The sequence below is a fragment of the Nelumbo nucifera genome, chromosome 3 (genome assembly GCF_055504915.1).
Source record: "Nelumbo nucifera cultivar China Antique chromosome 3, China Antique-T2T, whole genome shotgun sequence".
Lineage (NCBI taxonomy): Eukaryota > Viridiplantae > Streptophyta > Magnoliopsida > Proteales > Nelumbonaceae > Nelumbo > Nelumbo nucifera.
This window is the reverse complement of record NC_142651.1, coordinates 104,511,992-104,641,768: the sequence shown is the minus strand read 5'-3', so window position 1 is coordinate 104,641,768 and position 129,777 is coordinate 104,511,992. Positions and strand designations below refer to the sequence as shown.

Here is a 129,777-nt window from a genome sequence, read left to right as displayed (position 1 = left end):
TCCTCCACCACTCCCCAATCCCCATTTCTTCTTCTATGTTTCAGTTTTTGGAGGGAAAAATCAGATTATATCCTTCCTTTCATGGGTCTTCCTTCTTGTTTATTTTAGCTTCTTTCTGTGTCTCATTGTCCAAGCAAAAGCAGACAGCAGCTACCTCTTCCAAAGATTGATTCAAAAATATTAAAATAGATTGGTTGGAAACAAGGTTTTTAAAACTGGACTGAACAAGGAACCGTTTTGGGACTGGTTCCTGGATCGAATGGTCCAACCATCCAGTTCGAAACAACGGCCCATTCTGATTTAAAAAAAAGCCAAAAAAATAGTTGTTTAGATTGACGGTTCAACCGCCTATGTCAGTGGTTCGTTGACCAAATCAATATTTTTTTACCAAAAAATGATTTTAGGGTGAAACGGAACTTGATGATGCACAATCTGGCAGTCTTAGCTGTCAATGATCTTGCCTCTGAACTGAGTAACAGGGACCTGAAACGGAAGGAGAAGAGAAGCTCCAAGGAGAACCCGGCGTAAGGGCTCCAAAGCTCAAGTTAGAATCCTTCAAAGGCAAGATAAACCAGATAGCGCAAAAGTTAGCATACCTCGTTCCTGGGGGTAGGAGCCTTTTATAACCACCTCGCGCACTCGCTTCCAGGCTTCCGTCAGATCGGGCATGATTACTTCTGAACTCCTACCATTTCGGATGTCATTTCCTCTGGCCGGACAGAACCGCCACTGTTCCTTTTGTCGGAGCCGTTTCTGTGGCTAGTGACGACGGTTGCAGGTGGCGGTAGCAGGAAGCCGTTTGAAATGCGGCTGTCAGGCGTCAGATCCCAAATCAGTCAGGTGCGTCGCCCTTGGATACGGACGTCCTTGGTGTCGGGTACGTTTGGTCAGCCTGGTGTTTCGGAAGCGAAGTGTTGGAGTGGCGAGCGAGGTGTCTTGAGTTCGGTTTGGAGTGTTCCGAGCTGCCATGGGCCAGCTCGGGTCAGCTTTGTGAGGCTTGGGGCCCAGTATAGTTCGTGCTCCTTGCAGGGAGCTCGGGTTCTCAGTAGGGAGCTCGCTCTTAATAGGGAGCTCGGACTCCCAGTAGGGAGCTTGCTCCTAATAGGGAGCTCGGTCTTTAGGGCGCGTGTTTGGGAGTCGTGGCGGCAGTTGTTTGGGAGTTGCGCTGCAGATGCTTTTATTGCGAGGAGACGTGCGCCGACACCCCGTCAATTTCGGGAAGACGCGTGCCGACACCTGTCCTCTGACAAGACGTGCGCGACGCCTCGTTGGTTTCGGAGAGACGTGCGTTGATTGGTTTTGGAAGTCGTGCGGTTTACCGCGGCTGTGGGCCGTTGGATTGGCTTCGATCTGGGCTGTCGCTTTCCGGCCGCTGTGGATATAAATAGCGCGCGGGGGGGGGGCGTCCTTGCTACTTTTGTACATCTTGAGCTCGTGCCTAAGTTTCAGCTCGCGTCGTCTTTTGAGCTCGCGTCCCAGGTTCCTTGTTCGAGCTTTCGTGGTCTGCTTCAGTTTTCTTCCCGGGTGAGTGTTTTTGGAATCCCGTTCCGTTTCCCGATGTCTAGTTTGGAGGGTTCAGACTGTTCAAGCGGGTCTGATGTAGGTTCTACGAACCAGTTTGCGTCCCCCAGTAGTTCAAGTGAGCTCGATGTAGGTCCTGAGGAAGGGGTCGTGCCTAGAGCCCGAGGTGATTCGGGTAGGTCGGCGTCCACCTCCCGTCGTGGCCGGGTTGTAGATCAGTTCGGCCCTTCGACTATGACGCCTGAGGAACTTCAATCCCTCGTAGACTACTACGACTTGCCCGGGGAGCACGGTTACTTCATCCCTACGGGCAGCTTCCCCTGGGAACATGGTCCTAATGAGATCGTGATTTTCTGGGAACAGCTTGCTGCGGGGCTGCGACTGCCCTTTCATCCTCTTCTCGTCGAGGTTCTAAACCACTTCGGTGTGTCGGTCGGCCAGCTTCACCCGAACTCTATTAGAAATTTAGTGGGGACGATCTCCTTATTTTGTGACGAGAACTTTCCTTTGGATCTGGAGATTTTCTCCTCTATTTTAATGCTGAAAAAACAAGCGGGTCCCCTTCCTGGGCGTAGGCAGGCATACTACCTGTCTCCTCGCCCGGGCTTCAAACTCTTACACGGACTCCCCAATAAGGTCCCGGCGTGGAAGCGGGACTATTTCGGGGTGCGAAGTGCGCTGGGGTGGCCGTTTCAGACTGGTTGGGGGATGGCCGCTCCCGATTTCAGCATCACACTTGATAAGGAGACGGCGAAGGGCCTCCGGCAATGGGCGCGGCTTGGGTTGGATTGTCAATGGTATCTGACGGAGGCCAAGCTTATTGCTGCGGGCCTGAGTTCGAGTAGGTTCTTTCCCTAGTGATCCTGTCTTGCTTTTCTTTTACATTTTACTGATGCCGAATTCCTTTTCGCAGGTACGATGGACTCTCGAGGGACCCGAGGTGGGCACTTGTTCCAGGGCATGAAGAGGAGAAAACGGGTGGCTAAGCGAGCTCGCGCCGAGCCATCCCAGGGTGCGGAGCCCGAGGTGCCGAACTATCCGGCAGAGGAGCCCTATGCAGGAGCCAGCGGGGGCTCCTTATGCCGAAACCACACACACGGGGGCTCCCGCCTACTCCGAGTCTGCCCATACGCGAGCTGGGCCGTCGGGCTCGGAGGCCCCGGGGGACTTCAGGAGAGTGTTGTCGCTTGTTCATGCTCTTCAACGGAGTAAGGAGGCGATGTTTCCCGAGGAAGTTGCGGCGTGGACCGAGCTCCCTCTGCACCAAGTGGCCTGTCGTGCTGTTACTCATGCCATGGTGGTAAGTGCTCCCTTCTTTAGAGTTCGGCTTTTACTCTTCTATTCGTTCCTTTGATACCGTTTTCCTTTGATAGGTGAACTCTTCCATTCACGCCTTGGCGAACCAGGTGGAGAGATGCTCGAGGCAGGCGCGAGCTACTGAGGAGGCTGCTCGAATTGCCGAGGAGAATGCTTGTGCTGCCGAGGCTGCTGCTCGCCTCGCGCGGTCTAGGCAGGCGAGGTCTCAGAGGGATGCCAAGGCGATGGGAGTGGAGGTGAAGCGTATGGCGGAAATAAAGCTGGACCTGGAGCACCAGGTCGAGTATCTTCAGGAGGATATCAGGGAGAGGACTCAGATCTTCTCTCAAGGCATCGAAGACGCGAAGAAGAAAGCTGTCAGCGATTACATTGCTTCGTCGGATTTCGATGATCTGATGGTAGACTCCTACAGGAGGGGTTTCAAGCTAAGCCGGGGGATGATCCGGAATACGTACCCCGACCTCGATACCAGTGCCATATCCACTTCACGCATTACTCAAGAGATGGCCAATGCTGCGGATGCCGAACTGGACTCCGAGGGGGAGGCAGGTCCTTCGGGCATTGTCGAAGTGGCTTCTGATAATGATGAAGTGGCCCCTGGCTTGTAATGGCTTTTTTTTTTTGAATGTACACATCTATCTGAAATGAAATGGCTTTTGTTCGTCTGGTTGTCTTCGAGCTGCGTTTTTTGCCGAACTGACCATTTCGGTCCTTCAGTTCGTTTTCTGACGGCTATTTTTCTGGTCGTCGTCGAGCTGCATTTTTTGCCGAACTGACCATTTCGGTCGTCGGGCTGCTTGCCTTGGTGGTTTATAGGATCTTCTTAAGTTGACAACGTTCCATGCTCGGGGTACTTGTTTTCCTTATAGGGTTCCGAGCTCGTATGCTCCCCCACCGAGTGCATTCATTACTCTGTAGGGTCCTTCCCAGTTTGGTCCGAGTTTCCCTACGCCGGGTTCGGGCACCATGACCTTACGGAGAACCAGGTCGCCGACGCGGAAGTTCCTCTTTTTTACTCGCGCGTTGTAGTACCAAGCTACCTTTTGTTGGTAGGCCGCAGTTCGGATGTGCGCGAGGTCTCTCACTTCGTCCAGTAGGTCGAGGTTGGTGCGTAACTCGCCCTCGTTCGTCTGTTCGTCGTACGCTTCTAGTCGCAACGTAGGCACTTCGATTTCCACCGGGATCACTGCTTCGGTGCCGTAGGTGAGGTTAAAGGGGGTCTCACCTGTGGCGGTTTTTTCCGTGGTTCGGTGTGCCCATAGAACACTCGGTAGTTCGTCTGCCCAGAAACCTTTGGCTCGGTCCAATCGCGCTTTCAGTCCGCGGAGGATGGCTCTGTTCATTACTTCTGTTTGGCCATTTGCTTGTGGGTGTGCGACCGATGTGAAGTTCTGACTAATTCCCATACTTCGGCACCATTCTTGGAACTTGATATCTTCGAACTGTTTGTCGTTGTCGGAGATCAGTACCCGAGGTAGCCCGAGGCGACATACAATGTTCTTCCAAAAGAAGTTTTGTATGTTTCGGGTTGTAACTATTGCCAGGGGTTCGGCTTCTATCCACTTTGTGAAATAATCTACTGCCACCACTAGGAATTTTCTCCCACCTGTCGCTGGTGGGAATGGCCCCAGGAGGTCGATCCCCCATTGGGCGAAGGGCCATGGGCTGGTGAGGTATTTGAGGTCGGCGGCGGGCTGATGGTGGATGCTGGCATGCTTCTGACACTTGTCGCATTTTCTGACGAGCTCGATTGCCTCTGTCTTCATCGTTGGCCAGTAGTATCCTTGTCGAAGTGCCTTTTGGGCGAGGGCTCTGCCCCCCAGGTGTCCGCCGCACAAGCCTTCATGGATGTCGTGGAGTACCAGCTCGGCTTCAGCTGGGCGCAAGCATCGCAGATAGGGGAGCGTGTAGGATCGTCGGTACAGCCGTTCGTCTATCATGACGTATTTGGCTGCCTGGCGCTGCACCCTCTTGGCTGCGTTGCGGTCCGCGGGGAGGGTTCCGTTTAACAGGAAGCTCGCGAGTGGGTCGATCCAGCTCGGCTCTGCTTCGGTGACGGGAGCGACCTCTTCTGCCCCACCGAGAATGCTGGGCCGAGGTAAGTCCTCTACGTACATGGTTCTCCTGGCGTTGTGGCTCGTGCTAGCCAGTCGGAATAGGGCGTCGGCCTCAGTGTTCTCTGACCTCGGGATTTGCTTGATGAAGTGTGACTGGAAGTTGAGCAGAGCTTCCTTTACTTTTGCCAAGTACGCAATCATAGTGAGCTCGCGTGCTTTGTACTCGCCTGTAACTTGGTTGACCACGAGCTGGGAATCACTGCAGATAACCATGTGCTTTGCTCCGACCTCGTGCGCTAGGTTTAGCCTGACAATCAGTGCCTCGTACTCCGCCTCGTTGTTGGATGCCGCGAACTCAAAGCGTAGTGCGTATTCCAGTTTTGTTCCGCTCGGGCCGTGTAGCACTATTCCAGCTCCGCTGCCTTGGTTCGAGGAGCCATCTACGTGAAGGATCCAGGGCTCCTCATCCCAGTTCGCGCTTGGTCTAACCAGGAGGGATGCCACACTGGCTGCTACTTCACGGGGTTCGGACTCGTTTGGCTTGGGAGCTCCGAGTTCGCCCGAACTGGGGATCTCGGGCTCGACCGGCTCAGGGGCTTCGAGGCTAAACGTGCATTCTGCGATAAAATCTGCCAAGGCTTGGGCCTTGATGGCAGTTCTTGGCTTGTACTGCAGATCGTACTCGCTGAGTTCGATGGCCCACTTCGTCAGCCGGCCGGAAACCTCGGGTTTGAGTAAAACTTGTCTCAGAGGTTTGTCGGTCAGGACCATGATGGTGTGAGCCTGGAAGTACGGGCGGAGTTTCCGTGCTGCTACCACCAGGGCATACGCTAGCTTTTCTATCTGCGGGTACCTTGTCTCTGCTCCCTGCAAGATTTTACTAACATAATATATGGGTCGTTGGACCCGGTCTGCTTCCTTTACTAGTACCGAACTGACCACCTCGTCGCTAGCCGAGAGGTACAGTTCTAAGACTTCGCCTTCCTCGGGCCGAGCTAAGGTTGGCACACTGGCGAGGTAGCCTTTTAGCTCGTCAAACGTGAGCTGACAGTCTTGGGTCCATTCGAACCCTTTGCCTTTGATTGCTTTGAAGAAGGGTAGGCAGCGATCTGCCGACTTGGACATGAAGCGGCTTAGAGCGGCTATGCGGCCGTTTAGCCTTTGGACTTCTTTTATTTTCCGAGGTGGTCTCATATCTAGGATGGCTTTTATTTTGTCTGGGTTGGCCTTGATGCCGCGTCGATTGACAACGTAGCCCAGGAACTTGCCCGAGGTGACGCTGAAGACACATTTGTTGGGGTTCAATTTCATGTTATACTGACGCAAGATTTGGAAGACAGAATCTAAGTCTTGTATTAATTCTTGTGAAAACTGTGTTTTGACGACCATGTCGTCTACATAGCACTCTATCTTTGTGCCGATCAGGGGCCGAAACAGCCTATTTACAAGTCTTTGGAAGGTCGCCTCGACGTTTTTTAACCCGAAGGGCATGACCTTGTAACAGTATAGACCGAACTCGGTTATGAAGCTGGTTTTTTCTTTGTCGGATTGGTCCATCCGGATTTGGTTGTAGCCTGAGTAGGCATCCAGGAAGCTTAGCAATTCATGTCCCGAGGTCGCGTCCACTAGGCGGTCGATCCTAGGAAGGGGGAAGCAGTCTTTCGGGCAAGCTCGGTTCAGGTCGGTGTAGTCGACGCACATGCGCCACTTGCCGTTCGCCTTTTTCACCAGCACAGGGTTGGCCACCCAGCTCGGGTAATGGACTTCCCTTATGAAGTCTGCCGCAAGGAGCTTTTCGACTTCCTCGTCGACCGCTTTCCAGCGCTCCGGGGCTAAGTTCCGTTTCTTCTGTCTAACGGGTCTGACTAAATGATCAGTGTTAAGTTTGTGAGTTATAAGACCAGGGTCAATACCGGGCATATCGGCCGCGGACCATGCAAAAATATCTAAATTTTGGAGTAAAAAACTTACCAGTTCGGTCCGTAGGGGTTCTTTGACAGAAGCACCAATCTGGAGTGCGCGAGCTGGGTAGGTAGGTGAGGTCGGGATCGCGACTGTTTCTTCTGTTGGCGAGGCTCGTTCTTCGCCTTGCTCCGTAGGCCGCTCCAGATCGAGGTCGCCGGCCGGCTTGGACTTGCCCTTTAGGGCGGCAACGTAGCACTTGCGGGACTCGAGCTGGTCGCCCCGCACTACCCCCACACCGAAGTCCGTAGGGAACTTCATGGTCAAATAGTAGGTGGAGACCACCGCCCCGCAGGATATGCGTGATTGGCCGCCCTATTATGGCATTGTATGGGGAGGGGGTCGCGACCACCAGGAAGTCGTGGTTGAGTCTGACCGCACAAGGCCACGTGCCGACTTCCACGGGCACCGTTATTTTTCCAAGGGGCCTGACTTCCTCCCCGCTGAAGCCCACCAGGGGAGTGCTTGCAGGTTTTAGTTCGCTCCTTGGCAGCTATAGCCGATCAAACGCCGATTTGAAGAGGATGTCCGCCGAGCTGCCTGAATCTACGAGCACGCGCCTAACCTCGAAGTCGCTGATCCTGAGTTTAATGACAAGTGCGTCGTCGTGAGGGTAGCGAACTCCTCGCGCGTCGTCTTCTGTGAAGAGGATCGGAGTTATGGTCACACCATCCGACAAGGCACCGCGGCGCAGTCATAGGCAGCAGCCGCACAGCAGGCCGCACAACAGTGGGCACCGCCTGGCAGCACTGCAACATGCACCGCCGATAGCGCGCAGCACGCATCGCCAGGCAGCAGCGCGCACCGCCGCACCGCACGGCAGCACGCACCATGCACACGCCCGGCACCGCACGGCAGCGGCACCATGGCACGCAACATGCACCGCCAGGCAGCAGCACGACAGCAGCACCATGAGGCGCGTGCACGGCAGCGGCACCCTGAGGCGTGCGCACGCACCGCGCGGCAGTGGCACCATGAGCCGCTCCTTGGAGGGAGGCCTTTTGAAGCGTTCCCACAGACGGCGCCAATTGATGATGCACAATCTGGCCGGTCTTAGCTGTCAATGATCTTGCCTCTGAACTGAGTAACAGGGACCTGAAACGGAAGGAGAAGAGAAGGTCCGGGGAGAACCTGGCGTAAGGGCTCCGAAGCTCAAGTTAGAATCCTTCAAAGGCAAGATAAACCAGATAGCGCAAAAGTTAGCATACCTCGTTCCTGGGGGTAGGAGCCTTTTATAACCACCTCGCGCACTCGCTTCCAGGCTTTCGTCAGATCGGGCATGATTACTTCTGAACTCCTGCCAGTTCGGATGTCATTTCCTCTGGCCGGACAGAACCGCCACTGTTCCTTTTGTCGGAGCCGTTTCTGTGGCTAGTGACGACGGTTGCAGGTGGCGGTAGCAGGAAGCCGTTTGAAATGCGGCTGTCAGGCGTCAGATCCCAAATCAGTCAGGTGCGTCGCCCTTGGATACGGACGTCCTTGGTGTCGGGTACGTTTGGTCAGCCTGGTGTTTCGGAAGCGAAGTGTTGGAGTGGTGAGCGAGGTGTCTTGAGTTCGGTTTGGAGTGTTCCGAGCTGCCATGGGCCAGCTCGGGTCAGCTTTGTGAGGCTTGGGGCCCAGTATAATTCGTGCTCCTTGCAGGGAGCTCGGGTTCTCAGTAGGGAGCTCGCTCTTAATAGGGAGCTCGGACTCCCAGTAGGGAGCTTGCTCCTAATAGGGAGCTCGGGCCCGGGCTCTTAACAGGGAGCTCGGGCTCCTAGTAGGGAGCTCGGACCCTTAACAGGGAGCTTCGCTCTTAACAGGGAGCTTCGCTCTTAACAGGGAGCTCGGACTCAGTACAGCGGTCTGGAGTTCGGGCTCGGTAGTGAGCTTGGACTTGCTTCCGATGTTCGCTTCGGGCGCTCTACTGTCCCGAGCTGCTCGCCTTTGCCACGTGTCGGGCGATTGCGAGGTCGGGCCAAGTTTCCCTTCATCAAAACTAAATACCTGATCGGTAATTGGGTTTTCTGGTCCAGCCATCCAGTCCATTCCGGTTTTGAAAACCATGGTTAGAAACCTATAGGCTCTTGGATGATGTCCACACTGTGGTTCAAGAAGCTGTCCCTCATTGAGTTCTACTCTTTGGTGCATTGGAAGGCAGAGTACTTATGAGACAGCATGCCCAACTTAGAATCCCCATTCGTGCACTAGTACACCTCTGTTACATACTGCTTGTCTTTGGATATTTGCCATTAGCGTTTCATGCTTTGTTAGAGAATAAAAACCTGTTTATGAGCCTTACCTAATAGCTTAAGCTTTTATGTTAAACAGTTTTTTGAGATGGTATAAAGATTATTTGTCTAAGTGGTTTAGTGTTCCATGGATGACAACTCACAGGAAAAGATGGATAAGAAAACAATTCTAGGTAATTCTCTCCCTCTCTCCATATTTATCTATATCTATATATATAGGCAAGGTGTTGAAATTTCTCGCACTTTAGGGCGTGGGCCATAACATGCTAGAGAGATCCAAAGGGGGTATGTTAGTCAAATGGAGGGGTCTCACGGGCCCCTGTCAGCTAAACGACACTGGAAACGAGATAGGTTAGAATTGCCTATCAAGCCAAGCCTGCATTCGGAATCGGTAGAAAAGCCGTCAATCAAAGGCCCAAAAAACTTTTCAATTATTAGTTTTTACATTTAATAAAACACATTTATTATCACATTCAATTAATCCTATTTTTGATGAAATGCACCCTAGATTTGTTTTAATAGGATAGTACTTCGTTGATAGTAAAAAAGGGATTTAATTAATCATAATTTAATAATCAACATAGCATTATACAGAAGGGAAGGTAACCATCCCATATAATTTGGACAGACTTAGAAGATGACAATGACGCATGGTATTATTTCATTTTTTTTTTCTTTTTATTTGCGAGTGGGGCAGGTTCATTTATTTGATTGCTTTTAATAGGAGGAGAAACCATGAAGTCATGGATACAGATGGGATATCCTACAATAGAATCGAACCTACCTACAGAATATCCTTTTATCTGTACTTGCAACAAGAATATGCTCAAGAGTTTGCAATGATTAATTTCAAATAATAAGCCCCACCAAGTAATGTGTTTTGATAAATTGTATAACTAGATTAATCAGGTATACAAGAAAGCTAACTAAAATTGTGTTTTGAGAGATAGGATTAGCTGAATGTTTTAATTGTTGAATTTATGAAAATATTTCACATCAATCATAAAATATATATGACCCACAATCACTCAACCTCTCAATATAAGTTTCACGTATTTTTATTGGTTCCATTTCATGTATTTTTATTGGTTCCACATCCTAGTGCACAGCTAAAGCGTTCAGGTTCAGCTAATTCTAATTCGTGTCTTCGTTAGGTGACGATCACACTAAATCCATATAACCAATTCTGCTTTTGAGTGCGTGGAATAAGCCAAAAAAATCAGGCAAGTTGTTTCTTTGGGCGGCCGAGAAGTTGAACCATTCAGCTTTATTACGGCTTAAAAGATCCTCAATGAGATATTGAGGTCAATATCATTGAAATTGAGAAGTAACGAACAATGGACAATAGAATAATTTCATAGAGAAATTAGTCATAGGTAGACTCAAAACATCCCATTTAGCACTCATATCAGTGTGATCTGGACAAGATGGTTATTTCATCTCTTTCTGAGGAGGATATTTGTAAGCTTGTGTAACCAGGTGATGATTGAACTGGTCAAGGATGCCACATGGTTAATGCCACTCTCAAGTAAACCATGTAATTCTTCGCGGTTGCTCCACTCTCAAGCAATGTTAATGCCACACGTAAAGGAAGAGTATGACTAAGAAGGAGTATTCTACACGGACAAGGAAGCGAACTCCATCGGGGAAGAGGAAATCTCCTGAAAACGTTGGCGGATGCCTTCATCTCGACAACTCCAAAAACTCTATCCATATAGGACACGAACACCCAACTATAAATAGGTATTCCCCGCTCAAGGTAAGGGACTTTTTAGAACCACATTCTTTGAATACCTCTTTGCACTATCTCTTCAGCTCGGACCAGCACTATCTAAACCTACTTGGCCCATCCGCACCCTTCTCTACCTTGCTGACTTGAGCGCCGGAGTACCTACCCAGGGAACAACTCCTCAGGCCTTTGACCTTTCTCCTGGTTACAGATTTTGGTGCACAACTTCGTCCTTCCACCTCGGCCTTGTCAATTTGGCAAGACTAGCTGACTGTGTCCTCGGTTCGGAACACCTCGGATATGACAACATCAGATTCATGTGTTTATGGAAAACATACAAAAAGTCACTTTCCAAACCCCTTTTCCGCGCATTAAAAGCACCCATGCCTAAGAACACATCCAACCGCTCTGGAGCCTGCTCCCCATCTCAAGGATCTTGCTCACTTCGTAGCTCTCCACCTCGAGAGCCCCAGCATCTGACAACAGTCGACCCTGCACAATTCCTCACCATGCAGTAGAAAGTTGTTCGTATCCTCACCAAGATGGAGACACTAGGACAACCGGTGCATGTCCCCAAGCCACTCGCCCTGCCACATAGGCGCCTACCACGGTTGATCTTCGCACTGATAACTCCAAAAGGTGCCATGCAGGTTGGCACAGGGCCCAATCCGATCGCGAGTGTCCACAACTATCTCAGAGGTCCAGCCCTCCAGCTCGGCCTCGTACACGTGACGCCCACAGTAAATCACATCGCTCTAGCACAAGGATTCCGGTACGAGAACGACTTGGCCAGCGTGTACAGCATCCCCCAATATCGATAGCCGAATCCAGCTCAGTCTGAGATCGGCAAGCAGCTCCAAAAGTAGAGAAGTCCATTAACACGGTGTTGGTGGAAAGGGACGTCAAAATCAGGAACCTATGACAACGATTAGCCAAGCTGGAACACAACCAAGCGAATCGCAGCACAACCCCTTCGACGGCCCGACCAATAGCAATGTTAGGGTTAGCAGCCCGTAAAAGAGCTCGTCTTCGTCCAAGAGATTGTCGACGAGCTTACCGCAATTGGATGGCAACCTCCTCAGTTCAACAAGTACGACGGGGCCTTGGACCCAAACAACCATATTGAAGGGTTCAAGGCGATAATGATGCTGCACAGCTCCTCTAAGGGCCTCGTGTGCAAGGCCTTCATCGCCATGCATTAGGAACATCTCTTATAGTTGATGTTATCATTCATGCATGGGAAGGTTTTTTCAATGCACACTATGAAGTTGATGTAAGACATGCTCTATGAGGAGCAAATCTGAATTCATAACAAAGAAACTAGAGAGGCGTTGCTAAGTGACTTCATTACAAGGAAAGGAATAGCTATTGAAATTAATTACAGCTTGTTGGTGTTTATGCTGCAGTTTGGGTTGGGTTAGCCCAAACCCAACCCAAAAAAAAGTCAGGTTTGGTTGAAGTTCAGGTTAGGGTTGAAAAGTATGAACTCAATTTAACTTTGGAGTGGATTATGGTTGATGCCTTAGCCAACCTAAACTCATCCCAATCTCAATCCAACCTAACCTAATAGCTTGGATTGGATTAGGATTGAGGGTTTCACAGCTTGATTTGGGTTAGGATTGAGGGTTGAATCACCATATGGAATTCTATGAAGCAACACCTAACCAAGCTAAAGATTGGTGCGTGTTCAAAGTTGTTGGAGGGAGATTCAAATTTCAATAATCTCTCTCCTCCCTCTCTTGTTTTTGTCTTTTCCTCTTCCCACTCTTGAGTGCATAGGAAGACTCGTTGTCCCATATTGCTTGGGAAAAGACTGGAAATAGAGTATATCTATAGCTTTGTTCTCTCTATGGGGAGGGACCCATAGGAGGAAAGCACTATAGATATTCCATGCATGGGGGGGAGGGGGGGGGGTTGAGGGTGCTTTTCACACACGCGTGTCGAGCCGGGCTGGGTTGGGCATGGGGGTGTGCGCATGCATGAGATGCATCGAATCGGTTTTTGTTTTAACCGGATTAAACGAATTAAAACGTGTCTATTAAAAAATGTTGTCTTAACACAACATTTTCAACTCTCTGTATATCTAAGCATTAGTCTTTTGTGGTTCACAGAGGTCTGATAAGCGAGTGCGCACCTACCAGTGGCCTGTGGGCTGTTTTTCTCTTTGCAATTTCCCAGTTTCAAGATTCTGCAACATCACACTTCTGCGAGTTCAGGTTCGGAGAAGCGATTACTGATAAATTCCATTCTACCTTCTTTATCATTTTACAACAAAAGCTCATATGGACCAAAGAACATTGATGTGATGCACCCTCATAGCTTTGAGGGATAACATTAGTTAACACCACAACCCCTAGATGAAGTGGAGACACATAGAAAACATCAAACAAGGCCCCTCATGCCACCATTAAGATTGGCACCAACGAGTCCGACTTCAGTTAGGGCAAAGTCAGTTCCAATAGCTTTTACAGCCTTACGTTAGGAATACCTCCATACTTATGTGATTTATTTCATGGGAGATATTCCTAATGCATGATTGCAAGGGGCTGCTCAAATGATGCAAGCACTAGGGGTGTTCATGGGTCGGGGTAGGTCGGTTTATTGGGGTTTTCCCAACCGACCCGACCTGGTCGGGTTACCTGAGGTGGAAACCGAAACCGACCCACTGATAGGCCAAACCGGCCTGGTCGGTTTGAGTCGGGTTGGGTTGGTTTCGGTTTTGCTCCCGTACAAAAGGACACCTAATTGTAATTGCCTAATGGGTTGCCTATTTGGTGTAAAAGATTATAGAAAGTTAGAAACTAGGATAGATTGCCTATTCTAATTGTAATTGCCTAATGGGCCTTCTAGTTCTAGTAGAAGACTAGTTATAGTTAAGTAGGAAACTACTCAAACTAGGAACTACCGAACTAGTAGAAGACTAGTTCAGTTCGGGTCGGGTTGCACACAAGAAAACCGAAACCGACCCGATATATTAGTTTATATATTTTCCCAACCCAAAACCGACCGGTACTGATGAAAACCTAGCCGATTCAGGTTGGATCGGTCTGGATTGGTCGGTTTGGTCGGGTTGGGCATTCTTATGAACAGCCCTAGCGAGCACTGACTTGCCCTGACATAAGCCGAACTCGGCACCAACATCCTGAGCTTCTCGCACAAAACATATGGGATATGGCGCACGCCCCTTAATGCTTGATTGCCTACTGCCTGGGAAGTTGACATGTGTATCACAATGGCGTATTCCCCCAACATGTATATAAGGTCACGTCACCTAAGGTGAAACTCCTTTTCACACTCCCCAGCTCTTGAACCCTCTTGAACCCCTTTTTGTTTAAAAAACAAAACTCTTTGAACCCTTTTGCTTTTTTTCTCATTTAAAGCTCTTCGACTCGTACAACTACAACCAGCTTGCCCTAGTTGATTTCCATTTTTCTTCATGTCAGAATGGTTCTCCTTGAAAAATTACCTCGAGGCTTCTAATTTTTGTGTGCACAAGTCATCAAACTAGTCTAACTCAACAACAAATTTATCTACTACTTGTTCACTTCAATTCAAAGTTTCAAATAGTATAAACCTGTATGTATAAATGTATTGGATGAATCGACGAAGTTGTTAAGTTGATAGAAATTTTAGAATCTAATTTTGATTCTTTTATGCTATGTTTGGTTTGAAGGAAAATATAAAAAAAAAGGAAAAGAATAGTAAAAAAACCATTACAAACCTTGAATTGATTTTTCTGTCTTTTTCTTCATTTCTCTACCTTTTCTTTCAAACCGAACATAACCTTAGGTTGTGTTTGATTTAAAAAAAAGGTGGGGATATGAAACAATCGGATCAGAATCAGAATTTTGGATTCTATGATAACCGTGGGTTTTAATATTTAGGGCTTTTGTTGGAAAAGCAAAGCCTATCGATGATAAAATATGAGGGTTCATGATTTGATCCATAATCTATTGTCCGATAGACAGATGGTGTGGTTCAGCGGTCAACCATCTGAATGGAGGTGTTATGGACGCCTGACGGGGTCAACATTTTTCAGTTGGGCAGCCAGGCAGGATTAGGTATTTAGGTTTGACCCAAGCTGCCGTGCCGCCTTGACCAAGTGACGGGTGGAAAATGTTCGGACCTCGTTTTTTCTACGTATTAGAAGACCAAAATCGAGTTATGATCTGATAGTGGATTTTTCTTCTTCACTCGTAAAAATGGTGAATTGGTATCTGCTCCTCACATAGCACGTCTCATACCGACCTCACAAGGGAGTGGCCCATCCACAGTACATCCACATTTTGTCATTTTGTATTGAGAACATCTCCCGATAACAAGTATTGAAAATGGTGATGGGGTCTGCTCCTCACAGATGGGTATTTTAGGGAACATCTCCCATGAATAATAACTAATAAATACGGAAAATGTTTCCACGTGGTAATGTGCGTGTGAAACGCCAATGAAGCACCAGGTATGAAGAACAGATCCCATCTCCTGAAAATGATGAGACATCACTGAAAGATGTTCCCAATATAAAGTGGAGATGTACTGTAGATCATTGTGGGGCGCAGGCATGAACATTCTGTAAAGAGCAGATCCAGACTCCAAAATGGTATATCAGTCATTCTAAGGGTTGCGTTACAAATACGCCTTCTTCGGGTCCTCTACTCCATTATATTTTTTTAATTCACGTTGAGGGGATCATATTACACAAATTGACAGATGAGTTCAAACTTTTGATTCTTTTTTCTTTTGTCTTTTTTTTTTTTTTTCCTTTTGGTCGGAATTCTGGAAGGATGACAAGGGAAAAAAGGGTGGAAGTGCTCTTTTTGGCAACCTCTAGTTTATGCTTTAGGCTTCAGAAAGAATATTTCTGGTGAAAGTCTTTCTGGAGTTCGAATAATACCAAGTTACCAACTACGGGTCCCGTTTGGCTACTTGGTTTTGGTCATGTAAGACTGCCTCTTCTCCATGAGTTGATAAGGGAAGCAAACAGATCGGGTCGGATTTGAATCGGGGTATATTTAAATTTGATCCGATCTGAATATATAATCGGATCTCATAAATGGTTATTTGAATTCAAATTGGTTAAGGATGTTAGATATTCTAATTTAATCCGATCGAATTCAAATTCTGAACATTTTAATAAATTATTAAAAGAAAAAACATAACATTTTAATAAATTATTACAAAAAATGTAATATAAACATATTTATAAATAAATATGCTAATAAATATATTAATATATACATGCCTTTAATATATATATATATATATATATATATATATATATATATATATATATATGTTGATTTGGATCGGACCTTTTCAGAATAAATAGAGTGTGATCCGAATTCGATTCGAATCGGATCCTATTTTCTGATCCGATCCAAAAATCTGATAGAGAATGATCCAAATCCGACAAAAATGGGATTAGATTTGAATCTGGCATTGTAATAGCCAAAAAACCCATAAATCATTAAGCCTTGTTTGGTAAAAAACCAGAAAGCCAAAAAAAAACTTCCATGAACAAAAAAAAAAAAACTATTTTCCATTGAAGCCTTCCTGGGTAACTTCTCAAAAGTGGTTCAGTCAATGCAACTCAATCACGAAGCCTTTCCAAACTGCTCTTAATTGTGGTTTCGTGAGGGTAATTGCCAAGCTCTTGTTAATTGTGTTAATGGTGACGTGGTTCACTGATTTTCACCTCGGCAATAAAGGAAAAAAACAACCATATAATGCCACATGTTAAAACTTCTTTTTCTCTATTAGCCATTTGAAAACTTCAACCGTCTGCCCAACTTGGACTGGTATATGAAAAAAGCAAGAGGGCCTGATTAATATCTCTGTTAGTGATTTTTTTTCCTTTACTTTTTTGTAAGATCTGTAGTGAGTCTACTTACCCTTTGACATTCAGCACATCTTCTCAGGCTTTAAACGTGCTCGGAACCAAACGTCATTTTAAACTCATAAATTGTGTACTGATATTTCTCATATTTTTGTTTCTAATTAATATACAAATATCCACATTACCAATGTTTTCAAAACCTCATCGCATGGTCGGACTGGAAAATTAAGAACTGATCATTTTACGCGCCCCAAACCACTTTTTGGCCAAAAACCGTTGATTTGTTGAATGAATCACTGATTCAGGCGGTCAAACTCTCAACCCAAACAACAGTTTTGGTCATTTTTTGTTTTTTTTATTATTTTTTATTTTTTTTGTCAAAACAGACTGTCCGTTCAGATCGGATGGTTGGACCATTCAACCTGGGAACCAGTCCCCAAAAAGGTTTCTTGTCTGGTCCGGTTTTAAAAACCTTGCCCTGTACCATATTTATGTGGGATTTAGTACAGACTAACCTAGTAAGTAGGATTAAGTGCTCGTTTGAGAGGGACTGGATCTAATAGGCTCAACATAAGTAAGCACGTTAAATGAACACTTAATAAGTATTTAGTTTTAATCTTTTTCAAGGGTGGGGTGATTAGGGGTGTTCATTATACGGTTCAAACTGTAAACTGAACCAAACCAAACTGAATTTGTGGTTTGGTATGGTTTGGTTTGATAGTTTTCTAAATTACAGTTTACGGTTTCGGTTTGGTTTATTGGATTTCATAAATCAAACCAAACTGTAAACCGTAAACTGAAATTATATATATATATATATATGATGTATAAATATTATATATAATATAATATATCTAAATTGAATGCATAAAATTATAAATATATAATAAACTCTTTATCTTATAATAAAATAATAAAATAAAAGTTTTAAGTTTTAATTTTTAGAGAACCTATTTGGGCTTTCTAATTGGATTAAGCCCAATAGAATCATAGAACGGTCCAAGTCCCCAAACTGCATCAAACCGTAATAAAATGATTTTGTTTCCATACCAAAATGGTTTGGTTCAGTTTGAAAATTTCTCAAACCATAATTTACCAATTTGGTCTGAGATCTTCTCCAAACTGAACCGTGAACACCCCTAGAAGTGAGGATACTTCAAGGGACAGGTGTCAAGAAAATTTTCAAGTGCTTATTTAACATACTTACAACGCTGTGCCTATCAGATCCAAACTGCGTTTGGGAGGGTTTTCCCGTGATTGTTTTTGGCTTTAAGAGGTGGGCACCACACACACAACACAAGCAATGTTTGGTTAAAACTGAAATTTTGAAAACTCCCAATTTTACGGTACTTCAACAAAAGAAATTTGGTATTTCCATTGAAACTGCTTCTAGTGGTTTCCCCAAAGCAGCTTGGGTTGTAAATGAGTCGGATTTTAATCCAATTCGAATTTGAATATGATCTAATTGTGTTGGATTCGAATATATCTTAGCATATTTTTAATCAAAGCAGATCGGAAAACATAATCCAATGAAATTCGAATATATCAATATCTATTAGTATCAACAACACTGAAAGGTTTAATTGGTGCTCCAGTTTCGACAAAGACGGTGAACCTTGGCAAGAGAAGCCATATAATCATTGGACCTATAGTAAAAAAATGAAATGAATTAGAACATTGGTGCTGCTTGATTACATCAGACATTGGTGGAAAAATTAGGTCAATGTTTCTGCAATTTAACCTTAGCCCATAAGGAGATTGACATGCAGCAAGTAAATGAGGCTTTGCAGCATCTGGATTATTCTGCACAGTTAAAAGCTATTCTCTTAAGCGACAACAGTACCGCATACAAAACAATTCCCTAATAGTGGTTATGGCATACCAATAAATATTAATCTAAGCGTCAATATAATCATAATTAAAATATCAGAACTTCACACACACACACACATTGCTTTGTAATATCAGAAGTCAATATTCACTAGTTCTAATTAAATCCATTTCTCTGTAGTAAGATAACCACAATGATCATCTCTAAATATATGCTCCTATGCTGGAACTCAATCATCAGATGATTATCTTATAATTGTCACCTATTAAATATTATTTTTATCGAAGTGAGCTGCTACAAGTTTAAGGGGCTAGAAAGGGTGGACCAAAAAGGATATGGACTAAAAATAGTTAGAAATGATTTAAGGGCCTATAATTTAACAATGGATATGACACTGAATAGAACGGAAGGGTGGAACAGATTTCATGCAGATGACCCCATATAATGATGATAATGATGATGATGACGACGATGATGATTATAAAACCCATGGATGAGATTATTACTGAAAAAAAAAGAATGGATAGGATAAGGTTACACATGGTCGCAGATTTGATAATTAGTGAATGAAGAGAAAGTAACAAATTCTTTGATTAAGTTCAGGTTGCTACTGATTGCAGGTAGGGTGATCTTTAGGCCCAGGAAGGCATTTGATTATCAGTGACCTGGCTAGGGTAGGCATCCAGTTAAACTTTTCTAAAACACTGGTTAAGATTTGCCAGGTGGAGTGTAGAAGGTGGAAGAGGTTGAGGGTTTGAATCAGAGTTTCACCTTATATTTTTCTCGTTCAACAAAGGCCAGTATAACTGAGAAAGGAGACATAAAAAGGGGAAAAAAAAGAACATAGATGATTAGTGTCCTTGTATACACAAAATGGGCAAGTACAAAATTTTTTGATAATTCTTGATCTAGAATTCCTATTCCTCGCACTAAAATCACATAAAACAGTAGCACTAAATTGACCCCAAAACATATTCAAACTGATACAATATAACTAGCAAGTAATATTGATATTTCTGATCATCATCATCATCTAAACCTTGTCCCAAGTATATGTGGTTGGCTGCACGAATGCTGTTTCGTCATTGCATTCTTTTTAGTGCCATATCTGTTGTTAAACTATGGGCTCTTAAATCATTTCTCACTACTTCAACTTATGCCCCTTTTGGTCTGCCCCTATCTCTTCTAGCCTCTTCAACTTGTAACAGATCAGTTCTTATTATTGCTGTATCTTCTTTGCATGAGCTAAAACCATCTTAGGCTACTTCCCCTCATTTTATCACCTCTATTGGCTACCCATAGCTTCCTTAGAATAAGTTCATTCCAATCCTAATTATCCTATCCTTTCTAGTTTCCCACTCATCCATCTCATCATTTGCATTTCTACCACACCATTTTTTGGACATATTGCTTCCTAACTGCTCAACAGTCAATACTCTACTCCATACAACATTACTGGCCTTATTAACTTTTTATAAAATTTTCCTGTAACCTAAGTGGTATTCTCCTATCACACAAGATTCCAAAAAAAAAAGAAAAAGGATCTGAAGACTAGATAACAACAAAAAACAATTTTTAAGTCACATTATTATTCTTATAGATTATCATCATTATCATCATCATCTAAGTCTTATCCCAATTATATGGGATCAACTACATGAGTCCTGCTTTACCATTCTGTTCTGTTTAATGCTATATCAAGTGTTAAATTATGAGCACTTAACTTCTTATTACTATGATCCATGTCCTTTTTGGTCTGCCCCTAGCCCTTCTAGCCCCTTCAACTCCACCAGTGAGAGCTTGTCTTCCACTGCTGGTCCCAAGCCAAAGGAGGGTTGTATTAGGTTGGCATCCAACATTTAAAACTTATTCTATAGACTATATAAGAGGGTGGGCCTTGGCGCAATGGTTGGGTTGCTCCATTTGTGACCTGGGTGACCAGGGCTCAAATCTTGGAAACAGCCTCTCTGTATGTGCAGGGGTAAGGTTGCATACATCTGTCCCTCCCCAGACCCCACATTGGTGGGAGCCTCATGCACTGGGCTGCCCTTTTCTCATGGACTATATAAATTGTAAAGTGTACAATGTGCATTTAATTAGACCCAATATAATAAAAATAGATGAAGAGAAATCATTAAGATGATAACAAACCTGGGATTCATAATAAAGCCCAGCATATAGAGAAGCATAAAAGTATTCGTGCCCTTGTGCATTAGAAAACGCTGAAACTAGCTGTACAGGAAAGAAAATGCATCAATTGGATTAATTCTTGAAAATAAATGTAGATGCATATACAAACACAACAAATGCTATAGCTTTATGACATACATACTTCTGTTTTAAATATGATGCCTGGAATTTTTTTTTCATCCACAATATTTTCATAGACATGAAATATTTTTGAGTCTAAAGAGTTTTATTGGACACTAAAAGGTCACAGATAGCATATAAACATTCACTAAATGGCCAAACAAAATAGTGAAGATATGGAGAATTGGAGTTGGAATGTAATTTCATATTGCAATGTTCTGGAGCAGGATGTTCAATGCAGCGCTTTTACATGTCAATGGGTACACATGAAAATATGAACGTTGTGTAGCCCATGAACCCAAAAAAAATGAAAATATGAATTTTTAAAGCTCGTGGAGTTACTAGTTCCTAAAAACACCAAGTATTGGTATGATCTGATATATACTATGAAAGGAACCAAAGCTAGGAAGTACAGGGTTTTTGATAATAAAGCTAGGAAGAGCAAATTGTTGGTGTGGTGGCTAACAAGGACAGGCTCTTGGAGGTACAGACATAAAAGGGCAGCTCAGTGTATGAGGCTCCTGCCAATGCAGGGCTTGGGGAGGGACAGGTGTACATAGCCTTACCCCTGCACATACAGAGAGGCTGTTTCCAAGATTTGTACCCTGAGGTTGCAATGGAGCAACCTAACCATTGTGCCAAGGCCCACTCCTTGGAGGTAAATACATGTCTTGAGAGAAATTGAAGAGCAAGTTAGTGCCTTGGAGGGAGGCAATATAGACTACAGATGGGTTCCAAGGCCACCAAATTCTTTCACTGCTGGTCTTGTGAACAGAGAACAGCAAGGAATCAGTTGTTTGGGGGTGTAAATGTAATCCCCAGGATGGAGCTTGTTTGGGGACTAGTAAGATCTAGCCTTGGAGTGCTTGGCACATAGTTGTATCATTTTTTTTTTTCCATTCAAATCAATAAAATCTGGAGTGCTAATGATTAAAAAAGAATCCAAGAAAGCCAAGTTGATATAGAACAGATTAGCACTGACCACTGATTTTAGGCTACCCATGATTAGTGGACTGTTAATGTTATCTCCAGGCCATTGTAAGGATACCCATGATTTTAGATAATGAATAAGATGATGGGTCATCAAGATCATCAGTATTATCATCCAAGCCTTTATCCCAATTATATGGGGTTGGCTGCACGAACCCTGTTTCTTTTCAACTATGGGTTGTCAAGATACAACGATAACTGATACAAGCAATGGATTTCCCTCAGAGAAATGAAAATATTACAATGAACATGGGAAATTTTGGATAATAATTTCATTATGGGATCATGGTGGAAACATAATCTGAAAAGAAATCGGCAATCAGGGGGCCAATTCTGCAAGTTTCTGGATTCCATCAATTGTTTCCAATTTCCTGACAGAGTAGAATACGGAAGCTAGCAGATTTAAGACCTCAATCCTTGTTTTTTAGGGGTGCAAATGGATCAGATCATGATCCAATCCAATCCTATTTTGTCGGATTCAGATATCCTCATTTCGGATTTTCAGATTGGATTGGATAATAGTTCCAATACAAAAGGATTTGATACGATTACATGCAAACATACATATATATTGCATTATTATAAATTTTTTATATTTTTTATTTTTTATAAAAAAACAGCATGTATATATATGATGAAAATAGTTGAAAAAATACTTGTATTTTTTGTTTTTTATTTAAACTGTTATCCTTTTAATAATTTATTAAAGTTTTTAAAAATTAAATTGGATCGGATCAGAGTAGGATATCTGACATCCTTATTGGATTTAAATTCGAATTGGTGTTTGTAAGATCCAATCGGATCTTCAAATTGGATTGGATCAGACCTACAGTTTATCAGATTGGATTTGGATATACCCTAATTCGAATCTAATACGATCCGTTTGCATCCCTATTGTTTTTTTTTTTCCCTTAAGGATTGCAAAATTTATAGGGATAGGCATCGTTTGCAAACTGTAGAATTAGGTTAGCAGTGAAACTTAATTTCCAGTTCCATGCCCAAAATCTAGGCACAGCTTAAGCCTCTGTTTTCTGAGGCCCCCATTAAACATTACCAGTCTAGTTCGTTCTACCTTTTTATCAAACTCATTTGCATCTATTTTTGCATATTCAATTGTTAAATTGCAAAATCAGCTCAACTTGTCTTAAACCATTTAGGGATGGCTGACAAATCTTACTATTACGGTCTTAAATGGTCAAAGTGTTTGGATTAACACGTTCCATCAGTCTTAAGGCTTTTGGTGTATTGGTCAAGCACACAACATTTGGCATCGAAGCCCGCCACCATGTCTCAAGTTTAAATCACAGAGAGGGCTACCTAGAGTAGAGTGAAAGTTGTCATGGAAAGGGCTACCTAGAGTAGAGTGAAAGTCGTCACGGAAAGGGCTACCTGGAGCAGAGTGAAAGCCGCCAAAGGGAAAGGGTTACCTGCCGCTGAAGTGTGATCCATCATGAAAAGGGTACCACTAGAGTGAGAGCTGCTTAGAGTCAAGCCACCGAGATATTGGCTGCAAAAGCATGGTGCTATGTTACAGCCCTAAATGGTTTGAATGTTTGGCTTGACGCATTCCGTCAGTCTTAAGGCTTTTGGTGTATTGGTCAAGCACACAACATTTGGTATCAGAGCTTTCCACCACGTCTCAAGTTCGAATCACAGAGGGCTACCTGGGAGAAGGGTTACCTAGAGTAGAGTGAAAGCTGTCATGGAAAGGGCTACCTGGAGTAGAGTGAAATCTATCATGGAAAGGGATACTTGGAACAGAGTGAAAGCCGACAAAGAGAAAGGGCTACCTGCTGCTAGAGTGTGAGCTGTTGTGGAAAGGACTACCTACCACCAGAGTAAGAGCCATCGTGAAGAGGGCTACCTACCGCTAGAGTGAGAGCTGCCTAGACTGAAGATGCTGAGATGTCAACTGCAGAAGCATGGTGGTATGTTACGGCCCTAAATGGTTAAAGTTGCTTGGCTTGACGCATTCCATCAGTCTTAAGGCTTTTGGTGTATTGTTCAAGCACACAACACTTACCCAGTCATTACACAGTTATCTTCCAATGAAATCAGAGGTCTTCTATTCCCTTCTCACTACTTCCACTCATGCACCTTTTGGCCTGTCTTTCTCTTACAGATCCTTCAAGTTGCATCTGATTATTTTCTCCACTCATCGATCTTCAAAACACATGTTCAGACCATTTTAATTGATTGTACTTCATATTGTCACCTACATAAGTTAGTCTTACTTTCCCAAAGAGAAATTTTTTCAAGCTCTGGTCCAAACATCAAACCAATGAAGGCGGTACATTGCATCAAAATATGATATCCAGACAAGTGTACTTAGTATACCTATGTTGGATACAATACATATGCAAATATGATACTGACAACTGCATAGACATTTGTGTCATTCCTTAATCTCTCTAAAGTACGTAAAATCATATATTTCAACAAATCATTACCGTAAAAAATCTGCATATGATAGAATGGTTACTAGCTTACTAAAACATGGCACAAGTATATTAAATGGTACACATCCCCCATCTGTTCTGGGACCTCAGGATATCCAGGGTTGCATGTCATTTTCCGGTATCTGTGCCTGTGCTCATGTCCATATTCATACCTAGGCATCTTAGGAAACCGATCCAGTTCTACTTTTGGTTCTATTGTTTGGCTCAACAATTTCATTTAAGGAATATGCAACACATAGCAGTGTATAAGCATTGTATGTACATCATGGTACTTTCATCTTAACGTCACTCAAATTTACAATACTTATAGACCACCTATGTACTGCATATTACTTGTATGGAATTATTGGGCCAAACTAAGAGAATTGATAGTAGACCCGGATTGAGTCCCAACTCCCTTAAGTAATATGCAGTACATAGTATAAGCAATATATGTCATGGTATTTCTTACATCTAAAACTTATCACACCCTCAAACTTCAATAGTTCTAATTTCAGTGTCTCTCTCAATGTCATAAGATCTGTGACAACAGTATCTTCCCTTCCATTCTCTCCTCCCACCCCTCTCTACATATGAGTGTGCACGCAAATCATCAGATTGCTAAAACAGCAAGCTCACCTCTTGCTCACCATAATATTCTTTCCTTTCTTTCTCTGACCTCTGTTTCTGTCTTTAAATACCATATCCTTCCTTCCCCTCAGTTTCTTTCCTCTTTTATTTTGTAAAGAAGCTCAAAAGTGGAAATCTATAAAAAATAAAAGAGAAAATATATAAAAGGAGGTTGTGCATTGTATACGGTTAATTCAGCATTCCAAATAATTAGATGGTTTGGAATGGTTCTCTTCAATTTTCCAAATAGCTCTGTTTATCACTTAGGCCAACTCATTAAAAATCTACTTCCCATTTTGCAGTCCAATCATCCAGCTCATTCTGGTTTTAGAACATTGATCTCAGAATCCTCACGTAAGCCACTTGCATTTTACATGTGTTTTTTCTTAATTGTCCAACATTCTATTTCATAGAGACATGCTGGCTTTTATAGTTGGATCACTGAAATTGTCCTTCTACATTGATCACAAAATGTTTAAAAGAACAAATCTATTTTATCAGCCCTGCTCTATTTCTATGAAAAACAATCTTAAGTAATCTATCTTTCTTATGGATAATTGAATCTAGAAGCTCAAAATGGGGAACGTGACATTTCACATGGTTAAAGAAGTTTACATGAAATAAGAATATTATCTATCAATAACATGCAAAAAAAAATCTCCAAACAAATCAAATTGAATCAGATATCATATAACTAGATTCAAATTTGGCTCGTTAATGTTCAAATTTGAATAGAATATTATCCATAAGATTTAGTTTGGAGCTGGATTGGAATTGGATTTTGAATACACTTAAGAAACTAAACTAAAAATAATCAGAATATAATATGTTATTCATAAAATAAACTAAAAGTGAATTTCATATTACATATTATGAATATAGTGTCTGAAAATAACTTTTATGGGACTTGAACCTATGACTTGTTAGAAAACGTACAGCATTCAAACTACCTTTACTAATAGATACATATTAGTTTTATGTAGATATAAGCATTGTTAGAAAGTATATATAGTCAACACAAGACACATGGCCAGAGATATTTTTACATTACTAATAAACTAAGTTTACAATTTTACCACTGTTTTGTAAAATATTGGGACAGGAGTGTCCTTACATCATAAGAAGACAAGGAGCTCAAATCTTTCTTATAGAAGCATTTCCATACTAAAGATCTTAGACAGTTGAAGTATTTCCTGGTATTGAGGTAGCCTCACTCCAAGAATGGTATTAATCTCTGTCGGAGAAAATATGTAATTGATTATCTTGAAGAAACAGGATTGTTGGAAGACAAACTTGTGGAGACACCTATATACCCAAACATTAAGTTGAACTGTGATTAAGGTGAGTTGATTGAACACCCAGGAAGGCATAGAAGATCAGTTGGGAAGATAAAACTATTTTACCATTACACAGTCTGATATTACATTTACTGTCATCATGTAAAGTCAATCTATGCAGCCCATGGATGCCTCAGTGGGACATAGTTATGAGGGTGTTGAAGTATTTGAAAAGTGACCTAGGACATGGACTACATTATATGGAAGGGAGAAACTAAAGCTGGAAGGCTATAAATATGCAGATTGGGCTGAATCACTGTTAGATAGAAGATCAACAACATTCTTGGGAGGCAATGTAGTGACTCGGAAAAGTAAGAAATGAAGTGAAGTAGATAGGAGCAATGCAGTGGTCAAGTTTAGGGTGATGGCTCATTGTACGTAGGTAGTGTGGTTGAAGCAATTGCCAAGTGAGATTGGAACACCTATAACCGAACCTATAGAGTTATTCTGTGAAAACCAGGCAGTTGTTCATATTTTGTCCAATCCAGTATTTCAGGAGAGGACCAAACATATTGAAGTGGATTGTCATTTGTACAAGAAAAGGTCCTAAGTGGAGAGATTTCTACACTTTATGTGAAGTCAGATGATCAGCTTGCAGATATGTTCACCATAGGCTTGAGCGAGAGAAAGATGGACTGTATTGTAACAAGCTGGAGCTGTTTGACATATGTGCTCCAGCTTGAGGGGGGAGGGGGTATTAGAAAGTGTGTATAGTTAATGTTGGATTGAAGTCTTTGTATGTATGAGTATTCGGCTGATAAGAGTTCTTATTAGCCTATACTTAAGTTTAAGTTGTCCTGTACTGGGCCTTTGTTACTGGGCCTAATCCTGTTTAATGTTTTAAGTTGTCTGGGTGTCCCATCACTAATCAGGGGCATTCTAGTAACTTCCTGTATCATTGTACTACACCATAATATAAATAATAGTACTGTTGACTGAGGTGAGTGTTCGACATTCCTGCATCTCTTCTTCTTCTTCTTCTCTTTTCTGCTACTTCGGCTACAGTAATTTAGCTTTCATGGTATCAGAGCATTAGCTTCTTCCTGGTTTCAGACGGCACACACTCTCTTCTCTTGTTGTCTTTTCATCTTCTCTCTCCCTTTTCTGGGTTGCTGTAGAGAAGACCTAGGGGTGTAAGAGTGAAGCAAGTTCGAACCTAGGGTTTCTCTTGGTTGTGGGACTCAAGGGAAGTAAGACCCAGAAGTAGATGTCCTACTAGGTTATTTCCAGCAAATAGTAGCTATTTGGCTACTAAGAGAGGTCTGTGTAGGACAGACCTAGTTGAGGACTGATTTCAGCAGTCCTAGCACTAGCCGAAAGGGGCTTAGCTACTTCTACAGTTACAGCTTCGGTGCTCCAGCAAGACTCGCACAGACTTAGCTTCTTCTACAGAGCCCACTGTTCACTTGCTACTGTTGCGGCCTCGAACTGTTCACTCACTACTGTACCCGAACTGTTGCAGTTTTTGGTTCAGCCCAAGTGAAGTCTATCTAGTGTTCTACCAGCACTGTGAACACTTCTACCATCATAGCAATGTGGCAAACAGCTCCAAGTTCAGGGTGGTTATCAGTCCGAAACCCCTCACCACTGCTGTGAGATTACCTAGGGAGCTGCCAGCTCCAGATTGTTCAGCACTGTGAACCCTAGTTGAGGACTGATGTCAGCAGTCCTAGTATTGGCCGCAAGGAAGGGCACTCTCTTAACAGTTGCAGTACTCAAAGTTCAAGTGGAGTCTGCATAGCACAATAGTTGAGAACCCTTAGCTTCAGGTCGGTTACCAGCCCAGAACTCCTTGCTTGCTGTTGTAACTGAACTGTTTCAGAACTGTGACAGTCTCGGCAAGTCTGAAACCGTGTCGAGTGCTGTCAGAACCTGCTGTGGTCATTTCAGCTAATCAGATCTGCTCCAGAACTGGTTCAGAACCTTCAGAACTGCTTCGGCTAGTCTCAATCAGTGTCACCTACACAGCGGCTGCAGTCAAGATGTCTTCAATACCCAGAGATGTTTCTTCTAGAGATAACAGGCCTGCGGCAAGTGGGAATTTTGTCACCAGCAACAATGATGACAACTCACAAAATACACCAACAGTGTCTTCTTCTCCTATGGGACAGGTTGTTGATTCCTCTGGAACTGGTACATTGGGCTTCTCTGCTAGTGAGGTTGAGATCCTTAGTAGGGCATTAGCCCGTCTAAGAAATAATTCTTTTGCTTCTACATCTCTTGCTAGATCAGGTACAGCCTCTGCCTTCAGTGCCACTGGCTCTATTGACTCTACTTCTTGGGTTATTGATTCCGGTGCTACTGACCATATGACACATATGTCTTCCCTATTCTCTTCATATCATTTGTTGTCTGGTCAGGATAAGATGAGAGTTGCTGACGGGTCTTTCTCCACTATCTCTGGAAAGGGAATTGTTGACCTAAGCAAGGACCTCTCTCTTAAATCAGTTTTACATGTTCCCAGTCTTACCTCAAATCTCTTGTCTGTTTCAAAACTTACCAAAAATTTGAACTGTAGTATAACCTTTTTTCCTACTCATTGTGTCTTCCAGGACAGATTGACAAGGAGAACGATTGGGTGCGGTCATGAGTATGGAGGCCTCTACTACCTTGATGCAGACATCGGCTCAGCCTTACAAGCATCTGCTGCTAGTAATCCGGAAAGTGTGGAGTCAATAGCTAAGCTGCATCTTTGGCATGCTAGGCTAGGTCATGTGTCTTTCTCCTCATTAGAAATGTTGTTTCCCGAATTGTTTAAGGGCATTCCAAGTCAGAGTCTAACCTGTGAAGTATGTCAAATGTCAAAACAATGTAGAACTGTGTATCCAATTTCCAGCAATGAAATTTGTGCTCCTTTTGATTTGGTTCATTCTGATGTCTGGGGCCCTTCACCCATTGTTTCCTTTGATGGCTTCCGGTACTTTATCAGTTTTATTGACCACTACTCTCGTTGTACATGGATCTACCTGTTAAAAGGACGGGATGAAGTACCACGGATAACCATGGCATTTTGCAAGATGATTGAAACACAGTTTAATAAGAAGATTAAGCAATTCAGGTCAGACAATGTTGCTGAATACTTTGAAAAATCCTTGAACTTATTCCTGGAAGATGCTGGCATACTACATCAGTCATCCTGTGCTTATACTCCTCAGCAGAATGGAGTTGCTGAGTGCAAGAATAGACATCTATTGGAGACAGCTCGAGCCTTACTATTCCAACACAAAGTCCCCAAGCAATACTGGTCTCAAGCTGTACTTTCTGCATCATATTTGATAAACCGGATGCCATCTAAGGTGTTGGGTATGAAAACCCCTTTCTCTGTTTTGTGCCCCACTCTTCCAGACTTTCCCCTTCCTCCTCGGGTCTTTGGCTGTATATGTTTCATACATGTGAAGGATCCAAAGAAGACTAAGCTAGATCCTAAGGCTACAAAGGGAATATTCTTGGGGTACTCTCCTACACAAAAGGGTTACAAGTGTTATGACCCTGTCTCCAAGAGAAAGTATGTCACCAGAGATATGGTGTTCTTTGAGTCTCAACCCTATTTTCAGTCTTCTCAGAATCCTCTTCAGGGGGAGACTAGTGGGATGGAAGAGGATTCTCATTCTCCCTCCTTTTTTGTTCCCCTATCTACCTCGGGTCTTCCATCCTCTCCTCCTACTCCTTGTTGTGACATTCCGAGTCAACCCAGTGAGGCTCCCACTGTGCCGGTTACCTCTCCTGATGCTGCAGATGTTCTTGAAGGCTCCAGTAGGCAACAAAAAGAGATACTTACATACAACAGAAGGAAAAGGGGTCCTCAACCTCATGACAGCAACCAGTTGGACTCGGATCAATCTGTCTCTACAATCCAAGGTAATTTCAACTCTCATACTTCTGATTTGGATCTTCCTATTGCTCTCCGTAAGCCTATCCGCTCTTGCACCACCCGGCACCCCATTGCTGATTTTGTTTCTTACTCACATTTATCTCTTGCCTATCACTCCTTTGTGTCTGCTCTTTCCTCTGTGGGTGTTCCTTCTAGGTACTCAGAGGCTGTGTCTGATCCAAGGTGGAAAGAAGCTATGAATGAAGAGATGAAAGCCCTAATGAAAGCAAGAACTTGGGAATTAGTGGATCTGCCAGAGGGGAAGACCACTGTTGGGTGCAAGTGGGTGTTTACTGTAAAGCACAGGGAGGACGGGTCCATTGAAAGGTACAAGGCCAGACTTGTGGCAAAGGGGTTTACTCAGAAAGAAGGGATTGACTACAAAGAAACCTTTGCCCCGGTAGCAAAGCTCAACACAATTCGGGTTCTATTGTCACTAGCAGCAAATTTTTCATGGAAACTTCATCAGCTGGATGTGAAGAATGCCTTCTTAAATGGTGACCTTCATGAAGAGGTATTTATGGAACCTCCACCAGGCTATGACTTTAGTAGAAAGGTGTGCAAATTGAGGAAAGCATTATATGGGTTGAAGCAATCTCCCCGTGCATGGTTTGAGAGGCTCTGTGGGGCCATGAAGAAAGTGGGGTACACTCAGAGTGGTGCAGACCATACCTTGTTCATAAGGAGACAGGATAGCAAACTTACTGCACTCATTGTTTATGTGGATGATATGGTAATTACTGGGAATGACTTGGAAGAGATAAAAAGACTGAAGGAGTTTCTAGCTTCTGAATTTGAGATAAAAGACTTGGGTCATTTGAGATATTTTCTTGGGATTGAAGTTAGCCAGGTCAAGAGAGGGAATCTACATATGTCAGCGGAAGTATGTTCTTGACCTCCTAGAGGAAACAGGCATGATGGGGTGTAGGCCAGCAGATACTCCAATGGAACAGAACCATGGCCTGCAGGAATCAGTAGGGGAGGACTACTATGATAAAGAGAGATACCAAAAATTGGTAGGGAAGCTGATATACTTATCCCTCACTCGGCCAGATATTGCTTATGCTGTGCATGTTGTCAGTCAATTTATGCACTCTCCAAAGATTCCTCATATGAAAGCAGTTGAAAGGATTCTCAGGTACTTGAAGACTTGCCCAGGGAAGGGAATTCTCTTCAGGAAAAACAATAGAATTGAAATTGAAGCCTACACTGATGCAGATTGGGCTGGGTCTGTTGGAGACAAGAAGTCAACCTCGGGTTACTGTACATTTGTGGGAGGAACCTGGTCACATGGCGCAGTAAGAAGCATAATGTAGTGGCTAGATCAAGTGCAGAGGCAGAGTATCGAGCTATGGCCCACGGGGTTGCTGAACTCTTATGGCTCAGAACTCTTCTTAATGAACTTGGCATTAAGGCTGAAGGTCCTCTCAGGCTGTATTGTGACAATAAAGCTGCCATCAACATTGCCAACAATCCCGTGCAGCATGACAGGACAAAACATATTGAGATTGATCGGCACTTTGTTAGAGAAAGAATTGTCTCGGGTGAACTCTGTGTGCCTTATACTCCATCTGAGATGCAAATTGCGGATGTACTGACTAAAGGGCTGGCAGCAGCAAAGTTTAGGGACATGCTTGGCAAGCTAAACATGATTGATATCCATGCTTAGCTTGAGGGGGAGTGTTGGATTGAAGTCTTTGTATGTATGAGTATTCGGCTGATAAGAGTTCTTATTAGCCTATACTTAAGTTTAAGTTGTCCTGTACTGGGCCTTTGTTACTGGGCCTAATCCTGTTTAATGTTTTAAGTTGTCTGGGTGTCCCATCACTAATCAGGGGCATTCTAGTAACTTCCTGTATCATTGTACTACACCATAATATAAATAATAGTACTGTTGACTGAGGTGAGTGTTCGACATTCCTGCATCTCTTCTTCTTCTTCTTCTCTTTTCTGCTACTTCGGCTACAGTAATTTAGCTTTCAGTCAACATATTTAGGTGGAAGGGGAGTTTAGTAATTTCTTCTTAGTTGAAGGATACACCTGTCCTAATATTTTACTAAACAGGGGTAAAATGGTAAACTTAGTTTACTGGTAATGCATTATCTTGGGTGCCCTTCTTGTGGGATTAATAACACTTAAGTCTCCACTGAACAGGGGTTAGAAGGTTTTCTCCAAAATCAGCAGGCATTCATTCTTCTCCTTGTTTTCTACTTCAAGTCTGAACCATTAATCATAAGAAAATGGATCAAATTCTAATTTCTAAACGCATTCATTGGGTTGAATTCAAATTGGACAAAAGGATACCATTTGCAGCCCTACGAAACAAGGTTCACATTAGCTCTTGAGAAACTATGCACACCATTTTCTATTTCATTAAAGATTTCCCTTTTTTTTCCTTTGCTTTGTTCTTGGGTGTTAGAGCTAGCTGAATAAGGGTAGATTAGTCATTTTATTTCTGTTAAGTTATGTGCTTATGTGGCAGTTTTAATAGAGACTTCCTGTCCCATACTTAAGTGGGGGGCAGTTTAGTCTTTGTACAACTAATTAGAGGCTAATTCATATTAGGGTCAACTGATAGGGTTTATGCTATCAGATTCGACTGTTCCTTTTCTTCTTCTTCTTCTTCCTCTGGTTCGAACTGCTGAAGCCACTGAGATAACATGGTATCAGAGCAGGACGTTGCTTTTTAAATCTCTACTCATGACTACTGCTCCTTTCTGTTTGTGACTTCTTTTTCTTCTCTCTGGACTGCAAATGGAGAACACAGACTCGACCTAGGTCTGAGAACACTTCGGCCTCTCTTTCTCTGCTCAGAACTTGATTGTCTTTCAAGAGAATAACTCCAGAAATAAGTGGATGGTCGACTGAAGCTCTCCATCAAGGTTGGTTATCCTTTTTTTTGTGTTGTTGGTGTTTCTGGGTTGGAAAACCCTCAAAAATCTGCTCGGACTGATCAGAACTTAAAGAACTAGGTTATTTGTAGCCTTCGTTCTTGGCAAAAGGCCCAAGAACAGGTTGTGTTTACAGTGACTGAATGGTGTAAGGGTTACTGTAGTGGTTGTAGTTGATGTCTTTGGACTGGTAGTGACCTTTAAAAAAAAAAAAAAGGGTCAGGCAGACCTGTACCATGTGGGATAGAGATGGTTGTGTGGTGATGCTTTTGATGCTCACCCTTTATTGAGCAGCCTCAAGAGGGCTTGTATGTGGTTAGTAAATTGCTGAATTACTGTAGTGGTGATTTATGGCTCTGTGTAATCAGTAGTGGTGTGAGCAAGAAAAAAAGTTGTTTTTTTTTTTGGCTAGAAGGAATGGCTGAATTGCCTACATCAATTTTCTGCCTTGTTGGTGTTGTCTGAATGTTGGTTTACCTTTTGTTCTTAATCTGGATGGTAGTTTGTGCACAGTGGTGACTAATTGTGACTTGTTGTGAACCTATCACCTGAGTTTAGAGATTGTTGTAGTGTTGCCTTGGCTGCTGTAGTATTTGGTTGGTGACTGAGAGTACAGCATTAGAGATAGCAATGGGGGAGACATAATGATAGCAACGGGAGATGGTTCGTGATCAGAAACCGAGTGTGATGATCCCCTCCGATTATTTGGGTGTACAGATGACCTCCATTAAACTTAATGGTGAGAATTATGTGCCATGGGCCAAGTTAGTGGAAGTTTTCCTCAAGGCAAAGAGGAAAGTGAAACACGTGAAGGAAAATAAACCATCAGCTGACTCTCCAGGGTTTGATGACTGGGAATAGGAAGATGCCCAAATCATGACATGGTTATGGAATAGTATGGAACCCAAAATAAGTACCAACTTTATGTTCTTAGATACAGCTAAGGACATATGGGAACATGCCAAGAAGCTTTATTTTGGGCAGGATAATACTACAAGGGTATATCAGCTCTATAAGGAGTATTTCGATCTGCAGTAAGGGAATAAAACCCTAGAAGAGTACTATGCCAGTATGAAGAACCTCAGAAATGAACTCAATGTCTATCATCCCCTCACTCCAGATGTTAAGGTTCAGCAACAACAGAGGGAACAACTAGATGTCACTAGGTTCTTACTGGGGTTGAAATCAGAATATGAACTAGTTAGGGCCCAAATATTGGGAGGCTCTACTCTTCCTACACTTGAGGAAGTTTTTGCACGGCTTCATAGGATTTCTTTGAGATCTACAGAGAATACCACACAGTCTGACAGATCAGCATTTGTGATAGCCAGAGGAGGTGGACGTGGTACTAGAGGGGGAGGACATGCCTCCCAAGGAGGTTGTGGTGGTTCCGTCTTTGGCCGTGGTGGTGGTCGTGACTCAGGGGGAGGCCGTGGTAAAGGAAAAAGTAACTCTACAAGGAAGTGTACCCATTGTGGCAGGGACAGACATTCGGTGAATTTCTGTTATGATCTCCATGGCCCTCCTTCTACATGGGCTAATCATGCAGTAGCTGGTGGGTTGATGTCAGTGATAACCAACAGGCAGATCTAATACCTTCTACATCTACATCTGTTTTCAGGAAGGAGATGGTGAGTGTACCACGCGATGAGTATGAGAGGTTCCTCGAGGCTACTTCACAGGCTACCGCAATGAGTATGAGAGGTTCCTCCATGCTACCGCGCGATGGTGAGTGTACCACGTGATAACCAACTGGCATCCAAATCCTCTCCCTGGATTATTGACTCTAGAGCCTCTGATCACATGGCCAGGACTCCAGGTGTGTTCTCTTCCCTCTTTGAAACTTCCACATCTCAAACTGTTACCCTTGCCAACGGTTCCTCTTCTCCCATTTGTGGTGTTGGTAATGTTGACACGACTTCTTTTTCTTTGTCATCTATTCTATATGTCCCTAAGTTTCCATTCAATCTTATGTCTGTTAGTAAATTAACCAAGACTCTTAATTGCTCTATTACATTTTTCCCTTCTTTTTGTGTTTTTCAGGATCTTAAGACGGGGAAGAGGATTAATGGGGGGCATGACGCTGGTGGATTGTATTACCTTGACGGTGGTGGATCGTCAGTTGAACTTCAGACTTCACTCACTCCTCTACAGTGGCATTGTCGACTGGGACATCCATCTCTCAAGGCACTCAAGATACTGGTTCCGTCTTTGAGTCATTTGTTGTCTTTACAATGTGAGTCGTGTCAGTATGGGAAACATCGTCGGGTTCCCTTCAGTCCTAGAGTTGATAGTCGTATGTTGAGTCTTTTTGCTTTGGTTCATTCAGATGTTTGGGGTCCGATTAAAATAGAGTTTTATAATGGTTACAAGTATTTTGTCACTTTTATTGATGATTGTTCAAGGATGACATGGATTTATTTAATGAAAGAAATGAGTGAATTATTTTCCATTTTTCAAAAATTCCATGCTGAAATATGTACACAATTTGGTGTTCCAATCAAAGTTCTTTGTTCAGATAACGGTCGTGAATACTTTCTTACTTCCTTTCAACAGTATTTAGAACATAATGGCATCATTCATCAAACTTCATGTGCATCCACTCTTCAACAAAATGGGGTGGCTGAACGAAAGAACCATCATCTCCTTGAAACTGCTCGGTCTATTCTTCATCATATGAGTGTTCCTAAACGATTCTGGAGTGATGTTGTACTTACCGCGTATTTCCTTATTAACCGGGTGCCCTCCTTCATTCTTCATGGTCGGTCTCCCTTTTCTATTTTGTTCCCCACCTTGTCTCCCTTTCCATTAACACCCCGCATCTTTGGTTGTGTGTGCTTTGTTCACAATCTGAGTCCTAGGATAGACAAGCTGGATGCACGCTCTATTAAGTGTGTCTTTCTTAGCTACTCTCGAACTCAAAAAGGGTATAAGTGTTACAATCCCATTACTCGGAAGTGCTATGTCTGTCCTGATGTCACCTTTTTTTAGTCTATCCCCTTCTTCTCGGGACCTGAAGTATCGGTGTCTCCACCTTTGCTTCCTCTCCCTCTTCCAGTCTGTGATCCCGTTCCGGTTGTTCCAATTAGGGTTGACCCTTCACCTCCTCCAGTGCAGATCCCTACTGAACGACCACCGATCCGGCACGTGTATACTCATCAACAGACACCGGCTCCTCCATCTTCTACCTTGTTTGCAGATCCTGTTGTTGCTCCTGTCCTAGAACCTTCAGGACTTGATCTTCCCATTGCTTTACGGAAAGGTAAACGTAGTTGTACCCTCCATCCCATTTCCAATTTTGCTTCAGTCTCTCGCCTTTCCGCTTCACATCGCCAGTTTGTTTCACTGTTATCATCTATTTCTATACCTAAGAATGTCCAAGAGGCTCTTAGCTCACCTGGGTGGCGGCAGGCGATGGAGGAGGAACTCTCTACCCTTCAGCATACTCAAACGTGGGAGCTCACTACTCTTCCTCCCGATAAGCATGTTGTGGGTTGTAAATGGGTGTATACTGTTAAATACTTGCCAGATGGTAGTGTGGAGCGTCTGAAGGCCAGACTTGTTGCTAAAGGTTATTCACAGTTGTATGGGGTGGACTATATGGAGACCTTCTCTCCAGTGGCTAAGATTGGCTCTGTCCGTGTCTTAATTTCCCTGGCAGTTATGTATGATTGGCCCTTATTTCAACTTGACATTAAAAATGCCTTCCTTCATGGTGACCTTATGGAGGAGGTATATATATGGAGCAACCACCTGGGTTTGTTGCTCAGGGGGAGGATGGTAAGGTGTGCAGATTGAAAAAGGCAATTTATGGGTTGAAACAATCGCCCCGTGCTTGGTTTGGGAAGTTTAGTGAAGTGGTGAAGAATTTGAATGAAACAATGCCAGGTTGACCACTCGGTGTTCAGCTATGATTCAGAAGCCGGAAAGATTTTATTAGTGGTCTATGTGGATGATATTGTCATAACCGGTAGTGACAAATTGGGGATCGATAAACTAAAGGTCTTTCTGCAAAACCATTTTCAAACAAAAGACATTGGGACATTGAAGTATTTCTTGGGTATAGAAGTTTCTAGATCAAAACAAGGTGTAAACATGTGCCAAAGAAAATATGTTCTTGATCTGTTGGATGAAACAGGATTGTTAAGTGCAAAACCGGCTGAAATTCCCATGGAGCCAAATGCTAAGTTGAGTAGTGATATAGGGGAAATATTTGATGATCCTGGAAGGTATAGACGGTTAGTGGGGAAGCTGAACTATTTGACTATCACGAGACCAGACATCTCCATTGCAATCAGTGTGGTGAGCCAATTTATGCAGACTCGGATACCTCACTGGGATGCAGTTCTTAGAATTGTAAGGTACCTGAAGGGAGCTCCAGGCCGTAGGTTATTGTACAAACCAAGAGGAAGACTTGAGGTAATTGGGTATACATATGCAGATTGGGCAGGCTCTTTGTCTGATAGAAGATCTACTACAGGTTACTGCACATTTCTTGGAGGAAATCTTGTGACATGGAAGAGTAAGAAGCAGACGGTTGTGGCAAGGAGCAGTGCTGAAGCCGAATACAGAGCCATGGCACACACTACATGTGAATTAGTATGGCTGAGGAATCTCCTACAAGAAATCGGGTTCTCCATGGATAGACCTATGAAATTGTACTGTGACAATCAAGCTGCACTCCACATCTCATCTAACCTTGTTTTTCATGAGAGAACAAAGCACATAGAGATTGATTGCCACTTTGTGAGGGAGAAGGTCCTTACTAGAGAGATAAGCACAGAACATGTGGGCTCAGGTGATCAATGGGCAGATTTGTTTACAAAAGGCTTAAGCTCAGGGAGAGTGAATTATATATGTAACAAGCTGGGATTATATGACATATATTCTCCAACTTGAGGGGGAGTGTTAGAGCTAGCCGAATAAGAGTATATTAGTCATTTTATTTCTGTTAAGTCATGTGCTTATGTGGCAGTTTTAATAGAGACTTCCTGTCCCATACTTAAGTGGGGGGCAGTTTAGTCTTTTTACAACTAATTAGAGGCTAATTCATATTAGGGTCGACTGATAGGGTTTATGCTATCAGATTCGACTGTTCCTTTTCTTCTTCTTCTTCTTCCTCTGGTTCGAACTGCTGAAGCCACTGAGATAACATTGGGGTTAGAGGCAAGCTAGTCAGTATTCAATTATTAGAAACTCAAAGATGGGATGTGACCCAAGTCTGTTGTACAGATTAGAAAGTGGATCTGTAAACTCTTCTCTTCTTTCAACTTGGATGCTGGTAAACTTTTATTTTTCTTTTAAGATCTTTTATCGGATGTGAAACTTTATCGATAATACATAACTTCCAACATATAGACATGATAAATATACCCTCTTCGTCCAATCTGTCAGTGTCATAACATAATTGGCATTGCCACAATTAAGCAGATGAAATATGCTGGATTTCCAAACAATCATACTAAGGCTGCATTTGGCATTCCTTATTTCAAGGACTTATCTCCTTTTTGTAGTTAAAAACTCAGTTTTCATAAGGGCATTTTAAGTGCAAAAAGGAGATAAATCCATAAAATAAGTAATGTCATCCACAATTTGGGGAACCCCCCAAGGCCTTCAGACATAATCAAGACTCAAGTTAGCATGTTAGTAGCATATTCCTTCACACCCAATGAAGGGATTAACCATATATTATTAAATTAAAATTTCCTTAATTCCAGGACTACAAAATGCAGAATATATAAGGAAATGAGAGAGGCAAAGGACATTTTTAATCATCATCTTAAAAATGCAAAGAACTGCACCTTAGCAAATGCATACACACATAGCAGCTAAAGGAAAGAGGCATGTAGAAGTAATCATAGCATATACTTGGAGTCATGATGAGAGCATGCCTGTAAATAAATGAAGATTCTGCACTGTACAAAAATATGAGACTTCTTTCTGGTATTATATCCATACTTGACTATCACAAAAACATAACAAAAAAAAGGTATATCACAGACAACAAATCACACCTTTTCTGGATCACCCCCATCTCTAAACATATTATAAGCTTCACGCATAACAGGCCGTGGGTCACGACCAACCTGAATTTAATCAGCACAATATATTATTGAATGTTTCAGTAGAAACAAAGTGAAAATGGCATTCCTAACAAAGGCAACCTTCATATATTATTTTAGAAATACATAACTCCTATAATCTAATGAACTTTTGAAAGCCAAATTGGATATATGGTATATAAATAACGATCTCTAATTTATATTTAGTAATGGTTTTCTGGATACGCCTGGAGGCGTGGTGTTGAGGGCCCGAGAATAGGATCTCGTCACGGGTCGGTCCACGGGGAAAACCTCCTGTTTTCCCTTGTTCCTTCCTGTTCATGATGAACCTATCTTGGCGCCTTCGGTGATTTGTCCAAGAGATCACCAACTCTCCTAACTCACTTGTTGACTGAATAATTTGATGATTTCATTCAATAAGGGTGTCTCCTTGAATAGGAGATTACAAGAGTCCTAATCTGAGGGAGTCTCCTTGTTGAATAGGGAGACTTCCAGTTCTATCTTGCTAAGGATAAGATAAGCTAATCCTAATCTGATAACTTACTAACAAGAAAAGATAAGAGCAATAAAATAAGATAAGAACAAGCAAGATAAGCTAATCTAATCTGGATGAGACTACTGCTGCCGAACTGGGTAGACTGAGAATCACTGAATCATTACTGCTGCTGGCGGTGGGTCAGGTTTTTGCTGCTGCCGACGGCGATGGTATGTCTTCCCGAGGAATGCGTCCATAACATTACTCCCCTCCTGGACTAAGAGCTTGTCCTTAAGCTCGAATTCCGGGTATGTGGCGTGGAATTCTGTCAATGGGATCCATGTGGCTTCGGCCGATGGTAAGTTACACCATTCCACCAAGACTTCAAGAACTCCTCAATTGAAACGAGAGCGGAGGAGAGCTTTCGGTTGGGGGATCAGTTTGCCATCTTTCAGGGGTGGTAGGGGAGGACTTGGTCCGGAGGAACCCCTATAAATGGCTTCAGTAAGGAGATGTGGAAGACATCATGAATCCGGCTGGTCGCTAGCAGTTACAGCTGGTAGGCCACACTGCCAATCCGTCGTAGAACCTTGAAGGGCCCATAGAACTTAGGGGACAGCTTCGAGGCAGCCCTGTGGCGCAAGGAGCATTGCTGGTAGGGCTGGAGCTTTAACCAAACAAATTGTCCTGGATCGAACGACAGTTCCTGGTGGTGCTTGCATAGGTGAGCTTCATGCGGAGTTGGGCCTGTTGTAAGCGAAGGTGGACGTCGGCTAGGAGGGCGTCGCATTCTTGTAAGGAGTGATCAATTGCGTCCAAACGAGTAGAACCAGGCTCGTAGGACAGCAAGCGGGGAGGGTCCCAGCCATATACGACGCGAAAGGGAGTCATGCCGAGGGAAGAATGGTAGGCTATGTTGTAACAGTACTCGGCCCAAGGGAGCCAATCCACCCACCGTCGCGGTTGATCGCCGATGACACAACGGAGATACATTTCGATGGTGCGGTTGACCACCTCTGTCTGACCGTCGGTCTGCGGTCGGTAAGCTGAAGAGTAGGCCGGGGTGGTGCCGTGCAGCCGGAATAACTCCTTCCAGAAGGCACTGGTGAAAACCGGGTCCCAATCGCTGACAATGGATTCTGGTAACCCATGTAAGCGAAAAATATGTGTGAAGAAGGCAAGGGAAACTGAAGTGGGCGTATTTAGAGAAATGATCGACTACCACGAAGAGAACTGATTTGCCACCTACCTTGGGTAGTCCTTCAATGAAGTCCATGGAGATGTCGGCCCAGATCTGTGACGGAATGGAAAGGGGCTGAAGGAGACCTGCTGGGTGTAGGTTTTCCCATTTATGTTGTTGGCATGTGGAGCATTTCTGGACAAAATCTCGAATGGAAGTTTTCATACTTCGCCAATGGAAATCAGTCCGGATGCAGTGTAGCGTTTTTTGTACGCCTTCATGGGTGGAGTTATGGATGCTGGTGATGATGGTGGAAATCAACGGGGAGTCGGACGGAAGATGGACCTGTCCCTTGTATAGTACCAACCCGTCTTGAAGCGACCAATTGGGGTCGGCAGTGCCTGACTGGATCTTCTGGACCAAGGGTGACCATTCCGGAGATTGTGGTGCTGCCTTCTTAATGTCGTCAAATAGAGAGATCCGGGGTTGGGAAATGCCATACAGAGTCATCGCGTCTTCATCTCGCCTAGATAAGGCATCAGCTGCGCGATTGGAGGACCCCGCCTTGTACTCTACCCGGAAGTCGAACCCGAGCAGTTTGTTAACCCAATGCTGCTGAGGGGCAGTGGTGAGACGTTGCTCTAACAGGTATTTGAGGCTGTAATGATCAGTTTTGACGACGAACGACCGCCCCCACAAATATGGTCTCCAGTGCTGGACGGCACGGGCGAGGCCGATCAGTTCGCACTCATAGGCTGGAAGCTTTAGATGCCGATCAGCCAGTCGGTGGCTGAAGAAAGCAATTGGGTGCCCTTGTTGCTATAATACGAAGCCAATACCTACTCCGGAAGCATCGCACTCGATAGTAAACTCGAGGGCGAAATTAGGTAACTGCAGGACCGGGGTGGAGGACAGGGCAGTCCTTAGCGCTAGAAAAGCCTCATCTGCTGTGTCGTCCCAGCGGAAGGAATTTTTCTTTAATAGGTTGGTTAACGGTGCTGCCAACAATCCATAGTTCTGAACAAATTTGCGGTAGTAACCCGTTAATCCAAGGAATCCGCGCAAGGCCTTGGCTGATTGAGGTTTGGACCGTTCTTTGATAGCCTGAATCTTGGAACCATCAACTGTCACACCCTGCCCATGGATGACGTGGCCAAGATAAAGAACCTGTCGCTCCCCGAAGGAACACTTGGACCTTTTGAGGAATAATTTGTGTTGGCGCAGGAGCTCGAAAACTAATCGCAGATGATGCACATGCTCTACCCATGATTTGCTGTAAACGAGGATATCGTCAAAGAAAACTAAAACAAATTTGCACAGATGGGGCTGAAATACCTCGTTCATTAATGACTGAAATGTGGATGGGGCATTGGAGAGGCCGAATGGCATGACCAAAAAATCGAAGTGCCATGGTGAGTGCGGAAGGCAGTCTTCTTCATGTCGCCGAAAGCCATGCGAACCTGGAAATACCCTGATCTGAGGTCCAACTTAGAGAAATATTGCGCACCATGCAATTCGTCCAGCAGTTCGTCCACAACGGGAATAGGGAACTTATCCTTGATCGTCTGGTCATTGAGTTCTCTATAGTCAACACAGAACCTCCACGTTCCATCCTGCTTTGCCACCAATAGAACCGGCGAAGAGAAGGGGGAGTGACTTTTGCGTATGATTCCTTGTTGCAGCATCGCTGTACACTGTCTTTCTATCTCATCCTTCTGTAGGTGAGGGTAGCGATAAGGCCGAACAATGACTGGCGCTGACCCTGCCACTAAAGGGATGCGATGGTCGCAAGCTCGGGGAGGAGGGAGTCCCTTGGGTTCTTGGAATAAATCTGAAAACTCGGCGAGGAGTTTTTCCATAGCTGCCGGTTCTGTTTGAAGAGTATAGACCTGTGGTCTCTTTTCTTTAACCCTGCAACCGTTCCATGAAACTTGTTTCCCATTTAGGTGAAATGTCATTGTGAGTGCACTGAAGTCCCATAAAATCGGCCCTAAGGTGATTAACCACTTGACCCCAAGAACAATATCGAACCCATCCAATGAGAGTACAAATAAATCAACAAGAAGTAGTTCAGAAATGACCTGTATCGGGACGTCCTTACAAATCCCTGGACTATGAACCTTCTCACCATTTGCGACGGCTACCTGTAGCCGTGGCCGGAGTTCCATTGGTAGTTTTAACTACAGAGCGGTATGTTCACTTATGAAGTTGTGTGTGCTCCCTGAATCGACGAGAATGCGCACCGGCTGACCTGCGATCTGTGCCTGTAACTGCATGGTCTGAGAGATTTTAATACCAATGATCGCATGGAGAGAGATCTCTGGCTCGAATGTGGTGGGATCCCCTTCCTCCTCTTGCATCTATGTCCTGCCGAGTAGAGGTCATCACAGTTGAAACATTGACCTCTCGCTCGGCGTTCTGCCATTTCTGCTCTGGTCAAACGCTTGATGGGAGGAGTGGCCATGTTACTGCCTGTACTTGTCACTGCTCTAGAGGTGGTGGTCGTGTGAGGTTTCAGTTCCCGGCTGGTAGCCGAAGAGGGGGTCGTTGCTGCTGATCTTGGGGGCACCCACGAGTTCGGTGGACGACCCACATTAAAAATTCCGCGGCTGAGCTGCAGCTTGCGCTCAAATGCGCGGGCTATGTTCATGGATGTGACCAAATTTGGGGGATTCTGCATTTCGACATCCACTCGCAGGGGTTCTGCTAGCCCTGCTGTGAACATATCACTTGCTGGTCGGGTCGCACGGAGGATGCCCTCGCGAGGAGGGTTTGGAACTGTTGCTGGTATTCAGCAAATGTTCCGGTCTGTTTAAGGTTAATTAGCTCGCCCAGCGGGTTGCTGGTCAGTGGCGGTCCGAACCGAAGAAGGCAATAGGATTTAAACTGGGGCCAATTGAGCCTGGGTTCTTCTTGCTCTAACCGATAAAACCAAAGTTGTGCTTCTTCTGTTAAATGAAAGGCGGCTAGGTTTACCTTATCCCGGTCATCTGTCCGTTGATTCCAGAAGAACTGCTCGCATCGATACAGCCAGCCTAGGGGGTCTCCGTTGCCGTTGTACGACGGGAACTCCAGCCTGCTGTACTTGGGGACGACGGCTGCTCCATGGCTAATGGACTGCTGTTCGCCGGAAGACTCTGGCAGATCTGGTCGGCGGTCGTTAGCGGTTGTCCCTCCTTCAGAGTTCCTTTCCCTGTTGGAAAGGAACACCTCCATCAGACGTCGCAGTTCCCTCACTTCGCCTTTGATCTCACAAACTTCGGAGCTGGTCTCCACGAGTTGGTGCTCAAGGTCGTGGACCCTGGATGGTAGCTGTTCCAGATCTCCCATGACGCCTTGCTCTGATACCAAGTTGTTGAGGGCCCGAGAATAGGATCTCGTCATGGGTCGGTCCACGGGGAAAACCTCCTGTTTTCCCTTGTTCCTTCCTGTTCGTGATGAACCTATCTTGGCGCCTTTGGTGATTTGTCCAAGAGATCACAGTTGAAAAACAGCCCACTTGATGTATGGAACTGTTTGATATTAGATGCAAACCAGAAAATGAACAAACAAGAGAGGAAGAGAAGAGAGAGCTGGCGGCAATGAGTGTTAGAGAGTAAGAGGTTCGAACATAACCCCTCTCTAACACTCTAAACATCTTATTAATAAGTTAATCTTTTACAAATTACAGAGAGGCCCTTGAGTGAGCAGGAAAATACAAAAAACAGACTATTACAGAGTATGGGCCCAGAATAAGGCCCACAACAGAGAGAAACATAACATAACATAAAATGACAGTCTATGGGCCATTCGGCCCATCTTCTCTACACTCCCCCTCAAGCTGAGCATAGATGTTAATCATGCCCAGCTTGCCAGTGTCATGTTGAAGCCTTCCCTTGGAAATGCCCTTGGTGAGAAAATCTGCCAATTGTCCTTCAGAAGTAATGAATGGAAGACACACTTCACCGGAGGAGACTCTTTCACGAATAAAGTGTCTATCAACCTCAATATGTTTGGTTCTATCATGTTGTACCGGGTTGTGAGCAATGTTGATGGCAGCCTGATTATCACAGTACAACATCATGGGTTTGTCATGATCTACCCCAAGTTCTTCCATTAAGGACCTTAGCCACAACAATTCCGAGACTCCATGTGCCATGGCTCTATATTCTGCTTCTGCGGAGGATCGAGCCACAACTGTTTGTTTCTTACTCCTCCAAGAGACAACATTACCAGCCACCAGACTGCAATACCCTGAAGTAGATCTTCTATCATCAATATTTCCAGCCCAATCAGCATCAGTATAGGCTTCAAGTTTCAGATGACCATGTTTGGCAAATAGAATTCCTTTTCCTGGAGAGCCTTTCAGATAGCACAAAATCCGTTCTGCTGCTGCCATATGGGTATCTCTAGGAGCATGCATGAACTGGCTAATGCAACTGACAGCATACGCAATATCTGGCCTAGTCATGCACAGGTACAAAAGCTTCCCAAGAAGTCTCTGGAAGACCCCTTTGTCTTCCAACAAAGTTCTATCCGAAGCTGAAAGTTTGTGACTCATATCAATAGGAGTTGCAGCTGGTCTTGCACCCAATTTGCCAGTTTCAGACAACAAATCAAGGACATATTTCCTCTGGGAAATAAGAATCCCATCCCTGGATCTGGCAACTTCTATGCCAAGGAAATATCTCAACTCCCCCAGATCCTTAATCTCAAATTCTGTACGGAGGAAAGACTTAAGGCCCAGAATGCCTGAGGCATCATCACCAGTCACTATAATGTCATCAACATACACAATGAGATACACTGCTAGAGACCCACTTTTCTTCACAAAAAGAGTATGATCTGACTGTGTCTGAACATAGCCGAATTTAACAAGTGCAGCTCTAAATCTCTCAAACCAGGCTCTAGGAGATTGTTTGAGGCAATAAAGAGATTTCTTCAGTTTACATACCTTTCCTTGCATATCTTTCCCATACATTCCTGGAGGAAGACACATGTAGACCTCCTCATGTAAGTCACCATTCAGAAATGCATTCTTTACATCTAACTGATAGAGAGGCCAATCAAAGTGAGCTGCTAGAGACAAAAGAACCCTCACAGATGTCATCTTAGCAACGGGGGCAAAAGTTTCCAGATAGTCAATCCCATATGTCTGTGTGTAGCCCTTTGCAACAAGTCTGGCCTTGTACCTCTCAATAGTCCCATCTGCCCTGTATTTAATGGTAAAAACCCACTTGCATCCAACTGGATCCTTCCCTTCAGGCAAATCCACCACCTCCCAAGTACCATTTTCATGTAGAGCATCCATTTCAGCCTGCATGGCATCTCTCCATTCTAGAATCCCAAGAGCTTCTGATACAGACCTAGGAATGGGGTTAGAAGCAACTGAAGAGAGGTAGGCACAATATGAAGGGGAAAGTAGGTCGTAAGAAAGGTGTTTGGAAATGCAGTGTGCAGAACACTTCCGCTTTCCTTTCCTAACAGCAATGGGGACATCAAGATCTGGGGAGGATTCCAAGGGAGCTGAAGCAATACCTGTTATCTCATCTGTGATTGGGAGGGTATGAGCCTCATCTGTTGTAAGGGAAACCACTTGCTCATTCCTGGATCTCTGCCTTTGATACACTTTGGGATTATGGGTAGGACGAGGAGGTAAAGAGATAGGAGCACTAGGACAAGAAGAATGAAGTGGTTGATCCTCCTTTGATTCATTTTGGGAGGATACAGATTTGTCAAGAGACTGAACTGGGACAGGAAGGGGAAGAGCAAAAACTTGTGACAGACTCTCCCCCTGTTGACAATGTCCTTCCTGAGAGGAACCATAAAAAGGAGAAAGTTCATCAAAAGTAACATCCATAGAGACATGTCTGGTGCCAGTCTTTGGATCAAAACAACAATAACCCTTTTGTGTGGGGGAGTAATCAAGGAAGATGCATTTGTGGGCTTTTGGTTCAAACTTGTGTCTCTGCACACTTGGACTGTGAACATAACAGGTACAACCAAACACACGAAGAGGAATTGGGAAGAGATCCTTATCTGGATGAAGAAGACTGAAGGGGGATTTAAACCCTAAAACCCCGGATGGCATACGGTTTATTAGATAGGTAGCAGTAAGTACAACATCACCCCAAAATCTTGTGGGAACATGTGAGGCAAATAAAAGGCTCCTTGCAACCTCAACAATATGTCTATTTTTCCTCTCAGCAACTCCATTTTGTTCAGGGGTTCTAACACAGGAGCTTTGGTGAATAACCCCCATGTCAGAGAGATACAAGGATAAGCTCTTCTCAAAATACTCTTTTGCATTGTCAGATCTGAAAACCTTAATTCTGGTACCAAATTGAGTTAAAACAAGCTCATGAAATTGCCTCACAAGTCTCGGGACTTCGTCTCGGGATTTCATTAAGTATATCCAAGTGAATCTAGAAAAGTCATCAATAAACAGGATAAAGTATTTGTAGCCCCCCATAGAGGGTAAGTGGTAAGGCCCCCACACATCAGAGTGTACAATATGAAAAAGAAAAGAGGATCTTTTATTGCTCACAGGGTAATTTTTTCTACAATGCTTTGACAACTGACATGACTCACAATTGAGACTGGACACACTGACTCCCTTAAACAGTTTGGGAAACAAATGACTTAAAGCAGAAAAAGGTAAATGACCCAACTGACAATGACTCAACATAATTTGACTGACAGACTCTGAAGAAGTAGAACCAAAAGCAACATTCTTGGGATGATCAAAGCATTGGCCAGGGGTGTCAAGCAAGTATATTCCATTCGCTTCATGGCCACTCCCAATCACCTTCCGAGACTTCAGGTCCTGAAACACACAGTGAGAAGGGAAAAAGGTTACACAACAATCCAATGACTTGGTCAAGCTACTTACAGATAACAAGTTGGTATTTAACTTATGTACATGAAGAGTGGAAGATAAAAGTAAAGAGTCTGTAGGCTTGACAGTTCCCTTGCCAGAAATGGGGGCAAGAGAACCATCAGCTAAGGTGATTTTGTCACGGCCAGGAAGCAAATCATATGACACAAACAAAGTGGAAAGGTTGGTCATGTGATCAGAAGCACCTGAGTCAATGATCCAAGGGGTCTTGGGATTACCTGAGGTAGATGCATGGTTAGCAAAAGCCCTTATACCTGAGTGAGCAAATGCAATGGTGGCTGGACTTCCAGAAGGGTTGGATGATGAAGTTACACCTTCAAGCTGGCTGATCATCCTTCCAAACTTCTCATATTCAGCTTTCATGGCTGCCAATTGTGCACTTGCAGACTCAAACTCTGTATCTGTACTTGTGGCAGTATGTGCACTTCCTGTCTTTCTATTGTCATTCTTCTTCTGGAATCGGATAGGAACAAGACTGGGATGCAATTTCCAGCACTTGTCCTTAGTGTGTTTCGGCTTCTTGCAATATTCACACACCACCTCCTTCTTTCCTGTGCCACTGGGAGCTCCTGTAACTCCTTTGGGTTTGATTCCCATATTTGCAAAATGATCATTGATACTAACCCCTTGAACCTGCACTTTCCTCCTACTTTCCTCACTGCTGACCAAAGCATATGCTTGAGACAATGAAACATCTTCCTTGGACAGGATGTTTTGCTTTGTAATGTCATATTCAAAATTGAGCCCTGTCAAGAACTCAAAGACCCTATTCCTTTCAACCAATTTCCTATATGTTTCAGCATCCTTAGGGGTATCCCATGTCACAGCCTCTATCAAATCAATTTCTTGCCATATAGATTTTAGGGCTGAGAAGTATGCTGCAAGTGATTTCTCCCCCTGTCTTAGAATCTTCACATCACTTCTCAGTTTGTAAGCTCTGGCAACATTCAACTTCTGGGAGTAAGTTTCTGCAACACTATCCCAGATTTCTTTAGCCGAGTTCATCCACAAGTAATGTTGGCTAATCTGTGGTTGCATTGAGTTCACAAGCCACCCAATCACTGTGTAATTCTCCTACACCCATTTCTCATAAGAGGGATCCTCCTCTGGGGGAGCTTTCTTGCTCCCAGAGATAAACCCCCACTTTCCTCTACTGCAAATATGAATTTTTACGGATTGTGACCAGGCCAAATAATTGGTTCCATCCAATTTAACTGTAGTTACAGCCAACAAGGAATCAGTTGTAGTTTCCAAATTATGTCCATATTCAGCAGTGCTCTTGTTCTCAATTTCTGAGAAGTCCATTATGTAACAGCTTCAATTAGGGTTTCGGCAGGCCTTTAAAAGTGATCTGATTTCAAAGAACTCAGATTGAGTTGAAACAGTAGCAAACAAAACAACTCACAAACTCAGTTCAGAACTGACAGCCGTGAGAACCAAGTTCGGTGGCAGCACTTTCAAAGGGGAGAAACCCTGATTCAGCCTTCAAGGAACAATCAGTAGGCCTCCAAACAATATGTATTCTTGGTTCCCAACAATAATTTCCCAAGGAGAACAAAGAAAACAGTCCACAGTACCTAAGAGGACTTTTTACAAACACTATGTATGCAACAGTCAACACTTCACTGTTAACAAGCAGAAATCTCTTCAAGAACACTTCGTCTAAGTCCAAGAAGCAGCTGAACTAAGTAGAGGCTTGTACCACTTAATTTAGATCAGTTTTTTTAGCAGTTTGGAAGCCCAATAACAGCCGAACCACACTTCCAGAATAACCCAGAAATCAGTCCAGCAACAGTGGGCCGAATGGAGGTGTTTTGAATGCTTTAACAGTCCTCCCAGATAACAAAAAAATAACTCAGCAAAGAACTGAGAAAAGACTTACAGCAAGAGAGTCTCTAGTTTCAACTATAAACCAGGCCGAACACTTGTTCTCTGAGATAATTTCGAAAGTCCTTTTCTCTGATTTCAAATCAGGCCAAACAACTTGCTCTCTGATTCTTCCTGGTCACCGAACCCTTCTCCAAGTGTATAGACACTTGGGCACCCTCCAATGACCTCCAAGAACCAGGCGGATGACTGTAAACTTTCAGCCCTAGAACCTCCTCATGTAGTTGGCTGAACTAGAACCACATGAGGGACACGCCAAGCAATGACCCGCTCTGATACCAAGTTGAAAAACAGCCCACTTGATGTATGGAACTGTTTGATATTAGATGCAAACCAGAAAATGAACAAACAAGAGAGGAAGAGAAGAGAGAGCTGGCGGCAATGAGTGTTAGAGAGTAAGAGGTTCGAACATAACCCCTCTCTAACACTCTAAACATCTTATTAATAAGTTAATCTTTTACAAATTACAGAGAGGCCCTTGAGTGAGCAGGAAAATACAAAAAACAGACTATTACAGAGTATGGGCCTAGAATAAGGCCCACAACAGAGAGAAACATAACATAACATAAAATGACAGTCTATGGGCCATTCGGCCCATCTTCTCTACAATCACCAACTCTCCTAACTCACTTGTTGACTGAATAATTTGATGATTTCATTCAATAAGGGTGTCTCCTTAAATAGGAGATTACAAGAGTCCTAATTTGAGGGAGTCTCCTTGTTGAATAGGGAGACTTCCAGTTCTATCTTGCTAAGGATAAGATAAGCTAATCCTAATCTGATAACTTACTAACAAGATAAGATAAGAGCAATAAAATAAGATAAGAACAAGCAAGATAAGCTAATCTAATCTGGATGAGACTGCTGCTGCCGAACTGGGTAGACTGAGAATCACTGAATCATTACTACTGCTGGCGGTGGGTCAGGTTTCTGCTGCTACCGGCGGCGATGGTATGTCTTCCCGAGGAATGCGTCCATAACACATGGCCTCCAGCGAGGCGCTCCCCCAAAACGCCCTGAGGCGTATGCTAGAGGCGCTGACACCTCTGAGGCATACGCCTCTTGCGCTTTTTTCATGAGGCGTGCTAGAGGCATATGCCTCGTGCGCCTCATGCACATCTTATATAAAAAGACAGAAAAAAAAAAGAAAAAAGAAAAAAAGGAAAGGAAAAGAAAGGGAAGGGAAAGAAAAAGAAAGAGAAGAAAAAAAGAGAAAAGGAAAGGGAAGGGAAGAAAAGATAAAGGGAAAGAAAGTGGTTTGCCCCCTGCCCCTTTGGCTGGGAGTAAATGAAAATAAATAAGTTCTTAGAAAAACCATTCTGGTCTTGTTTTCCTTTAACATACCTTCTTAGCCTTTGTTTTCTTCAAAGTTGACAATTAAGGAAGACAAAGAAACCGATGAAACAGTTTGCTCAGATACACACTATTGAAAGAATCAAACAAAAGAAACAAATTGTTTTAGCTTCACATCCTGAACTCCACCACCATCCCATTTTCCCACACTTCCAACTGCTTATTGGTTGGTGTTTCAGCATAGACTGCTCTTAATCCTCCATTCTAATCCCTCTTTTTTGGGCCTATTATGCCTTATATCTTGAACTCTATATTTGTGTTTTCAAAGTTGTAAGGAAAAATGTGTAAATTCTAAAACAATTTTTTATTGCAGATTAGCAGATACCTCTAATTGATCCTTGACAATAAACTAGTTTCCTTTTCTTAACAGCAACAGATCTCTTTTTACCATATTTAAGGTCATACTTCAAACAAATAGAAACCCCCTAGGTTATTACAAATAACTAGAGATATAAGCCAATCGTTCAGCCAGATTGCATGCATTCTAAACAAATAGACTAAGCAATGCATGGATAGAAATTAGAAAGTAAGAATTAGCACTACTGTACGACCACCAACTTGCCTCCAAGAATCGTTTCCTTGCTTCGTCCACTCCATACAATTGAGCTTCACAGAGGAAACACCATATAGACTCCTCCGTATCATTAGGATTCAGTGCAACATCTAGTCGAAACTGCTCCGCCCCTTCTTCAAACCTACAAATAGGAAAGTTATTACCCTGTCAAGTTTATCTCAACTGCAAAGACAACGGATGAAAAAAGATTGAAAAATCAGATTTAGTAAGATAAAAACCTACCTATCCAAATAATATAAAGACAGACCCCTCTGCCAAAGATCTGGTAACAGTCATTTCAAAATTTGTATTATCCAGTGTAAACTTCACAAGCGAGGCAGATATATGTAACCAGAAATATAGCAACCTACATGCCCTCTGACGAGAATCCAGCTCAATTGCTCGATCGAACTCTATTAACGACGCAGCAACATCACCCTTGGGATAAATTAGAAGAACAAGAATCAGAGAAAGCCGTCTCACAAAGAAATTGCAATTGAGGTAGAACCACAGAATGCAGACTTATACCTGTCTGAAGAGTTCCATTCCACGTCTGATGGAAGCCACAGCTTCACTAGCTGAATTGCCTCCCGTCAAGGCATCCCAGATCCCTGACACCGAAGGTAGGAACAACCGTCTAGACAATACAGGTACTAAGGTTTTCTCGTACTGCATTTTGGACCATGTGACGCCGAAAAACGATAGTTTGTTAGGAGTTTTGACTCCAAGCGGGGAAGCAGAAGCAGCAACAGGTGAAGGGTAGAGAAAACAGGGGGAGAACAAGGAAAGGTTGGATTGAAGGTTCAGCTTTGAAGCCATTGAAGGAGCCCGGGGAACAGTTAAAGTTAACAAACTTGACAAAGAAAATATGAAAATAGAATCTATACGAATACTTTGGTTTGTATTCTGGTGCTTTTTGGAGTAGTTACACTTGCAGAAAGATAGTAAAGAGAATTTCGAGAAATGAAGCTATGTTGGGTTCATGATCTGCTGGTGGGAGGAACTGAGGGAGGATAAGGCATGAGCAGCAAGTGGATTTTACTTATTTATTTATTTATTTATTTTTTATTATTATTATTATTATTATTATTATTATTATTATTATTATTATTATTATTATTATTATTATTATTATTATTATTATTATTATTATTATTGCTAACTAAATGGATTTTGTTTGGGGCACGAGTAACCGATAGAAATAGAATAGTGAATACCAATTCCTTAAGGCGCCAAATCTAACTAACCTCGTACTGTAAACGAGTTTGTACGGTGTCCCTCTAAAAAAATGGAGGCGCAGGAACAAAACTGGGCAACGGCTATGCGTGCTGCGTGCAAGGTCGGTGGAGCACTGGGCCCGACCCAATGCCCGAGAGATAATTCGTGTCAACCCGATTTTCACACCAATAACCCTATTCTCTATCTATGGGTGAGTAAATGGGTCGGTTCGAACGGAAATGATCTCGAATCGGTATCCAACCTGTTAGCGAGTAAGGTCTCATTACAAATTTTTGGAATAAACTAGGTGGAATCCACCTTGGTTAACACAAGGTGTAACCAAGCCTTGATTGATCTTAGTGGAATCGGTTTTGGAACTAAATTTATTTTAAAATAAATTCTAAAATACTTTAAAGATGTGAAGAATTGTATACAAGCACTCATGTATACAAGTTTTAAAATAAATCCTAAAATACTCATGAGAAGAATTGTATACTTAATGTTTGAATGTGTATAATGAATAATGTAAAAAGTAACATTTACTGATTTACAAAATATAAATTGTAATGTTAAGTTTTGAATTATATATTAATATATTATGATATTCTACGGATTTAATTAATAAAGATAATATAAATTTTGAACTATATTATTATTATTATTATTATTGAAAATTTAATTCAAACATTTTATGTTTATGATTTCTAATCAATCATATATATTGATGGGAACATACTAACATTATCAACTATAAAATTTGTAACAGAAGAAACCATATATAGCTACTATTTTATATACTACTATTTCATTTTAAGAAAAGTTCCACTGTTTTTTGGGTATATAGTGCATCAAACAAAGTGCATAATTCTGTTCCAGTTCGCTTTGGTACTTTAATTTGCTTCCTTTTTATTTTACTTGAAGTCTAAACAGCAAATAAAAACGATGAGGTAAGAAAACATTTAAGAAATCCCTATATGTGCATTCCCATACAGCCATACTACTGAATTAGCAAATGTGAAATTTCACCACCAGAACAGGTCCAAATATGAAACGACCGGAGCTTCAGTCTTTTCCTGAAAAAACCTTCAACGAATCGCGATCGCGACTCACTAAGAAAGAAGGTATGAAACTAAAGAAGCTGGTAGCTGGGCAGAATCAGATAAATCAACTGCATACCATGCTTGCCAATTTTAGTGGTCTCCCTGGTAAAGTAGTGGTCTATGGAAAATTCCTCTTCTTTCTGTTTTTGGCCAATTTCCCATCAAACCAAACAACCTAAATAAATTTTCAATCCAACGAATTTAAGATGAATAGCACATTTAAGCACATGCTTTATATGTTCATTGCATTAACAAATGGGGAGAAAAACAGACGGAGTCACCTATTATAAAAATGAGAAACTAAAACAAAGTCCTAAGATTTTCATGTTTAAATCTCTCGAATATCTTGAACATGAAAGAAAAAGCTCTGGAATACAAATAAAACCCGAACAAGGACCAAAAAACAGAAATTGTAGCGCTATCCAAAACTTCTCTACTACATAATAAAAAATAAAAATATAAAAAAAACTTCCAGATAGCACAGTATCATTAAACCGTTTAGCCATTCCCTGCTGCCTCACTTCTTCGCTTTCTTAGTTCCCCTGCATAAGGAAACACAATCATTTTAGCAAGTCAAAACGTGTGTCGCGGTTGATCTATCAAGAATTTGAGATTAAATCAAACGAGTAACATCAGCATACTCGGATGTTTGAGATGCAGGAGCAGCTGCCGGTGGGGCTCGTTCAGTTGGTCCCTGCACAATTAAAATGATGAATTCAGAAATCAAATCTTGACAGTAGCATTTCAAGAATGTCAATCATTAATTTGAGCATTGAGCAAAGTAGAAATGTAAAGAAAGAGAAAGTGTCTGCTGAATTAAAAACCAAATAAAGAAATATTTTGGGAAAAATAGCTCGCCACCCGACATCCATTAATCAATTAGATGGCTTGACTCCAACTGATTGGAATGGAGTGCTCAGTGGAGATATCTCAAAAGGGCCTAGAACTTTTGACAGTTTGGTCAAAAAGCAGGATTAGAAAATATTCTTAACACACAACACCTAGAAGCAATGTTCGTCCTGAGAACAGTTCATGACTCCATGTTATGTCTAGAACACAAATTTCGCAAATGTTCCTCCTACCTGAGCCAAACGCTCCTCCCTCCTAGCAATTTTTCTTTCCCTGGTTGCCTTGTTCTTGGCCCGCTTTGCCTCAAATTGGTCAGATAAAGTCTTCTCCCTTGCCTTCTCAGCTTTAGACTTGTGGATGCTTTCCATCAGGACACGCTTGTTCTTGAAGACGTTACCCTTCACTTTCATGTACATGTCATGGTACATGTGCTTGTCAATCTTCTTGGATTCCCTGTATTTACGGAGCAAACGCCTCAGCACTCGCATCCTTCTCATCCAGAGCACCTTTGTTGGTAGTCTTGCCTCTCTTGTACCTTTTCGTTTACCTATAACATTTTAGAGTGAACAGTCAAATGCCTGTCTTGTAATCAAGTAAATGATTACATGAAATGAAGAAAGGATTGGAGTGAGATTTTTTATTCTGTTTTCCACACTTTCCTTTAGACATCTTAAGCCCCTTCAATAGAGATGGAGAAAATTTAAAAGAACAAACTGATTTCATCATTCATGTAAGAGAAATTTTCATAAACCCGTTACTAATCAATAAATCCATCAACTAGAGGTCTAGAAGATTATTTTCTTTTGGTTAGTAACTTGTATCAGGCAACTAAAATGTTTATGGTTATCATGAAAAGCATACCATATCCAGAATGGCGACCCTTTCTCTTGGCCTCCTTCATACGGCGAGCACGAGATCGAGAATGGATCTTGGTTGGTTTCCTAATGACAAAACCATCTTTCACCAACTTCCTGATATTCTGCCCTGCAGATAGCAATCACAAAGATAAATCCATCTCAGCAAGGAAAATGGAATTAGCTATCAATATATGCAATCTCAACAAGAAAAAAAATAAAGTAACCCAAAAAAATATATCAGGAAGGTCTTTACAATTTTCTATTTGTGTAATGGAGTTGTGGCCAGAGAAATGTGACATACACATGTATTTTGGTATTTTGCTACAAATACTAATTTTGGATTTGTTCCTAATTTACCTAAAAGGATTTATCTGATTCCTTTGGAGGAAATTATTGATTTCCATGATTCTATTCCTTTAATAAATTGATCAATCCATTGATTTTTTACTGCTCACTTCAACAGTTTAAAAATATCTCTTTCTAAGCAGTTGCATTGTCACTTAGCAGAGTCAATCATCATTGCGGCAGCAATGCAGTATTAATAGAGAATTTTAGTGCAGTATTCAGATTTTATATCGTGAAGCCTACCATGAATAAACATTTAGTTTTGCAAATATAAGTTGGACTAGAAGATGTAAGCCTGTAATGGAAAAAATGAACCTAGAAAAGCATCAAACATAGAGACCACCAAGTAAATGAAATAAATGTAAGAGACTGTCTCCAATTTTAATAGAGCACTACAGATATCCTAATGTAAAACAAACAGTGCCAACAAGCACAATGAAAATCATCAAGTTAGAAGAAAATAAAAAACAATCTTACGCTCGTCAGACGAAAATAGCAGCTTAAGTATAGAAACTCCAACGAATAGGTATTCAAAGTTTACTTACAATGTTTAAACCACAAAGAAACTAGAAACAAAACAACGCATACTAGAACGTATGGCTCGCCTAACAGTTATCAGGCGCGGAAAAATTTAAACCTTAAAATCAAAGAACAACAGATTGTACATGTAACGACAATGGCTATTGTCAACCATAGTAACTCTCTCTACAAACTAGAAATGCAGAACCTTCAACCATAAAAGTAATAACGAAGCTGCTGCTAATCTAAAACCATTTGATTAGGTCATATCTAGCACAAATATCGCTTCATACTACAACGGTCTTAGAAAATACACAGACAAAAAGCATCGCCAATTTTGTAAGGCAACCATTTGGGTTCCTCGATCCAGCTGAAACTAAATGAACTATACTAGGAAATGAAAATAATAAGGTCTGCTTTGTTCACTAAACACAACCCTTATACAATAGGCAAATGAAATAATTACAAGAGAAGCGATGGCTTCAACAGATCGAGTTAATCCTGTTGACAAGCAAAGAAAGACGGAACGAAAAGGAGATTGAAATTGAAAGAGATATGGGGAGAATCGTACTGGAGTTGGCCATGGAGATTTCGTTGACCTCATTGGGATCGAGCCAAACCTTGCCCCTCCCACATTTCAGAACGCTAGCGGCGAGCCGCTTCTGCAGCTTCAACGACACCATTTCGTGTCTTCCTTCCCGGCGGACTTGCTGCTGCGAGACAGGAAAAGAAGAAGCGATCAAAGAGATCCTTTTATACCACTTCGGCTTATCTAGGGTTAGGGCCGAGAGCAAAATGAGAGTAGCAATTCTATCCATACGAGCTTTCTAACCCAGAATGCAAACGTGGAATCGTTTTGACCATCAATACTTCATCCGTTAAACGCCGTGGGCATGGTGTGCCAAATAGCGGTGTTCAAGGCCACCGTATGATTATACGCTTTTCGCCTACCCGTATAGCTAGCTTTCCTCGCCTCGCGAAATGTTATGTTAATCGGCTTGTTTAGTTTCTAGGATGTCCCTTGTTCCTTGCCATACTCCAAGCCTACGCAAGTCTTAGAAATCAGAAGTAATTTTTTTTAGTCACCCTTTTTTTCCCCAAAGTGTTTGTTGCGGGATTTGGTTTTACATCAATAGAATAAACCAACTAACACACCAATGAGTCAGCCCTCAGTTGGTTCTTAATTAGAAGGCGAACCCTTTTCCGGTTTGATTCAAGAATGGCTTGACTAGAGTTGGGATCTCCTAGACTCCTACCAGCAAAACACTTTCTAATCCCTACCAACTTCATCCAACACCGCACATCACACCATGACTGCGATCCATCATAAAAGTGAGACCCGCCATGAATAAGATGTGCGGTAACAGATCATGTTGGTAAGGGATGGGCACGTGTTTTGCAGGTAGGAAATCCATACTCGACTAATAAAAGGTGGGTCCATTTGGCACTAGCGAACCCATTAGCAAACTTTGAAAACACCCTAAAAATAGAGTTAAAAATTAAAAAAAAAATAAAAGGGTAAGATACATAGTACTAGTGGTGCAACTTGGTCGAGCTCAGCCCGAGCCCAAATCGATCCAGTCCAAAATTTTACACAGGTTGAGGTTGGATTTTCAGTCATCGAGTTGGGATCAAGCCCAAGAAGTTGGACTTTTTTATTTTTCAAAATATACTCGGGTGTAGCCCTAAGCTAGCCCAAGTTGGACCAACTATACATATTCATAATACATATGTATACATATGTAGATTATAGATAGATAGATATATACACATACATATTTGTATGTACATACATTTGTATATATATTTGCATAAATTAATTCATATATGTATAATTTTAGAGCAGGTTCATTAACCAACCCAAGCCTGAGCCCAACCCAAGTGCATCAAATTACAATGTGGGTTGGGCTCTAGTTGGGAAGATTGGGCTCGATCTGGGCTTGAGCCTTAATCTCAAAATTTAGGATAGTGACTAGGATGGATATCTCGTATCCGAATAGCTTGACCATAAACCAAACCCAACATGCCCGATTTGCACCCATACATAATACTACCCTATACTTTAAGACCCCCTTGAACTTTTAGATTCTCACAAAGACCCTCTTCTCCATTAAGTCGAACAGGTGAAGAACTTAATTTATCAAAATAGCCACTCAAGAAACTTCTATAAACTGAGGATTGCAAAAAAATAATAATAATAATAATAAGAAACTTCCATGAAAACCTGAAATTACAATAAACACATGTAGTTAATATCAACTAAACTAGTAGCAAGTGGAAATTAAAAAAATGCTAAAAAGTCATTGGAAAAAATAATGGTTTAGGGATTTAAAAAGGTTTAAATAGTCACATGCTAATATTGGGGGTCTCTTTTCAAATCCAAGGGAAAGTGAGATAACTACTATAGCTAATACTTTTTTATTCTTTGAGATTGGGTGGAAGATACATATATGAAAAAAATGCTTCTATTTTTTTCTTTTTATTTTTTTTTTTTTTGTAAAAAGCCAATAGTTAATCATTCATTGCACCAAATCATTCATTCGTATACAAGCCTAAGAAAATTAGGAAGAAAAAGATCAAGTGCAAGATCATTGCACTGTACAACCAAATTTAGCAATAGTATGAGTTGCACAATTGCCAATACAAGGGATGCGAGAGGTGAAAATATGAGAACTGTGCAAAATAGTCTTGCAATCAACAATGATTGTAAACAATCACCAAGGGATTTCAATGTGAGAATCCAACAGGAACTTAGTGATCTTATGTGTTTCCTTCTAATGCATCTATATATGTATATTTTTAGAGTGTGTTCATTGACCAGCCCGCGCCCAACTTGAGTGCATCAAGTTACAGTGCGGGTTGGGCTATGGTTGGAAAGATTGGGTTTGACCTCAAGCTCAGCTTGGGCTTAGGCCTAGGTTAACCATAAACCTAACCTAACCTGCCCGATTTGCACCCATACATAGTACTATCCTATACTTTAAGACCCCCCCTTAAACTTTTAGATTCAAACAAAGACCCTCTACTCCCTTAAGTCGAACGAGAGAAGTTAATTTACCAAAATACCACCCAAAAAACTTCTATAAATTGAGAATTGCCACAAAAAAACCAAGAAACTTCCATAAAACCTAGAATTACAATAAACACATGCAATTAATATTAACTAAACTAGTAACAAATGGAAATTGGAAAAAAAATATAAAAAGTCGTTGAAAAAGGGTGGCTTAGGGATTTAGAAAAATTTAAGTAGTCACATGAGAAAAATTTTCAAGGTTAACTAATAGGGGGTCTTTTTCAAATCAAAGGGAAAGTGAGGTAATGCTTTTTTCTTCTTTGACATTGGGTTAGCACATGAATGAAAAAAAAAATGCGCCTGAGAAAAGTAGGAAGAATCAAACCAAGTTCAAGATCGTTGCATTGTACATACAAACAAATTTAGCAATAGTATAAGCTGCACAATTGCTTATATGAGAGATATAGGAGACCTGAAAAGATGAGAAACTATGCAAAATGGCCTGCAATTAGCAATGGTTGTAAACAATCACCAAGGGATCTCAATGTGAGAATTGAGAATAGAATCCAATAGAACTTAGTGATCTTATGTGTGTTTCCTTCTAATACAATATGAGAAAGATGTAGAGACCATTCGAGCAACAAACCCTCACAAAATAACTCAAGATTCAAAAACCTCTAGGTTAACCAAGTTTTTATAATCGGATCAAACAAGGAACCGTTATGGGGACAAGTTCCCGGGTCGAACGGTCCGACTGTTTAATCCGGACATACGACCATTCTAACAAAAAAAAATTAAAAAATTAAAAATGACAAAAAAATGTTGTCTAAGTTGACGGTTTGACCACCTGGGTCAGCGATTCGCTAACCAAGTCAACGATTTTTGGGGTAAAATTGATAGGCTTTTCTGGTCTAATTGTTCAGTTCGGCCCCGTTTTGAAAACAATGGGTTCTATCACTTTGGTGTAAACTACCTGACCACAAGTAAAAAGCACCATGATGATCATGTAAGGCAATACCCAGACCTAAATAATGGACACCCTTGGCACTATCCATAGTGATTTTAATAAATGGAGCCAAAGGTGGTCTCCTATGCTGAAGGTGTGGGTTTGAAGATTGTGTTGAAAATAGTAGAAGAGTTAGATGTTCATGCTTCAAAGAGCGCATTGCGCTTACTTGTGAATTGGATGTTGAAAGCACCGACGATGGATTAATGTCAATATTATCCATAAATTTCTAACATTGTCCCTTCTAAAAATAATAGAACACTTGCTAAAGATACTAAGATTATCAAGTGGGCTGAAGCATTTTATTCTCGGTGTAAGTTCATAAGAATTCCAGAAGGATTTTCATAATTCCATGGCATATCCAGCTCCGAGAGAGCCAACTATGAATTCGATGTAGAAGCTAATTCACTTTGCGTTGAATGACAAGTGAAACACCCATGTAGTGTTAAGGTCCAAACAAAGCGGTTCCAATTTGAGTGGGGATGATATGGGATTTCAATCTCTAGTATTTGTTGAGCCATGGCCGAATCAAATATATGGAATTGACTGGGGCTATAACCCCACCAAAAATACCTAGCAATTGAGATAATTCTGGAATGCATAGCTTGAGGCAAAGTACGAGTGGACATGGAATAAGTAGAAAGGGATTAAATACTATGACTTAATTAGTATCTCCCTATCAGCGTATGATAGACAATGAGCCTTTCAAGTGGCTAGATTTTTTTATTCTTTAATTTGTCGATAAGAAAATGCCAAGTATTCAGTTAGATTAACTCCCATAATTGTGTAAGAGTAGCCTGTGTTCTTTGATGAACATTTCTACTAAAATAAATGAATGATTTTAAGAAATTAATTTCCTGACCAGAATAAGAACTTAATTCCAAAAAATTGAATTAAATGTTTCAAGTTCCCTTTCACTGCTTCTGCCAAAAACTAGAATGTCACTATCAATTACATCAAATGATTGAGGGCAAGGCACTCTTCGAAAGCTTAAATCCCTTTAGTGAACCATCTTCAACCTAAGTAAAAGCTTGTGACAAGGAATAAAGAGCTATAGAGATAATGGAGATAAAGGGCAACATTGTTGAAACCCCCGTTAGGTCTACATGATGAATCAAACTCCCCATTTAACAGTATGGCAATTAAGTAAAAATAAGCCCTACTAGCCTTGCATCATCCTTATGGAATGTCAATTGATGGGGCAATAATTTAATATGGCTTATTAGCGGAGGATTTGTTAAAAAAAAGTGAAATAATAAAAATAAATAACAGTAAACATACATTTTATGTTTGACATCACAATAATATAGTATAATACCATCATAATGAAGGATTGTAATGTTTAAATTATACGATATATAATCTAGAAGAAATGAGCAATGTAGATATTGTAATGTTTAAATTATATGTCAAGGCCAAACGAAGCATTTAAAAAATTAAAACAATGAAAATATCCTCGTCAGTCCCATGTTGCATAAAGGTCCACGCTAAAAACCTGAACAATTACAAATTTATAATATTAATTATTAATTTTAAACATTGAAAATGAGTAATGTTCATTTTAATAGAAACACTACATACCAATTAAATATGCTCAATGATGAACAACTTCTTCATTAGGTAGATTTAAGTTGTGTTCAATTTATTTTACCCCATAAAGCATCATGAGTTCATCTTCATAGTCATATAAAACATCCAATAACTCCCCAAAATCTTCAGGGGTTTGGTTTTCAATGAATCTGAAGCTTAATTCTAATAGTGGTGGTGGTAGTGTAAAATGCATGATAGAAAATATCCCTTGTTACTGAAAAATCATTATTTTTTTAATTGATAATAGATGTTTATTTTAGTATTATAATGATTCCAAAGAGATGCTTCTTCTTCTTTTGGCCTCTGCTAAAACTCAATCCACATTTTGTTAATATCACGGTCTTCTTCCATCAAAAGATCTATTAATTGTAAAGAATCATCTAAATTGTTATGAGAGAATAGATTTGTAATTTCTCTTTCCCACTTTGATCCAAGAGTATTGACAATAACATCAACTACGGCTTGAGAGGGTATATAGAAATCATATTCTCTTAATTGTGATGCATGTTGCATTTTTTATAAACAATTAAACTTAATTGGTTTGCCTTCGATGAACATTTCTTTATTTAATTCCCTTTTTAACCTTAATCACTAATTGATGACTTTTACAACGGTAAACTTTAGGCAATGGAGGTCTTATACTATTTAAATAAAAAAAAGAATAGAATAATTAAACAATAAGAGAATTAATAAATTGAATGTACAAATTATATAACTTAAGAAGACTATGACCTTTGGTACTAATAATAATTAGAATACATAATTTTGCAAAATATCCTGAAAAACCTCTTTATAAACATTATTGGGTAAAATCATCAGGGTCATCTTCTTTATTTTGTATTAATATTTTTAATCCAGATGGAAATGTTGCACGGGATATAACAACATATAGTTGTCTATGAGAAAACAAATGACCATTCTTTGTCACTGGGTGAGAGAACAATTCTTAGAATAAATACAATATTCACTACATTAGTCATCGTAATAATTTTGGCTTTAATGACTTTGTTTCCCAACAATAATAACGGGACCCCAATTTTCAATTCTAAGCGATGGTTTGGAAAGCAAGGAAAATTAAAAGAATGTAACAATTCTGGAGGATTCATCTCAACTTCATTATCATCACATTTAAAACCAAAGTATCAATACTCAGATATGTTAGCATATTTTTTGGTAACATAGATAGCATGATTGAGTTAGTCTCACAAGCATTCAATTTCTTGGAGCCAAAATACCACGTTGTTACAAATATGACTAATCTAAATTTCTATTCTAAAATGTGGATACATTGTATCAATAAGAAGCTTAACTCCATTTTTGTTGTCAATAAGAAATCTTCGAGGAATTTGAATCCATTCATTGTCATCATCAAGTAACTCAAGAGTTAAACATACCTCTTTAAATGTTGGAGCCGCATTAACCATTCTCAAGTCCTTAATTCATGTTTCTTCGTTTATTTTATAAAGAACTAAACGCAAATAATACCTTTCACTTGAAGTCGAATGTGCATAATGTAAACTCCCTATTGTTAGTCCTTCCCTTTTTTTTTCGTCCATTCATTCCTATTTTTATTCCACACCCATCTTAATGGAAATTCTGCATATGTTAAAGTTCTTGCATTTTCATACTTTCTATTTTTTTAACCATTTTGTTAACATACCATTTCTAACACTTGGGTGAGAAATAATTGAGGTGAGATTATCAGTATCAGAAAAGATGAATAATTGTTGATTTAGCAAATTATATTGCAAGTATTCAACTATAAGAGAATATTCATAGATTTCAATTTTAATTATTCTCCAACGTGAGTCAATTGATGAAATGTAATGACAATTACAACATTGTTTGACTTCATCAACCTTATATTGTGGCATTTTGCCTGTTATATAAGGTGCATTGTTATCTTCAATTACAACAGTTACACAGTCAGTGTTGTTATGGACGTACTCATATGAGTAATTAATTATCTTTTTTTATGCGCATTATTTAACATTAATGTGTATCATATCGTATTAATAGGTTATGATTGTATAGAATTACCCATTGATTTTCAACTTCAACTCCATTTATCATAATTTTTCTCTCATCATCTCTGCGTCAATAAATAACAAATCCACTATTATTTGTTGTTGTTTCATTACAAAATGGTTTTGGATAACCATTTGAACACTTCCCATTAATCATACATGGGCTATTCAGATTGTGTTTCCCACATTGATCATGTATTACATTGATTCATCATTTCATATAAGAGTGGATCTGTCTCTTTATCAAGCAATTCTACACATATTATTTTATCAATATCATTTGTTGAAACAGGCTTGTCTTTTTTTGCCAATTTAATAAGTATGTGAGAGTGGGGGAGACCTCATTTTTGAATTTAAACTACATGAATATCTATAATTAAAAATAAAATAAAAGTATATTACGAAAGTTATAATGTGATTCAAAATTTTGTATAAAAGACTCTAAGATAAAAAAAAATAGGTACCTACAACAACTTCCCCAAAAATTTTATCTTTCTTCAAATCTGAAAGCAATTGGTTTAATTTAATGTGAAAGACTAGCAACCAAATCAAACCTATCTTCTGCTTACTGTCATGGTATTTTTTTCAGTTCATTTTGGATCTTTACTCATTGACAAATTTTCATTGCATCTTGATACTGTTGTATCATATACCGTGGCCCACCTGTAAATGACGATGACAATACAAGTCTTCGGCCAACAATTGAAGCATCTTAATCACTTGTTATAGCAGCATCTTTTAAACCTTTATATAGATCAGAATACAAAATATCATGATTCGACATGACATAGTTCAACCGATTATGTTCAATTGATGCATATGAATCATCCACATATTGTTGAAACTTTGATGTAGTAAATGTTCTAAAAGAGTTGTTAAAAGGGCACAGTCTGAACCATTTGATCATTAATAACAATAAGTAATTCATAAACCAAAAAATAAATATATATTAGTAACTACTTACTATATTATTTATATAAAATAATAAAAATTATTAAATAATAAAAAAATTATTGATTGTTATTATTGATAATAACAATTTTGTTATTGATTGTTAATTAATAATTTTAAACCTTCTTTTACAACTTCTCTTTAGCAAAGCCCGTGCATCTCCCTACTAGTATGGTTTTAACTAAGAAGGGTCATTTTCGTACAATATTATGTGACATGCATACGGGCTAGAGTTGAAAATAAATACTGATTTATTAACCGGGTTTCACTTTTCGTAAAAGGCTAATCAATTTGGATTTCTACCATGGACCTACCGATAAAAACCCCTAAATTTACCAAGTGTGGTATGACGTGTTTATCCAATATATATAACACTTCTAAACCTAGAACATCTGTCTCTATCAAGTTCTGTTCAGCCCACCTCAAAATTCTTACCTCTACCGTACAAGTAGAATGAATCTGAACCATGCACCGTACTAAATTCATGAGAATAGGAATGCAGTTTTGGGGGGAGGGGGGTACTGGTCAATATTGCTAACTTTCGGTTGAAGATTCATTTTTAAAAAGACGTAGGTAATGTTTGATTAACAGCTGAATTGCTGAATTGAAAAACTTATTCCTTTTGTCTTTTAGTAAATAAGATTTTAAGAATGTTGTGTACTGTTTAATGACTGATATGAAGTTGGATAAATTAATATATCCTTGAAAACTTTAATATTTAATTATGTTATTAACTACAATACAAAGCAAGAAGTATTTGTCCAAAATCTTCAACTATTATAAAACAGCCCCCATACTTATGTCTTAATTTTTATTTCACCAATATATAGGTTTAAAGTGGGCTGTGTCATCCTTACACGGCATGACAGATTGGAGAGGGGGCCCGGCATGTGAGTTGGCACATAATTTTTTAATTAAGAAAAATATGAGGCATGGATGATTATAATAATATAATACTAGCGGAGGGGCCTTGCTTCGCAGGTGTTGGAATGGAACCATTGACCCGTTGACCCGGTCTCTGGCAAAAAATCATTGAATCGGTCAACGATTCATTGACTTGAGCGGTCGAACAATCGACCTGTTGACTTGTAAAATGGTTTTTGGCCATTTTTTATTTTTTTAATTGGGAACAACCGGTTCTGTTTTATCATAATCTTGGTCCTTGGCCAAAAATTGTTGAATCGGTCAATGACCCATTGACCCAGGCGGTCAAACCATTGACCTCTTCAATGGTTTTTGGTCGTTTCTTTATTTTTTTTTTAATTTTTGTTGTTAGAACGGGCCATCCGTTCGAACCGAACAGTCAAACCATTGACTCAAAAACCGGTGGCCAAAACAATTATGTTTTTAGGTCGTATGAGTCATACGCTCAAACGACATAACACGTATGAGACTGCTTAATGGACCTCACACGCTCAATGTTTTGCCTATAATTTTTGATGTCAGAACGGGTTGTCCGCTTTTTTATTTTTTATAATTGGGTACCGTTTAGGCAACCAGTTCCGTTTTACCCCAATCCCGGTCCTTGCCAAAACCCGTTGAATCGGTCAACGACCCATTGACCCGAATGGTCTAACCGTTAACCTGTTGACCCGTTCAATGTTTTTTGGCTATTTTTTTATTTTTTTAATGTTTGTTATCAGAACGGGCTGTTCGTTCGAACCGGACGACTGAACCATCAACCCGAAACCAGTGGCCATAACGGTTCCATTTTCTGGTCGTATGAGTCACACGCTTGAATGACATAACGTCATGGTTTTTTAAAATCAACCTGGAGACCAAACCGGTCAGGGGTCCGGTTACCGGGTCAAACGATCTGACAAAAATAAAATAAAACGGTCAAAAATGTTCGAACGGTATTTAATTTCATGCCTTTTGTGAATTATTTACAGTATTTATTTGTGGTATTTTTATTAATTACAGTATTTATTAAAATAAAATATTTATTAATTAATTATGATATTTAATTAATTTTAACAATAAAAAATAATTAAAATAGGTATTTAATTTCATGCCTTTTGTGAATTATATTGATTTGGTTTAATTTCGTGCCTTTTGGTTTAATTAATTTTGATATGTGAATTAATTTGGTTTAATATCATGCCTTTTGGTTTAATTTATTTTGATGTGAATTGATTTGGTTTAATTTCATGCCTTTTGTGATTTGAAGATTGTTAGGTATTTTTATTTCAAATTATTGTTGTTTGTAACTGTTCTTATTAACAAAATTTGATGATTGTTTAATATTGGGTTAAATTTGAATAATGTTATTACTAAATATTGGTTTAACGATATTTACTAACAATAATTTCAAACAAATTAGTATAGATTATCCTAAAATAGATTAAGATTTTTAGTTTATTCTTGTTAATAAATATCTTTTTCTAGCATTAATTATTTATTGAATTTAAAAATATGCGAAATTATAAATAATTATACTATTATTAGATAAACTTGTCATTAATTTTGTAATATGTTAAATTATTATTAATTTGAATATTATGGAATATATTATAATTATTTTAACAAAATTATGCCAATATATTAAATAATAAAAAGTATAGTTATTAATAAATATTGATCATTAAATATGAGTTACTATCTGTATATATACTAAAGTAGAAACATGTCACGTCATGGCCTAAGCTTTCTCCCTTACCCACTAAGAACTCTCAGACCCTCTTCGTTTTATCTTTCCTTCTCCCTCATGAAGCCCCTTCGTCACTCCCTTCTCCCTCATGAAGCCCCTTCATCATTCCCTTCCCCCTCTCTCGTTTTGACATCTGAGCATGTTTCATGCTTGGCCCATCCATCTTCCCTCTATGCTTATCCCTTTTGATATCCCTTCCTAAAACTATTCCTAAAATCTCTCTCATTCCTAAATTTTAAATATATACCGTTCTTTAATATAAAAGCCCCTATACCGCAATTAAATAATTAAGACATGGAACATAATTGCAGTATTGAAATAATTAAATCTTAAAACAGTTAAGACACATCCAATCATAGAAACCGGTCCATTTAACATGTTATATTAGTTAAATGGACCAGGTCATTTTTGACCCGTACTTTAGTATAAATCATCAGAGATCGGCTTCAGTCAGTGCAGCGTCTGTTCCAACAGCCTTTACATCCTTGCATTGAGAATATCTCCGTACTTATATGCTTTATTTCATGGGAAGATATTTCCAATACAAGACTGCGGCAGGTTGTTCAAAGGGTGTGAGAATGGACTTGCAATATCTGAAGCTTAGCTCAATTTCATATGTTGTTTTTTACTGTATCTAAATTTTATAGTCACGAATATAGGCCTAATGCTAATAATGGATTTCGTCACTATTAACCTATAATAACACCACTTATAACAGCAAACGAAATTTCTTAATTTATTTGTCAATTAACATGAATTAGCTCGATCTGTGAAATAATCAAGACCCACAAAATAAATTATGAAATATATTAAATATATGCATATAGATCATATTGGAAGCGTAGCCTATTGTGGGTAATACATCCATGATAAAATCAAATGGGATAGAGAATAATAAGTAATTAATGCATGATCATATCTATATCTGTACCATTTATGAAAATGAGGATGGTGATAATGTTGCATAAAAAATCCTGATTTTTCATTTTTCATTTTTCATTTTTCATTTTTACCCTTTGTTATGCTTTTTTATTTTTTTAATTTTATTTAATTAACGGTTAATACTTGTAATTAGATAAAGCAAATATAATAATAATAATAAGACTGTTGTGGAACCTATTCCTCGCCTTATTTGATCTTCTCCCGAAGCACCTACCTGACGAACTTTTTCATTGATTAGAGCCAATACTTATCAAGCATCGGATGGTTTGCCCAAACCACGAATTTAAATTGAAGGGAGGAATGCATTTTTTCAACCCCTCTTTTTTCATCATGAAACAATCAACTAAATGATTAAATGAAGTCTATTTTTCCTCCCTGATTTTTTCAATTGTCTCCGTTAACGTAATAAGTTGTATTGGATCATGAAATGCTCTTAGGTTCATTATATTGATTCAATTTAGGGTATTTTTTTTCTCTATAATCATTGGGCCAATCTGGTAATCTAACACCCTACCAACATAATACCATAGGGGTTGTACTTGTTAGGGTCGTAGGTGTTTGGAATGCATTTTGTTGGTAGGAGATATAGACTCATCTATATAAATCAGACAGATGTTCGATTCGAATCCGAATATAAATGAATCAGGACCAACCAATATCATGATGCTAGTCATTAGATATGCAAATAACGGCCCCACCATTAATTGACGTGCATAATGGCAGGAGGCAAAAAGCCAAATGACATTTTTCACACATGAAACGGAAACATAAATTCTAAAACCTTAATTCTCTCCTTTAAATCCATAGCTCTCTGCATAGTGTATATCTTATCCATTCCCCCTACTCTATAGTAGGAAAGAGGATATAGAAATGGTGTATCTCTTATGCTACACACCTTTCTCCTCAAAATGAAGAAAACAATATAAATTACAAAAAAACAAAGAAATACACAAATTTTACAAAAAAAAATATAGAAAATCATAAAATTTTCTATAACATACTAAAAATGAGAATTTTGCAATTGGTTTGGTCAAAACACCCTAATTTTACTTTCCAACTTTACCCTTAACTTTCTATTTTTCCCATTGCATATATTGTCATTGCAAAATAACTATGAAAAACATAAAATGAAGAAAACAATATAAATTACAAAAAATCAAAGAAATACATAGAAAATTTAGAAAAAAGAATATAGACAAGCATAGAAATTTCTGTACCTACCATACTAAAAAATGAGAATGTTGCAATTGGTTTGGTCAAAACACCCTGATTTTATTTTCCAACTTTACCCTCAACTTTCTATTTTTCCCATTGTAAATATGTTATTGCAAAATCATTGTGAAAAACACAAAAAATGAAGAAAATAATATAAATTACAAAAAAAACAAAGAAATAGAGAGAAATTTACAAAAAATATAAAAATCATAAAAATGGAAGAAAATACATAAATTATAAAAAAAAATAAAGAAAAACCATAAATTATAGAATAAAATAAAATTTTATACCTACTGCCATATATAAAAATGAGATTGATTCAGTTAGTGTGGTCAAAAGACCCTAATTTTTCATACTAATTCTATCCCTTAGTTTTTTGGTTATTCTGACATGTCCCAATTCTATGAGGGTGCATGATAGTTGTTTGCAAAAAAAAAAAAAACATTGTCTTTTCTAAAAATAAATTGTGTGGGTTAAGTACTTAGGTTTGGGTTGAGCTTCAACCCAACCCACGTGACCCATCAACCCACTAAAGACCCATTTTGGGTTCAACCCAAACCTACTAGAACCCAACCCAACCTGCCCAACCCATTAATTTTCACATAATACATAAATTCTAGAAAAATATAATATAAAAATGCATAATATATAAATAAGGATATAAAAAGTAGGAAATAAAGTAAATTAAAGAAAAATAAAAATTACAAAATAATTATAAAAACACAAAAAAGAAGAAAATAATATAAATTACAAAAAAACAAAGAAATACTAAAAATTTACAAAAATGTAGAAAATCATAAGAATCGATGAAAATAACAAAAAAAAACAAAGAAAACCATAAATTACAAAAAAAATAAAATATAGAAATTTCATTCCATGGGCCCTAAACATGTTTTGGAATTAGGCCTAGGTCTTATAAGTGACGTTCAAAGAATCGTTACGTATTGGCCCGTATCGATTGATACGTATTGTATCGGGAGCACCCCGATACGCTCCTGCAGAGTGTTTATCGGGGTTTTGACCAGTTAAGGGGGTGGAGGAACCTTAAACTGGCCCCCCTGAACCGGATTTGAAAAAAAAATCTTGCCCGATATGCCCCTATCGACGTATCAGGCGTATCGATATTTAGAACCTTGCTTATAAGGGCATTTGGCCATTAGGGCTGTATATTATCATGTGTATGGTTGTTAAGTAGGGCCTACAACTCATGTCCTCAGTTGTATGCAACGTTGTGACACATTATGAATTGTTTGATTGTTTTATTCTTGGATAGATGTGCGGAGGTGTTCAACATGCGTAAAAGGTGTTTGCATACATGTTACTTTAGTGGTTGGTTGATAAATTTTGCTTCCAACTAATTTCTTTATCTCCTCTTAGTTAAAACGTAAGAAGAAAATGTTTTTAGGCTTAAATGTAAGTCATTTAATAGTCATCTTAGATAATGACTTCTACTATTCAATGGTTATTTGTATAAATTAACATAATAGTTTTGTTTACTTCTAACCATTGATAGTAATTATTTTCATAGGTTTTAGGTGATTATAAAACAAAAGATCGGATAAGAGTGGCATCTCCTATTTTCCATAAATTTTGTGTTTCATTGGGATGAATAGTACCCATATATAATGTTGTCGAATGTAATTTTATCATTGATTTGGCGCATTAATGTTTCAATCTGATGCATTTGCAACCAACATTATATGTATATTATAAAATTTAGATATTGACATTTTGTGAGGATAATATTTTTTATGTATTAAATAATTGTCTTAGGACTTGAACAGTATGTGAAGTTTCATCTATGCCTGAGATATAAAAGTATAGTTATACATCACCGTCAATATCAAATACCCCGTGCATCGCACGGGCCATTCCACTAGTATATACTAAATAGAAGGATGCCACCATGTCATGGTCTTAGCTTTCTCTTATACTCTAACAGAGAATTCTCAGCCCTCTTCCTTTAAGCTAAGCTTCAGTGAACACAAGTCTATGCTCACACCTTTCAAACAGCCTCCTACAGCCTTACATTGGGAATATCTTCCCATGAAATAAAGTATATAAGTACAGAGATATTCCCAATACAAGGTTGTAAAGGTTATTAGAATGGACGTTGCACTGACTGAAGCCGATCCCTATGAAATTGGGAGGCGTGTAGTGTGGCCTTTGGGATTTAGCTGGGTGGAACTTTTATAAAGAGAACGGAACCAAATATACTAATTAACCAGTTGGTCATGAGTTGGGGCTTGAATCCAAGACATAACATGAGGCTCAGTTTGGAAAGAGTACAAATACAAATACAAATATGTCGGAGTATAAACCTTCTATTTTGTTATTTTGTATGTATGTATTTGTACCGTTTCCAAACTGAGCCTTGATTGGGGCTTGAAGGCAACACACTTGAAACTGTTTCTTGCACCTCAGTGTATAATATGATATGAGACTACTTATTTATCAATCATGAGTGAATATATCAATGCCAATGTTTTGTATAATTGTCCCATCTGGAGGGCTTTTAGGTGGCAGCATCTAGTTATGTAATGTGGGTCAGTGAAAGCACATCAATCAAATGGGCCCTCAATTTAGCCGAAGACAGGAGGATGTTGCATATCTGTGCGTGCAATCCACCTGCGATGATATAGGTGATATTTTGTATCATTGTCGATTCTTTCGATAAGATTTCTCAACAATCAGAAAAAAAATGATTGTTTGGTACCATTGGTGCCATGTCATTCAATTTCTCAGAAATTGGCGATGAATTTATTTGATAGTGATTTTTATTTTATGGGAACTATGTTGTTATCCACATCATATGCCACGCCATCAAAAAATAGGAATAGGATTGAAAAGAGGGAGTGAGGAACCACTGAAAATGGTAATTCCTCTTTTAGGCCCAATTTTAGTGCAAGATTATTATATATTCAGTCTATAGATATCAGGAAGATAGAAGGTTGGAAGGGATGAGGATCATGGATGAGACGAATATATAAAATAACATTAGGGAATGATATCGAAAACATATGATCTCGGAAAAGACACAGCCAATCAATTGGCATGACCAATATAGAGTAGGTAAGAGAGAAAAGCATTTTCCATTGACAACAACCAGTGAGAGAGAGCTAAGAAAAGCAATTTGGTTGCTGATCATTTTGACTTAGAAACCAGAAAGAAAGCGTCAGCATCCGGATTGAGAAAAGAAACCTTCATTTGTGCGTTTTAAAAGGATGAGGATAAAATGATCGTGGCCTTAGATTGAGTACTCTGTACTCACAAGATCGTGCACATACCGTTTATACAGTCATTTGCAGCCTTAGATTGAGAATATCTCTCTATGAAAAAAATACAAAGTAGATAGATATTCCCGATCCTGGCCAAGCAATGGGTGATAAAACTAAGAATACGCCTGGAGGAACGTGTGTCGATTTTTACAGGAGCAGAGAGGTATGAAGAAGGCAGGGAGCTCTTCACTTTCCTTTTCAACTGATAAGAGAACAATCCAACTCATTGGTGCAGCCCACACAGCGCAGCATGCATATTATTGGTATTCGATCATATGTGGGCCTCGCTGATTGGTTGCTAAGTTTCTTGACAAGTTGGAATTCATCAGATTTCATACTTTGGATGTGCGTCTTTCATCCTGTCATCCATGTTACCAAAACTGCTTTCCTGTTTATAACATGCGCTGATGGGGCCCTGGTTAAAGGATCGCATTGAGTTGAGTTGGTAAGGTTATAAATAGGGTTTCTACCAGATTAGGGCAACTTTTTGCCTTTAATATATAATATCTTTATAAAATAACTTTTTTTTTTTTTTAAATACCAAGGAAGGGCAATGATGATGTTCATTGTCTTCCCCTGCCTTTCGTTCTTTACTCTCTCATTTTTTCACACTCAAAAACCCAAACAAAAAAAAGGACGGAAAACCGGAAATCAGTAACGATAAACTAGAAACGGATGAAAAAATTGTTTCACCAACCTTCTATTTGGTGCGAGTCGTGCCAAACTGAGACAAAGCCTTTAACGGCGGTATTGCCCCTTTGCGGCTTACCATGGTCTAGTAAACCAAGTTATCCTCGCAGATCTGCAAAAGAACAGCCGTCGTGACTTCTTTTTGTCTCTATGTCCTACTTCCATGATCTCTACCAATATGAGAATGCTGCCTTCATCAACCAAAGCGGTTTTCGCATCCGGTACAGAAACACAGTGACGGTGCCATTTCCTGCGAGAACTGCTGTTAATGCGTCGACCAACTCGGACTTTGTTCTCCTTCACCGAACACAGCGAATAAAGAGCCATTAATGCGTCCTTTTTCCCATGAGAACCGCCATTAATGCGTCCTTTTTCCAAAAAAAATTACCTTAATTTTGTTATTTTATAAAATTATTCTAATCAAATTCAGACAATATTTGAATTCGAATCCAATTAGAAAATCTGATATCCGAATTTGATTCGATATCTGACAAATATTGAAAATTAATATTCAAATTCAAAATTGAATTAGATTAAATATTTAAATCGATTCAAATTTGATTAATTTATTATTTTAGGTAATTAATAAATATATAAATAAATACTTTATTTATATAATTTAATTATCATATATATAAATTATATAAAACATTTAAATATTTTATATAAGAATTGAATAATCAGTTGAATTCGGATATTTATCAAATCGAATTAGGTCATATCCGAATTCAAACTCGATTAGCTATTCCATATGAATAGGATATCCAATGACTGATTAGATATTCAAATTATCCGAATTTGGTTCGATAATGTCGAATCTTGAATTCAACATCATATTTCGAATACCATTGACACCCCTAGTTATAAATTAAAGGAGTAACAAGGGCTAGAGATAGACTAGAAAGGGCACATGTTGAAGTAGGGGTATCAATGGATCAGGTTTAGACCATGTCCATTTGTAATGGATTTATATTGGACTGAGTCGGATTGAACCAATGTTCGATCCATTGACATAAGAAAAGAGTACAAGTGTCAATGGACTAGGATTGAGTTGGATCCAATGTAAATTAAAACAAATCTAAACAGTTTGGACTAGGGGTGAGCATGAGTCTGTTTGGTTCAGTTCCATAGCAGAACCTAGAACCTACCTTGTAGGGATCGGTTCCAAGTTTTTCGAACTGGAATTGACCCTGTAAAGGTTGGTTCTAGGGTCTACCCGTGGAACCTGTTCTTTCTTTACTCTCCCTTTTCAAAACCAAAAAAAAAAAAAACATTTTCTTTAAAAACTTGACTTTCAATAAATATAATATATAGTTTAAAATTTATATTATCTTTATTGACTTTATTGATTAAATTGAGTAACTCAATTTGTAGATTATCATTATATGGTTCAAAACTTATAATTCAAATTTAAGTTTTGTAAATATTACCTTTCATATTACTTATTGTATATATTCAAATATTAAAATGAAAACAAATGATCAAATCACTTAAGTAATTCAATGGTCAAGTAAGACCATGGTCTTCGTAACCATGAGTGCTTAGATTCAAATCATCACATCCCCAAAAGTATTTTGGAGTTTATTTCAAGGCAAGTTGAATTTCCAAGACAGGTTCCACTAAGGTCGGTTCCACCAAGGCCATTCAAGACTGGTCATTGGATCAGTTCAAGTAGGGTCAACTCCTAGACCCTGGAATCATCTTGGGTGGGGGTCGATTCCAAGAATTTGGAACCGGACCCTATCTTATAACAGATTGGATAGGGTTGGTTTGATGTCAGTTTCAATTGGTTATGGGTAAAACCTACCCATTTATTCACCCCTAATTTGGTTTGGACTGTCTAAACATTGAGTTGGACCAGTCCAAAAGGTTCAAAGTATTCATCAAATTGGACTGAACCTAGTCGATCTTCAATCAACTCATACTAAACTAGATGGGATTGGATCAATATCCAGTACATTAACAACCCTATAAAAAATGATTTGAACACTCATGTTATGGATATGACATTAAATAGAAAGAAATGGAGAAACAGGATTCAGCCGATGAATTTCAATTGGGTGGGGTTGGGTTGGAATTCTGTAAAAATTTGAATTGATTAGGCTCACGGTACAACCATTTGCCTCGCATCTAGTCTAACATTGTTTTTATCTCAAGGTGATTGGACCAATTTAATGGGGCGAGATACCGATTCTCTATTTCTGAATGTACAAAATTATGGAGGCCCAGGCTCTTTAATGTAGTCTACAACCTTGGTGAGCCTAATCTTAGCACCAATCAAGTTTTTTGACTAGGCTAGGCTGTGCTTGATTTTGGGCTTTGGATTGGGCCTAACAACAGACTTTGATGTTTATCCAATGTATTCGAATCGCTGTTGTTCAGTCGGTTGAATCGCTCGACTTGGGAATCATTCAGGCAATTGGTTTTGTTTTACCTTAAATTTGGTCCTTGGCAAAAAACCATTAAATTGATTAACGATTTATTGATTTGGACAGTCAAACCGTTGATCTGTTTGATCCATTCAACGGTTTTAGTCATTTTTATTTCAATTTTATTGTCAAAACGGACTGTCCATTCAAATCAAATGATTGAACTATTAACCCAAAAACTAATGGCTAGAACGATTCTGATTCTGAGTCATTTTTTTAAAACATTGCATTTATTTATGCCCAGCTCTTCCCAATTCCATCCCAACCTATAATATATATTTATAAAGTGGGACAAATTATAAATTCCTTAGTACATTATCCCATGTAGAGTATATTGTGTTTTCTTGTTATGTATGTATGTATGTATGTATGTATGTATGTATGTATTGCATATATTAAATAAGTAGGCAATTATATGGGCCCAAATTCATGAATTAGATAAGAAAATCTCCTCCCCTCCCGAGTTGTGACCATGGTTTTTAAAACCAAACCGGTCAGGGGTCTGGTTATTGGTTTGAACGGTCCGATCGTTCGACCCAAACGGTTGGCCTGTTCTGACAAAAAATTAAAAAAATTAAAAAAATTGAAAAACGGTCAAAACCGTTTGAACAGTTTGAACGTTTAACTGGCCAGTTCAGCTGTTTGCTAACCAAAATCAATGGTTTTGGGGAAAGGTCCAACCGTCCGGTCCGGTCTGGTTTTGAAAACCATGGTCGTGACTACTCATGTTTTTGTTTCCGTCACGGTTTTCTTTCCAAAACCAATGCAAAGCCCGTTCGAACAACCATCATAGCGCTGTATTGGGAATATCTTCCCACAAAATAAAGTATAGAAGTGTGGAGATATTCCCGATGCAAGGCGGTAAAGGCTGTTCGAACGGTGTTCAAACGGGCCTTGCAGTGACTACTGAAGCTGACCACTTTGTTTCCCTACCAACCTTTTGCCATTACCACTAGCTAACTTTAACTTCCCTCCTCTGTTTGATCACTATTGCCGGGCATGGTCGACCCTCCTATTACTATCTCTTGCAATTTCAGGTAGGCCTATTACGTACCATTCTTCATTTATTGGGAAATTGTCTAAAACCCACCATCATTTTTTATGAATTCTCTTAAATTCACCATAACTTTTCAAAACTTCCAAAACTCACCATGTCAGTGAGATAACGGTTACTTGACTAACGGACATTGTTAATTTACTATTTTACCCTTTCTTATGTTCAACCCATTTTGCAATTTCCCGAAATTACCCCTCTTTGTTCTCCTGTACGCTTGCTCTCTTCACTAATGGCACAGGAGAATGCTACAACTCTCGATCTCCAGAATTGCAACTCCCGTTCAGTTTTTCTTGGGTTTGTGATCCATTTGGTGGCCATTCGTTTTATTTTCTCTCATTTTCTTGCTATCCTTCCTCCTCTTCTTCTTTCTTCTTCATCGCGTTCTTATAGAAGAAGAACAAGGAAAGAGAGTGTTGGAGGGAGATTCAAATTTACAAGAATCTCTCTCCTCCCTCTTTTATTTTTGTCATTTTCTCCCTTGAATGACTCATTGTCCCACATTGCTTGGGAAAGGAGTGGGAGTAGAGTGTATTTGTAGTTTTGCTCCCTCTATGGGTAAGGACCCTTAGGAGGAGAGGACTATAAATATCCATGCATGGGAGGTGGGGTTGGGGGTGCTTTTCACACGCGCGCACCTGGTCGGGTCGGGGTGGGGGTGTGTGTGTGTGTGTCTCTTCAAATTCAAATTTAATTTGAAATAAATTGTTTTCCTTTTTTTTCGTGTCTCTTCTTCCTCCTTGTGCCTCTTCGAACAGGTGCACTATTCTGAAGAGGCTCCTGTCTAAAAGGACACACCTGTGTCAATTCGGGTCTGAAAGCACTCTATAAAAGGAGTGTTGGTCGACCCAGTCAAGAGGACACACCATTTTTGACTTTCTTTTCTCTAAGAAATATGAGCATTAACCTTCAGTTGTTCGCAGAGGTTTGGTAAGCGAGTGCACGCCTACCAGTGGCCTGTGGGTTGTTTTATCTTGGCGACCGGTTTGCGATCACCCGGCTGCATCGTAGGGGGCAAATACAGTTTTAAGGAGAGTGACCAAGTGGCACAACTCAACCCTCCATCTTCATGCAATTTCCAATTTCGAGTTCCTGCAACAACTTCAAATCACTGCAACTTTGTCAAAGGAAAGCGATTACCGATAAGTTCCATTTGCTCTCTCTTTACTATTTTTCAACATTCTTAAAAGCATATTTATGGAACCTATCTCTGCTAACCCCTTTCATGAGGACCGGATACTGTCAACGGTTCCTGATTTCTCTAAAATTGAACCCTTCAAAGGAGCCAACTAGAAGCATTGGAGACAACACCTGTGTTTGCCTTAGAACAGTTAAGGGAAGCTTTCGCTTTGACTGAACCAAACCCACTAAACATGGAGGAACCAACCCGTTTTGTTGTTGCAGAATATTGGACTACAACCGACCACCTATGCACCAACCATATCCTAAATTGCTTGTCCAATGAACTATACAATGTTTATTCTTCCTACAATTATGCCTATGAAATCTAGAATGCTTTGGACACTAAGTATGCTCTAGAAAATGCTGAGAACAAGAAATATGTAATTGCCAACTTCCTGCACTTCACAATGAAAGAAGACATGGATGTGTCTGCTCAAGTAGAGGAGTTCTAGGTTCTTGTGGGGGAATTGACAAAAGAAGGCATGGTGCTGCCAGATGAATTCATTACCGGTTCTCTTATAGAGAAACTGCCATATACAGGGAATGATTTCAAGACCAATATGAAACACAACAGGAAGGACACTGCTTCGGACCAAGTAGTGGTCTGAATTAAGATTGAAGAAAAGAACAAAAAGAAAGATGAGGACTAGTTTTCCATAACCAATCTGGTGGAGGAAAAGACTACAAAATTCAAACAGAACTAGAATGTGAAAATTGATCAGAATTTCAAGAAACAACAAAAGAAAGGGAGCTGTTATGTATGTGGCAAACCCAGACATTACAAGAAGGACTGTCGGTACCGGAAGAAGGACTTTGGAAAATCGAAAGTCAATTTGACTGAGGATATTATCGCAGCAGCGATAACTGAGGTAAACTTAGTTGAGAAGCCGAAAGAGTGGGTACTGGTCGCTGGTGCTACCAAGCATATCTGTGGAGACCACAATTCCTTCTATGAGTATACAATTCTATCTGAAGGAGAGCAAGTTTTCATGGGAAACTCACAAACTTCGAAAGTCACCGACAAAGGAAAGGTGCTATTGAAACTGACTTCAAGAAAAATCCTGATGCTGAATGATGTACTGCATGTGCCAGAGATCTGACGGAACTTGGTATCGGGAGCACTCCTCAACAAAATAGGACTAAAACTCACATTTGAAGCAAACAAGGCCGTATTGACAAAAAATAATGTATTTATTGGAAAATGGTACAATGCTGGTGGATTATTTGTACTGAACATCTCTAATATTATTATGAATAAAACTATTTCTTCTTCTGCTTATATTGTTGAATCTTTTGATATTTGGCATGCTAGACTAGGACATCGTAGTGCTGCTTATTTAAAACGCTTATGTAAATTAGGAGTTTTGAATGTTTCTATTAATTTATAAATGAAAAATGCCAAGTGTGTGTAGAAGCAAAATTTACTAAGAAACTTCATAAAAGTGTACAAAGAGAAATTGAATTGTTACAACTTATACATAGTGATCTAGGTGACCTTAAATGTCATGAAGCTAGAGGAGGAAAAAGATACTATATAACATTTATAGATGATTTCTCTAGATATGCAAAAGTAGTTCTACTTAGGTCAAAAGATGAGGCTGATCAAGCTTTTATAAACTACAAAACTGAAGTAGAAAATCAATTAGAAAAGAAAATAAAAAGACTTAGAACAGATAGAGGAACTGAGTATGATGGACAAGCCATTAGAAAATTCTTTGAAGAAAATGGAATCGTACATGAACCCACAACTCCCTATCAACCTGAATTTAATGGAGTTGCAAAAAGACTTAACAAAACATTAAAGGAAATGATGAATGCAATGCTAATTAGTTCAGGTGCACATCTGAATTTGTTGGGGAAAGCAATCCTAATGGTTTGTCACTTATATAATAGAATACCACCTAAGAAGAAAGGACAGATTCCCTCTGAACCTTGGCATAGCAGAAAACCTAGTTTGAACTATTTAAGGGTTTGGGGCTGCCTAGCAAAGGTTGGAATACCTGAACCTAAAAGAAAGAAATTAGGATAAAAAACCTGTGACTATGTATTCATAGGTTATGCACAAAACAGTGCGACTTATCGATTCCTTGTAATTAAAACAATTGAAAATATTGTCGAAAATAACACAATAATAGAGTCCTGAGATGCAAAGTTCTTTGAGCATATCTTCCCTTGGAGGAAAGAAACATTAAATAGGGAACCTTCCCAAAATCAAATTAGAAACCAAGAATTAGTGAATGCTTAAGAAACTAGTACTACACTTAGGCAAGACCCAAACTTAAGGAGAAGTAAAAGACAAAGAAGAGAAACAAACTTGGGTGATGGAATGTTCACATTTCTGGTGGACAAGGACCCAATAACCTATTAGGAAGCTATAATTTCACCTGATGCAAAATTTTGGAAAGAAGCCATAAAAAGTGAAATAGACTCCTTAGTCACTAATCACACTTGAGAACTTGTAGATCTCCCATTTGGAACTAAGACACTAGATTGTAAGTGGATTTTTAAGAAAAATAAATAAAATTAGATGGCACAATAGATTAATTGAAGGCCAAGTTAGTTGCTAAGGGGTTAAGACAAAAGAAAGGTATAGACTTCTTTGACACATACTCCCTGGTTGCAAGATTAACAACAATTAGGGTTTTGTTTGTTATAGCATCCATTTACAAACTGATAGTTCATCAAATGGATGTGAAACAACTTTCTTAAATGGGGAATTAGAAGAAGAAATTTACATTAGGTAACTTAAAGGCTTCATAATGCTAGGACAAGAAAATAAAGTATGTAAACTAATTAAGTCTCTGTATGGCTTAAAACAAGCTCCCAAACAATGGCATGAAAAAATTGATAATGTGTTAGTAACTAATGGGTATAGCAGAAATGATTCTGACAGATGTGTCTATAACAAATTTGAAAATAATGAAGGAGTCATGATCTGTCTATATGTTGATGATATGCTAATAATGGGAACTAGTCTAGAGATAGTAAAAGAAGAAAAACACTTTTTAATGTCCAAATTTAATACCAAAGACTTGGGTGAGGCTGATGTAATCTTGGGGATTAAAATCCATAAAGAACAAGGAAATTTTATTCTCTCCCAATTACATTATATAGAAAGTATTCTTAGAAAATTTGGACACTATGACTGTAAACCGGTTAAAACACCTCTTGACTATATTATTCACTTAAAGAAACATGTAGGAGAACCTATTTCACAAGGAATAGAGGTTTAGAATGGAAATCGGAATGGATCATTCTAATTCCAATTGTTTGGTTGAACAGAATTGGATTCTCATTCCTATTAATGGTAGAATGGCATTTCTCCTTTTGTCTGTCTCCTTGAAATCTCATTCCAATTCCTATTTGAATCAACGATATGGGAATAAATCATTCCAATTTCAATTTGGGAGGATTTCGGTTGTTTTAATTCCTACTGAAAGCCAAACAGAGTCTTAATCTTGTAAGCATAGTAAATGGAGAAAATCCTTGTGGCGTGGAGAAAGCAAGAGGAGAAGGTGGTTTGTGGTGAGACATGATATGCTACTCACACCTAGTGCCTCATAGGTGCCTCACACGCACATCCGACCATGCATTGGGAACATCTTCTGTATTTATCAATTATTATTCACAGGATATGTTCTCAATGCACGGTGGATGTGCATGAGGTGCCCATTTGTGAGGAGCCGATCCTGTCTCCCATACTTTTTATTCACGAGAGATGCTCCCAATGCTATGCCTGTAAAGCGCCCATTTGTGAGGAGCAAATCCTGCTTCGTCTATGGTGGGGTTGAGGTGTGACAAGTACAATCAGTTTCTGGTGACGGGATCTGCTCCTCACAAATGGGCGCCTCACATGCACATCCACCGTACATTGAAAACATCTCCCATGAATAATAACAAATAAGTAGGGAAGATGTTCCAAATACATAATAGGATTTACCTGTAAGGCGCTGTATGGGAGGAGCAGATAGGGTCTCTAGTTTCCGGTGGTGGCTTTCGAGTTACGAGGGACGAAATGTTATTTGTCCCGTATCACGTGTCAAAACGGGTCAAATGCTGAAATGAACCTCGGAGCGAGTGTGTGCGGTGTGCCCCTGTCTCAGTCTGGTAGTGCGTACCAGCTTTGCGAAGAAATCCAAATCCCCAATCCCCATGTATAACGAACACAAGAGACGACGCGCACTGTTGCTGTTGTTGGCTGTAAAACTCAAAACCGGTGACTGGTCCCCATTTCCCTAACCCGATTCTTTTCCTAACACCAACAGCTAACCAAAGCTTATGTTGCCTTATTGGTGAGGAAAGGAATGCCTTTTGAGTTTTGTCTATCTGGTTTTCTCTCACCCCTCCCACTAGTCCACTACTTCAGAAGCACTGCCAGTGCCAGACCCAGAGGGTTCTGGTTTTCACCCTCCATTAATCCTGATTATTTTTCATTTAGCTTTTGTCTACTCAGCAGTCAGCACCATGTAATTATTACTTCCACCTCCAATATAAAGAGGAAAAATGTAATTTAATACAAAGGATTTCAATCTCAGACCCGACACCTAAAAGAGGAATACAGCATCTACGTGGGCTGCCTGCCTTTCCTTTTCGGCTTTTCCTCTCCCTATTCTCTGCCTCTGCTATCAAGCACGAACATTTAAAGTTTAAACAATCATGAGTATATATAAAATGAATCCTTGAGGTCAGGCCGCTCGGCTCAGCAACGGAATGTCTGCCATCAGTAACGGTGTTGGGTCCTCGGCGGAGGTGACGGTGAAGAGAACCCTCAGCGGGGTGTACGATGAGGCCGGGATTCGATTCAGTATTGATCTGGTGGCCGCAGCCAGAAGACACCTTTTCTTCTTGAGAGCTGTCTCCGAATCTCCCTGGTTTCATGACCCCTCCACTGTTTCCCAAGCCATCCGAAGGTAGGTCCGTCATCTTAGCTTCTCACCCAGTCCATCTCTCTTCTGTCCCTCTCCAATTTTTAGAATTTATATCTTGGTTGATAAGAATCTCAATCATCATTCGTTAATAGCCAGGTGATAATCTTTTTACAGGTATGATGATCTCTGGATGCCCTTCATTTCTGATCTGACAGTGGGGTCAACGCCGCCTGTTCTTGTGCCTCCTCTCGACATTCAATGGGTCTGGCACTGTCACTCTCTAAATCCGGTAAGCAATCAAGTTTGACGTAGATCTCTAACAGAAACGAGTTTCTCTTCTGTAGTCCTCCTTAAATAAATTAATCTCTTCTTCCCCCAACCCCACCATTTCTTCAGCCGCATTACAGGAAGTACTGCGAATCGAGGTTCGGCAAGTTAATTGGGAAACCGGCAATCTTCGATGACGAGAATGAAGAGTATGCCCTAAACAGATGCAGGGATATCTGGAACCAGAGATACCCATCGGAGCCTTTCCAGCTCCAAGCCGATACAGATTCCTCTCCGTTCACCTCGATTACCAACGAAGACATCTTGAATGAGGTCACGAAGCACAAATCTCTGTATTTTAAGTTTTCCCAGCCTTACATGTCGGAAATCCTCCATCTAATAGCGGCCAGGCAGAGATACATAGGACTTCTATATGTTCTGCGTAGGTTCAGAGATGAGTATTCCCGTTTGGTACCCACTGCAGATATTCTACTTATCTGGTTAACCCATCAGGTACATTCTGCAAGCATTAATTTTCCCTTATTTGGTTCCTTTTATTTATAACAATACTGATTATAGCTTTTGATTTTCTTTTGATAACCAATACAACTGATGCTTGTTTCTGGTGATTTTGCCTTTCGAAGCAGAGCTATCCTGCGAAATACGCAGGGGACGTGAAGGAGATCGAAGGGGATTTGGGGAAGGTGGTGGGGGTTTGGGAGGCAGTGAAGGAAGAAGACAGAGAAACGACTAAGAAGCTGTGGGAGAGAGCCTTTGATCAACCATACGAGAAAGCAGGGGCAACCATGGATATTCATGGGATTCATTCCGTGAAGTCGCCGCCGATGAATTGGGATACCTCAGACTCCGATGCCAATCGAAGTGACAGATCCATGGAAACCAGGTTCTTACTCGAGGTCAGTCCCACTGTCCCAATACTGAATACCGACCGACTCCCTCAGGCAGTCTAGTTTTTTATTCAGCATTGTTCAGAATCTTAATCGAAAGCGCAGTGAAGTGGGCCTACTCGATGATTGTTTAGTATATAAATATAATGTTTAAATTAGAAAATTTTGTCAAACAACGTCGCTTTGGCCGAGTGGTTAAGGCGTGTGCCTGCTAAGTACATGGGGTTTCCCCGCGAGAGTTCGAATCTCTCAGGCGACGGATCCTTTTACCAAACTCCGACGAAGGAAGGCATCTCATGTTTGTACTTTGTCGTCATGTTTTCTTCTCGTAAACGTGAACAACTGTCAGTGTTTTGAATTTTATTTTATTTTTTCGTAACAGGTATGCGTGTTTCTGAGGTCCATACCGGAGAAAAATGAAACGGCGGAGAAGAAGCATGAGTTTCTGCGCCTCAGGATCATCAGATGTCACAGAGAGATGAAGATCGACAAACCCATCTCTGACATACCGGGTAATTCATGGGGAAAAACATGGAAACTCTACTGCGAGTTCGGGACGAGAGGGTTGGTGCTCGAACACCGTCGACGCGGTGGTGGCTGTTTCAGAAGCAGCAAATTGGTCGGCAGAACAGCTTTCCTGTGGAACGATTTGATTCGAGCACCGTCTCTTGTCCTGGAAAAACATGAGGAGCAGCATGTGAAGGCGGTAGTCTCCATCACCCCGCCTGTCCAAGCACCATATCTGTTGAAATGCGTACCGGATCGGGTCACTGACGATTCAGGGGCCATGATATCGGATGTCATACTCAGAATGAATCGTTACCGGCCTCAAGAAGGAAGGTGGTTGTCTCGCACCGTGCTCGACCATGCAGGGAGGGAGTGCTTCGTTGTACGTATCAGGTAAATTTCTACCTCTCCTCATTATTTATATTCTTCTTACTTTTTCTTTTAGAATTACTTAACAAGTAACAATCCGAAACGAAATAATAATGCCTATCATTTAATCCGGTTATCCGATATACATGGTGTTTCGGGTGTTACATTACGTTAATTATTGATGTGGGTTAATGGGATGGGCTGATATTAATAGTTCTGTTTGTGCGTGTAGAGTGGGTGGAGGGATTTGGAGAAGAGGGGGAGAAGCTCCGGCTGCGGTAAGATGGGAAGACAGGATCGTAGAGATACGTGAAGGTTCCTGGACTTATGTCGCCGGTTCCATTGGTGCTGCTCCCCGTACGTACTTCATTTTGTTCGAATATTCAATTTATGGGTCTTTATTTATGGGGTGTTCTGTAGTGTGGATAAGAACTTGGTGGGTGTGGACCGGGTCCACACCATACGCTATCTACACCACAGTCCAAAACTATTCTCAAATGTGGATAGATTGTGTGGACATGATCAATCCACACTTATAATGGCATTTGTCCACACCACATTTTTTGATTCATGTATCTTATATAAATTTTATGAATGATCTATACAGTCGATCATAAATGTCTAATTTTTGCATTTTATATGATAAGTAAATTGAAAAAAGACATCAATAAATTAATATTAACCAATAAACATTAATTTTAATAAAAAAAAGTAAACTAATTAAAAAATATTATTTTATTGATAAAAACATTAAAAATTAATATTTAAATAAATGAAAAAAGAGTGGCAAAGGAGAATTGTCGGACTTGTGCTAGAATTAACATTAAAAAATATTATTTTATTCATAAAATCTTAAAATCTTAAAAAATTAAAAATTAAAATTTATTATTTCAAAATTTAAAATTTTAAAGTATGTAATAGAGATATATGTGTGGGCGACCACATCCACGAGATATATATGTGGCCGTGATTTTGGGCCGTGGATAGGGACGATCCACAATATATTGTAGATCGTCCCCGTCCACAATGAACCAAACACCATCGCCATCCTGTGGTGTGGACCAAAATGGGCCATCCACGAGATGACAATAGAACTGAATACCACCTTAATAGGAAAATCTTTGATCCAATGTTTTTGAACCGTCGTTGATTCGGACGGTCGGACCGTTCAGCTTGGAAATCGTCCAAGCAACCGGTTTCGTTTCACCCCTAACCTATTCTTGGATAAAAATCCGTTGACTTCGTCAAAAACCGTAGACCTGGGTGGTGGAACCATCGACTCGTTTGACTTGGACAATGGTTCACAGTTTAAAAAAGTTGCAAGAGGAGAGAAAAAGAAGAAGAAGAAGACTACAGTACACGCATTGTAGAGTGAGAAATCGATCTCAGATTTGAGATCCAAGAACTCAGATCTCTGTTTGTTGTCGCCGCCTCGCCATCGCCATTATCGTCACCGGTGAGTGTTGAATCATCCTCCTCCTCATCTTCCTTCTTCGCCCTCATTCCCTCATTTTTCTTCCTTCCTTCCCTCAATCATTTCCTTTCTCTTCTTTTCTTTTTTTCCTTTCTCCTTTCTTTCTTTTTTTCTTTCTTTTTTCTTTGTCAGCCGACAAGTCTCTTCTCCATTTTCCTTTCTCATATAAACATATAAATATTTGCCCTAATGTAAAGTTGCAAACCGTCTGAGCCGTTCAACTTGAATGGTCGAATCACTAACCCGGAAACCGGTGGCTAGAACGGTTCCTTTTCTGGGTTGGTTTTTAAAACCTTGCTTTAACCTAAACTAGTTTGCTTACTGCAATTCCAATGGTTCAATTGAGAGAGAGAGAGAGAGCTGCATAGCAATAGCATACTATAAGTGAACTACATCATTAAGGGAAGCGGCTAGCATTACTCTTTTCTATCTTTAGCCATGTAAACTTCTGGTATTTTCTTTCTATCTTACTTTTATGGATATCTAGAAGCAGAGAAAAGAGAAAAGAGGGATCCCTAGTATTCTATAAAATTAATATTTACCATTAATAAGCAAAGCATCCTTCCTTTCTTCTGTCCTCAGCCGGCTAATTTTTTGGCATTATTCTAAAGCCTTTTGCCCTAGGAAATTTAGAACTAGATATGCATAGAATACTATATATAGTGTAAAAAATTAAATCAAAGATGATAACTCTACAATAAAGAGGCAACAAATAAACCTATTACCTATGTTTCTCTTATTTGATCATTGCTGCTAATAAAACTGTAATATCTGTATGGGTATCAATTATATTGTTTCCCAAATAAACCAATTTTTCGCCAAGAAAACTATATACCATTAATCTTGAATTATCCCAACCCAGTTTAGGTCCAGGATGACTCTTTGAAACGCTAAACCATCTGCAAGTTGTTCGAGTTTGTAAGAGAAAACAACTTATTCAAAGACTTCACCTAATAGGTGAAGCTTTTAGGTTGAACTGTGCTATAATTAATTAAATTTCAGCACAAGGTATGGGTGAATCTGTGCTTGTCCACGTTTTAAGCCGTATGGGCTTTTGCGTAAGGGGATGTATTAGAGAAAAAAACCTATTCAAAGCCTCACTTAGTAATAGCTTAAGCTTTAAGGTTGAACGGTTCTTTAAGAAAGTTTCGGAACATAAACTCTATTTTTGTAGTCACTTGGAAACTATGGCTTGAATTGAGTTTTCAGTTGTCGATGAGCAAGGCCTATTAAAATAGTTTTGGAGCCACATTAGAAAATCTTAAATGATCAATAAGGAAATCATAGTTTCAAAATTCTAAATCAAAGGTATGGTCTGACTGTTTATTTTATTTATTTACTTGTTTCATGGGCTACACAACAGGGTGTTGTAATGCATCCTCCATACTAATAATCCCCCGGACCCAACCTTGGTGACAGCGGTACTTGATCCCAACCAGCCAGAGAACTTGTTAGCTGAGCCACCATCAGTTGGTGACTGTATATATAATTGACCACATATTATGTATGATCAAATGATCCCAAGTTTTCATAGGAGCTTTCAAAAAGTTGTACATTCATCTTTTTGCTAAAGCTTCCAATGTTATATTTTACTACCATCTAAATTAATGTCATGTTTGAGTTTATAGGAGGCTCAAATTAGTCATGTTTGAACTTTGAAGTCAAAAGTAAATTATAATAATTATAGTTTGATTTCTTTCGCCCCTTTTTCACCTTTTTCTTTTGGTCCTATAGAGAAGGTGGTCGGAACAGCAACGCCGAAATCAGAATCAAGAGGGAAGAAAGCATCTTGGCATCTTTCAACCGGTGACGAGTTGACAATAGAGTGGGAAACTTCATCATCATCTTCATCATTAGGCCTGACTTTCCACCTTGAGAACCAAACATCCCTTGAGTCTTCCACAAAGGTAAACCATTAATTATTTTGCTTTTCTCCGTCTTCAGTTCTAACTCTGAACTGCTCTATTGAATATAGATAGAAACAAACATGAACTAAATTAGAGACGAAATTGCAGGTTAGGTTGCTTAAAGGTAGAAAAATGCAATACCAGGTATCACACAGAGTTGATTTAGATACCAATAAAGAGAGTGATTACAAGGAAAACAATGAAGAAGATGGGTTTGTAACACTAGTTCGATTCACGCAAGAAAATCCCAATGGAAGGGCAACGGCATTGTTGAATTGGAAATTTCTGGTGGTAGAGTTGTTGCCAGAAGAAGATGCTGTACTGGTGTTGCTTTTATGCATGACGATACTCAGAAGCGTGTCCGAAATATCCAAGGAAGACATTGGCAACTTATTGGTAAGGAGGCGACTAAAGGAAGCTAAGCCTGGATCTAGAGATTGGGGTTCTGTAATTTTGCACCCAACAGTTTCTTCGACATCATCATCCTTTGTTTCGCCTCATCTCCAGCCTTGGTATTGGAATGTAAAGGCATTCATGGCGTCAGACGATGTCAACCAACCAACACAGCAAACCAATTATTCTGCCGCTGAAGGTGGTGATAAGCTTTACAAACGAAGTATTTTAGCCTAGAAAGGGAAACAAATCATGTTTTACAAAGAGAATAGCATCATGAAATTTGACCGAGTACTAAAGGAATACGGTATTTTCTTTTTTTTTTTTGAAATACTTGATATTTCTCTGTTTTTTTTTTTTCTTTTTTGTAAAGGATGTTTCTCTATACAATTTAAAGCAGAAGTGACCAGTGCAATGTACAGATTGGTGTCTAAATGCCCCTTCTGATTAGATCCACTTTTAACTCAAAAGAGAAAGGAAACTGAAATTGATTTTTCTTTTTTTTTTGGGTAATTGGACGTTGATGTTGTTCTAGCCTTCTAGGCAGTTTAAGGAGCTGCGCCTGCACTGGGCTTAACACCAATGATAAGATATATGACTTGGGCTCAAGTCCGGTCCAGTCCTAGCCTTGGGCCTGAAATATAACATTGGGCTATTATGCAGGTCCAGACCAAACTGGAAATGATCACACCTAATCCAAATCAAATCTGACTTTTTATCCCGTAAATGCATCTATATGTGTTAGATTTACACACAAGTCATTCACTTTTAAGTTTACTCAATGGGCTTAACTAAAATCTTACCAAGTATATATGTTTTCAACCTTTAGTTAACCTAATAGTCATGGATGAATGAAATGTCACTCAGCCAAGTTTCCTCATTCATTTGGTACATGAGTTGTCTACTTTGAAAAATTATTGACTCATTGAACAACCTAGGAATCTACCCAATTGAACTGTTTGACCCGGTCAATGGGTCTGAGGTTAGATATTAAATCCTCTCTCTCTCTTATTTCAGCCAGGCAACCATGCTCATTTAGGAGAATCTGCAAAATTATTCTGATTTTTAGATGAAATAAATTGAATAGAGCACTGAATTAAGACTAAATTAAATATAAGGATAATTAGTAGACATTTCAACAAATGGAATGACGGAACAAGATTCAGGTAGCCGATCCCATATAGTTTTCGGGACAAGGCTTAGATATTGATGATGATTAATAGAGATCTCAATTAATGACAGTCGGTTTGCTTTAGTCTTATATAACTAATGACAATCATTTGTTTGTTACCTTATAAAAAAACAATAGTGTTGTATAAATTCTCCTAAATGAATAATTTGTTCGAGTTAAACTAAATCCATACTTATATGGGCAGATGTTCCAAATGCACGGCTGTAAGTATTGTAAGGATGGTGTCAGGACAAATTTTGTGAGGACTGAATCTGGATAGGCTGTGACAATTTGACGACGTATACACACAAATAGTCATATATGCCTCAACGTAATTTTCTAGGGAGGAGCATTCTGATGCCCAAGCCAATAAAAGAGATGAGGTGGGCAGCTGGGCCAAGTTGGAATTAGCCATACATACAAATTGAAGAGCTTAGAGAACATAATGAGCTTACAGGAGTTTAGGAAGAAGAGAGCGAAGAAGAGATGTCAAATGAGGCAGTGTGTCTTTATATAGGTGCTGTAGGAGCGTCCTTATGCTCTTCGTTCATGGGATACATGTCAACTTCTAAGGTAGTCACCACTCGAGCTATTAGAAATGTGCGCAATAAGGTCTGCTAAGAGCAGGTGAGGAGTTTAGGGAGATTGGCTTGTGCTTAAGGGTGTCAATGGACTGGTTTTGGATTGGACCCCGTCCAGTCCAAAATCAATTTGGACGAATTGGATGGACCAACAAGACATATTGAATTGACCCAATTCAGTCCAAAATATTTATTAAATTGGATTGGACCCGGTCCATCCATAATAAATTTATATTAGATTGGATTGGATTAAGCCAATATCTGGTCCATTGATATAAGATAAGAATATAGATGTCAATGAACCGGGTTTGGATTAAAACCAATCTAAATCAAAACATATTCAAACAGATTGGATAGTCCAGGCATTCAATTGGACCGGTCCAAAATATTCTTTGGACTGGTTTGGACCTGGTTCATTTATAATAGACTCACATTAGACTGCATCGGATTAGACCAAATCCAGTCCAATTGACACCCCTACTTATGATTGTCTAGTGTTCTTCACATGTCTCCATTTCATCCAAGACATAGAGTGTGCACACTAGTTTGTGGTATCAAGTGCACCGCATCATTGCTCCAATTTGGGCCTGACTTACAACCACATCACCATTAAATTTAGAACAGAATCAATCCGGCCCCGACTTACAACTAACATACCAGACCATCTGTTCTGAAAACAATTGGTTAGAAAGACAGAAAATAAGGACTTTTGATTATATTTGTGTTTCTTGTTTTCAAAACTGAAATCAAAAACATATTTTTGGATTTTTTACTTTAAAGAATGTATTTTTAATATCATATTCTATTATTTCATATAATTTTGTATTTATAAAATTTGTTTTATTTTAAACACATGAATTGTTATTTGAAATAAAATCAAGAACAAAAACAAAAGTATGGGCCGAGAGTATGATTATTTAACATGAATTCTGATTTAAAGAATGTGTTTTTATATGGTTATTTAACATGGATTGTTTTTGTTTTAAAAACATGATTTGAAATAAAATCGAAGAATTTTATTTGGACTTATATTGATCTCTCACGCTTTGGGCTGAGTATGGATTTATCTTTTACGAGCATGACCTAAACCATCAAGTTAAAGAGAAGCATCAAACTATCGAGTTTGGATCTACTCCTCACAGAGCGTACCACACACCATCCTCATAACATTGTAGTTGTGCATTGGGATTAGAGATGGCAATTTTACCCGTCCCTGTGGGCCCTGCCCTGCGGGTTTTCCGGACTACTGGTTGGGGTTCAGGAAAAATCCAAAATTCTGGGGTCAGGGATGGGGCAGGGACAATATATATACATCACCTTGCTTCTCCTTGCTCCATTATCCCAAGTCCCAACCCAGCATTCTCCTTGGCTCTCTCTCCTCTCCCCCTTCCCACCACTCCCAATTTGACATCTCAACACCCTCTCTCTCTTCATTCGGCTCCCTTCCCATTGGGTTCTCTCTCTCCCCCCACAATTTATGTCTCTCACTTTTTATAACAACCTAACTTCTCTCCTTAACTAGTTCAATATATGTTTTATCCTCCACTTCTATCTCCAATTCCCCTCTATTCTCTCCACTTACCCATAAAAATAGGGCCATAATTTATTAAGATTTGATTTTCCAAATCAAACAATATTTATATCTATAGAAGTGATTTCAAGCAAAGATAGGGGAATAAAGGGAATTCGATGTTTCTTATATATTCATGGCATCTTCCATTATTGTTAAATAATCTATTCTTAAATTATAATATATTTTTAAATAATCTATTATTTATGGAATTTATTAAAAATTTCTCAAAAATATTCTACCAAAAATTATCAAATAATCATTTTAGAAATAATCCATTATTTAAAAATATTAAATAATTTAATAATCTACCAAAAATTAATAAAAAATCCATTATTTAATAATTTTTGGTTATTAATAAATATTCAAATTTTCAATGTTTATCATAATTTACACTTATCATTGTAATTTAATAAAATTTCATTAAGTTTTTACAATAATAATATATTGATAAAAGATATTACTAATTAGCATAATTTACTAATTTCTATAAAATCAATAAGTATAGATAACAATTATCAAATCATTTAGAGGAAATCTTTAACTAATAATCCATAATTATTTTTAATAAGTAATTAATAAATTAATCTATGAAAAAAATATTCTCCAAAACTATTTAAATAATAATCCATTATCATTCAACTAAATAATTATTAAAAATTTTATGAAAATTAAGTTAGGAAATTAATCTATCAGAAATTGTTTAATAATTATTTAAATAACAATCCCCATTATTATTAATTCAATAAATAATTATTAAATAATTTAGAAAAATTATTAAGTCTATCCACATTGATCTAGACCACTTGGTTGACTTCAATCTTACTTGGTTTTACATTAATTAACAACAAAAGGTTTACTTTTAATTAAAAATAATGTAATTTACCATAATTACATCAATTTACTATAATTACATTTACTTTGATTAATATTAAGGCCATGTTTGGGAGTGTTTATGTAAAAAATAAGTGCTTATTCAAATAAGAACTTATTTGCATTGGGTTCAACTATGATATGGAAAAGATATGATATCTGAAAAACTTCTGACCAGTCAATTGGAATCATAAAAGTGGTAGCCAATCAGGTGTTATTTATCAAAATTCATGGGTGGGTTTTGATTGGTCAAAACTCTTCCCATACCATATCTTTCCCACATCATAGATTTTCCCATTTGTATTTAGCACCCAACTTTTTCAAGTGCTTATTTTAAAAAGTTAGCACTTATTTATATTGAGCGTTTTGCGGTCTTTTTCTCCAATAAGCACTTGTGACTCTTTTGTCCTTCATTTTCTTTCAAATTTTCAAAATATCCATTCTAAAGTGAATAATACACATACTTTGATATAAGTGCTTTATAAAAATAGTTTCATAAAAGTACTTTGATAAAATACTTCAATAAAAGTGCTTTTATAAAAAATATTTTAATAAAAGTACTTCTGTAAAAGTGCTTTTATAAAAGTACTTTCACAAAAGTGTTTTTATAAAAGTGCTTTCGTAGAAGTGTTTTTATAAAAGTGCTTTCGTAGAAGTGTTTTCATAAAAATGCTTTTGTAAGTGTTTTCATAAAAGTGCTTTTATAAAAGTATTTTCATAAAAGTGCTTTTTCAAAAGTAACAATATTGTTGCTAGAAGTAGCAATATTGTTACTAGAAGTAACAACATTGAAAGGGTATAATTGACATTCTATAAATGCACCGGGGACAATTATGAGAGAAAAAATTGAAATAGTCATTGTTGTATGAGCACTTAAAAAAAGCTGGAAATTTGGGCTTAAAAAATAAGGCCTTATAAACCCTTATTTCGGGCTTACTTCCCAAACACTAATAAGTGCTTAATGGCATGGTCCCCACTTAAATAAGCACTTATCTCGAATAAGCACTCCCAAACATGGCCTAAATCATTTAGGCTTAAAAAGTAAATAATTTACATTAATTTATTGTTTACTATAAATAATTAATTACTACTAATCAATTGCAATTCCAATAAATTTTTGGAAATTATGATAAGATATTGTAATTTAATTTACAACTAGTTAATTAGTTATAAAAAATTACTAAAATTGTAGGATGGCATTTTTTCTTGTAAAACTAGGGTCCTACCCTATGCCACCCTAAACGGGGCAAATTTTCTCAAATCTTAAATAGGGATGAGATAGAGTCAGGGTGGGGACAGGGAAAATATTTTTGCCCCAAATTAGGGATGGGGTTTGCATATAATTCCCTGAACCTTATGGTAAATTAGTTAAATTTCTGTAGATTTTATATTGATTTTTAAAATATCTTTAAGTTTTCCTCGTATTCTTATAATCCTAGGATCCCATAATTTCATTTATAAAATAATCTCCAATTGTCATAATCTAATTCCTAAAATACCCCCAAATTTTCATAATCCTACTTATAAAATATCCATAAATTAATTTTTTTAGGTAATTGCCTTAGGGTGGAGAAAATTTGGGGATTTTCCACCCCCAATGGGGAATGGGTGCTTTGTCTTGAACCCGCTCCGCCATTGGGGTCGAGACGGTGATGGAGTAGAGTATCTTGACTTATGGGGGTGAGAGACAAAAGGATGCCTCATCCCGTATGGGCCTCCACTAGTAAATTAATAAATATACAAGAAAGAAAGACGGGTGGGATAAAGTTGGAAATCCCCATTCCCACAAGACGAGGATGGGTTAGGATTTTTAGCTCCATCGGAGTTCGAGGCAGGTACCGAGCATAATATTTGAATTCAGATTCTCTTACAAGGCAGGCAAAACCTGCCTCCGCCGCATTTACCATTCCTAATGAACGTATTGGCATGGATGATAACATTCATATACAGGAGATATAGGAGATGTTCTCAATGCACGCGTGAGATGTGCAATAAGGTTGGTCTAAGGCATGTTCTGCGACAGCAAATCCCATCTCCCTCGTCATCGCCTTTTCCTCATCAAATGTACCAAAAAAAACGTCTCACAGCAACCGTATATTTTTGTAACATCTCCCTCAACCTGAGTAACGAGTTATATGATCAATGCAATATGCATCCATCATCCATGATGAGAGATTAGGTGCACATCCCAACCGTGTATTTTTGTAACATCTCCCTCAACCTGAGTAACAAGTCATATGACCAATGCAATATGCATCCATCATCCATGATAAGAGATTAGGTGGCATCGACGTACAGATGTGATTGTGAGTTGTGACGTCAATACTCGTAAGGTCATGCATCTATGACGATCTAATCTAATGCTCCATAAACGGAGATGGGATCTGCTCCTCACACTTGGGCGTCCTCTGTGAGAGCAGATCCGGTCTCCCACATAAAGAGAGTTTGCTGACCTGGTGAGGGACCTCATGGATGACGAAACTTAACCAATTAACGGATGACACTTGTCCCTCCTAAAGGTCGTTGATTAAATCTGTGGGTCCATTATAAAAGTCTCCTTGCGGTTGGATTGGACCCTCCCTGAGTATAGTAGGGCCGGGCTATTTTCCTTCCGATGATGAATGATGATTGATCACCAACATCCAACATATCTGTTTCAAAGAGACTTTACACACCTCCCTCACCTCCTCTGCGTAAAACCGTAAACATTTTTATGGTTTTTGTTTTAATCGTTTGGTGGGGCCGAAGGCGAACTGGGTCTGGGGAGTCGATATAAAACTAAAAATATAAGAATGTCGACATACTCACGTGTTGAGAACTTAAGATAGCAAATGGAATAAGTAAAGCAACGAACATGCTGGAAAAGGTAGAAAAGGAAAAGCTGTGGGCGTCCTTATCTGAGACCGACAGGCGACATAAAAATACCAGGGGCGGATATAGAATTTTGCATTTCTAACCCCAACCGACCGAATCAAGAAACCAGAACATCGCTCACAAGTCACACCTACCCAGTCTCCACACTAAAAAGTAAAAACTCCAAACCTACCGTCACTATGGTTTGGAAGGAGTCCGAAACTCCAAATACAATTACGTAGAGTTCAAAACCTTGCATTTTGCATTAGTTTGTACATACTCGTATTTGTACTCCTTCCAAACTGAGCCTTACACTCCAGAGGCTCAGCCGGCTGGACCGGGCCCGGGCCCGGGCCTGGACCTTCTCTAATACCACTACCGTCCACTAGGTCCACCACCATGAACATTAGCAGAGGCATAAATAGGATAATAATCCAAACATCTCCTTACTGGAAATTTTATTTTTTCAGGGAAAAAAGAATTATAGTATAGAAAACTAATAACTGCGACTCTTTTTCATCAAAGAACAAATCCTTAAACAACAATTATGTCATAAAAGTAAAGATTAACAGAACAAAATACAGTTAATTTGGGAGATGAACAAAGGTTGATGAAAGTTTGAAATCGTTCCCCTTTCGATTTATCTAATAACAATTCAAAAATTGCAAATCCTAAAGGACCTACGAGCACCGATCAGAAGATCCACCAGAGATCAAAGAAAGAAATTCTCCCAAATTATGTACAAGTTTAACCGAGGGTTTTCAGGGAAGAGTCGTAAAGAAGATCCCGTTTTAGTTCATGGCAGCAGGGGCATCATCGAAGCTCCATAGATCAATGGAGTTCACACCCACGACGGCATCCTGAACGGGATTCGACGTTGCGAAGGGCTGCTGCTCCACACCACCGTCACAAGGAATCTGGTACAGCATGTAGGATTCAAACGCCATTAGCTCCTCCGATAGCTTTTGAACTTCGTCGTCATCAATCAACGTCCCCTTGGTTTCTGGGGTCTCCTCCTTCACCGTCACATGTTCAAAACAGGCATCACCGCCATCCTGACCGCTGCCCATAAAGCTCGGGGACGAATCTGTGCCCTCCGATCTAGACGCAGAAGCACACATGTCCCCTCCATTAGGATGAAAGAAGAGGGGGTTTGGATTCATGGCAGGAGGGACGCAATAGTACCCATTATTGACAGGATATGATTCAACCTGATTCAGATTATTGCCGGGGAACCCAAAATCCAAATTCTTGGGGAGACCACCATAAAAGTTCTGATTCGAAGGTTGGGGATTCCGATTAGAGGGCAATTGGGTATTTGAAGCAGAGTATTCATCATCTTCGTTGGGAAAATTAACCTTGGCCTTTTTTCCTCTGATTTTCCTTGCTTCCCTATCGTAAGCCCTTGCCGCCTCTTCCGCGGTGTTGAAAGTACCCAGCCAAACCCTAACCCCTTTCCTAGGGTCACGAATCTCGGCGGCCCATTTCCCCCATGGGCGCTGTCGGATCCCTCTGTACAGATTCTTTCGCTTTCTCTTGCCGTTGTTTTCACCAGAGCTATCACCTGTTTGAATAAAGATCACAGGTTAAAAAACAATAAACAATAAACACAGTAATAGAGGAAGGGGGGGGGGGGGGGGGGGGGGGGGGGGGGGGAGGGAGAGAAAGGCACCTGAAGGAGAAGCGCGTTTCTTGGTGTTCTCTTCCTCGCTGAAGCGACGGAAATCGGATTCGAAATCGTCGTTGAAATTAGCGAAGGGAGAGTTGGGCCAGAGATCAGAAGCTGTGACGCGACGACTTCTGTTGCGAGGGATGAATTCGGCGATGATCGCACCTCCGCACATTTTTAGGAACGGTAGAAGGTAAGTAAAAGAAGAAAGGAAGGTTGATTATGTAGGAGTGGAGATCAGTACGCAGAGAATTGGAGACTGTAGAAGGGATTGGTTCTCTGAGAGAGGAAAGATAGAAGAGAAGGAGAAGAAATTGAAAATGGAAAAGGATTAGAGTGATTTTAGTTTGGTGGTGAAGAATGACTTGAGGCGTAGGGTATGGGGAGGAAGGGGTGCTTTTGTACCCGTTGAGAAAGGCGGAGGTCCAGCAGTACAATGTGTACTGCCCGAACTTTCGTGACGTCTACCCTCATCTTTTTTAATCTTACGTGGCGAGTAAGACTCATCACAAAGCTTCCAGAATGGGCTTGGGACTAATGGGCTGGCTCCCTACTACCTTCACTGGCCCCCGCATCACTCATGACGAGACGAATTCATTTGAAATGACGGAAATGGGATTTTTTGTTTTTTGCAATAGGCATCGACATCGAAGATCGAATCGTGTGTCTTGACCCAGCAGAACTTGACCTAATCCAATCCATAAGCCAGCAAAGGATGTTGCCTGCCTGGCCACCAAAGCCTAACGTGAAAATATCTAAGGTTTGGTGGGTTCCACTTCCATCCAATCAATGCCCAGTCCACTACACGGAGTTTGTGTAGTAAGGTCAAACGCGTAGCATATATTCTCCTGTTGCGGACGCGGTGAGGATCGAAAGGAATTCTTTGCTGTGTTGGGCGCTGAACTGATCTTTTGATAATAATGTATTCGTGGACGAACCACATGTCTAAGTAATTTTGTGCATGCAATATTGCAATGTAACCACTTAACAACTTAGGATATCACGTGCCCAAAAATAAAAACTGGTCGTTGGTTGGGAACCCAGATTATCTACCCACACTAGCCTCCGTGAATTGCATTTTCACATTTCACAATTCAACCTGGCGACGTCAGGCAGCAATTCACGGTGGGTACGAGATCTGGACTGTTTTGGGAGCCTCTAGTAGTCCAGTACAAGATACTTTAACTAATTTAGGTCTTTATTTGTCTTTTCAATTAAAAGATTATTAGCAAGGGCCCTTCTAGAGGAGAAAACATGATGATAAATTCGAAAGAAAAAAATTAAAAATGAAGAAATTAATAAATAAATTATAAGTCTGTAACTAGATGAATAAGCAAGGATAGAAAAAGTAGTATAAGGTGTGATACATAAGCCAGAAAGGAAAAAAATAAAGCAATAGTTCTAAAGTTCAAAAAGATGTTGTAATGTGCTTAACAGTTACAAATGTATTATCATGAAGGTGACAATGCTTCAGTGAAAGCTAATACATTTGTAAGAGTTGAAGCAAAGAGGGAGTTTTTAAAGAATGTTCTTGTCCCGTTTATTTGATGAGCTAGTCTCTCAAATGTACAAGTTCTTGCCAATGCCCGGAAAAGGAAGATTCCATGTAAATTGTGAGCAGTAATGTCAAAGTGTATTTGTTGTCACACTGAATTTTAATATTCTTTCATGGAAGGAAGGTTGTGTTTGTTGGGCAAGTTTGATTATTGTTCATATATGATATATAATGAACAAAATAATTCTATGGTTACAAGAATCGGGCTAAAAATTCTTGGACTGGTGTGATAGTACCTTGAGTTTATTGGGTTGATCTGCATAATCAAGGTTGTACCTGTAGAAGGGCAAGAGGATATTATATTAATATGGAAAAATAACAAAGAAAAAATTGAACAGAGAAGAGTACAAAGGGAATTAAGGGAAAGGGAAACTGACTATGGTAACTATGGTAAAGATGAGCTTGTACTTCGGTTTAAAGGCTTGTTGAATTGCATAGATGAGCTTAGAAGAAAATCTGCATGTGTAAAAATCATTTTGAAGTTAGTTTGTTATTTATGAAAGGGGAGTTGTTGAAGAGTTGATTCCGGTATATAGATTTTCTAATAGTTCCTCCATTTCAGCTAGCAACCTACGACTTTCTGTTGCCTAGTCAACAGTTGATATAAGTACGATAATGGGGTGAAATTGCTTTGAAGGATCAACAGTGATATCCCATACACAAATTTAATGGAGGTGGAAATTGCATTTGGAACTAAACTATAATGAATATAGGAAAAGTGAGCCAAGGATAAGTAAACAAATTAACAAAGATCGGAGTTTAAGTTTATGTCACATATAAAGCAAAAGTGCCAAAAAAACATAGCTAGAAAGAAGGCCACCATGTAAGATGGAGCGAATAGATGAAAGGCCCAAGGAAAAACACACACACACACATAGTGGACCAATAGATTAGAGGCCATCAGACCCCATGGCTAGAGACTCTTGACCTAGAGTCTTGGGGGCCATCAACAGTCTACAACCCAATAGGAATAGTAGCAAGATTGGTTTTGCCTTCAAGATTTGCAACCTTTTGCCTCATATGCCTAATTTCGGCAAGCAACTCGCGGACATGACCCTCAAGGCACTCACATTTGTATGAGCAATACATACAGCCTAGATAGTTCACATCCTCTATTTGTATTGCATAATATTGTTTGAGCCTCCTTATAGCATTTTGGCAAGCAAATTGTTGGGCTTCTGCAATAGTAGGGTTGGGCCCCCCAGTGAAAGTCCATTTCTCATCGTGAATAGTAAGTACAAGGCTGGTGTTATAGCCATGTTCATCATTTTCCACCAAGTACACAGGCTCAGGAATCCCGAGGAATCGAAGCAAACCTCTCAGGACACTTTTAAAACAAATAGGGAAAACAATGTCATCCTAGCAATCCATATCTACAAAAAATGTGTACTAAGATTACATCATAGAAGGAGGCTTATAGCATTGAAGACACACATTTGTTCTATGAAGCTTCATTGTCTCCTATAGCATTGAAAGCACACATTTGCCATAATCCTACCCGCTGACTCACGGTCTAGATTCACATCTCCTATCTTGATCCTAGATATTCATATCTTGCACTGCGTAGCAAATACAGATAGAATTATTCATTGAAGTCAAGACAGGCTCATTGGGGTAGATGAGTAGGTCCATTCAAGAGCAATAGAGATCCTAGAGGACAAAACCACAAGGCAGGGCACCACTCAGGAACCATCTTGGTATCTGTTGACTAGTAGTCTAGTACATTAGCTTGATAAAGGCATTAGATAACATGAAAGTGGTTCAAGAAAGAGACATGAGTATCTCATCAAAAGCATGTATACAAAAAATTAACAGATTAATCCTGCTTCAAGGAAAACATGAAAGTGGTTCAAGAACTCCAGAAGGGATGAATAAAGCATGAAGGGTTTTAAAGTATGAGCACGAAGGGATGAATAAAGAACTCTATAAGGTTAGGTTACAACCGTTTTTACCATAGTCAATTTCTCTTTTGGAAAGCCCTAATAATACAATCGTTTTATGTTTTCTTCTCAAGTAGCTTAACTAGATCTTCAGAATTAGGCTTAGGCCTGCTAAGTCTCTAAAGAAGTTGCACCAAATGATAGGGATCAAGCAAGATTTCAATGTATATAAAAGACACAATAAGAAGTAAAATAGCAATTCAAAATCCCTAACTTGGTAGTGTAATGATGAATATCAGTATCAATGATATAAAAGTAATTAGTGATAAAAAAAAGACTCGCCAAAAAAATAGTGATAAAAAAATATGAAAACTCTGATTACAACAATGGCACATTAAGAAAGAAAACAAGAGAAATAATACTAAAGAATAACCTAACCTCTTTGGGGATAGAAAGAAGACCTTGGAGTTAATGGTTAGAAGCTGAAAACAAGAAGAAAAACAGTGAGAAGAAGATAAAGAATCAATTACCTGGTGGATGCAACGAATTAAAGTAGAAGGATGATGCAAAATAAGAGAATGCTAGGCAGAAGACACCCAAAGATATATAGCATGAGGTGGGGTGGGGCCTCCATGTCATGAGTGTAAAACACAGCCGCTCAAGAAATTTGAAGTTCTGTCACTCTTGTAGTTGGGAGTTGGCGGGTTGGGTGAGGAGTTGATGCATCCGCCTCCATCTGCAAATGAAAAGCTTCGCGCCTTCGCCTTTAGACTCCACTGGAAAGAAGTCCACTAAGAGAATTTTGATTTGATAAGGCAAAGTACAACCAGATCGGAATCCCGAGTTAGAGAGATTGATGATGTGCAGTGCTAGTGCAGAGATAGAACGATGATGGTGCAAAGTAAGGCAGAGTCACCTTCTTCCCATTTGGAAGATCGGAATCCCGAGTGATGTGCATAACGATGATGTTCTTTGTAGTAACAACCGCCTTCTTTCCATGTTGATCGAAAAGAAATAGTTGTCTGTCTTCAGCCGAGTCTGAGACGATGATGTTAAAAACCGTCATTGAGAAGATGTGAATGGATTGTGCTTTGAAGACACATTAAATGTTCTTAGAAGGCTCTGCCATTAAAAACGTCTTTAATACCACTTTTCTTTAACCACCATTAAAAACCACCATCCTATCTTCAGCTGAGTAGCCACTTTTCTAAGCAAATTAAATGCGCTTCTTTAACCGCTGCTTGAGTAGCCGAGTCTCAGAAGGCACATTAATAGCGATTCTTCAGCCGAGTAGCCACTTTTCTGAGCACATTAAATGCGCTTCTTTAACTGCTGTTTGAGTAGTCGAGTCTCAGAAGGCACACTAAATGAGCTTCTTTAACCGTTGCCAATCCATTGCTGCTTGAGTATAGGATTCAAATCCATTATGCACCAATCCATCACCAACCGGGTCCGACACAAGGGGACATTAAATGTGCTCAGAAAGCACATGATTCTTTAATACCAACACCGATCCATGCAAGCACAGGATTCGAATCACCAATCCATTAACACGTGTCACAGAAACAACGCAGAAAACTTAATACACAGAAACAATACACCCATACATCTGTGAGTTCCGCACGTTTAGATGCTTCTTACTAGCACCACAAGCAGCCACATCTGCTTCCCTTATATATATATATATATGATGTGTAAATATTATTTTACCCAATGAGATGTCATTCACAGTAGGTTCCAAAATAGCGAAGGCTGTATTTTACAAATAGCCAAAAGTTTTTTCATACAATGTGGATAAAGAGTAAACGGCAAAAAAAAATGGTTTGGTTGGTTTATAGGTTCGATCATCCTATTCAATCTGAATTTGGCAAAATTTGTTTGAATATTTTTTTATTGGATAGGCATTAAATTTTTGTAATTATCTCTGCAGAACTTTTTTACATAGTTGCAAGTGGATCCTCTCTTAAAATCCTCTAATAAGAGGCACAAAAAATGTCCATAATATCTATGCAGTTACAATTAAGGTTGATTTCTATAGAAAAAAATACATTATAAACTTTATGAATAACAAAAAAAAAAGAGTTTAAAAGTTATAGTTTTACCCTTGAGCGATTGATATGAAGGAAATTTTTTAAAATAAATCAATTTCATAAAAGAGATTAGAGACGCTTGGGGTAGTGATTGATACTAAGAAAAAATTTGGAAAATAAACATTTTGGCCAAAAGTAACTGTATGGGTAGTTTAGACAATTTCATACCCATTGTTAGAGGATTCTAACCAATGTTTTCGAACCTTCATTGACTCGGATGGTCAAACCGTTCGGCTAAGGAACCGTCCAAGCAATCAGTTTCATTTTACCCCAAACCCGGTCCCCTGGCAAAAAACCATTGGATTGGTCAACAACCTGTTGACCTAGGTGATCAAACGATCAACCCGAATGCTTTTTTGTTGTTTTTATTTTCATTATTATTTTTGTCAAAATAGGTTATCCGTTTGAACCGAAATGGTCAAACCGTTGACTCAAAAATCGGTGGCCAAAATGTTCCAGTTTTATGCCGATTTTTAAAACATTGATTCTAACAACTTGCAACTATGTCAAAAAGTTCAGGGGAGGTCATTGAAATTAGCAAAACTTTATGGGAGGTTTTAGCAATTTACTTGAAGGGATACTACCCGACTAGTTACCATTTTTATGATAATGGTTAATTGGTTACAAGTTTTTTGGTATTATGTATTTCTAATATTGAACCAATGAACCTTCATTTAAATTTTCAAGCATATGGGTGGATTCAAGCCAAGTTGAGCCGAATATCTAACTATTCAAGCTCGGATCACCAATAAATTATGAGGCTCAAGCTAGAGACTTGAGCTCGAGTTCGGCTTGAGTTAAAAGCTTATAATCTCAAGCTCGGCTCGACTCGAGCTTGACTGAAAGCCAAATATTTTATAAAGATAATAAATTATACATATAAAGAAGTTATTTTTTTCAACATATACAAAATTAAGAATGATAAAAACTAGTTTTTATTATTAAATAAAAAAAATATTATATATAACGCTTTTTATTTTATATACATATATATATATATATATATATATTATTTTCTATATGTATAATATTTTTACATTTATTATTTTTTATATGTATAATATATATACTATGTAAAAGCTTGACTTGTCTCACGAGCCAAGCTTTATTAGGCTCGAACTCGACTTGATTAGCAAAAGAGCCTATATTGGGCTCGAAGCTCGGTTTAGACCGAGCTAAATCAAGCTTTTCAACAAACTAGGGCAAAGATCCTCTAGTATGATCATCTTTTTCACATTTGTAAGATGTGCATTGCATCAGATTTTAAGGACCTATAGTATTGAAAGTAGAGTAAGGGTGCATTTGCGTTGAGATGAACCAAAAATCTAATTAGTTGAACTTGGTTCAACAAAAAAAGCATGAGGCTCGAAATTTCCTTTTGGGTTCAATTCAAGTAGAAGTAGGAACTTGAATTTGACTCAATTCAAAAGCTCATATGTTCAAACTAAACTCAGAAATGAGTATTTATGTAAACAATTGCACATAAATAATTATTTGTTATTGTATAAGCTTGGTAGGTATGTAAGCTTTACGAGCCAAGCTATATTGGAGTACTAGTGCTCAGCTTAGAGATTGATTTAAACTAAACCAAATTAGTTTTTCATTAAGGTTGTGTTTGGTTTGAGGGAAAAAGTAGGGAAAGGAAGGAGAAGATAGGGAAACATATAGAAGTTTTATAAAGGTTTCTCTACTTTTTCTTTCAAACCAAACACAACCTAAGTGAATTACAATAGCTCGAGAAAAAATTGATTCGTTTTCATCCCTATTTAAAAATATTGATGGTGAAGCCTGTATTGTATAGAAAAGGTCCCACTCTTAATTATGTGTTTGGAGCCGTAGATGTTTATTGACTAAACGTTTTGTACTTGATTTGTTTCGAAAACTGAGAAAAGCAATGATGAACCCCTTTTTGACACTTATGCATCATTAAACACCACATCCGCAAAATAGTGAATAAATGCCTATCATTGAGGGAATCACTAAAATAAAGCTTTTTCTAACAGTAGACATACACATAAACCGAAGCCTATTTTTACAAATCCATTTATATACTAAATTCATATAATCAGAGAAATGGTGAAGTGGCACCTATATCAAAACGTTTATTGATGGTTCCAAAAGGCTTATAATAGTAAAAGAAAAAAAAAGAAAAGGCAAATTCAGAGCTTCACGGGCCCCTACCTGCCGTTTCCTTTTTCAGCTAAGTGAGTAAAATGAGTAATAAGCATGCGTTATTGAGTTGAATAATAAATAATAAGAAAGTCTAAGAGATTGAGACCAGGTTATAGGTAGGATGCATTAATTAATAAAGAGCTTAAAACTCTAATAAGATAGACTTGTACGCTAGTCAAGTACTCGGTATTTGCAGATCATACAAGTGACAGTGACTGACTTCTACAATAACCGCCTTAGTCGGAGTAAATGTCCAAATATTTCAAGTTGGCGAATAAAATAAAATAGATTGTGAGTGTGAACCTCACTACATCGTGATAGATGATGTTCACAAAATTAAAACTTAACATTATATAAGTTGGGTTATAATTAAGACTTAAGAGGAGACTTGTGATAATTAATACATATGACAAGTGGGTCCTTCTGTCAAAAGTAAGTAATAAATAAATAAAGCAGAGGTAAGAGTAGCTGTTTATTGCTGTTAGGGTGAGAGGGAGGTTGGTAGTCCGGTTCCGGCGGTCAGCAGAGAAAATGCCCGTGTTGAATTGACCAACAAATCTTCATTTATTTTTCCTCTCATTTTGTCTCGACCGCAATATTGACAATTTGCGTGCGTTTTTATATTCCGTAATCGTATACGACACCCAAGTCTTTCTCTCTCTCTCTCTCGACGCCAAATTCTTCGCCTCTCACAAAGTCACAATACGATAGCGACCAAATGAAAAAGCGCGTTTTTTACCGTTTCATATAAGGACATTATTCAGAACTCAGAAGTCTACTTGTTCATGGGGTGGATAGACCGACGGATTGGTCCAACTCGACTCAGAAGGTGGCATTTTGGAACGGTTAGAAATATGTTTTTTGAAACCGGATTGGACAGGGCACTGTTTTGAGGACCGGTTTTTAGGTCAAATGGTCCAACCGTCTGGTTTGAGTAGATGGCCCATTCTGACTTAAAATAACATAAAATATATAAGAGAAAACAACAACTAAAAACTGTTGTTTGAATTGATGGTTCAACCATCCGAATCAGCAGTCCTTACCCAAATCAACGGTTTTTAGCCAAAATGTGGTTTTAGGGTGAAACTGAATCAGTTACCTGACCGGTTCTCGAGCTTTTTGGTCTGACTATTCAGTCCGCTCTAATTTTGAAAACCATGGTTAGAAATTCCAGATCGAGATTGGTAACATTCTCAGCAGATGGCCTACAATCCCAATTCCCAACTCCTAACCCAAAAGAAGTGGTACTTGGCCAGCCATAGAGGTGTCAATTGGATTGGATTTGGTCCAACCCGATCCAGTCCAATGTGAGTCCATTTGCAAATGGACTGGACCCAATCGAGTCCAAATTCAATACAAACCAAATCCAATCCAATCCATCAAAATATCAATGGACTGGATTGGATCCAATCCAAACCGAATGAAATATACAAAATTATATAAAAAACATAACATATAAAAATTACAAAAATATATTAAAATGAAGAAAATCTGAAAATTACAAAAATATACCCTTTTGGCATTGAAAAAGCACTTTTGTAAAAGTGCTTCTGTAGAATTGCTTTTATAAAAGTGCTTTCATAAAAGTATTTTCGTAAAAGTGATTTTATGTACCTTCAGCTTTGACTGGTTTCAAATTGGATAAGGGTTTGGCCTCATTATCGGATTATTGGAAATTTGGTTTAGGTCCAATTCAAACCAATAAGAATATGGACCAATTTATTTTGGAGGCCTAATCCAATAATTATAATGGACTGTCCAAATCCGATTTGATAAGATTTGGATCGGATTGGATCCAATCCAAAATCGGTCGATTGACACCCCTACCCAGCCACGCTGCCTTAGCAAGTGGCAAGAGGGCGAGTCATGTAATAATCTAATTGCACCAACTTTTTCTTTTTCTTGCCAAAAAAACTTTTTCTTTTTCCTTTTGTTTTTTGTCTTTTTGTCTATCTTTGGGCAATAGAATTTGATTCCATCGATTTCAAAAGTGAAGGCTGCATTGGGAACCAATGCAAATATTTAAAGTGTAAAAGGGTCCATATAAATTGCAAACTTGGGTTAGTTTTGCACTAACAAATTTACCTTCTTACCCATCAAACTTCTCATAAAGCATATGCTTATTTTTATCAAAAGCCCAATTGAATGCAAATTTATATCTTTTTATCAATGTAAATATGTATCGGAAAATGTGTTTTTTGTCACTTGTCAATGCATAAATGTAATGTTGCCAAACACAGGCAAACATCAATCGGAGTACAAATTTACCCTGAATCGGGATTTGTACTCTATTTGCATCCTTTCCAAACACAGTCGAAGTGAAAATCAAATTGAAAATAATGGCTACTACAACATGGTGGCTCCCAATTGAGGTCCACATTATTTGGATTAGATGGTTGTTGGATGTGTTTTAATCAAAGTTTAAAATTTGATTAAAACACTACTACAATACACCCCGTATTGAGCATATCGTATCGAATCTTTGAAAAATAGATACAGAATACGCATGGAAATCGAACGTTTCTTATTTTTTCATGCGCATTAGACCCATATTAGGGGCATATCGGGGGTGTATCGGGGCGTATCGTATCGTATATTTGAAAAATAGATACATGATACACATGGAAATCGGACATTTCATTTTTTTTCATGCGTATCGGACCTATATTAGAGGCGTATCGGGGCATATCGGGGGTGTATCGGGGTGTATCAGTAGCGTATCGACAAAAAAGATATAACCAAAAACTAAAAAAAAAATTAAAGGGAGAAAGCAATCTTTTTTTCCTCGAAATAAGACTTCTTTCACCCCCAAATGACTCTAAAACTCCAAACTTCATTCCTAGAGTTCTAGATTTGCAAAAGTTTGCATGAAACAAGTGTGAATCGTTAATTTTTTAAAGATTTTTCAAATTTTGAAAAATATGAAAAAAATAGGTAAATTTTTTCAAATTTTTATAATATCTTGTGATTTCTTTCTTTTCTTGAATGTTTAAATTTATGTTGATCTACATTTCTTACATTCAAAAACAATTTTTTTTTTGTGTTATCGGTAGATTTATAGAAATTTCATAAAAAAATTTATAATTCTATGGATGATCTATCATATCCACAGACCAATTAAAATTTCTTCTTTAATATTTTTTTTATATTTTTAGAATTAAAAAATAAATAATTATATTTTATCATTTGATTATAATGATTGAATATATTATAATTCTATGGATGACCTATCATATCCACAAAGCAATTGAAATTTCTTATTTAATAACTATTTTTTGAATATATTATATAATGTTTGTCTATTTTTTATAATTTTTGAAAATAAATAATAAATAATTATTATTTAAATAATAAATAATAATTAATTATATTTTCACATAGAAATTGTGCCAATGCATGTTTTATGGTTGGATAGGAGAATTGGATTTTTCCAATCACATAAAACATTAAAACTTAAGAATTATAAATTATAAATTATAGTTAAACATAAGATTTTTAGTGAAATTATAATTAACTATAATATATTTCTTCATAAAACCATTAAAATATATTAATTTAATATATATACACCTCATTAAAGTCTTATATTTAATGTTATTGATGTATTTTTATGATTTATTAAAATATTTATATTATTGTTAAACATACATATATATATATTTTAATTTTTCTCCGATATATATATATATATAAGACGTATGTGGATACGTCTCTTAAACTTACATTTTCAATATACTTACTTTAACTGGGCTGATCAAATGAATTCGGGTTGAACTAACTTTATGGGATTGGACTTGGACGCCAAGTTATGTCCACAAGGGTCCATTCGTCTTCAGCCGAAAATTCTCTCAACTCTCAACATCACATCAAAATAATTCATGCTTCAATGAATACACATCATATCATTAAGTCCAACCATGTTCTACTTTGTCATATTTTGGTAGAGTCTGGATTACGCGTGACAGTGGAGATCCGCATGATATGTTACCGCCAAGGATTAGGAGGGGGTGGAGAAGGTTCATGCATTTGCGACAAATGGTAGGCTGGGCTTCTGCTAAGGTTCCTATCGAGTTTGAGTATCCAGATGAAATGAACCGACACTGTTTGGGATATTTGTTCGTTATGTGCTGGTCGGGGTTTCCTGGATAAAGCTAAGCCACGAACAAGTCCTATCCTTTTGCGAGGCGTGCTGTTAATGTAAGAGCCCTTTAACAATTCGGCCTTCATTTGCCACGTGGCATAATGCTTTTCTTGCTTTTTATTTTTAGATCACTGGCCAACATCAAGTCATCAGCATCTAAACGTGCGATAAACGACAGTTCACTGATCTCTCCCCCCAGTGCGGCAGTCCCCCAACCCCACACCCACGTTACTTAATCCTATCCAAAATAAGCGCCAACTTTGTTTGGCGGCCTGTCGTGGGTGGGTAGGGCCTCTACGGCCCAAGACCAAGACTCCCCTAGAAGAATTGCATAAAAGTCCATCACCTGGATTGGGGTCCACTCCCAGTCTCCCATTCCTGCCCATCTTCCATTAGCTTTGGTGAATGGCAATCAGCCAATCGGGTCAACTAATATAGGATCAAGTGGGTATTTTACAAATTCAATCATTCCAGTAATTTCCAAAATTGGAGGTCCTCCCACACCAAAATTGGCTGTGTGGATTGTTTACTGTGTTGACTTCAATCCATCAACGGTGGGCATTCTTCCAAGTTACAAGTTCCAACTGGGTTGGGCCTTTATCTTAATCCAGATCCACGGGTGAACTTTATTTCTTCATAAATGAAATTAAAGCCTACGTAGACGTTGTTGGGCGTTTTTTTCTCGACCGGTAAAAATCGGCAGGCGAGGCGAGTTGAGTTGAGGACATTGAAATAAAGCGGGCAAAAGTCAAACGTAATAAGTTTGTGTTTGAGTGTCTGGGTGTGAAGTAGTGTTAAAAAGTTGAAACAGAAAGAAGTAGCTAGCACGTTGTATTTTGGTAGCTAAAGGAAAGAGACTTCAACAGCCTTAGACTTTGGCGACTTCAATATTTTCTTCAGAAAGGGATCCGGCCAGCGGACATGTCCAATCTCCACCAACTCCGCTTCTTTTTCTTAAAAAAAAAAAAAAAGAATATTGCTGGCTACCAGTACAATTAATGCAGTTTCAAATTTTGTTTTGCCACCTGGCAATTGGCGTCCATTGCGGCTTGCTTTGCTTGCTGGTCGACTACTTTGGTAAAACTAGAACTCGATGGGATCCTCTCATGAAGCTTCTGCCCAATAAAACAACAAGGAATTAATATGCATGCCACATCACCAATTAAGATTCAATAACAAGCATCGCCCCAACTGACATTCTCAAATCCTCAATATAGAAAAGGCAGCGACCAGGTTTTCTAATAAAAAAAGGAAACTCCAGTCGAATTTGTACGCACGTTACCAAATACCCGCTTTCTCTTCGGTAAGCATGCACCATGTCGACACATGAGCGTTGCATCGAATAATTGGAAATGCATCTCTCTGGCTTTTGTATAATGATTTTGTGAAAATGCAATTCGGTAGGGCTAATCGGTCGCCATCGTCCAAATATGATTTAGATGATGTGGTTGGCCCAAAATGAGATCTAAAGTGAAATCACAGTGTGGCACACCTGGAATGGATGCTACCCCACCACACGGTATCTAATCCTCAACTTGTGTGGTCTTTGTCAAAACCATAATTCAAGGTGCTCTCCCAAATCCCAATGCCAAGTTCAACAAATCGGTGGGTTCTCCGGCGCGTGGCCAGTCGATATTTTAACATGGCAACCACCAAACAAATTTGAAAGTAATAGTCATCCGGCCTTAAATTATTCATTCCGGCCCATTATGTATAGCGATATGGGCCTGGCTCAAGTTTCTGTTGAACCGTACGCTTGAACTTGCCCCCTACAGAATAAACTGCCAGTGCCTGTTAATATGGGCTTAAATCTTGGGCCACAGAAACAGTACCCATGTGAAGGTCTAAGAAGTGGTTAAAGTTGATAGCAGTTATTACAAAGAATGCACGGTTATGTGATTAAAGTTTTTTCTTCTCATGCTAATCTTAGCTACTAAAACTGGTTTCACCACAAAATTGATTAATTAGTCAACTTAAGAGTCCGTTTGGGAGGGTTTCTGCATTTGAGGTTGTGTTAATTGAGCTGGTGGTTTGCACTGGCGTTTCAGAGAAACTATTCAGAGTAGCCTCATATTTGAACAGTGGTTTGGTTGTTTGGAAAATCAATATTGGCTTTCTGAATTTTTATCAAACACAGCTTTGGTGTTTCCGTTGGTATCCAGCTTGAAACGTTAGAAGCCATGTCCCAAAAGCCCTCCCAGACGGACACTAAAGCATATCGTCTTACAGCACATCTCAACCGTGTATTGGGAATATCTCCCAATGACAAATACGGAAGATGTTCTCAATGCCTGCTGAGATATATATGTACAACGTTTTTGGGGCGCATTCTGTGAGGGGCAGATGTGAACTATCTTGCAAAACCAGAAGCCGCCCACACAGGCACTGCAGCCGCACAACTGAGCTATTTCTGATGTGCAACCGAAGGGTCTTGTGGGTACGTGTAGATAGCATCTTTATGGATAGCAGATCAGATCTGAGCTCTATGCAAAAACACTGCCTTCGATTTGTTGTCAGGATCTCTTGCCAATAAAATTAAGACCCAGCATGCAGGAGATGTGTAGTGTCGGATGATGTTGGAAGTGTGTTTGGACGTGTTTCGTTGGCAGGAGCCGCAGGTCATCTGGACTCACAATTTTGAACCAAATTGGATGTGAACTTTTTACTTCTTGTTATGTTGCCCATTATTCAATTCTGATCGTCTTTTCGGCTCTATGTTTACTGGCCCACAAAAGAATTGGAGAGGAACATCATGTGATAGGCCAGCGGCCCAGCGCTGTCTTATGACTTCAGTCTTTATAGTTGGTACAACGTACAAAATGTTAGGCTGGGCCTGGTTAACATATTAACCCCAGTCCATAATGCTAGAAGACTTCCTGGATGGATGTGATCCAAGATGATACCCCTATCGGCCCATCCCAATTCCATTCGATCCATTTAAAATCCTGGTATCAAAAATAAATTAAACTTGACCCAATCTCCTATATCAAATAAAAATCCAAGCCAAACAAGTATATTTGCCTCGTGCTTGTACCTAGTGGTCATTGATTATTTAGTAATCAGTTATCGGAATCGGAACTAAAAATCCCTTGGAATTCGAATTGAGAGCAGAATGATCTATTTCTATAGTTTATTTGGTTAAGGCAGGAATTGGAATGGGGATTAGAATCGGCTGAAATGGGATTTCATGCTCATGGGAGGAAGGATGACCACCATTCTCTCAAATAGGGGAATGTCATTCCAACAGAAATAGGAATAGGATTCCTAGTCTGCTTAATTAAACAACTGAAATCGAAATGGTCCATTTCCACAAATCAAATGGGCTTTTAGTATGCCAAAAAAGCAAAAAAAAAAAAAAATGTAAAATACAAAAACCTCCACTGAAGTTTCTGACAATCATAAAATCCTCCCCTATAGTTTCATTTTAACAAAATACCCCATGAACTTTTGAGAAACTCAACAAAAACCTCTGCTCCATCACTGTCTCATATGTAAAACGTTAGATTGATGCACCAGTTTTTTCCAAATACCCATTCTACCCTTTTATAAATTATTTTACATACAAAATTACTAAAATAACCCCATTTTAATTCAACAAAAACCTCCTTTAACGATCATCTCAGTGATTTTACATACAAAATTATTATTACTGAAATATGTATTTTTGTTGGGTTAAAATGGGATTATTTCAGTGATTTTGTATGTAAAATCATTTATAAAAGGGTAGAATGGATATTTGGAAAAAAACTGGTGCATCAGTCTAACATTTTCCATCTAAGACGGTGGCAGAAGGGAGGCTTTTGTCGAGCTTATGAAAAGTTCAGGGAAGGTATTTATTAAAATAAAACTATAGGAAAGGTTTTTATGATTGTCAAAAAAAACTTAAAGGGAGGTTTTTGTATTTTATCCAGAAAAAAAAAAGGTAAAAGTAAATGGAAGAAAAGAAAACCCTGTACTCCATGTGTCAAGATTGTTGCCTTTGAAAATTATTCCCCACAAAAACAGGACTGGGGAGAAAGGTGGACATTGGACAACCCATTCAGTTCTCCACATAAGCTGCCAGATTGAATATTTGAATATAGGTTGTCCAAATTGTTCTGTCAGATGTAACAAATAAACCCATCTCTACATTTTAATATATTTAATGGAGGTCATTTTACCTACATTATTTAACAATAAACAACTTTTATTTCTTAATTTCTACTCCTATAATGTCATGATTAATTATTAAAACATTGGTTTTTCCACAATACAAACATGTAAAACAACTATCGGCCATTCTAATTGTGTTTTACTTTTATATATATAACAATAACAAAGTGGCGAGTTACACGTAGTACTGATGGTGGACGGAAAAAGATAAGAGATCTGCTTTAAGTAGTTTTTCTGCGTCTCTCACGTAAGTGCGTATCCAACTGACGTTGTATCTGACCAATTGATCGAAAAGGTTAAAAACTAAGGAGGTGTTTGGCCAATATTTATGGTTTTGTTTTAGTGGTTTGAAGTGTGAACCTCACCTAATTCTTTCAATCAAATGTAATTTATATTGGACAGGTTTTTATATACTTTCATTGTCCTGACATCCTTCATCTTTGTCCTAAAGCAAAATAATCTTTAACTAAATAACTTAGGAGGAGCCAACTAGAAGAATGCGACCTGCACAGGGGCATTAAAGAACCCAACTTTGAGGTATTTGGTTGTGAAACTAAATACAAGAGGGAAAAATTTCTCAATTAATCAGCTCAACTAGCAAGGTTACCTGCAAAACCTGTCATAGTGTTGCCACGTGGCAAAATGGTGTGGTCAGTCCATGCCATCCATTCAGTAAGGGATCCCGCTACATTTGCAACCTGCTGTTTGTTATGGGTCAAAGAGTGGGTTGAAAGTAGAATTCAAGGCACTAATACAATACTGTTGGATCCTGTAGTTTTACATCAGAGTCTGGATCCTAACTACATTAGTGTTTTTCACAAGTATAATCTTGATTATTTGATGTTTAAATATTTTATTCTGGCCATATAAGATTTTTTGGGTGCAATTTTGCAATCTGGATCTCCTAGACTCCTACATTTATGGCTTATAGTGTACATTAAACAATGAAATATCATCAAAATTCAACGTCCCACATCACTTTCTCGCCATGTATTGGAAACATCTCCTGATGGTAACATCATCATTGGGAGATGTTCCCAATACTTGTGGGACGTTGTGGGGGATAATCTTGTGTGGGGCTGATTTGAATTTGGTTGGGACTATCTTCTAGCCAATTGGTCTTTGGCATGGTTTTTAAAATCGGACCGGACTGGACGGTCAGACCGGAAAGACCGAGAATGACCGGTTCTGTTTTTTCCAAAAACCAGATTTCTCCCCAAAATCATTGATTTTGGTTAGCGAACCGCTGAATTGGGCGATTAACTGTTCGAACCATTTGAACGATTTTTACCGTTTTTTATGTTTTTGTCAAAACGGTCCGAGCATTCAGTTCGAACGGTCGGACCGTTCAACCGATAAGCGGACCCCTGACCGGTTCGGATTTAAAAACCATGGTCTTCGGACAGAATTATTGATGGAGATGACTGGAGGTAACATGAGGCACAAAAAGTAGTTATGTTTACTTGTAAGGGAGTTAATGGCCGCACTTTTCTCCACTGCAGATGGATTAATTCAATATTCGTTATATGATACGCCACTAAACAACCTTTTACAGTGAATGATGACACTGGGAAATAAAAGATATGGTGACAGAACCTATAAAGTTTTTATGTTTCAATTTGATCACCCTTAAGAACTAAGACTCCGTCTCTTCTTTTCAAATCAGAAATCACCGATGGATGATGGCAATCAATTCAGAATACCTGGAAGCCTCGTGTATTCGGCAATACCTGGTTTGTAGAAAAAGGAAATTCTACAAACCAGAGCTCCTCGGAATCGTTCTAAAAACTTTTATTTATTTATTTTTTGCCTTTTAGTCTACATTCCCTTATTTTATCACTTACTGAACTTCTATGTTTCTTTGATCAATTTCCTTTTTGACCCTATGGATTTTTTTTTTGGCTCTAATAACCTTTTAACTTTGCAAAAAGCCACTTTACACCATAAAAAAAATTGTGAGAATTAAAGATAATATGTCCAAAATGTTATGGTAGAATGGATGCATAAAAAAAGAAAAATCAGATTAAATCCTGAACATAATAAGTGCAGCAGTTTTCCGATCAAGTCGAATGTGAGACCGTGGAACGACGTGTCATTGTTGGTAGCCTAATCTCTAGTGACTTTTGTGACTAGAAACTGGAAGTTGATTAATGAAAAAGGAAAATGTAGCCAAATTAAATTAGCAAAAGTGAAGGACCCTAGTAGGGTTGGAATAAAAACATTGGTGCAGGCATCTTTCCTTCATCAATTCACAAGTGAACACATTGTGTATCAAAGAAGGTGAGGAGCCCACTAAAATCTCTGGGACATGTTTCTTGTGTATCAAATCTAACATCCACCATTGACATGAACAGGTATATATATTTAAGTGATTCACTTGTGTCTCTGATGATTTTGACAAGAATTTTGTTGCTGAGAGCACTTAAATACCTAATCAATTGATGTAACTGCATGGATAGAGACAACCAATATCTAGGGGCTCTTTGATTACAGCTGAAGTGGCTGAATTGAAAGTCTTATTGCTTTGTTTTTTAATAAAATAAATTTTTAGAGGGGTTGTAGGATTCTATTCTTGCTGAAGATGAAGTGGAGCAGTTTTCTATACCCATAAATATGCTATTCTTTAACTATTTTATTTATTATCTATCAAAAGATAAAAGCAATAATAACTCCTTCAGTTGAGCAACTTCAACCATTTTCAAACGACTCCTAATAACATTCTTGTATGTAAGTGGTTCTGATGGCCTCATCTCCCATCAAACCTTGGATAACCCAATCTTTGCTTCCTTTGAGCATTCAGGCTGCATTCGGATTCCTTATTTTAAGTGCTTGTTTTCTTTTTATTGTTAAAATACTTTTATTAATATTGAATTTTTAATTGTAAAAAAGAGATAAATCTTTAAAATAAAGAATGCCAAATGCAGCCTTGGTGGCCATTACCACCATCAAATTAAACACTTATGAGTAAAGCAGTGAGTATTGCAGCAACAGTTATTAATTATTAGGCCTAGTAATTAAAAATTAAAGCGACTAAAGTGAGTATAAAAAAAAAAACAGGGAATTAATAAGAGACTGTGAATAAAGGAAGCTTATTAATTTAGTAGTGTCAATAATACTCGATAATGGAATTGGATACGATAAAAGATAAAACAAATTTCGGTGCCCATTTGGGAGGGGCTTGTAGTGTTTTAAGCTGGGCCTTATACAAAATGTCTATACATACATACATACATACATACATACATCCATACATACATACATACATACATACATACATACATACATACATACATACATACATACATACATACATACATACATATGCATTGAATTTGGTGTTGAAATTTATAATAAAAACATCATATTTGACATTTTATGAAGAACTGACAATGGTACCAAATAGTGTATTAATAACTCAAAAGGATTTGTGGTATAAAAAAAACATATCCTCATAAAATTTGTATTGACCAACCTAAAACGTTTGTAAAAATGACAATAGTACCAAATGCAATCTATGTTTGGTAAAAATTTGAAAAACCCACATCAACATTTAGAACACCAGTTGAGTGACTAAAACATGAAGTTACTTTGAGAATTTGAGTAGTTTATCTGGACCATGGATGCTCAACCTGAGTGGCTTCTCTGTGGCAGCTCAACCCAAACGCAAAAGCCCTCTCAAAGAAGGCTTCAGTTCTTTTACTAGGTCGGAAATTAATCATATTTATCCTCCACTTAGGCTGCATTTAGCATTCTTTATTTTAAGAACTTATCTCATTTTTACAATGACAAATGCAGCCTTAATTACAGAAGATTAAACTGACTCATTTCAGTTTCAACCTGTTCAACCACAGTAAGGTCAATTATTGGCACCTCTATTAAAATTTTTGCTTTAAAAGTAACGATGCAATGGATCCAGAAGCCTAAATGAAGCTAGAGATGGCACCCACTCCATAAAGAAAGAACATGCTCCCCTAGCCCTACTAATGGGGATTAGGGTTCCATGGAGGTAAGGTAACTGGTCCCGCTGCTTTTTATGTGAATGGTGAAATCAAAGCCTAGACTGAAATATTCGCTTATGTTTTATTAATAATTAATGAATGGGGAATCTGCAGCTTGTAAGAACTCCACCAACTATTTCAGGAATTACTAATTCATAGTTGAGACTGTCTATTAGTCATGATACTCATGACCCATGAGTTAAATTCATTGATCAGTGTTTTTATTTTATATTACAAGTTAACTAAAAAACAATATCTTTATCGCTGCATGCTTGATTATTGAACTAGTTTGCAAAAATAAATGCTGAAATGACATATTGACAAACAAAGCGGTGTAAAGTAAAAACTTGCCCTCACGCAGGATCGAACTACGGACCTTCAGTTTACAAGACTGACGCTCTACCACTGAGCTATAAGGGCTTTACGCATGCATCCCCAGAATGGATATTATATAATATAATTACAATACAGAACTACCACGCGCAATCTTCAATTTCCACTCTAACGGTAAAAAAAAATGCTTTGGGAAAACAAAAGCTAACCCTCCATTGGGCATTAACTGCTGCAAAATCATTGCCCAATGGAATTTAGCCCCTTCACTCCATCCGGCAGCTAAGGTTGAAATGAATACATTTTAAATATAATATTATCTTCTAAGATTATGGAGTGAAAGTTGTAGGTTTGGGTTGTAGTCGTTTCTACTGCCTTTAGCTTTGTCTTTGTTTATGTTGGATTTTAATCTCACTAGAGATTAAATTTAATGAGTTTGATTGGTCAATTACATGAGAAATTACACTTGTATACTTGTTTTGGAAAATAGCTTTTCTCTTATTAAAATAAGTTTTAAATTTGTCTCACATTGGAAAATTACAAGTTTTGTTTTGAGTTTTTTAACATGTGTATACGTGTGTGCAGTACAATGAGGCGCTTTAGAGGCGCACTTTGGTGTGATGGGCACGGGTTTGACTTTTTGATGTGATGCTGACCATTGATGTGATCAACGACCATGTCGATCAGGTATGGTCAAGAGGCACAATTCAAAGTTAATGGTTATTAACTGTTAACTACCTTTTAAATAGTCACAATGTTTGAAATTGTGATTATTCAAGGTGCCTTTCTCTAAACCAACACTTTCATCTTCTACATACTCTTCAGAAACTATTTAAGGAGTGTGAATCAAGTTTTTACATACAAAATTTTTGAAAATCACTTTCTCTCTCTCAATCCGGTTTGCTACAGTCTCACAGAAGGTTTCTTCGGAGACTCTTCAACTTTGCTGGTTGCAGATTCTCACCCAAGGCTCTATTATATCCTGCGAACGATTTGCCTTAACCCAACAGCAAACTCAGTGGGGACAAATAACGTTCTAAAGACAGTGTCTTCAGACCCACCTTAGAACTTCTCCTCCAAGTTTCAGTGACCCCATTTTCCAACAGTTTAATGAAATCCTTTCATTATATTACAAGGAGAGAGAGGGAGAGAAGTTCAGCATATTTCATGTACAATATACTAAAACTAGCAGTGTGCAGTACACGGGATGGTGTTCAAAAATATATTTTTAAGGGAGAAAAATGAAGTATAGTGGTTTATCAAAGTATTTTATATATTTTTACTTTTTTACATGTAGAATAGTAGAAAAAATAATTTTCTTGTTTTCTGTTATTGAGCTTCAAAATTTCCTTTTTATATAGCTTATATATTATGAGAAGCACATAAACCAATTAATGGTGGCTAAGTTGATACCTTATCTAGTTATTTGTAGTAGAGACCTGGGTTGAGGCGATGGTCTACCTCCCATTGCGTAGCCCTATAAAGCCAAAAATGTGCTAAGCATGAGAATAATAACCAAGTTAAAAAAAACAATTTCAAATTTAAACTGATGAAGATAACCAAAGACTCACGTTAAGTTCTTCCTTGCTACATTTTATTTTTGAACCAGAACAATCAATGAAATAAATCTACATTAAATTCAATTAATAAAATTAGAGGGAAAAACCTGAACCCAAGGAACAATGATTTTTTAGATTGGTTCGCTCCATGTATTAGTGGGCAAATTTGGGTTTTTTGACATTAATTTGGGTCTAAGCTAAGGTTCATATTTAAGTTGACTCTTAACTTGACCCAATCCATTTAATTTACACAATACTTTATTAGAAAAAGCTAAAAGGTATTAAAAGATATTTAAGAGGAAAATAAAGATTTAGTGGGGAGCGGAGATGTTAGGAGAGAGAGAGAGGAAAACTTTCACAACAACTAAGGGATCATTGTTCATTATTGATTGATGATGCACAATCCGGCCGATCTTAGCTGTCAACGATCTTGCCTCTGAACTGGGTGGCAGGGACCTGAAACGGAGGAAGGAGAGAAGCTCCGGGGAGAGCCCAGCGTAAGGGCTCCGAAGCTCAAGTTAGAGTCTTTCAAAGGCAAGATAGACCAGATAACACAAAAGTTAGTATACCTCGTTCCTGGGGGGGTAGGAGCCTTTTATAACCACCTCGCGCACTCACTTCTAGGCTTCCGTCAGATCGGGCATGATTACTTCTGAACTCCTGCTAGTTCGGATGTCACTTCATCTGGCCGGATAGAACCGCCACTGCTCCTTTTGTCAGAGCCGTATCTACGGCTAGTAACGACGGTGGCAAGTGGCGGTAGCAGGAGGCCGTTTGAAGTGCGGCTGTCAGGCGTCAGATCCCAAATCAGTCAGGTTTGTCGCCCTTGGATACGGACGTCCTTGGTGTCAGGTACGTTTGGTCAGCCTGGTGTTTCGAAAGCGAAGTGTTGGAGTGGCGAGCGAGATGTCTTGAGTTCGGTTTGGGGAGTATTCCGAGCTGCCATGGGCTAGCTTGGGTCACAGCTTTGTGGGGCTTGGGGCCTAATATAGTTCGTGCTCCTTGCAGGGAGCTCGGGTTCTCAGTAGGGAGCTCGGGTTCTTAATAGGGAGCTCGGACTCCCCGTAGGGAGCTTGGACTCTTGGTAGGGAGCTCGGGCTCCTTTTAGAGCGGTCTGGTGGAGTTCGGGCTCAGTAGTGAGATTGGACTTGCTTTCGGTGCTCGCTTCGGGCGCTCTACTATCCCGAGTTGCTTGTTTTTGCCACGTGTCGGGTGATTGCGAGGTCGGGCCAAATTCCCCTTCATCAATTGCCCCCCACTCCCTGCGACAAGGGTCCTGTCTTGGCGTGGGGAGTTCGTAAGGTAGCAGGAGGGTTTTGGTCCGTGCTGAGGGTGCTCGCCTTAATTTGATTTTCAAAAAAAGGGGCGCGCGTTTGGGAGACGTGACGGTAGTCGTTCGAGAGTTGAACTGCAGATGCTTTTATTGCGAGGAGACGTGCGTCGACACCCCGTCAGTTTCGAGAAGGTGCGTGCTGACACCCATCCTCTGACAGGACGTGAGCGATGCCTCGTCAGTTTCGGAAAGACGTGCACTGATTGGCCTCGGAAGACGTGCGGTTTAGCGCGGCTGTGGGCCGTTGGATTGGCTTCGATCTGGGCCGTCGCTTTCCGGCTGCTGTGGATATAAATAGCGCGCGGGGGGGGGGGGGGGGGGGGGGGGGGGCGTCCTTGCTACTGTTGTACCTCTTGAGCTCGCGCCTAAGTTTCAGTTCGCGTCCAGTCTCTTAGTTCGTGTCACAGGTTCCTTGCTTGTTCGAGCTTTCGTGGTCTACTTCAGTCTTCTTCTCGGGTGAGTGCTTTTGGAATCCCGTTCCATTCTCTGATGTCTAGTTCGGAGGGTTGAGACTGTTCAAGCGGGTCTGATGTAGGTTCTACGAACCAATTTGCGTCCCCCGGTAGTTCAAGTGAGCCCGATGTAGGTCCTTAGGAAGGGGTTGAGCCTACAGCCCGAGGTGCTTCGGGTAGGTCGGCGTCCACCTCCCGTCGTGGCCGAGTTTTAGATCAGTTCGGCCCTTCGACTATGACGCCCGAGGGACTTCAATCCCTCATAGACTACTACGACTTGCCCGGGGAGCACGCCTACTTTATCCTTACGGGTAGCTTCCCTTAGGAACACGGTCCTGATGAGATCGTGATTTTCCTAGAACAGCTTGCTGCGGGGCTGCGACTGGCTTTTCATCCTCTTCTCGTCGAGGTTCTAAACCACTTCGGTGTGACGGTCGGCCAGCTTCACCCGAACTCCATTAGGAATTTAGTGGGGACGATCTCCTTATTTTGTGACGAGAACTTTCCTTTGGATCTGGAGATTTTCTCCTCTATTTTAATGCTGAAAAAGCAAGCGGGTCCCCTTCCTGGGCGTAGGCGGGCATACTACCTGTCTCCTTGCCCAGGCTTCAAGCTCTTACATGGACTCCCTAATAAGGTCCCGGCGTGGAAGCGGGACTATTTCGGGGTGCGAAGTGCGCTGGGGTGGCCGTTTCAGACCGGCTGGGGGATGGCCGCACCCGACTCCGGCGTCACACTCGATAAGGAGACGGCGAAGGGCCTCCGACAATGGGCGCGGCTTGGGCTGGAGTGTCAACGGTATCTGACAGAGGCCAAGCTTATTGCTGCGGGCCTGAGTTCGGGTAGGTTCTTTCCCTAGCGATCCTGTCTTGCACTTCTTTTACGTGTCTAACTGATGCCGAACTCCTTTTCGCAGGTACAATGGACTCTCGAGGGACCCGAGGTGGGCACTTGTTCCAGGGCATGAAGAGGAGAAAACGGGTGGCTAAGCGAGCTCGCGCCGAACCACCCCAGGGTGCGGAGCCCGAGGTGCCGGACTATCCGGCGGAGGATCAGCCTATGGAGCCCGAGATGGTTCCTCCTATGCAGGAGCCGGCGGGGGCTCCTTATGCCGAAACCACACACACAGGGGCTCCCGCTTACTCCGAGTCTGCCCATACGCGAGCTGGGCCGTCGGGCTCGGAGGCCCCGGGGGACTTCAGGAGTGTGCTGTCGCCTGTTCATGCTCTTCAACGGAGTAAGGAGGCGATGTTTCCCGAGGAAGTTGCGGCGTGGACCGAGCTCCCTCTGCACCAAGTGGCCTGCCGTGCCGTTACTCATGCTATGGTGGTAAGTGCTCCCTACTTTAGAGTTCTTCGGCCTTTATTCTTCTATTTGTTCCTTTGATCCCGTTTCCCTTTGATAGGTGAACTCTTCTATTCACGCCTTAGCGAACCAGGTGGAGAGATGCTCGAGGCAGGCGCGAGCTGCCGAGGAGGCTGCTCGTGCTGCTGAGGCTGCTGCTCGCCTCGCGCGGTCTAGGCAGGCGAGGTCTCAGAGAGATGCCGAGGCCATGGGAGTGGTGGTGAAGCATATGGCGGAATTGAAGCTAGACCTGCAGCACCAGGTCGAGTATCTTCAGGAGGATATCGGGGAGAGGCACTATAAAAAAATTGGCCTTTGAGAATAGTAAAAAATTGTTGTCAAATGTTTTACTTACAATTGAACGAGTTGTTGTTAGTAGAATCATTGTTAAAAGTTTTTTACAACAATTAATTGTTGCAAAATATGTTTTTCACAACAGTTGGACCAATTGTTGACAACAATAATTTGTTGCTTACTAAAATTTTTATTTTAGCAACAATTGCCAAAAACTGTTACCCAAATAGTTTTTTAGCAATAACTAATTACTTGTTGCCTAACAGTACCATTCCCAACAATCATGTTAGCTGTTGTTAATTGTAAATTTCCAACCTGAAGGGGGGCATCATGACACATGGCATCTTCGTATAGCTGGATGACACATAGACACCACCTAAGTGACGATTTGGAGCCCTATATCGTAGTTCGTCTTCTCCCAGACCTGGCAACCTACCTTTACCGTTGACCTGGCGACTTCGACCATAACTTAGGTCAGCTAGAAGCACCTCGTCTAGGGCCGACTTGTAGCATCTCGTCACCGGCTAAAGTGACCTCGACGCGAGGAGCGACCTCCCTCGAGGGCTTGCTAATCTGAATGAGGTCCAGGTGGCGACCTGCGAGACGTGTTCGCCGATAAATTCTTCATGCACGACCCGTCACTACCGGGTCTCTCAAAAGTTGGCCCCCGTATCGAATGCTTATGAGGAGACCGAGCAAGGCGCGAAGGTTGGTCTACATGTACGGCTACCTCCATGGGCTTCGGACTGGTTGGGCACGACTTCCCAGAGAACCCGGGCACGATGCGTGAAGCCCACGCCAAACAACACCTATATAAAGGCTTGACCTCCAACCTAAAGGGGGGAAGGTACACATGATTACTTGCATACAAGCTCTCTCGTTACAAGCTTTCAGCTCACAATACATCTATACTAAAGCATCGAAGTGACCATGTCGGGCTAGCCACCCTGAGGCATCTAACATTGATTCTTTGCAGGTTTCACTGAGGAGCTACCTAGCTCGGCAATTAACCTAGCTCGACACCCAATCTACCCCCTAGCTCAGCCTAGTCATCTTGGCATCCAAGTCTTTATCCAGCAAAAATACTCCATTTTGGCCTCTGAGTCATTAGCCATCAGGAAGTAGCCAGAGAACCAAAGAGCAGTTAGATCGCACACCATCAATCAACATCCGAGTCACCAGTAAATGGGGTTCTACCAAAATTTCCCCACCAATTTGCACCGTCTGTGGGAACCGTTGCAAAAATGAAGAATCAATGGGGTTCTAATTTCCATTTTTATTAACTCAATGGCATTTTTAAGCAACACCAATATCAAGAATGAAGAATCAATTACTGGGGGGCAAGGACATCCGACGAACCTTGAAAACCCCCCTGTGACAATCAAGTGTAAGCAAGGGAGAAGTTCAGTGCATTCACAGAATAACCAACAACAGAACAACCTCAACAACCAGTAGTTCGACGACAGGCACCTCAGAGTAAGGTCGCCCCCATAGGTCAAGTCCTTCGTGGCTCCTATGAGAGTTGATAGCCAACCAACTAAGCAGCTCTGCCAACCTCATCTCAGCCCGGACAAGCCTCGTCAGCCTTCTTCGCGAGGTCTCCCCTACAGGTTGAACCCTTCGTGGCTCCCGCGGGAGTTAGCGGCCTACGAACTATGCAGACGCCCTTGCTGGTCGAGCCTTTCAAGTCTCCTGTGCGAGTTGGTGACCTACAACTAGTAGAGCTGTCCCTGCAGGTCGAGCTCCCTGTGGCTTCTCGTAGGAGTTGGTGACCAACGTCTTTGAGGGCTGATGCAGTGCAGCCATGACATCAACCTATCATCTAACAATGAAAGTAACGACAAAGCTTAAAAGAAAAATAGAAATGAATGACCAGCCCGGGCGAGCCTCAGCGATTTGGCCCGAACTGCCTCCAACCCGAACAACGAAGCCTCACTATAGATCGAGCCATTTATGGCTCCCCTGAGAGTTGGAAGCGAGTTGAATGTGGAACTGGCTTTATAGGTCGAGCCCTTTGTGGTTCCTGTGAAGATAGGCAACCTGTAGACAACAGAGTTGACCCCTCAAGGTGAGCCTCCCATGACTCCTATAGGAGCAGGCAGTCAGCGGTTCTAGGAATAGTACGCCATGATCTTGCAAACACCTACTTGGGGAAGCCAATGTCAAGTGACGATGTAGAAGTAGCCACATTTAAAGCTACTACAGAATGACCACCCACTTAGGCGAATTGGTCAGGCTGCACGTCGGCTAAATAATATTATGGAGAGTGGACTATGAGTCGCTCGCAGAGCCCAATGGCTATGGCATCAAGCAAAAGGTGACATCGGCGCTAAACACAAATAAGACCCAGTTGCTTCCGGTGCACAGGTAGACCGAGCACGTGCCCTACAATGCTTGTTCACCTCAGTTTACATTACTTTCCTTATCCTTACTATGCTTAGGAAAAGTTTTATTGATTCACTGTATTGTACACGAAGTAGTACATCCAAAAGAGAGAGAGAGAGAGAGAGAGAGAGAGGAAAGAGAAACAGAGGAAGGGAAGACTAGTTTGCTCTCAGCATCGTGGCAGATATGCAAATTCAGTCAATCCCTTCACAGTTGACCTCCACCTCGATTTCAGGCTCCGCATCGAACTCGCTGGCTACTCTTTTGAGAACCAGCTCGAGGGACATTGCGTCGAAGTCTACCTAAGTGGAGCGACCCGATAAAGCAGTCACACAGAACCCCTTCTTGAGGACGGCATGATGAGTTTCGCTCTTGAGGTGCTTAGTCGGATTGCAGAATCCCTTGATGGTTGCATCCCTAATAAGGTAGATGTCCTTGGGGTACCTGCTCCACCTCTCATCGACGGATGAATTCGCTCTCGTGTCTCGATACTCAAGGCGACGAGGTCTTGCGTAAGGCTACAAACGCTTGGACCCTTCTGCCCTGATAAGCAAATTGGATCGATGCTTACAACTACGAGCTTACCGAATCTGTCAGTATCTAATAATCATCTTAAGCAACAATTATGTTAGTTATTACCAATTGTAAATTGGCAACAATTGAATAATTGTTTCTTATAAGTATTTATAGCAACAATCTTTGCAAACTGTTGTTGAATTAGACTATAAAGTTCCATACACAACAATCAAATCAATCGTTGCTAATTGTATAGTGGTCACATTATCATTTTAATTGCTGCTATTTAATTTAAGAAATTGTTTTAAATATTATAATACCTATTAATGAACAATAATTTAGGAGTTGTTTGATAAATGTATATAACACAACATACACGTATTAAGCATCTAAATCAAAAACACCCGTGAAATGTCAATGTGAGATCCATTAATATTATAAAAAATAAAACTTACATTCCAACTGTAATTCATGCACAAATTGATATATTACAATTTCCAAATTATTATCATAAAAAGAATACAATTAACACATAAAAATTTGATTTAATGTCTCCATCCATATATCCGGAGTTGTGCCTTGGGCTAAATAGCCATGATAACTAGTTGGTTGAAATTGATGAATAGCTCGTGAGAGGTTGATTTCATGTCTTGAAGAGCTTTAACTTTACTCTATATGTAGTTGTCTTGTAATGAAAACACTTGTAGCAGGTTGCCTTCCTTCAAGCATCAAGCATCTCTATAATATTAATGAATGAAGCATCAAGCATACCATAGGTTAGATATTATATAGAGAAGACATGGCTAAAGCCTAGTTAAATTGGCTAGGATAAGACAAAATGCTCCAAGAAGCAATTCAAACCAAGTGAAACATCTCTATAATTTTTTATCCCTTGAATAAAATCCACAAGTCAAATGAAATTTTTTGTTATGTTAAGAACACCAATTTAAGTTTGAGAGCATTCACTTCACACAAAACTACCCGAGGTTATATCTGCATCCATCCCATCCCTCCAAAGACTCAAATAGTAGGGATACATTGGTTAATTAGGTTTGTAAAGATTTATTGTATTCTTTTGTTCAAAAATTTCTAAGGATCATATAACTATTAACAATAGAAGATTTTTTAGATTTAAAATTTATTTAAAAGGAATTCAATAAGCAACTTAAAAAAATTGTGTATAATTAGGGGAAAAGATTACTGATGAGGGCAGATTTGGCCCTCCAGTGAAGTTGCGACATGTGGCACCTCATGGCAACTAGGCAAGCCCCCAGGCAACAACTTACCAAGTTGGTCCCCCCGGGCACCGGTCTGGCTGGCCTGGCGCGACCAGGCGCGACCTGGCGCGACCTGGCACGGCCTGCGCGCGAACTGCGCGTGGCCTGCGTGAACTGCGCGCGGCCTGCGGGAACTGGCGCGACCTGGCGCGACCTGGCCGGATGAGCCTGCCACATGCGCCGACCTGGCAATCTGGCCCGGACGCAGGCACCGACCTGGCGATCTGGCCCGGACACAGGCGCCGACCTGACAACAGGACCCGGACACAGGCGCCGACCTGCTGACCTGACATGGACACAGGCGCCGACCTGGCAACCTGGCCGGACGCCGACCTGCCGACTGACACAGGCGCCGACCTGGCAACCTGGCCTGGACACCGACCCGCCGACTGACACAGGCGCCGACCTGGCGATCTGGCCCGGACACAGGCGCCGACCTGACAACATGACCCGGACACAGGAGCCGACCTGGCAACCTGGCCCGGACACCGACCCGCCGACTGACACAGGCGCCGACCTGGCAACCTGGCCCGGACACCGACCCGCCGACAGACATAGGCGCCGGCCTGGCAACCTGGCCCGGACACCGACCCGTCGACTGACAGGCGCCGACCTGACAACCTCGAGGAGTTCATCACCGTACCCCGGTTCTGACGGGATATGACGTCTTACCATTTGAAGGCTTTTTACCCACCTAACCCGCGAGGGCACCACTATATAAGGACTCCGACCCCCAAAGCCAAAGGAGGAGAAAAAAGAGTATGGTAACCCCCGCTCTCTAGCTCTCTCATTTCTCTCCAAGCCCTCTGTAATCAGAATGCTAACTTAGGCATCGAAGAGTCCCCGCCGGGAAAATACCCCCGGGTCCTCTGATTCAGTTCCCGCAGGTCCCTCAGCTCCCGCCGTCTACAAAGGAGAGAAAATCACCTCACGCAGGGGGTAGTCGGGTAGCGCTGCACCAGGGAGCTCCACCATCCTCTGAGTTGCAGACCGCCTAGGAGCAAGTTAAGTGACGAGTTCGCCATCAGGGAACACTACCAGGTAGTTCGCCACCAGGCAGTTCGCCATCAGGCAGTTCGGCACCAGGTAGCACTGCAGGGCAGTTCGCCACCAGGCAGTTCGCCATCAGGCAGTTCGTCACCAGGCAGTTCGCCATCAGGCAGTTCGCCACCAGGTAGCACTGCCGGGCAGTTCGCCACTAGGCAGTTCGCCATCAGGCAGTTTGTCACCAGGCAGTTCGCCACCAGGGAGCATTGCCGGGCAGTTCGCTACCAGGTAGTTCGCCACCAGGCAGTTTGCCACCAAGCAGTTCGCCTTCAGGCAGTTCGCCATCAGGCAGTTCGCCACCAGGCAGTTCACCACCGGGCAGTTCGCCACCAGGCAGTTCGCCATTAGGCAGTTCACCACCAGGAAGCATCACCAGGCAGTTCGCCACCAGGCAGTTCTCCCCCGGGAAGTTCGCCACCAAGTAGCTCATCACCAAGGCACGTCACCACCAGGTCAAACACGAGGTACTTAGCCAAAAAATTTTACACATCCCAAAAAATGGTACATGACCCAAAACGGTTACATCAATTGGCGCCGTCTGTGGGAATACGCTACGAAAAGCTAAGTTCTCATCCTACAAAAGCTAAGTTCTCATCCTACCAAAGCTAAGTCCTCACTTTTTTGAAGATATCACTTTATAGTTTACATTTTTTATGAACTCAAAAACTATGCAGGGGGCTAACAGACTAAGTAGCTCTACCAACCTTACTTTCGATTCAGATGATGCCTCATCAGTCCTCTCCGCAAGGTCCCCCTACAAAGATGAGCTCTTCGTGGCTTCCACGGGAGTTGACGGCCAACAGACTACATAGGCGCCCTTACCGGTCGAGCCTTCCAAGGCTCCCGTGTGAGCTGGCAACCTAAAGTTAGTAGTGCTGCCCCCGAAGGTCGAGCCCCTAGCAGCTTCTTGTAGGAGTGGGTGACCGGCATTACGAAGCTGATGCAGCACAATCATAGCTCGACACCTCACAGGCAAAGCCTACGGGCCACATTACTGCTTAAGACCCGGTCGCCTCTCCGGCACGGGCAAAGTCAAAAAAGAGTAGACCACGAGTCACTCCCAAAAGCCTACGGGCCACATTACTGCTTAAGACCCGGTCGCCCCTCTGGCACGGGCAAAAGTCAAAAAAGAGTAGACTACGAGTCACTCCCAAAAGCCTACGGGCCACATTACTGCTTAAGACCCGGTTGCCTCTCCGACACGGGCAAAGTCAAAAAAGAGTAGACCACGAGTCACTCCCAAAAGCCTACGGGCCACATTACTGCTTAAGACCCGGTCGCCCCTCCGGCACGGGCAAAAGTCAAAAAAGAGTAGACTACGAGTCACTCCCAAAAGCCTACGGGCCACATTACTGCTTAAGACCCGGTCGCCTCTCCGGCACGGGCAAAGTCAAAAAAGAGTAGACCACGAGTCACTCCCAAAAGCCTACGGGCCACATTACTGCTTAAGACCCAGTCGCCCCTCCGGCACGGGCAAAAGTCAAAAAAAAGAGTAGACTACGAGTCACTTCCAAAAGCCTACGGGCCACATTACTGCTTGAGACCCGGTCGCCCTCCGGCACGGGCAAAAGTCAAAAAGGAGTAGACTACGA

At 40.1% G+C, this 129,777-nt stretch overlaps 4 protein-coding genes and 2 non-coding genes across 11 annotated transcripts; 2 read left to right on the top strand and 4 right to left on the bottom strand.

The window, feature by feature from the left end:
• Positions 1–17,975: 17,975 nt before the first annotated feature.
• On the bottom strand, positions 17,976–52,369 carry LOC104598885 (Tetratricopeptide repeat (TPR)-like superfamily protein). Of its 3 annotated transcripts, XM_088901707.1 has the most exons (8): positions 51,864–52,368; positions 51,707–51,773; positions 51,579–51,618; positions 51,345–51,477; positions 38,963–39,034; positions 20,633–20,713; positions 18,392–18,453; positions 17,976–18,296 (listed from the first exon to the last, which is right to left on the bottom strand). In XM_088901707.1, exons 1-8 carry the CDS (start codon positions 52,152–52,154, stop codon positions 18,230–18,232), a joined length of 813 nt encoding a protein of 270 aa, XP_088757833.1. In that variant the 5' UTR covers positions 52,155–52,368; the 3' UTR covers positions 17,976–18,229. The 3 variants fall into 3 exon arrangements, with proteins under 3 accessions (XP_088757833.1, XP_088757834.1, XP_088757836.1); XM_088901708.1 differs by lacking the exon at positions 38,963–39,034 and having other exon boundaries at positions 20,633–20,709; positions 51,341–51,477; XM_088901710.1 differs by lacking the exons at positions 17,976–18,296; positions 18,392–18,453; positions 20,633–20,713 and adding an exon at positions 38,744–38,863 and having other exon boundaries at positions 51,864–52,369.
• A 1,484-nt stretch (positions 52,370–53,853) lies between these two features.
• Positions 53,854–56,959, bottom strand: LOC104598886 (large ribosomal subunit protein eL19y). Its single transcript, XM_010261160.3, has 5 exons — positions 56,795–56,959; positions 55,364–55,486; positions 54,736–55,049; positions 54,295–54,347; positions 53,854–54,195 (listed from the first exon to the last, which is right to left on the bottom strand). Exons 1-5 carry the CDS (start codon positions 56,904–56,906, stop codon positions 54,171–54,173), a joined length of 627 nt encoding a protein of 208 aa, XP_010259462.1. The 5' UTR covers positions 56,907–56,959; the 3' UTR covers positions 53,854–54,170.
• Positions 56,960–82,545: 25,586 nt separating this feature from the next.
• Positions 82,546–89,364, top strand: LOC104598887 (enolase (DUF1399)). 4 transcript variants are annotated; one of them, XM_010261163.3, is made up of 8 exons: positions 82,546–83,160; positions 83,293–83,407; positions 83,515–83,898; positions 84,033–84,302; positions 84,676–85,193; positions 85,402–85,526; positions 88,378–88,550; positions 88,659–89,364. In XM_010261163.3, exons 1-8 carry the CDS (start codon positions 82,961–82,963, stop codon positions 89,178–89,180), a joined length of 2,307 nt encoding a protein of 768 aa, XP_010259465.1. In that variant the 5' UTR covers positions 82,546–82,960; the 3' UTR covers positions 89,181–89,364. The 4 variants fall into 4 exon arrangements, with proteins under 4 accessions (XP_010259465.1, XP_088757194.1, XP_010259463.1 ...); XM_088901068.1 differs by having other exon boundaries at positions 82,685–83,164; XM_010261161.3 differs by having other exon boundaries at positions 82,768–83,160; positions 84,030–84,302.
• On the top strand, positions 84,471–84,552 carry TRNAS-GCU (transfer RNA serine (anticodon GCU)). The gene has a single exon. It is a non-coding gene; the product is annotated as a tRNA-Ser (tRNA).
• A 7,139-nt stretch (positions 89,365–96,503) lies between the features above and the next one.
• On the bottom strand, positions 96,504–98,035 carry LOC104598888 (uncharacterized). The gene is made up of 2 exons (XM_010261165.3): positions 97,664–98,035; positions 96,504–97,555 (listed from the first exon to the last, which is right to left on the bottom strand). The coding sequence occupies exons 1-2, from the start codon at positions 97,833–97,835 to the stop codon at positions 96,783–96,785; spliced, it is 945 nt and encodes a 314-aa protein (XP_010259467.1). The 5' UTR covers positions 97,836–98,035; the 3' UTR covers positions 96,504–96,782.
• A 19,961-nt stretch (positions 98,036–117,996) lies between these two features.
• On the bottom strand, positions 117,997–118,068 carry TRNAT-UGU (transfer RNA threonine (anticodon UGU)). Its single transcript has one exon. It is a non-coding gene; the product is annotated as a tRNA-Thr (tRNA).
• Between the last annotated feature and the right edge of the window lie 11,709 nt (positions 118,069–129,777).

Coding starts and splice junctions, on each gene's coding strand:
- LOC104598885 (XM_088901707.1), bottom strand. CDS start 52,154: ATGGCTTCAAAGCTGAACCTTCAATCCAACCTTTCCTTGTTCTCCCCC. Junction 51,478..51,578: donor TCTTTATATTATTTGGATAG/GTAGGTTTTTAT, acceptor TCCTATTTGTAG/GTTTGAAGAAGGGGCGGAGC. Junction 18,297..18,391: donor CAATCTCCTTATGGGCTAAG/GTTAAATTGCAG, acceptor TTTTTACTATAG/GTCCAATGATTATATGGCTT.
- LOC104598886 (XM_010261160.3), bottom strand. CDS start 56,906: ATGGTGTCGTTGAAGCTGCAGAAGCGGCTCGCCGCTAGCGTTCTGAAA. Junction 55,050..55,363: donor GGGTCGCCATTCTGGATATG/GTATGCTTTTCA, acceptor AAAATGTTATAG/GTAAACGAAAAGGTACAAGA. Junction 54,348..54,735: donor GGGAGGAGCGTTTGGCTCAG/GTAGGAGGAACA, acceptor TTAATTGTGCAG/GGACCAACTGAACGAGCCCC.
- LOC104598887 (XM_010261161.3), top strand. CDS start 82,961: ATGTCTGCCATCAGTAACGGTGTTGGGTCCTCGGCGGAGGTGACGGTG. Junction 83,161..83,292: donor GTTTCCCAAGCCATCCGAAG/GTAGGTCCGTCA, acceptor ATCTTTTTACAG/GTATGATGATCTCTGGATGC. Junction 84,303..84,675: donor AAACCAGGTTCTTACTCGAG/GTCAGTCCCACT, acceptor TTTTCGTAACAG/GTATGCGTGTTTCTGAGGTC.
- LOC104598888 (XM_010261165.3), bottom strand. CDS start 97,835: ATGTGCGGAGGTGCGATCATCGCCGAATTCATCCCTCGCAACAGAAGT. Junction 97,556..97,663: donor GAAACGCGCTTCTCCTTCAG/GTGCCTTTCTCT, acceptor TTATTCAAACAG/GTGATAGCTCTGGTGAAAAC.